This window comes from Anarrhichthys ocellatus, unplaced genomic scaffold (assembly GCF_004355925.1).
Source record: "Anarrhichthys ocellatus isolate YVR2014 unplaced genomic scaffold, GSC_Weel_1.0 scaffold7, whole genome shotgun sequence".
Lineage (NCBI taxonomy): Eukaryota > Metazoa > Chordata > Actinopteri > Perciformes > Anarhichadidae > Anarrhichthys > Anarrhichthys ocellatus.
The window spans coordinates 1,646,787-1,755,009 of NW_022280037.1; the positions used below are offsets into that span (position 1 = coordinate 1,646,787).

At 42.9% G+C, this 108,223-nt stretch overlaps 12 protein-coding genes across 16 annotated transcripts in view; 7 read left to right on the top strand and 5 right to left on the bottom strand.

Moving 5' to 3' along the window:
• Positions 1–2,852: 2,852 nt before the first annotated feature.
• LOC116383261 (cytosolic 5'-nucleotidase 1A) lies at positions 2,853–7,817 on the bottom strand. Its single transcript, XM_031846957.1, has 6 exons — positions 7,264–7,817; positions 6,059–6,226; positions 5,715–5,844; positions 4,273–4,395; positions 3,977–4,161; positions 2,853–3,316 (listed from the first exon to the last, which is right to left on the bottom strand). The coding sequence occupies exons 1-6, from the start codon at positions 7,384–7,386 to the stop codon at positions 2,900–2,902; spliced, it is 1,146 nt and encodes a 381-aa protein (XP_031702817.1). The 5' UTR covers positions 7,387–7,817; the 3' UTR covers positions 2,853–2,899.
• Positions 7,818–17,791: 9,974 nt separating this feature from the next.
• On the bottom strand, positions 17,792–21,811 carry mycla (MYCL proto-oncogene, bHLH transcription factor a). Its single transcript, XM_031847654.1, has 3 exons — positions 21,521–21,811; positions 20,368–21,000; positions 17,792–19,670 (listed from the first exon to the last, which is right to left on the bottom strand). The coding sequence occupies exons 2-3, from the start codon at positions 20,912–20,914 to the stop codon at positions 19,033–19,035; spliced, it is 1,185 nt and encodes a 394-aa protein (XP_031703514.1). The 5' UTR covers positions 20,915–21,000; positions 21,521–21,811; the 3' UTR covers positions 17,792–19,032.
• Positions 21,812–29,363: 7,552 nt separating this feature from the next.
• On the top strand, positions 29,364–41,069 carry LOC116383555 (sodium-dependent lysophosphatidylcholine symporter 1-B-like). Its single transcript, XM_031847491.1, has 14 exons — positions 29,364–29,598; positions 31,140–31,268; positions 31,941–32,065; positions 34,456–34,579; positions 34,673–34,751; positions 34,839–34,984; positions 35,091–35,181; positions 35,939–36,054; positions 36,455–36,538; positions 38,095–38,178; positions 38,279–38,391; positions 38,484–38,627; positions 38,876–39,052; positions 39,358–41,069. The coding sequence occupies exons 1-14, from the start codon at positions 29,515–29,517 to the stop codon at positions 39,398–39,400; spliced, it is 1,539 nt and encodes a 512-aa protein (XP_031703351.1). The 5' UTR covers positions 29,364–29,514; the 3' UTR covers positions 39,401–41,069.
• Positions 41,070–41,236: 167 nt separating this feature from the next.
• Positions 41,237–44,651, top strand: LOC116383554 (zona pellucida sperm-binding protein 3). Its single transcript, XM_031847490.1, has 8 exons — positions 41,237–42,170; positions 42,252–42,364; positions 42,448–42,554; positions 42,699–42,870; positions 42,965–43,079; positions 43,148–43,227; positions 43,330–43,418; positions 43,944–44,651. The coding sequence occupies exons 1-8, from the start codon at positions 41,688–41,690 to the stop codon at positions 44,573–44,575; spliced, it is 1,791 nt and encodes a 596-aa protein (XP_031703350.1). The 5' UTR covers positions 41,237–41,687; the 3' UTR covers positions 44,576–44,651.
• Positions 44,652–44,848: 197 nt separating this feature from the next.
• Positions 44,849–69,485, bottom strand: LOC116383553 (uncharacterized protein KIAA1522 homolog). Of its 3 annotated transcripts, none has more exons than XM_031847489.1 (8): positions 69,209–69,485; positions 61,031–61,325; positions 51,399–51,542; positions 51,178–51,221; positions 50,947–51,073; positions 50,662–50,772; positions 46,619–50,473; positions 44,849–45,785 (listed from the first exon to the last, which is right to left on the bottom strand). In XM_031847489.1, exons 2-8 carry the CDS (start codon positions 61,299–61,301, stop codon positions 45,721–45,723), a joined length of 4,617 nt encoding a protein of 1,538 aa, XP_031703349.1. In that variant the 5' UTR covers positions 61,302–61,325; positions 69,209–69,485; the 3' UTR covers positions 44,849–45,720. The 3 variants fall into 3 exon arrangements, with proteins under 3 accessions (XP_031703349.1, XP_031703347.1, XP_031703348.1); XM_031847487.1 differs by having other exon boundaries at positions 61,019–61,325; XM_031847488.1 differs by lacking the exon at positions 69,209–69,485 and adding an exon at positions 68,146–68,449 and having other exon boundaries at positions 61,019–61,325.
• A 1,295-nt stretch (positions 69,486–70,780) lies between these two features.
• Positions 70,781–73,804, top strand: LOC116383334 (syncoilin). The gene is made up of 5 exons (XM_031847080.1): positions 70,781–70,809; positions 71,066–71,562; positions 72,221–72,628; positions 72,713–72,837; positions 72,928–73,804. The coding sequence occupies exons 2-5, from the start codon at positions 71,083–71,085 to the stop codon at positions 72,971–72,973; spliced, it is 1,059 nt and encodes a 352-aa protein (XP_031702940.1). The 5' UTR covers positions 70,781–70,809; positions 71,066–71,082; the 3' UTR covers positions 72,974–73,804.
• LOC116383331 (histone-binding protein RBBP4) lies at positions 73,165–77,452 on the bottom strand. Its single transcript, XM_031847077.1, has 11 exons — positions 77,206–77,452; positions 76,627–76,774; positions 76,381–76,526; positions 75,706–75,879; positions 75,508–75,623; positions 75,090–75,250; positions 74,843–74,969; positions 74,649–74,726; positions 74,011–74,145; positions 73,812–73,922; positions 73,165–73,650 (listed from the first exon to the last, which is right to left on the bottom strand). The coding sequence occupies exons 1-11, from the start codon at positions 77,219–77,221 to the stop codon at positions 73,588–73,590; spliced, it is 1,275 nt and encodes a 424-aa protein (XP_031702937.1). The 5' UTR covers positions 77,222–77,452; the 3' UTR covers positions 73,165–73,587.
• Positions 77,385–80,185, top strand: zbtb8os (zinc finger and BTB domain containing 8 opposite strand). The gene is made up of 7 exons (XM_031847082.1): positions 77,385–77,584; positions 77,817–77,841; positions 77,926–78,047; positions 78,172–78,254; positions 78,544–78,596; positions 79,509–79,545; positions 79,668–80,185. Exons 1-7 carry the CDS (start codon positions 77,503–77,505, stop codon positions 79,752–79,754), a joined length of 489 nt encoding a protein of 162 aa, XP_031702942.1. The 5' UTR covers positions 77,385–77,502; the 3' UTR covers positions 79,755–80,185.
• Positions 80,186–80,910: 725 nt separating this feature from the next.
• Positions 80,911–86,201, top strand: khdrbs1a (KH domain containing, RNA binding, signal transduction associated 1a). Of its 2 annotated transcripts, XM_031847079.1 has the most exons (11): positions 80,911–81,276; positions 81,730–81,857; positions 82,234–82,350; positions 82,459–82,605; positions 83,130–83,251; positions 83,372–83,633; positions 83,761–83,837; positions 83,918–83,979; positions 84,089–84,263; positions 86,029–86,090; positions 86,171–86,201. In XM_031847079.1, the coding sequence occupies exons 1-9, from the start codon at positions 81,186–81,188 to the stop codon at positions 84,196–84,198; spliced, it is 1,116 nt and encodes a 371-aa protein (XP_031702939.1). In that variant the 5' UTR covers positions 80,911–81,185; the 3' UTR covers positions 84,199–84,263; positions 86,029–86,090; positions 86,171–86,201. The 2 variants fall into 2 exon arrangements, with proteins under 2 accessions (XP_031702939.1, XP_031702938.1); XM_031847078.1 differs by having other exon boundaries at positions 84,089–86,090.
• A 1,952-nt stretch (positions 86,202–88,153) lies between these two features.
• tmem39b (transmembrane protein 39B) lies at positions 88,154–92,105 on the top strand. The gene is made up of 7 exons (XM_031847179.1): positions 88,154–88,284; positions 89,419–89,638; positions 90,120–90,274; positions 90,915–91,248; positions 91,331–91,518; positions 91,616–91,736; positions 91,872–92,105. The coding sequence occupies exons 1-7, from the start codon at positions 88,154–88,156 to the stop codon at positions 92,103–92,105; spliced, it is 1,383 nt and encodes a 460-aa protein (XP_031703039.1).
• Positions 92,106–92,117: 12 nt separating this feature from the next.
• ccdc28b (coiled-coil domain containing 28B) lies at positions 92,118–99,038 on the top strand. The gene is made up of 6 exons (XM_031847081.1): positions 92,118–93,576; positions 94,674–95,083; positions 95,670–95,839; positions 96,034–96,188; positions 97,463–97,485; positions 97,620–99,038. The coding sequence occupies exons 2-6, from the start codon at positions 94,845–94,847 to the stop codon at positions 97,672–97,674; spliced, it is 642 nt and encodes a 213-aa protein (XP_031702941.1). The 5' UTR covers positions 92,118–93,576; positions 94,674–94,844; the 3' UTR covers positions 97,675–99,038.
• A 366-nt stretch (positions 99,039–99,404) lies between these two features.
• togaram1 (TOG array regulator of axonemal microtubules 1) overlaps positions 99,405–108,223 on the bottom strand; it is a 27,857-nt gene continuing 19,038 nt past the window's right edge. Inside the window, exons 4-23 of one of the 2 annotated variants that reach the window (XM_031847076.1) lie at positions 106,670–106,798; positions 106,192–106,455; positions 105,780–106,063; positions 105,444–105,667; positions 105,249–105,343; positions 105,000–105,164; positions 104,840–104,905; positions 104,428–104,597; positions 104,157–104,325; positions 103,650–103,886; positions 103,159–103,282; positions 102,920–103,025; positions 102,495–102,730; positions 102,232–102,390; positions 101,643–101,769; positions 101,431–101,546; positions 101,067–101,250; positions 100,723–100,942; positions 100,526–100,612; positions 99,405–100,432 (exon numbers count right to left, since the gene is read on the bottom strand). In XM_031847076.1, the coding sequence (XP_031702936.1) occupies positions 100,179–100,432; positions 100,526–100,612; positions 100,723–100,942; positions 101,067–101,250; positions 101,431–101,546; positions 101,643–101,769; positions 102,232–102,390; positions 102,495–102,730; positions 102,920–103,025; positions 103,159–103,282; positions 103,650–103,886; positions 104,157–104,325; positions 104,428–104,597; positions 104,840–104,905; positions 105,000–105,164; positions 105,249–105,343; positions 105,444–105,667; positions 105,780–106,063; positions 106,192–106,455; positions 106,670–106,798 (3,416 nt within the window). In that variant the 3' untranslated portion in view covers positions 99,405–100,178. Of the gene's footprint in view, positions 100,433–100,525; positions 100,613–100,722; positions 100,943–101,066; positions 101,251–101,430; positions 101,547–101,642; positions 101,770–102,231; positions 102,391–102,494; positions 102,731–102,919; positions 103,026–103,158; positions 103,283–103,649; positions 103,887–104,156; positions 104,329–104,427; positions 104,598–104,839; positions 104,906–104,999; positions 105,165–105,248; positions 105,344–105,443; positions 105,668–105,779; positions 106,064–106,191; positions 106,456–106,669; positions 106,799–108,223 lie in introns of both variants that reach the window. The other variant, XM_031847075.1, reaches the window with a different exon arrangement.

Sequence of the window (108,223 nt, forward strand, 5' to 3'; positions counted from 1 at the left end):
ATCACATGGGTGTGGCATGGGACTAACAGTGGTGTCATAGAAGCATTTATAATATGTCATATGTCATAAAAAGTCAGTATTTGTTAGAAAAATTCACCCGAGACCGATGTAAAAATCATCAAACGGGACATTTATTCTTGCAAGGAGACAGGGTTGAACACATACAGAATATGAGTCAAAGGTTTGTCTCTGAGTCTCTGACATTTATACAGGAGAAACAGGCCAGTGCGCTGGCAGAGTAATTTGCATACACTATGGAAAACACACAAATTCCTTGGCACAGAGTAATTTGCATACACTATGGAAAACACACAAATTCCTTGGCACAGAGTAATTTGCATAAAGTCTGGAACATCTTTTGGAGACGTTTCTTTGACAATTCGTTGGGTTAAAGGTCATCTTATCCTAATCAGGAAACGTCATGGTTGCAAATGAGCTCTGAGTAAACACTGACATGGTCAACAGGTTTATTATCTTATATTTAGGACAAACAGATGAAATGCTCACCAAGTAGTCATCTGTGACACCTAATCACAAAACCAGTTGAGACACTTGGTGTCGGAGGAAGTTCACACAAAGTTTCACATGAGGACACAGGCCTTTGGAGCAAAACATTCCTTAGTGTTTTGTATTGTATGTCATTGAAAATGTAATGGTGTAGTATTTCTTTAAAGAAGTGTCATAATCTCATACTATTGTATGCAATACAAATGTGTAAATTATGTAAAAAAAAAGTCACTATACTACTTCATAAAAAAGTCATGGTATCGTATGTCATAAAAATGTCATAATATGCCATAAAAATCACAATATAGAAAGCTATAAAATGTTATAGCTATAAAACACCCTTGAGCCGAACCGGCAGCTGAGACGCTGAGAGGAGTGTGGCGTGGATCACTCCGGGCACAGCCGTGTGGGCTGTTGTCACCATTATTTTGTGTCGCCCTCTGATTAGCAGAGGGTAGCTTTCTTTTGCCAGTTAGTTACCTAATGAACATTCCTTTGGTTAAACCTCCGCAGTACTCTCTCTCTCTCTCTCTCTGGGAAAATAACACCGTTACTCCCCGCATCCCTTAGATGCCAAAACGGGGAACGTAACAGCATGCCATAAAACGTGATGAAAAAAGTCATAATATAGCATGTGGTAAAAATAGAAAAATGTCAAAGTAAAGTATGTCATAAAACAATCCTATTAGGGTACCACAACCTCCCAGCACAAACACAACTTAACATCAGTGTCAGTATCAACATGCAGAGAACAAAATGAAGGGAAACTGAACTACTTCTTCTTCTTCTGTGGTGTTTAACGGCAGCTTGCATCCTTTTTGTTGCATTACTGCCATCTTCCGGTTTCAGTCAGTTCCTATGTTCCCAACTACTAAACTTTCCCCATCAGACCCGTTGCTCGCAAAACGTTTGTAAAGCACCTTCTTCCCAGATTACTAGATCCCCACCCTGTTATATTATTCAGCTCTCATCCCTAATCTTTGCATTTCTCCCAGCATGCCCCTCCTTTCTGAGCTGTGTCTAATACAGGAGGTGATAACATGTTGTACAGTTTCTGGTGCCTGGCAGTGCTCACAGAGACCGGTTGGATGCTTCCCTATCATGTGTCGATTGCTGTGCCCTATTCTTAATCTTGATATTGTAACGTCTTCTCCCTTGTATTTTACACTGGGGACACTGAACTCCTGAGGCTTCCTTCTTTTATATTGGGCCCCACTCTGATTGGCTATAGCTCGAAATCTGTGGAACCCATGGAGCAGCATGACTGGCCTGCACAGGTTGAAATCAATCACCTGATTGGCACCTGAAGAGGAAACAAGGGAGGGAGGGAAAAAGAAAGGCAGGAGGAGCGAAAGCGCTTGACACATAACAGCATATAAAAAAAAAAGTCAGAAAAAAGTCATAGTATAGTAAGTCGAAAAAAAAAGTCATAGTATAGAACAGGAGTCACTAATAGGCTAATGGTCTTCATTAGACGTTGAACAGGTTGCAATTAGCTGTTTGGTGTCTGTCTTCCCCTGCTGTCAGGAATCATTATTTTAGCCACCGTCAACTCTTATCTTCACTCTTGATTTTTCTTCTAATTCTTGACTGTGTGAGTAAGACATTGAAACTTATTTCACCTCTGCAACAAAATGAATAATAAACACTTTTTAGTGTTGAAAATGACAGGAAAGAGAACCTTTTGAATGTAGTCACCTTTACTTCACATCTTGAAACAGAAAAACTTGATTGCATAACAGTCCACAACTCTCATTTAGCCCAGACTTTCAGATTCCACATCTGTGCATGTGAGGTCTGACAGGACCAATAACAACACACCTGAATGACAACATAAGACACACAGGCAGGCAACAACCAGCTAGACACTGAACCTTCGGCACTTTAGGGACAAGTAGCAGAAATGCAAATTGCACATGATGCATGTTAATAAATGATATATATATATATATATATTATATTTATATATATGTATAAATATATATGTTCAAACATTAGTGTCTTCAAGAAGAAATATTAAATAAATAGGAAGTAAATATTCAAATACCAAGTTGTAATGTTCAAACAACCACATGTACAACATATACCAACAACATGCAGGATTGATGGAAAACATCCAGCAATAGTGAGGAAGAAGGCACTGGTTTTACAAACTCTTAAACACACAGGCAAGCAGTAAAGTGATACAATTATAAATCCAAATCGAGTTTCTGCACAAAATGATTGAGCATCTTCTAACTGGCACATTAAGGATGCAATTCCTCTACAGTAAAAATAGCCTTAAGTCACTTGATGTTTCTTCAGTAACCTGGCATCTAAAGAAATGGTGTTTACAATTTGTAGACCATTTCCAGGACCGTTTCTCATGGTTTTAAACACAGTTATAACATTCTTAGTTGCTAAGGGGCTCCTCTGCCTTTGAACATTGATGTCCAGGGTACTTGGGTGCTGAAGAAGTCTCTTTGTCATTAATTTCTCTCTTGGTAACTCTCTGAGCTATCCCATAGGGCACGTGGCACGCTACTGTCCCCATTTCTGCTGCCCCCTCAACGTGAAACATCTGGTCGTCAAAGAAGATGTGCGGCCTGATCTTCTCAAGCATGGGGCCCTTTGGTGCCCCTGCCAGAAAGAGAGCCTCGTCGATCTCCAGACCCCATGAGCGCAGAGTTTTTAGGGCTCTGGTACCAGAGCTGGCTGCGCTGCGAGCTGTCACCAAGTAGGTCCGGATTGGGCAGTCCATGCGCTGGCCTTTGCCATAAAATTTCTTCTGTAGCTTTCCTAAAGACTCCAGGAAACCTTTCAACGGCCCCTGCAGAAAGAAGAAGGTATAGAGTAAGCACACAGCCTCCATTTGGTAGTTTCTACATTTATATGTGGCTCATTACGCAGTCAAATCTACACAATTGTTAGATTCTGGGCCAAAAGGCAAAGTTCATAACACACTGTGCTCTGTATGCAGAGTTTGCCAGCTGCTTTATAGTAACTTGGGACTTACTTTCATTGTATTGGCTGTCATTCATATTGGTATAATAACATTGTTATTACCAAGTTGGTTCCTGAGATCTGGAAATGTGGTGAGATCATTAACAGAAGTGAGACGGGGCAAGAAATAAGCTGTCGGGCCTGTTTAAAACAAAATATGTTTGAATAAGAGAACGCAAATGATAAAATTAAGAACCAAGTTTAAAGACCAAATGCCTTGTTCATCTTTGACCTCATGTACTTACTCATGCACAATGTTTTCCTGATGAATTAGGGATTGTTGCCGACTTTTCAGGTGCGCTCACTTTGAGTTTTACTTCTAGTTGAGGTTCTTTTGATAATCATCTGACTGCTTGTTTCTTGCTCTGTTGGATTTCTGTCCTGTTTGTCGTTCCCTGTCTATTCAAGGGTGAATGTATTACATGCACGACATGTTCAATAGAAGTGTGACATGGATAATTCATTTGTCACTATGTGTATACTGTACATGGTCCAGAAGCTTGTTCTCGTGTGCCTTCTCGTGCTCAAAGAACTTGTCCAGTCCATGGGCCTTGTAAATGCGCTCAGACTCATCAGAAAAGAGGACGGCATCGCCATCAAAGGCGACACGCAGCTGAGTTTCCGACACTTCCGCCATCTTCTCTGGGGTGAACATAGTGGCTGCTGCTATTCCTAAATGTTTGGTGGAGAAAAACGTGTGTATAAATTAATCTTACATAGCATGTAGCAGAGACACTAACTTCTGCCTCTTTAGTGTAATGTCACAGCTTCTAAGTAATATACCTTCTTCCAGAGCTTGCCGAACCTTGACTGGATCAGCTGACAGGTAAAGGTTAGTGTGGTAGGCCTTCAAGTAGCCTATGGGACTGTTCCCCCCTGTCATACAGAAGCGCTCAATGAACAACTCTGCAGAGAGGAAGAATTAAGAGATCAGTGGACAGCTGATGGGCATAAAATTAAAGATAGGCAAGAGTCGACTGATCACAATGGTGTGAAAGAATCGGGGACATGACGACCTATTTTTACATAACTGATTATTGTCAACGTCAAATACTGATTGCTGGTGGTGTGTGGCTTTAGAAGGAGGCAGAGCAGAGGAAATGAAGAGCGCCAGGCGACCCCTTAAACTGAGAGGGAGTATGTCCACACTCAGGGATTCACAAAAGGACAATGATGCCCACCCACTCAATTCTAATTTTGTGAATTTGTTGAATTCCTTTTGTTGATGTATTATTTGTGGACATTCCTTGGAACTCAGTTAATTGTAAGTAACAGTCTTTTCAAACCCTCTGTCTTGCGGTGAGCTGTGCGATAAAGAAACCCGTCGTGAGGCTCTGTCCGTCATCAAAACACAGGTTCCTCTAACATGCAGCTGCGAGTCCTGAGCTCCTCTACTGCAGCAGAATGTGTGGCAGCAAACCTACACATTCACCAGACATTAACTTTCCTTTTAACTATAAATGTCCATGTCATACATTCCTCAATGTTCATACTCACTCAGAAACTCTTTAGCAAAAGTGTTTCCCAAACGCACTCACTCAGCACCACGGACAGCAGCCTGAGCCGCAAATGTATCAACGCTAATTTAACAGCTTGTCCTGGACTAAGCGACACAATGTTATCACAGACACAGATTACAGTAGGTGCGCATTTACCAACATACGAATGGTAACAATTACATTGCTATAGCTTTAAATCCATGATCCCACTGCAGAAACAAAGAGAAATCTGTACCACCCATTAGAAGTTTATGGGTGTTTCTTCTTCCGACTAGAAAGTCCAAAGAATGCTCCTAAAATCCTAAAAAACATTATCAGAGGTAAAGATTATAAAACCTAATTCAGAATATCTTTGGACAGAGCCAAGCTAGTTTTTCTCTCTGTGCTTAGATAACCGTATGCTGGCTCCAGGTTCATATTTAATGTACAGACATGAGTGGTATCAATTTTCTCATCTTACTCATGGAAAGAAAAGCAAATAAGCATTTCAAAATGTTGAACTACAGCCTTAAATCTGTCATTTCATGGATGTCCTGTGAAAACCACAGATATGTCAGCCCTGTATTCAGTTTCATGACAAGGCATTTTTCAGATAATCTTTAGCTTGAAAAGTACAAAAAAAACATATAAGACCTCTTGATCCTTTAGTTTATTTGAGTAATTAAAAATACCCAAATATTGATGACACGAGTGCGTTTTTATTATTCATGTGCATGAGTAACTCACGGTGATGATTGATGGTATTGATGAGTCTTAGGCCGACGTATGCGTGGTTGTTGGTCATGAGCACAACATCAAAGAGCTCCTCGCTCTCGGGGTAAAGCTCCCTCAGTCGCGTGTTCACAGCCTCCAGAGCCTGGCAACACAACAAAACACAAAAACCAGCTGTAAAAGAAAAAAGATCATGCTATATCACAGCAGCGGGGATGGATTTGAATGTGAGTGGGTTGGTGTTTTATGCTTATTACTCATTCACCGCCTCCAGAGACACGACCTAACACATAACACTGACACCAAGTAATCCCTCTGCATTGGGTTCGATATAGAGTGTATGTGTTTGTTTCTCTGACCTTCACGAAAGAGAAGGCGGGTCCGGGGCTGAAGGGCAGCATTTCATGCTCCACCTGATACTTGATGTACTCCTCCATGCCTTGCTGCTCGTAGATGTGCTGCTCCTTCTCCATGTTGAAGAGGACTCGTGCAGACACGCCGATGGTGATGGCATTCTCCGGCTTGGGCTGGAGGATAAGAGTGAAAGAACATTTCACTTATACCCAGATTTGACTTATTCTTCACAAACACAGTTGCTTTATTTGAATAACAGTGTTTGTTATCCAGTCAGGTTCAGAGTTGTAACTTGTCTGCCTGTTACTCCTCTGCCTGTTCATAGTCTGAGCAGTAACATAAGAATATTGGAAACAGTTCTTGGCATTAAGGGATTATTTAATAAAGTCCTTATTGCCAACAGTGGGTAAACTGAGTGAGCTGATGTGACAGAATAGAGGTGACAGTGTGATATGACATACTTTCCACTGGACGACTCTGATAGTGGAGGCCCACATAGTACCAGGCTGGCTGACACATGTTAACTCTTTGGAGGCTGGGACGACAACACAAAATGTAGCACACTGTGTACATATGCTTGAACTGTTTGGTCATATTTTGACGTATGGGATGAAAACTTACTACAGCTTGATGAGTATTAAACCAAAAGTTAATGTCACATCCTGCAAGTTCCTGGAAGCTATAGTAGTTGTGTCTGTTTCTGTATTTTGGTGTATTTTCTCTGGGGAAGAAATCCAAATGAGTCGATAGCCTTCACGGAGAACCGTGCACCTGATCTGAAACAAGAGCCCTGTGTGCTTTGCTCAGTTTCCAGCCGACACAATGAAGCTGATCCACTGTATCCTGTTTCACCCAACTACATTTACACCTAACTTTCTTTCACTGAGGCTTCAAATGCAACACTTGCTAGTAAACCTGGTATTAACCCTCCTGCTGTTACCAAGGCTAGACTTTGCTAAAGTTGAGAGGCCAGATCAGTCATGGCCAGTGTGAAATAGGCAGCCTCGAAGTAGTGAAGTGTGGCAGTAAGAGCAACACAATTCTGCTCCACAAGCCATAACAACAAGCTGAATTTGACTTCACAGTTCACATCTGATATGTGCAACGAGCGTCCTCTTTGCTGTCACCAACTCTGACACGTCACATAGGAATGGAAACTCATAGGAACTGCTCCTGTAAGTGGATGCTGCATTCGGAAGGCTGTACTCACTGGTTTAGGTTTTCTGGTGGGAGTGGAGGGCTTCAACACCGTCCTTGCGTCTTCCCATTGGGCTCGGTTGCCGCTGCTGGTCAAGTCCTGTCCACTGCCGGTCAGAGACTTGTTTAGACTCATCTTACCGCTTGGGCTCACCACTCTCCTGTCTCCCTCAGATCCACACTGAGTTACAGCTCTGATAGCTCTCTTATCTCGTCTCTCTCTCTCTCTCTTTGGCCGGAGTTCCCATCAAAGTCCTTACTCACTCTTGCATATTCACAATTTGAATTCCGTCCTGGTGCACTCAAGAGATGAGATCACTCCGACTGCAGCCGCAGAGGCTTGGCCAAATGCTCTTAAAGAAGGGACGAAGAGAAAGAGTGAGATGTCGCAGAATAAAAGAGAGGTGGGCAGAGATTAATGTTCCCTAGCGTCATGCTAGATATTCCTTGTTCAGCCCTTCTGTGCTTGGCTTTTTCTGCCTTCTCCCGGTACTCACACACACTGATGACTTCAAGCCACAATGCATCCTCCCCCTTTTTAATGCTTTCAGGGTCTAACCTCCTGGAGCAGCAGCAGAGCATGTGATGTATGTGACAACATGGTTGATGCACCCTATTGGACAAATCAGGCCAGCATGTCAGAACACTGCTGCGTCATGATGCTTGTATCCTAAGAGAGAGTTGGAGTTGGGTGTCCTAGAACATAGAAGCAAAGCTATTTTCTCATACAATGCATCAATAGATCATTTAAAGTGAAGGTGTTTTTTTATTATTTTATAATGTTGCATTGTGTCCCATGTGCTCTGAGCTTCCAATAGCACACTGCTGTTTCATATTCCTGCTCAGCAGTGTGGGAAATGGTGTTCGTCCTGGGTCATTTGCTTCCCCCTGTGCATCAAATGATTTATTTATTTATTCTCTTCCCTTCCCATGTAAAACACTGCAGGATCTTTCCATCGATCGAATGACGGAGCAGCAGTCCCAGTTGCCAGGCAACGGCCAGGGAGTCAGACTGGCTGGGACGTCCACATCTTGGATCTGATTGGCTGCGGGGACACCAGACTGTATATATAGCCCTCCAGATATGGCAGTAATCAGAAACAGACCGGTGACGCAGGGAACAAAGATGAAAGGTTTGTCTTTGAAGAGCATAGGCGTAGAATAAATGATGTTAGATTGTACGAGAACAAAAAGGTAATTTACCGACTATGACGATACTGAACAGACATTCATGCAGGGACTCAAGGAACAAACGATCAATTAACACCTGATGGACACATACAGCCATTCTCTCGATGTACCTGTCAGCATTACAGAGGTAGTAAATGCTGACTGTTGACATCAAGGCTATGCTTTGCTGACACTATTAGTGACCAAAAGTCATTTTCAAAAAGGTGTTTCATTTTTTTCACTATTTTCAGTGTAGATATAGGGTTGCTTCCACTTTACTTTCCAGGTATTCATCAAGAATGAATCAAATTAAAAACCAGCAGGGGTCCATCACACCTATCTGTCCAATACTTCTAGAGGCAGCGCGCATGAAACTGACTGCAGTTGCAATTGTGCCCATGTTACCATCGGGATAATGTGTTTGGGACCACACACTCTCCTCCGGGCTCTCCAGAGACCAGACTCAAAGAGCTTTTATCGATTGACAGAGGACAGCTGAGGGATTGTGTGTCTTTTATTGTGTGGAACCTGAGGATCTACAATCTGTTTGCTCTATTAATTATTTGCATTAAAATCATACATGTTTGACATAATTAGGAATTAACAATGCACACTGTCTCAACACTTATTTGTGTAACAAAGAGCACAGAACAACCCTGTGATCTATAGATGGAACACTATATCCCAGTTGAGTCTCTCAGCAGTGTGACGGTACTGAAAGCTAAAGCAGTCATTCCTTGCATTACATGATCACAGCCACTAGAGCGCAGTAGAGGATAAACCTCTCAGCCCTGCAGCGTGGTCCTGAATACTTCACCGCTTCATTCATTGCACTGGGCGTTGCATACAAAGAGGACGTGAAAGAGATACTCTGCGAGTACGAGAGAGGAAGTTGATCTGAAAACAGGAGTTTTTGTGTCTTGAAACGCTTTCAATTTGGGTTTGTAGCTGCGTAGTGACTATACTCCTCTCTAGAGTGTGTATGTGGTAGTTAATATCCATTATTATGGGCTAAAACATATTGTTTTACTTGAATAAACCTTGTATTTTCAAAGAAAGACTAACATTCCGTTTTATTAAGGGAAGTTTGGTAAAGTTTGACAAAATAAAGCTTCAATAGTCTATACATTTGTCTATAAAGAGCCTCTGAAACAGCAAATAAAAACTGCACGAATAAAAACATCACATTCTGCTGCATATGTGGTACATCAATTATATATTTACTCTTGCTGTGGCAAAACTGTGAGCCCTAGTTGCTCTCTGCTTTTGTGTCTCTGCTTTCTAGTCTGGGGCTCTGAGGGGGTTAACAGGACATGGAGACAGTTGGGCCGCACCCACTGAGCTAATTTAAATAAAGCCGGCATTTGGCGCGAGGCTCAGTGGAGCCAGCCTTTCTTCATACCGGCTGTAACACCACCCCCATGCACCCTGGAGTGGCGGGAAATGCTGGAGAGAAAGAGGCACAGAGGTAGCAGTGAGAGAGAGAGAGAGAGAGAGAGAGAGAGGGGGGGGCGGGGGGGGGGGTACTGCACTGGCCGGTTTTGCACACCTTCTCTGGTCTGCAGTCGTTGGGTTACCCTGGATGCATGTCAGACACAAACAAAATGTACCTTGGGGGGGAAAAAAAGACAGTGAGAAATAAAAGAGGAAGGAAAAAGCAACACGCCTCCTTCTCTGTTTTGGCGCGAGACAGATACTGCTCTCTCTCTCTCAGTGGTAGGCTGTGGGTGGAGACAAAAGCAGGCATGATTGGAGTGGGCCAGAACAAAGAGGACAACAGCCCCCCCCCACACACACACACACACACCACTTGTTATCAGCCCCCACCCTTAACACACAGCCCGAGGGCTTGAGGCAAGGCAGATGACTATTATAACCTTAATCAGTCCTTCAAAGCAACCACTCAGGCATGTTTGCCACCACCAGATTCTTTGTTCTAACTGGGGTTCTACTTAGTTTTGGCTTGAACCCTTTTCATGTATAAAACTCACAGCCACACACGGATGATTTTACCAGACACAAGTAGAGGCCCCTTTCTTGCCGAGTTAAGAGCTGGCGATCATCCACCACCAGAGGACCCATATGAAGGTCATTTGTTGAAGCCGCATCCCAGGGCCTTTAACAGCAGCCACACCGCACTTTAAGTGACATCATTGGATTTGTTCTTATTGGCTTTCAGTGAGGCAACCGTCTAGATTCACCCCAACCCCCCTAGATCTGTAGTGTAAGTAAGTAAGTGGCTGGCAGCTGACTAAGCACCAGCATCTTTTTGTCTGGCAAAATCCACCCATCAGAGAGCAAAAAGAGCAGAGCAGCGGTTCTTCTCACTTCCTGCCTCCAATGGGCACAACACAAAAACAGGAAGTCTGTGCTGCCTGTGTGTTTCCTAGGCATTATAACAGAGCCTCTCTCTCTTTCTCACACACACACACAGGCCTATAGTTGGGAAGAGGAAAGCAGGGCACTGATTATTACATAAGCTCCACAGTGGCGGTCACTCAGGCCCTGACTACAACAGCAGTCACATTCAGACGCAGGCTGAAAAGAAGGAATTGTAACCATGCAAGACGGACAGAGGCGTCTATGCACTATACATTCACCATCAGATAAGAGACAATGTGATAACACACTGCATGTGTATGTGTGCGTGCGGGGGGAATCTGCATTTTAGCATTCAAATGTATATTCATTTAAATACACTATCGTCTCACACTGCAGCAATTGGTCAATAAATTGGCTTCTGATGGGGGTGGGAGGAGAGGGGGAGACAAAGAGCACTAGCACTAAAGTGAAGATCTAGAGGGGGGTTGCAGTCACAGTGGGGCCACTATGAGGTCTGCAGGGGGTTAAAGGGGACTTGGGGGAGGGGTTAAGCGTCTCTCTGAGTAGCTTGGGGGGGGGGGGGGTAGAAGGAGGCGATGGTGATGGCACTCAATGGAGCTAAATTCAAAAGATGCAGTAAGTGTCTCAACTTCAACTGAAGCAACCTTATACCACAGAGCTAAACAATGGAACATCTGCTGGCTGACAACGCTGTGAGAGCAGCAGTGGCTCTGATTTAAACTACCCCCCCAACAGTCGCAACAGGTTTCAACATATTTCTGAGATCATAGATACTTGGTATCAGCTCAATGACTTTGGCAGTCTGACTAGATTGCTCCACTTTATTTTGAAAGCATCAAATAGTTTTTAAATGTGGGAAGGTGACTGTATTCAAAAGCAGTTTGGGGAACATGTCAGATTCTACATCAAATAGTGCATCTACTTGTATCCCAGTTTTACAGGTTATGTGTTGGCACATTTACACATCGTATCTTGGTTTCAGAGACCCGGATCGGCCCTTCTCACACCTTTGAGAAACTTACAAGCTGGGGTACCAAGATGCAGTGGCACATAAACATCTTATCCATGTAATCGCTGTCTGCCATGCGTGCTGGGGCATTTATAACCTGAGTTGCAGAGAAAAAACAAAACAATTTGACCATGAACAATGCAATGAGGATCTACATGCTGAAACAAATGTGCCACCGTAAACAGAACATTGACATAGTATCATTATCGTTATAAGGTTAATGAAGCCTGATTAATGTTAACTCATTGAGGTATAAATAGTGCTAATATACTCATTCAAACACTACAACAGTCAAACATACACCCAAAGGACCATAATGGAAATAAGCTCCTGGACTTCATTGTGTTTTATCCTTCAGAAAAAAATCTATTCAATATGGCCAATGTGTAAGCTAACCCTTTTTTAATTTACACAACAAACAGACATGGAGAAACATAATTCATTTGGGGTTGTGTTTGTCTCCACCTGAACAATGTAAGTCAAATGTTTATTCTCATTTTAGCTCTTTTTTGGTATTCGCCAGCTCCTGAGTGAAATACCTGGCTATTTAGCTGTGTAATGCTCCACTGTGTTCACCAGCTAGTTAATACCTTTGTCTGTCTGCAGTGTGGTGCTGGGAACGGGAAAAGTAGTGGGAAACTGGTGCTTGGGGCGACCGTGGCTCACTGGGTTAAGAGGGTTGTGCTGGGACGTGTCACGTGTCGAAGTGTACCTGAGCAATACACTGAGCCCCAGGCTCCCCCCGGGCGCCTGTTCTTGGCAGCCCACTGCTCCCTATATACAGGGATGGGTCAAATGCAGAGACAAATTTCCCCCTTAAAGGGATCAATATAGTATAATAAAAATTTTTAAAAAGTAGGTTTTAGAGATTTTTTAGCTCAAAACAGCCGCCTTCTATGCCTGGAAATGATGCTGATGAAAGCTGATAAGATAGATGATAGCTTCAAGGCTCTCTTCCTGCTGACATCTGTCCTAACTTCAACTCCAGCCATGTTCCGACTGTTACATTCACTCATGCAGCTGCAACTTTTATGTTTCAGTATTATTAGCTCAAAGATGCTAACATACTCTGCAGAGCGGAGGAGAAGTGCAGAGTTGGTTGCTAGTTGATTATTCTCTGGAGGGTTTGTCACTGAAAACGACCCTTTTCACATAACACACAGTCATCTGATCGATTATTTAGCTCAAAATATGGTTTAGAGCAGCTTTGAGAATACTTTTTTTCTTGTTTTCATTGCTGGTGACATAATGAAGAAGCCAAACTCAACGGAGAGCTGGAGCAAGTCCAGGAAACCTAAAACCCAAGGGGCTTTATCCTCACCTGCCAAGGCTACTCAGACAGTATAGAAATGACAAACAATGGCACAATAACATGTCAGTACAGAGTCAGGTGATCAGATCAGAAATATGGACAATTAATCATGCATTTAGGCTTGTAAATGGTTTCACATCATATCCCCAATATGAAAAATAATAATGATAATATTGATCAGAGCCAACACCAAGATACTCATTGGGAACATAATGCCAGCTTTAGTGACTCACTCACTAGCCATGTCACCCTCACCCATTCAGTGTTTGTGTATGTGTTGGAAGGGGGGGTGATGAGTGAGGTTGCCTGGGTGAGGGCAGCACAGCTGTCACTGTTGAGCCCCCCCCTCCCCCCCCTCTCTCCTTGTGCTTATCCATTAACAAGCGCCATGGTTACATCGTCACAGCTAATGCTCCCTCTTATGTCTCCAGTGGCCAAAGACCCTATAGAAACAGATTACTCGTGTTTGTGCCTCTTACACATAACTTGTGAGGCTTTTTTCTCTAGTCTCCCATCCTAATTGCCTACTTTAGTAACATTGACCCATTTGCAGTGTTGGCCCTGCGTTTGTTTGTTTACCCATCGACTGTTGGACTGACCATCCTCAGCGTGACTGTGTCATAAATCCAGCCACTGACAGCTCACACAGTGTGATGGGTTGAAGACTTTTTGATGGGTTCATTATAATCAGAGCTGTGGTGTGTCTGGGTCCAGATGGCAGCAGTGTTTACACTAACGGGATTAGGATTAGCTCCAGATTAGACAGGCTGGTTGAAAGGCCTGCTCCGCTGACACGATATGGCCGCCTAGCCCCACGCTAACTCTGCTGAATTTGTCTCAGATGCTACTAACCCACAACAGACAAGATAGCTGTCTGCTGAGGGGGGTAAGGAAGGTAGGAACTACTAGGAAAAATACCAAAACATGTGGCCACACAACAGGTGCTGCACAGGAGCTCCCAACACTTTGCGTGATTATTTGGCTTTAAGGGGGTTTAATTGTTGTCCTGGCTGAGGTTTAAAGCAAAACTCTGGTTTGACACCAGTCACCTGTTGTCAGATGTATCCACAGAGAGAGGAACATATACAGCATGTTCCAACTGAATCATCACTGTTATGTAACATAGGCCTTAGGATAGGGAGGGTGAGCAACAGAGAGAGAGAGAGACAGAGAGAGAGAGAGAGAGAGAGGAACTGAGCACAGACGACTGACCTAGATCAGTAAATGGTGGAGATAGGTACCTGTGTTGGGGGGGCAAGAACCAGCAGACTGGGTCTGAGGGGGATTGTCAGGGAACAAGGGGTGTAGCGAGAAAGATAGGGACGCAAGAAGACAGCAGGAAAGGGAGATAAACAGGAAAGCAGGGAGTCAAAGAATGTGATTTCTTGCAGCATAGTCATTCTTGCGGTGGTCGGCTCATAGCCTCATTGGGATCAGACGGACAGAAGCCGCCACAGCCTCGGCTGAGTCCCAGTGACACAACCAGGCTGGAATGTGGGTCAGTAGGCTGGAGGACTAAGACCAGGGAAAGTTTCCTGCAATCAGTTGTGTGGGTGTGTGTGTGTGTGTGTGTGTGTGTGTGTGTGTGTGTGTGTGTGTGTGTGCCCTCACAAGCATGGTGCATCTGTTTGTGCCTCTTCCTGCTTGTGTTTCCCGCATCTTCCTTGACCGTCAGCCACTTGAAAAATAGAATAAGGGGAAGGATATGTGTTGAGCGTTGAGTAAGAAAAAGGGATAACAGTGAGTCCGGTTCCCCTCTCTCCAGCCGACTACGATTCCCACGGAGCATTCAACCGTCCCAAATCTCTGAACCAAGCCTCCTATTGGAAGACGATTCAATTCAACTGCAGATCATTCTCACACAGAAGACCATAAGGTTATCCTAACATAAACCTATATCTCCTCCTCTCTATTGTACGTCCTATATTCAGCCACATATAGGTCAGAGATAAGCAGCCAGTTCAACCATGCTGTTAGAATCACAAACCAGTGCAGCTTGCTCATGGTCCGTTTCCTCCTCTGCCCCACTGTGTAAACACGCAGTGTCTACATGCTATACAAACCAGGCCAGTCAGAACACAACCAGTTTACATGGTGGAAATGTTGCTCAATGTGCGTCTGTGTGTTTTTGCAGAGGTAAGAGATTCATCAGAGTGACAGCGATGGGGTTTTAAAAGTTGCGAAAGTTTATCCTCCCAATTTCCACGAACACAGATGCACTTTATATGTTGCTCAATTAGAAGCGTTTATGGTTATATGTAGTTATCGCACTCCTTTTTCAGATTCACACTCGTTTGACCTAGATAGTGGTTGAGGAGCAAGACATGCTGGTGCGAAGAGTATAACCGGTTGTGTTTCTTGTCAGGGAGACCTGCTAAAGATAAGACATGCTCTTGTGCTTTTGTGTTTTTGTGCCAATGTTTACAAGGTTGAGTCATTGTTCTGAGGGGATGCAGTTATATGCCAAAGGTTACACATGCAAAGAACATACTAAATACACTCACTCTTTAGGTGAAATGTGTCGGTAACCACACACATGCTCAAAAATAAAATGAAAGATTAATGAAATTGCTTTTTACATAAGACAAATATGTGTGTGTGTGTGTGTGTGTGTGTGTGTGTGTGTGTGTGTGTGTGTGAGGAGGATGTATAAATCGGAGAGAGGCTGCTCTCCATCCAGCCAAATCATCAATTCTCCACAGTCCCACCCTGATTGCACACATCACACACACTTCTGTCTGACCACCAGTAAAGGCTGTCACGTTCTGTCTTGTACCCTGGGAATATGTAGACCTCTATGACGCAGCCATGAACGGATCTCCTCTTACATCCGCCTGATATTGAATAAAGGGGACGGCAACAGGCTGCAGCTGTTTGGGACTAAAAGGCTTATTTTACTGCGGAAAACAAATGTAGCCGGCAGATGTGAGAGAATAAAACACATGTGGTCAAAGAGGACACAGTCACAGTTTGAGCATGTGTGTGAAAGTGATCACATCTGCACTTCAGAAGTCACGGCTCAGTGTGGGCGTCGCATGGATTTGAGAGCAGAAAGTCTAGTCTGGCAAGTTAACCGTCAAAGCAGAGTAGAACAGAGATGAGCATCCCACTGGAAGAAGAAATCCTCTTACCTCATTATTTCCTTCAGGGAAAACCCACTTTTTTAAAACATATCAGCATCATAATCACTGAGTGTTTATGCTGTTAATTTAGCACACATGCAGCTGCTGTTTCGGAGCTCCTATCAATGTGGGGGTTTTCCTCTTTAAACTGGATAAACTGTTGAATGTTGGGTTTTTTGAAGATATATACTTTGCATGTTGGTGTTGGATAGCTGCATTGCCCAGAAATGAACCATTAACTGCGCTAGCAGCACATCTCTTGGAGAAATGCTTTGAACCTTGACGGTTATTAAATTAATAATTGATTTTCTACTCTTGTGTTGCATCACTTCAGATGCATTTCATGCTCAGAAGGTAACAGGAAACAAATCAAACGGGCTGCTCCTATCTGGTCCAAGACCTGATATCTGATTTCTGCTTTCACTTCCTGATATACCGTTTGCTGTGACTAGACCTCATCACCCTTTCACTTAGTTTGCATTCCTGTATATATGTTGGCTGAGTGAGTTTATCGAGGAAATAGGAGTACTTCAAGGCACTAAGTTTTGCACAAGTATTAGTTATTTCTTAATTAAATGTCAAAGCAAAGTCAAGCAAAAAGCTTCAATTATCTATTCGATGGGGTCATTTATCTCTACTGAGCCTCCTGAGACTTAACACTGATTTTGTAAAGGAAATATTGAACTGTGCCAGAAAATAGTGCCCTCAGGGCCGAAAATGGGACCCAGAGAGTGAACCCAGGGAGGTGGAACACCACGCTATTCCTGCCGTAACAAAGGCCAGTGAGGTGTTGAGACGGTTGGAGTTCAGGGTGTGCCTGGCTCATCTGTCAGGCTGTACTTGAATGAAATGGTTGCTTTGAACCTAATACACAGATGACTGGCAGTCAAACCTGAGTCACCCAGTCTTGCAGAGACTCGTCTGAGAGGTCATCGACGGGGCAGCAGCATCTCACAGGAACATTGGTCATTGCATCAAACTTTGCCTTTTTTTAGTCCAATAAAGTTTTGTTAAACTTGTGGGTGTGCTCTCCATTTTGAACTCCATTGATTACCCGCACCCAAACTACCTGTCTGCAAATCATATACGCCAGTGTCGGGATCTTAGCCACCGCAGGGTTACGAATCCTACAGGGACTATGAACTGAAAATCTGTCGTCAGATTAGAGTCTCAGGTTACTGAACTAAGCATCTGCTGCTAAACACAACTGTTAATCTATCAGAAATCAAGAAAAAAAAAAAACTCTTTACTACAACCCTCAGCTCTACTCTACTTACACAAGTAGGTCTCCGGGAGAACAACAGATGCAGGAATCCAACTGGCCCACAACACACCCCCCCCCCCTAATTATATGGACCACAATGCAATAGAGTAATGCCAAAGTGTAGTAAAAGGCTTGTCACATAACAGATGCAAGACATATGACAGTGGACAAGAGGTGAATGTCATCCAACAATGAAGAACGTAGAAAGAGTTTCACTTTTTCCCATTTTACAGCCACTTACGATGAAGCAGCGCTGCATACCTGTGTGAATAACTGCACCAGATCCAGGTAGCAGGCAACTCAAACCCCCGTCTCCATCCAAACCACCGGGGACCGTTCTAAAGATACCCGACTGTATCTGTGTGTGTGTTAACCTAGTTCAGTGCAGCAGCCACTGCAGAGGGGAGGATCCACAACAGTATCACACACACACACACAGTCTCCAAGGGCAAGTCTCAAGGACAGCCCAGGTTTCACCTCCTGTGGACCAGCAGCTGGTGCACAAGATGCGTTTACACAACAGATACGGCAAAGTGACACAGCGGGGGAGGAAATCCTGCAGGTTACTTCTTGTATGTTGTGCCCTCATTTACAGCTGATCTGTAGATAGTTTCTCTGGAGAGGCACTACCACAGCAGCATGTGGTGGATCTTACCTACGATCAGTGTGAGGCCTGATAAATCTACAGCTTGTTACTTCCGCCTCAAACAGAAACTAACAAATTTTGATGGCACGGTCAAGATGTTATTAATATTACAGAGGAATACGGCAACTTGTGTCTTCGTGCATGTCATTGCATAATATTTTAATAAAAACAAGATTACAGGTTTGTATGCAAATATGGTATAAAAATTTAATGGCGCTGTCAATGTTAGCATGCGTTCAAAAAACAAACAAAAAAAAAAAAGAAACAAATTCAGGAGGAGCATTGAAATCACAAAGTGACATGTGAATATAAAGTACAGCAGTGCTACTTATTTTTCACCCAGTTTTCCTACTTTCTTAACAAAATAGAGGTTCCTCGATGCCTGGCGGCACGTCATAAAGAGGAGGAAAGCTCGTTGACAACTCTTAGTCTCGTCTCCTTCTCCAGGAGTGACAAGCTATTATTTACAGAACAATTTGTACATCAAACCACACGGACTCATTCACTCATATGTACACAGTAAGGCATTCGCACTTCACTCCATCACAACCTGAAGGCTACATAGTCACACTTACAAACTATGAACAGCGTTCTTATTTCCCCATCACAGCATACCAAGATATATCTTAGTCATCACTAGAAAATCAATTCCATTACCCCTGTTCAAAACTAAAATACTGTCCAAAGAAAAACAAAAACACAGCACACTAGCTGCTCCTCCGTCCCATATCAGGCTCATTGGCCAGCACAGTCAATTTAGAGGAAGCCCACAGCAATATGAATGTATTCCAATGAAGTCCCGGCTATTTACACGAGGCTGTTATATAAAAACTGTAGTTTTCCAAAAAGTGACAGATAAACTTGAGAGTAAAGTTCCTGAATGTGAATAACAAGGATAGTTTATTTCAAAAGCGTCTCAAGAGCGCTTCAGCTCAGCTAATCTGCGGAGGAGCTGCTGCTGTCGGGTTTTGAGGCATTTCTTCTTTTGGAGCTGCCGTTTCTCTCTGGTGTGAAGTTTCGACAGGTACTTTGTCGCGTGGGTCAGGATGGCCACCTTCGGAGTCTTGGCCGACTCCAGGCCGGGGATCTCATCACGTAGGGCAAGGAAACGGGACCGGAGATCGTTCCTCCTCTTCCGTTCAAGCAAGTTGTGGTTGCGTCTGCGGTGAGTGTCCTCTGCGTCTGAGTTTAGGGGACTCTCAGTGGGGGAGCCGGGCTGGGAGACACTAGCCGAAAAGTCCAGCCGCTGACTGGACGATGTGCAGGTACGCTTGCTTGGAGGCTCTTCTGCATACTCCTCTTCCTCGTCGTCATCGTCGTCCTCCTCGTCATCGTCTTCGTCATCATCATCATCATCATCATCATCATCGTCGTCGTCGTCACTGTCTGGGGACCGTGCGGCGTAGTTGTGCTGCTGCCGATGGACAGACATGTGGAAGCGTTGGGGGCAGGGGTCAGCCCGGACCGTGATGGTCACCGGTTTTCTGGCGTTCACCAGCCGCACCCGGTTCTGCTTGCTCTCCACGGTGACAACATCGATTTCCTCTTCATCATCTGTGATCACATATGAACAACCCATCAGCACACATAAAAAAACGGTTTTAACAGCATAATGTTTCTATGCCACCCTTCACTAAATACGTCAAGAGAAGAACTATAAGGAACAGCAAAGCGTGCAAATCCCTACTCCATCTGAGGAGGGCAGAGTAGGAGCTGCTGTGTTAACAGCAGTGGTCATCCATGCCAAAGCTCGCAGGGAATTCAGGCTTTTGTCTTTGAACACTGAGCATTCATCAACAATTTAAATGAGGAGATCTGCTGGCGGGGGGCACTCCCTAATTTGGTTAGTGTGAATGAGTTACTCTCAAGGTCTGTAGCTGAGGTCTGAGTGTAGTAGCAATAAATCATCAGGTCTAGGTCACCTCGCCCCTCTACCGCACTCTGGTTGTAATGCAGAGCCAGAGGAAGATATTGAGAGGGGGCAAATTCAAGGCAAAGTGACGGGGGCGCGGTTTTTTAAATATTGCTTGGGTAACCTGCGCAAAACATGTGGCACATTATCAAAGTGAGAGTAAAAAAAAAAAAAATGCAGCTTTAAAGTGACCGACTGTTGTACTTGATAACCTCTCTGAACCACAGACCACAGTTAGTCAACAGCAGCCCAGCATTCCAAATTACGCATTGTTAGAGGGCAATATAATCCTGAGGCAGGAGCAGGGTGGGGCAATTTAGAGCAAGACTGCTTCCTTACCAGAGGAATCAGAGCGGGACTCGGAGCCAGACGACGCCGGCTTCCTGCAGCCGCTTGTCGGGAAGGTGAAAACAGCCGCGGGGTCGACGCAGTCTGTCGCCGGGGTGGCGAGCGGGCCGCCGGGAGAGACGCACTGCGCTTTGCTGCTCGGCCTCACGGAGATCTGGGCCACCGGGGGGGGGACGGCCTGTGCCGCAGCAGTCACTCTCGCATTGACCTTCTCCAGCTGCTTACTGGCAGAGAAACTACTCCACATGCAGTCCTGGATGATGATGGAGCTGAGGTTGCCGAACAGCTTCCCTGTACCGGGGATGAACTGGCCCTCGCACTCCTCGTCCTGCCCCAGGACTTTGGACAGCCAGTTGAGCTGGTCTCCCGGCGAGAAGAGGAGCGAACCGGCGCTCAGAGTCCGAGTGGGAGACATGGGAGGGGTGGGCAGCAACTCGAACTTTTTCCATATGTCCTCGCTCGGTGCGGTCGACTTGTAAAAATCCTCCTCTCCTTCGAAGTCGTTGAAAAAATAGTGCTGGTAGCAGTCGAACTCCATGTTCACAGTTAATCAAATCCTCTAGAGTTTATTCCCAGAAATGATCAAATGACACCAGCTGCCTCTGAGAAACGTCCTGCACAACCCTGAGGGGGGAACAGCACAGTGATTAGCAATGATCTTTTTAAAGTAGTTGCCAGTATGATCACATTTCAAGTATCCATCTAATGGGCCATTAGGATATCACATCCCTTTAAAAGCATGCCTTCTACAAACGGGACCACGTAAATAATTGATTGCATCTTGCGGATGCTCTCTTTAAAAAGGGGTGTACTCAAACTGCCCAGGACCACAAGGTTATTATATAATCTATATAATAATATAAGCGTCAACTATGATTCAGTGCAAGCATTTTTTGTTTGTTTTAAGTAGGCTACACGATAGATTTTAAGTCTACAGGCTTACAGGACTATCCTGCGTAAAAGTAACGCGCGTGGCTGCATTTCCTGAAATGCAGGCAGCGCTTTGTTCCACAGAACATGTGAACCAGCGAAGAGGAAAAGTAGACCGCTTCACAGTCACAGCGTGGGTTTGCTCTCACAGGCGGCCATTCTCTTTCCTCACTGGAAACTTTCAAAAGACAGACACTAGAATAAAACGACTCACCGGCTCTCTGCAAAAAAAAAAAAATAATCCCACGGCTAAAAATTCAGGGCATTGGAAATCCCTCGGCAGCCAAAGAGCAACGAGCTCACGTGGATCAGAGGGATAAAAGCTGACCCGGGTTGTCGTTGGACACAGCGGCGCGCTGTTTGGACGCAGTCTTTTACTTTTATAGCAGTTTAAAGGGGGGAAACCGGGGGCTCAAACAACAGGCTCAGGGTCCGCCCCACAGTGTGTTACAGAAAGCCACACAGTGCGTTTTTCGCGCCAGTGAGATATCCTGTTATAAGGAGCTAAAAGAGTGCAGGGAGGAGCCTCGGAAATATCTGCAGCGGTAGATCCGGGTAAGCCCCACCATATGCATGAGAGGGGGGGGTGGCGCTCAGCCCCGCCCGTCTACAACACCAATTATGGTCACAATAACTGACATATTTCACCATCGATATTTGTTGCTCCTTGTAGCAGTAGATGGAAAAAATATGGTTAATTTGCCAGTCATTTCCTTTCATCTGATACATTTATATTCCCTTGTAGCCTCCTTTACGTGACCGTTTACACTCCTACTCAACTACATTTAAAAGCACAATATTACTTTTCACTCTACTATATTTACTTTGACAGCTTTAATTGCGAATCACTTTGTATATTCTACATACAATACATACAAAGTTTGTACTCAAGGATCAATTTCATATCAAAAATAAAATGTAAAGCTATGTCATAGATTCAATTACTTATCTGTATATAAAGTATAGCATTCAATTCCACGTTCAGCTGCTACAGAAGTATGATATATAAAGCTGAAGCATAGTAGTTGATTAATTGTCTTATGTAACAGTGAGCTGAATATTTTTGATTACACAAGACAAGACATGTCATTGATCAAACAAGTAATTGATTGAGAACTATTAATCACCAGGTTAGGCAAATAAAACGTCCCAATATAATAATTAACAAATCCCAGGGGACTATTTTCTGCATAATGAGTACCTTTACTTAAATGCTGACTTTATTTGGAGTAGTTTTACATCGATGTAGTTCTGCTTTTACTCATGTAAAGGATCCATCTTCCACCACTCCATCCCCGAGCATAATAAACACTAAATCAATGTTTCACCATAACCACAAAATGCATTTGAGGTCCACAAAGTAGTGACGTTCAGCTTTTGACACGGCGGTCGTGTCAAGTTTAGCGTCTTCATTGCGGTCTTTGCATTGCAAGATGAGCTGTGGCCCTCATCCCTCAGGTAAAGCTGACATGGCTTAACCTCGAGGCCAAACATTGGCTTAAAGATGATCCTCTTCTGTTCAAATCAGCAGATCTCCAAAGTCTGAAAAAATTCCCAATCCTTTTTCCAACAGCACTTTTTTAATACGTCAATTATAACTGATAAACCATCTGCAGGCACATCAGATGGAAAGGGAAACAAAGCAGCTGTGTAGCAGTTTCATTGTATTTATGTGAAAAGTTGTTGACTCACAGTATCTAGTCTTTTAATTTGTATCGCAAAAAATAGGAATTCAATATCCTAGTCCAGCATAACACAGGTGTGTTCTATTCCAAGCAAATAAACAGTTCCACAGTGAAGGGTGGAGTGCATCTTTGAATGACCTGCATTCAACACAAAAGAGCACACCAAGTACACAAACAGCCGAGATCCTGTCTGCAGGTGGCGGTGAAGTGAGTAATCTTCTTTACAGTGAGAGACAGCCTCTTCAGCAGCAAACAAGTTAATGTCTTAAACAAGCACTGTTATATTGGGTCTTAAATCCCCTGTTTACAGGACACAATGGCAGCTCTGCCAGATAAAGAGAAGACCTCCCTCGTAAAACCCACGTGCAGCACCTATCGACCTGAAACATTTTATTATTTTAACCATGATATGACCATATTGAACAAGGCAATGATTAAGTGGACACATGATTTGTCTCTACATTGTCTGGCGTGAACAAATGCAGCCTCACTTTAGAGCAAAAGGTCATAGTTCACCAACGTCTCATGACCAGACACCACCAGGTCAAAATCATTCACCAATTGAGGCCTCGACATCACCCGTACTAACATATTGATTCGTTTGGTCCACACCATGCACGTCTCCTCCTTGATGAAGCATCTCGACTGACGAGATAAACCCCCCCCCAATATCTCTGGTCACACGGCCAAGTTGATGACTGATTAGTGATGGGCATCTGTTGTCAGCAACAGGCCTGAGGTCATTCCCCTGATTGAGTGGCGTCTGTGAGTGTTGCCAGTGGTTAAAGTCAACTAAAGGCAGTGAAACAATCAATACATACAGTAGCTGTTTGGGAGCTTTTGATTGTATCGCAGGATCTCTCTTTTAGCAGATGGAATCTGCCCAGCTGCCATGAAATGACAAAAAAATGACATCTTTTTCTTTCAATACTAATCTTTAGATTTGAAATTAAAAACACAAAGTTGAGAGATGGACTTGATTTTGACTTACCAGTCTTGACTGAAGACTTGATGTCATAGCAAAGACTTTAGACTTATTTGTGACCTGCAAGTGATTTTGCCCTACCAATTGCTTATTATTATTATATATTATATAGAATTAGAAATTACATTTTTAGTTGCAGGAATACAAATTTTTCACATAAGTTCTGTGGAAGATATTTTATATACGATAACTATGCAAGTATGGACTTACATTAGACCAGCATTTTGTAAACCTTGTGAATCTCAACTGGAAATAGTTTACACTTTTATAAAAGCCTGTGACATGTCTAAGCCTGTTTTTGTTTATTGTTGTAATATTAGTTTAACGTTGCCTTCTTGCCCTCATTAAAAAAAAAGAGATTTAAATTTCCGTAAGACTTTTACCAAGTTAAATAAAGGAAACATGAAGAATGATAATGTATGCACATCAGTGGATTTTAATTCAATTGCATTCTGAATTCAAAATAAGTTCAAAAAGAGACGTATTCTTGCCAACTTTAAGAGTTATTTCACCCACAGAGCAATGATCACAGCCTGTAGATCCTGAAACTTCACATCCCATAATTACACAGTGGACCAACCCTCACTCTGCTATGTTGGGAGAATTTCATCCTTGCCAAAGAGAAGAAAGAAACATCTTTGGTCCCATAAAAGTTAGATGAGGCCCTCTTCCTCCTCCTCCTACTCCCCCTCCCCCTCTCTTGTATTCCTTCATCAAAACCTGGGGATCCTTTCCTCAGCAAGGACATTGTTGGTTTGTTAACAATGCTTAACACCAACAATAGCCTGCTCCCCAAGGCATCTCCCAGCTTAACTTCAAGTACCTGCAATTGTCCTTCATTGCTATAGTTGCTATATGTGTGAGGATCGTAAAAAGAGGGTGCGGGGGTCGGGATCCACCTCGGCAGAGTCCTCATGTCTGCAACATCCACTCACCCGCCTGAAGAATATTGGTCACAATGCAGTGCAGGAATTTGAATGGCTTTTTTTTTATTTCAGGGACTGTGTGGAATTGTCTCCATGTGGGGGCGTCCTCCTCTTCCCCACGACCTCGGTGACACGGGAACCCCCAACCCTGACCTCTCACCTCCTCCAACCATCTAAAAAGATACAATCTATAGCGAAAGTGGGACCAGTCACCCAGTAGCTCAGAGAAAAGCCATGCAGATGAGAAAGACAACGTAAACAATTCACACAAGTGTTATTGCTCCCCAGGGATGTAACACACCGTATTCTGACACCCTCCTTCCTAAAGTACCACAAGAGTGTGATCAGAAGGGTGCCAGCTTTACCCGATAACAGCTTTCACACACCAAAGATGAATATCTAGCAATGCATGCCTTACATCAAGCCTTTACTGTTGATGTTATCACTTGTCTTTTCATTTCCTCCTCAGCTGAGTTACAGAACATATCATTAGATATGATTACAGTCTAGGATCCTGGCCTTTCTTCAGCATTAAATGATAAACTCTGAGTTAACGATTACCACAGGAAGTGCTCATGTCATAAATACACTAGTTTCTTACACTTGTGCAATGTTTACTGATGAAAGCGTAATGTTTACGCCACACGGCTGTACAAACTGAGATCAACTCGTTAGGGACATTCTTTATACATGTTAAAAAGGAGTGAGTAGATTATGTGAAATTCTGACATGAGGGTAGCAGTTGGAGAGCCACATCCCTGAACGCAACCAGGGCCTCACTGCAGCACATGTGGGCTAAGTTAGGCTGCCACCTGGTGCATGCTATGTGTAATTAACTGATCTCTGTACTCACGTGTTACTGTGGAATGGATGAGTGGTGGTATTCATAAGCTTTATTTAAGACAAAGTACGCCATGACATGTAAAAGTCTTACATTCAAAACAGGGAACAGCACAGAAGTATAATATAGGTGTTATTTTATTATCACAGGTCTGCAGTATTTTTGTGTAAATAGCATTTTCATGTTGTAGCTGTTCAGGGAGGGGCAAATGTTTCCATACTTATACTGTTGAGTGGTAATCTATAGCAATGCATCATATTTTATACAATGATCTTGAGTTTCTTTATCTGAAATCTTAGTCAGCAAGGTTACAATCTATGCTGTCAAACACTTGGAGTGGAGCAAAAAGTACAGACATGAGGGGAAACAGAAGTAGAAACTAGAATATAATGGGAATACTCAAAGTAAATATTCTAAGTGCAGGTATCCTAGATGTATCTTAAAGTGCAGTATTTGAGTAAATGTACATTCAGCCACTGGAATGGCCTGACTCCCAACACCAGTATACCAAAACAAGGAAGGATAAGTTTGAACGCGTGATCATTGCAGACTCTAAAAGATCTCACAAATATTGACAGACTTCTGCAGCTGGCCAGTATAATCAGACTAATCAAACAATGCAGTGGACAGAATTACAGATCATTGTATCCCTCACACCTGATGGGACTGATTTGATCGCTGTATCTAAAATCGCTGTAACTAAAAACACTGCGATCAAGATCAGCGTTCTGTATTGTTCCTACGGTTTGATATAATGTTTGCTGTTAATACATGTGACTGTCACACAGAGGAATATACGATGTGCATCTTATCAGGCGTTGCAGCACAAATTTGCTCCGGAACAGTACTTTTTAATGTTGCCTTGATGTCCAGTAGATGGCGACATGGTGGCATGCTGAACTTAAGTTACATTTTGTGGTACTTGACTTGAGTATTTCCATTTTATAATACATTAGAACTCTTCATTACTTTTCATATGTTTGATTGTAATCTGTCGGCTAAAGCGACTACTTACTTTGCGGATTAAGAGATAAATCATATGATGATATTATCAAACATCACCTCAGCCATCAACATCTGCATAAACTCAGGATCCTGTGGCCACATCATGCCTCTGACTCTCAGAAAGAAGAGACTCGTCCTTCCTGTTTGGAAAGCAGGCTTTGGACTCCTGTTCAGAGATGCATAGTTTTCACTGGACATGAAGGAATGAACAATTTATATCATTTAATATTTAAAGCTGTCAGACAAATAGAGTTTTAAAAAAAAGTACAATATTTGTCTGTGAAATGTAGTGGAGAATTATAAAGTTGGATAAAAGTAAAGTACAGTTACATACAGTATATATGACCCTAAAGTTTGCTAACATTAGCCATCATAAGCTAGTCATATCATAGCAACAAAACCTCTGAGTGTGCTGAGTTGAGCAACGGTGTGTGTTGTATTGATTGTGAACTCCTGTGTTGATCAAAATTGTATTTTCTTTATCACATTATCACTATGTGGGTGTTTTTGTGTGTGATGTGATTCAACTGTAACAAGGCTTCAAACTAGATTTCAACTGGAAAATAAATGAAGTACAGTCAGATGGTTGTGAATCTGTGCAGTCATTTTACAAGATAGGCGATTGCACTTTGATCAAAATTAAAGATTTGGTTATAGGATAAGTAAAAGTATTGAACCTAAGTACTCATAGTTACTCATTTACATAAAGTGTAAAGGTCGGCTATACTTCCACTTTTACTGGAAATAAATCTGCAGGATTAAGATGTTTTCAGTTGTTGTATGTCATAAAACATACAACAACTGAAAACGTAAAGTAATTTCCCCTCACCTCCGTTAAGCCAACCATGTAGGCTTCGTTTCACTGGAGCTGGGTCAATAAACGACAAGGGGAAACCCAGAGTGTTCAAGGAAACTTCCAAAACAGCCACACACTGACATAGAAAGAGACATATTCTCTTTATAGAATGATGTCTGTCTGGCATCGCTCATGTCTCACAGTGACTGAGATGGTCAACAGAGGACAAAGTTTTTATACCTGTTTCTATATACAGTAAATACTTCACCCTTCTTCTGGATTCCCCCCTAACTTTGCTTTGAACAGAGGATTTGGATTAGTCTTCTTGACACACTATAACACACAGGTCTTTAAAGCTCTCCACAGTCAACTTTAACTAGGTTGAATGGAAACAGTATGTGGCGGCATGCGTCGGGTTTGTGTGTTTATGTGTCTTGTTTGAAGAAGAAGCAGCGACGTGGCTCAGCCAAGAGGTGGCATCGTATTTTAGCTTTTGATTTGTGGTGCTGTTGAAGGATGGAGGTCAATAAGAGACAGCTGATTCAATATTATAGGGAAGGAGAGAGAGCACATTTTATTTCAATTGCTTTTACTTCTCTGTTCTATTTGATGAGTGTGTGCAAATAGACAGAAGGGCGTGTGTATATTTACATTGGAGAAGCTAGAATCCTATTTAGAAAGGAGGCAATAGGAAATAAAATGCTGCACTAAAAAGCCAGAGGATACAGGATCACATTTTGCTGACGAGGAAAATAAAGGTGCTTAGAGGTATTAAAAACATTATATATATAAGATACTGTAATGGAACTTGCAAGCTTTTTTACCATCACATAAGTAAAAGTGAAAGCAATCTGGTGACCTTTGTTTTCAGGGACGTTTTACACACACTAACTGCCAAGATTCATGATATCTCTCTCCACTTAATTAGTCCGTCCAGTATATCCAACTGTACTTTTACTGACGACTTCCATCCTTTCCAGTATCTCCAGCCCGTTTAACAATTGTTATTCCCTTGGGTTATGCATAATAAGAGATGATTCAACCAAAAGCAGCTTAACACCGCTCATAATGTTTTTTAAAAAGCATTGAGGTTAAAGTACACATCATTTTGTTTAGTGGTGGCCATTATCTTAAATGGTGTGCATATCACATACTGATGCCAAAAGTGGATGGAGACCTTTCCGCCTGTCTATCTCTTTTGACATGATCTGTCCATTCATATCTTTGTGAGGACCAATTTGGGTTTTAGATCTCAGGTTTGGTTTGAGGTTGGGGCTAGCGTTGGGTAAGGCATTTATGGTTAAGGTTATGGCATGGGTCTAAGAAATGCATTATGTCAATGAGTGTCCTCACATAGCATTACAAGGGGTGGGTCATGATGTCATCACTGGCAGTTTGGCCATTTTTTCATATTTGTGCAGTCACAAGTTAAACTTACAATTGGCCCCTTGGTGTTTACCTGAGGGAAGGTGGGTGCTATGCTTCTACAATGGCTCTGTTGGTTAGGAATGTTATCAGCTGTAACTGCCATGTGAGCACCTTATTGCACCTGTAAAAACAAAACACAATTCAAATGTGTTGAATCAGCCCAGTTAAAGATGGAGCACAGATAAAACAAATTGCCCTTGAGAATTATTTGATAAAATATGTGGCAAGAGTTTCATATGACAAATTGAACATTTTGGGATTTTTAATGTCGGTTTATACTGCATTTTCTTCTCACCAACATGTATTTCCTTTAGCATCATTCGACACAGAACACGCAATGACACGTCATTGCATTAAATGACGTGGGCGTACTAGAATGAATGAGCCGAAGGACACAGAGCGCGAGCACCTTCACGCAGAGACTGTCAGAGCAATGGGCGCCACCCTATAAAGCTATGAAGCGTTTATTTTTTCTTCCGACATTGATGAATATTACGACATCCGAAAGGACATGTTGATAGATTTATCGTCTTAATAACACTATGGCACGAGGAGAGGGCGCCGAGCAGTACGCGGCGGGTTTACTGCCAATCAAACCTATAAATACCGAGATCAAGACAGCAAAGGTAAGAGCAAGCAGAGGATTCTATATTTGATTTCTGGGGTTATTAAAATGTCTTTCACCCGTTCATTCAGGGGCGTAAAAAGGCGCCTAAATGACGTCTGAAGAATTGTGGTCGTTACTTCCTTTTGGTTTCGCACCGTCAGTGACTCGTCCTTGGTATTTGAATTCCACCCGGTTTGTCCATCAGCCGGTATAACGTTACCGGCTTTAAAGGGACCACATCTTAAATAAACTTGCCATTTTGAACGTTTGATTTAAACCGTACAGTCTTGTTAAAAAATAGCCTCAAGATCTCAAGTCTCAAGATCATTCCCAAGTGTTAGTATTTCATATAAAAAGGTGTGACAGCATAGCATTCAATCTATCGACAGCCCTACAAAGTCCACATCTTGTCTGTGCTGTGATCTGTGATCTCTTTTTAACAGCAAAATCAAATAGCAGGGCATTTCACATCTACAAGAGCATGAAGTCTACAATCTAAGCTCTGCAAAAGTAGTCCAATTGAATTAAAATATACCTTTTAATACTTCTCTAGGGCTGACAGAAAATGAGTTGGCATTCTCACTGCGTTAAGACATCTTGTAGACAATTTGATTGATTTAATTGAAATAAAGGTATAATAGAAATACTTGTCATTGGCTTCACTTATTCAAATAGAAGTGATTTCATCTATCATCTTGAAGTTCTCTCCAGTTATTTCCTTGAATTCAGAATCTCTTTGTTGGGGAGGGATTTTCCTCACCGGTCATCAAAGGACACATGACTGTACTCCTTCATGTATCTTTAGTTCTATTTTCACCGGATAATTGTGGCAGCGGGGCCTCGTTACGCTGAAGGGTTTGGGGGAAGAGAACATTGCTCATTCATGATTTGTGAGAAGGCAGCAATTTGCTCCCAACATGAGGTGGTGCCGCTTTTGTGTCTGTTGCAGATGTGTGAATGATGGTGTAGAGAGACCCCCTTGCTGACATCATCCCACCCTTACAGCTGATTGGCTGTGGCTGTGGACGTGATAAGACTCTAAACTGTCTGCTGACTGTTGGCTACTCAGCATGAAATGTCACACCTTCCAACATCCTATTGATAGAGCCAATGGCAGCGCTTGATTCTCTCTTTGAGGGTGTGAACTACAGTAACCTCATAGTTTCACACCACTGTCTGACTGCAGCGCGTACGCCCCGGACTGCATCAGGGATTTGTATTTAATCTGGCATTCTGAGCGGTGGGGCGAGGGAAGTTGGCCGATCTCATTCCCTCGTGGCAACAAGTTGTTTACCACAGCATCAATTATGCCAAAAGTTTCTGATGGGGATGGATGATGATGATGATGGTTGTTGAAGCAGGAAAGAGGGATTAAACAAACTCTAGAGGAAATCTGAAGATAATGACCACATAGCGCACCACTGCCCACATCACTTTCCCTGCATTTATAGCTCTTCTAGGAATATGAGCATGTCAATGTTGACAGATGCACAAACTGTTATGAAGCCAAACTAACTGCCTTACATATCTCCTCTGTCCTCCCCTCTCTTTGTCTTCCAGCCAAAGGACCAGAGAAACCGTCTGACTGTGTGGAATAAACTGTGCTATGCCGTCGGTGGGGCTCCCTACCAGATCACAGGCAGCGCTTTGGGCTTCTTCCTCCAGATCTACCTGCTGGATGTGGCTCAGGTGATTTGACATGAGACACACAAAGAGGGAAATCACACTTGTCAGAGCTAGAAAACACAATCTTCCTTGCATATATATCTTTGATTTATTTAGAAAAGGAATGTTTTGTGCAACTGGAAAATTGTAGGAATACTGAAAGAGGTAAATTAAATGTCCTCTGTCTTCCAGATTCTTCTAAACAAAGTTCATCCACTTATTAATTCTGCGTCACCAAAGTTGGAGACTCATTTCCTTATCTTTGCATTTTTCCCATTGTTTCCCGCACAGATTAACTTCGAGGCCGACGCTTGTGTTTGCTCTTCTCAGCCTCGTATCACTTTAACTTCCCGCAGTAGCCGGTCAAGCGCATTAACGTGGACTCCTACTGCCTTGCTTTGTTGCTCAATTAGCAAATTAGACTCTTCCACTGTACACAGTGGGATCTTAAATACAGGCCTTTCAGCTCAAGAGATGAAACCATTAAAGTGGCTTTGAATGCTACTTTACTTTTAAGCATATAACACAGTTGTGTATTTCACTGCAGCAGTTACAAAGTCTCGAAATGTCTCCATAACCTCATTGGTGTCGTGGTTCTTCTGAACCGCTCACTAGCCGTGCCATATGAGGTAGTGTTTAGCATCCTCTTTGCTTTGGTTTTCGTGTCTCACTCTTTTTTCCCCTCTCTCCCTTTAGCTGGATCCCTTCCATGCCTCTATCATCCTCTTTGTGGGCCGGGCCTGGGACGCTGTCACAGACCCCACAGTGGGTTTCCTGGTGAGCCGGAGTAGATGGACCGGCATCGGCCGCATGATGCCCTGGTAGGTGTTTGATAGATAAGAGTTCGGTACAAAATGTGAGGCAAATGTACTGACAATGAGCTGTATCCGTGGCTACCGAGGAGGAATAAGTGGAGAGACTTTGAGAATAAAGCAGTGAGGACTTGAGTCGCATGATTTGGACTGGAGTCCGACTGAGACAAATCAGAAAGACTTTCAACTTGACTTGGACTTTAACACCAGTGACTCATGACTTGAGCCTTTTTGACTTCACACCTTGCCAGAGAAAGAGAAGATTTAAACGTAATATTTAAAAAGTGTGCCACAAATCAATACATTTCCTTTCATTACATCCATGTTTACTTGCGAGAAGTGTTCTTCTTCACTGCCTTTGTGGGCACATTGCTTGTGTTTCTTGATGCGTTACCTCCACCAGTAGATAGGTGGAATAGTAAAATACTATTAGCACAGCAAAATCTCGTCTCACAGTCTACAGCATGTTGTCAATCCCATGCATGTATGAATGTGTTTGATTACTGTTCGTGTTACACTGGTGACCGGCTGGCGTCCTGTCAAGGGTATCCCTGCCTCTTTCCAAAAGCATGCTGGGACTTCAGCTCCTTAAAACCCTGAACAGCCTCGATATATACTTTCATTTACTTTTACCTTAAAGCTCTGAAAGGCTCAACAAGAAGCAAGGAAGTGCAGGTTATACATTTGTAGGATTGAAATGCTCTGCTTGAGGGAGGGGGTTTGTAAAGGAACATGACCTTGATATTCTGCTGATAGAGTGAAATGGGGTGCAGCTTCTTTTACGTGTGTGTGTGTGTGTGTGTGTGTGTGTGTGTGTGTGTGTGTGTGAGAGAAGTGTCTGCTTCTGAAACCAACACTTCAGGCCATGATATGATTCATACAGGAGCCAATCTAAATATTTTACGAGCATTTCTCTCGCATGATGTCACGTTGGTATCTCGAGCATCATGGGTCTTTGAGTCAGAGATGCCGGCTGTGCGCGAGTTGCACGCTGTGGTTTGAAGGGGGAAGGGGCTTCCGCTGCGATTGGTCCAACCCACAACACACCATCAGCTTCAAACCAATAGGGGTGTGTCCATCTTTGTGTGCGTGTTGGATTTCACTGTTTGGGAGGGTTCTTTTGGAAGCGGAGAGAGTTTACTTTAGGTCAAGGAAGAGGCATGCTTGGTTGAAATAATGCAGGTCATTGTTTAAAAAGGCATCGTGTACATGATCCTCAGTGGCCTGTGCAGCTTTTCAAATTGAAGTGAAACAACCAGCCATTAGATAAGAACACACGCATGACTTTTATGTCTTGTATTCAGATATTGTGACATTGCACTAGAATGGGACATTTAGTTTTGTGAGCATATTAAACACATACATTTTGTGCACTATGTAAGTTGATTCTGTCTATGTACCTCAAGGCCATTTCCTGTGCTCTACTGACCTCCAAATGTGACACACAAAAAATCTGTGGTGTGTGTGTGTTCAATCAGTGTGCGAAACAGTAGCAACCCGGCCTCCATTTCCAGATAAATTAGCTCTCATTAGCCCAATTCACTCAGACATTAGAGGGAATCAGGAGGCGCTGTCTTTATTTCCCATGTGTGTCAGGAAAGAAGGAAGGGTGGGTGGTTCATATGACCACGTGCGAGTGCAGAGGTGTCCCGTTCAATAAAGAAACAACTCTGTGTTCAGTGATATGGCCCTCAGAGAAAGTCAGCACAATGCTTCTTGCATGACAGCTCATGAGAAGAATGAGGGGCAAAAATATTGATTTAGATATTAGTTAGATTTGCTGTCATTTTACAGCACGGCAGGAGGAAGAAGAAGAATAAACCGTATGATATCCTCATGTTCATGGGGAGTATTAGCTGGACTGTGGACAAATGTCTGAAGTGGCACCGGCTTCGGTGACTGAGGTTAGCTGGAGGACACACAAAGCTGAGGAGAAGACTGTTGACACTGGGCGGGGGTGAGAGCGAGGTGGACCAGAGCGGCCTCACCGTTCGTCCGGCCCACCCTCGTCCCCTTCTGCAGCCCAGACTGAGTCCTTTTCTCCACACAAGAGTTCTAACAAGGCAGGATTAGGGGGATTATTCTCAAAGCGACCACGAGATAGTACAAAAGAAGTGAGTGACTGCAAGCGAGGAAAAATGAAAGAGGGGGGGGGGGGGGGAAAGCTACAGTAACAGTTGGCAGAATTCATTAAACACTCTTTAGCAGCGGGAAACAGCAGGCTGGGCACTCTCTTTTTTTTTTATTTTTTTTTTTATTTTTTTTTTTTATTTCGAGCCAAACAACCATGCATAGTGAACCCCACCCTAGTGGCTCAAATTAGAAAAATATTCCTGCTTTTTGAAAACACTGCAGATTGTTGTCTCCTAACAAAGATCCTCCACTGCTTTTCTTCCCAGGATCCTTTGCTCTACTCCGTTTGCGATGCTGACTTACTTCCTGATCTGGTACGTGCCTCCTTTTGAGCAAGGGAAGGTGCTCTGGTACCTGGTCTTTTACTGCCTCTTCCAGTCAATGCAGACGGTTAGTATGTCACGTTGACACGCCCCACCACTTTGTTCCCCTTTGGTCCCAGTGTGTGTGCACCAACCTAACTGTGTTTGTGTACGTTTGCAGTGCTTTCACGTGCCATATTCAGCCCTCACCATGTTCATCACTAACGACCAGAAAGAGAGGGACTCTGCCACCGCTTATCGTACGTTAGCTCGCCTGCGTGATCAAAATGCTTTTACACGCGTGTCTTCTTTCAGGTGCTGACGCTCCATGTCTGTGTTGCTCGCAGGTATGATGGTGGAGGTGCTGGGCACAGTTCTGGGCACAGCAATCCAGGGACAGATAGTAGGTGGAGCCACAAATTGTCCCACTGAGCCCGACGACCTGAACGGCAGAAACTCAACCAACACGTCCAGAGTTTCACTGGATGAGACGGTGAGTCTCTTAAATCTTTTGCATTGTGTCCGATTAAATTATGATCTTTACATACAGCGTTTACATGAGTGCTAGTCGAAGCTAATTCAGTTTTTTCTGTCCTCAGAAACAAGCGTATTTGATTGCTTCAGGGGTCATCTGCATCATCTATTTCTTCTGTGCAGCAGTCTTGTTTTTGGGCGTGAAGGAGCAAAAAGGTATGAATCCATGAACTACAAGTGAGAAGTTATCACTTGTCCAATGCCAAGGTGGAATATTTCAAATTAAAAGCAGCGCTTTAGACGCATAACTTGGACTGGAGTCAGACCTGAGGCCTTGAACACCAATGAGTCGTGACTTCACTTGGATTTAACTCTTACTTTTCCTGACCACGGATATAGTCTGAATCAATCTGACAGCAGCCGATCACGTTGCGTGAACAGTGCACACAAGCAGACTGACAACCGCTACCTCATCATCACGCTGAGACTTTTGGCGAAACAATGCAAATAATTGTGAATGTGTCGCATTTCATTTGGCGACGGCTGCATATTGACTTGTAGCGACCGTTTAGTTGGTCGACAAAGATTTCTTTAGTCGAATAATTGTGTTTTACTTTCTTTTTTTTCTGTCACCTATGAGCACATCTCTGGTAAACACAAGATTAAAAGTAGGGTTTTGTGGGATTCCTTGTGGAGAAACTCAGTTCTACAGATCTGTCAAATAAATAAACTTATTGATTATTTGACAAAATCGTATGAGTGTAATTAGACGTCTTTGTTCGAGGATGGCCCTAATGACTTGTTTAGGAGTCGAAACGCAAAGTTTAGGACTTGATTGAGGACTTCATAGCCAAGATTTGAGACTTACTAGTGTCTTGCAAACCATGACTTTGTCCCTCTGCATCAGTTGTCCTCGGGAAACATTTATCAGCTGTCTTATCTTTGTTCTCTTCTCCTCCTTGTTGGGTTATAGAGAACGGGCGGAAGAAAACCCTGCTTACCTTCCGTCAGGGCCTGTGGCTGGTGATGAGCTACGGACCGTACATAAAACTAGTCATCGGCTTCCTCTTCACCTCTCTGGCCTTCATGGTAATACTGTGTTTCATTATCTCACTATCTCTCATGCTGGATACAGAAGTTATTGATGTAGCCATAGTTAAAGGAATAATTCAACATTTTGGGAAATAACTTTTTTTTTGTCGAGCGTTAGAGGAGAAGATAGATGCCGCTCTCATATGTGTCTGTTAAATGAAGCTATAGGAAGTATTTATCTTAGCTTAGCTTAAAGACTGGAAACGAGGGGAAGCTGCTAACTGTCCAAAGGTAAAAACCACAACTTGTGGTTATTAAACTTCTGATTTTGTGTGTATTAAACAAACTAAATATAAAGTGGAATTCCCAAGATGTCGAACTATTTTTTTTAAAAATTGAATCTGTATCTGTAGTTTGCATAAAGATGAATCTTATTCATTTGTTTTTATTTTTACAGTTGCTGGAGGGAAACTTTGCCCTTTTTATCACCTATTCTCTCGGCCATAGAAAAGACTTCCAGAATATTCTCCTGGTCATCATGGTGAGTTCTTCTATTTTCCACTGAAGGGCTGTTGACCTCCATGTAAAAGCTCTAATCAGTATGAGATTTGGAGGACATCTGCAGCTTGTTTGGCTATCCTCGTGGCACAGAGTTAGCGCTCAGTGATAGTGGGGTTTCCAGCCCGTACTCTGAGGCCTTTCCTCACGCGAGGAGGCGCATGGTACCGGGGCTGAAAGGGCAGATTTTCAGGATGAGAAGAGGTGTTGTTTGGGCTCCTGGGAACCTGTCTCCCAGTCAGACACTCGCTTGGCCTTAGCAGGGGATCAGGGGAGAGACGGTCACACGGTAGTGCTTTTGTTGCCTTGGCGATCCCTCACTGCCACCATTAGTTGCGCCCTCCTTTCCATCCTCTTCTCGCTGCTTTCTGCTCTGGTGCCTTTCTCTCTGATTAGAAGTAAAACATTCTTGGGCACCATGTATCATATTTGGAAGGATGGGATTTAAGGGGGGGAAAAGGAAACATTTTCCATTGTATCGGCCCGCAGTTGATGTAGTCGTGTTACTTTCCAAGTTGTCAGTAGGAAGTTGTTGTGTGGTCATTTAACACTGGTTGACCAAGTTTGAACTGGAGGTCAGAGGTTGTTTGCCCCCTGCAGGGTTAAGTCAAGACTACACAAAGCATATTGTGCCCTTGTCCCTTGACCTCCTGCAGTGGTCCCTTTGTTCTTTCCAATTCCTTTGTTCATTATAACAAAGTTATCATTTAGGTAACTTCCATTGTGCCCGATCTGCAGCCCTGTTTATAGATATGCTGAGATCGTATAGTGATGCAAGTCCATCATGCAGCTTTGTTTTTTGGATGAGAATGGGGTTTTTTTGTCCAAAGAAGTCAATAAAGGTCTTATATTTGCATGTAAATGTTTCAAGGGAAAATGCATGCATGGAAACAAAGAAATCCTCCTAAAACAAAGTTGTTGAAATACATCATCTATTTTACAAGACCATATACAACACAACATATTGCATACTTCAGCCAAGACCTAAAATTTCAAACTAAAAGTTTATTTTAGTCCCAGATCATTACCTCGGCAGACTTTTTTCCAAAAGGTTTATCAGAATTAAAAGTTACATTTATAGTAACATAATAAAACCTCACCACCACCCAAAATACAGAGGACATCACCTCAGTGTCCTCAAGGTTAACTGAGGTTCTGATCAAACCTCACTGATAACAATGCAAGTGTTGTAAGTGATACAAGTGTCAATCCTTCACTTGTTTTCCTCCAGCATATAAAACGTTATATTATCTGCAACAATGTGAGCGTGTAGATACATATTTTTCTCTGTTAAATTTAGAAAAATTAAAGATTAAAAAAATCCATATTGCTTTAATAAGAATTGAATGCCTCGATTTTAAAATAATATATGAACAAAGCTAATCTGGCTACATTTCATCTGATGTTTTTATTATTAATTTGGTTCACGTGAATGATGAATACTCAATCCTAAATGAACTGTGTACATCCCTTGTCCTTTTGCGAGCATGCGTAATGAGATTTAATGAAACAACAATACTGATAATTCATTTTTTCCAGCTTTCCGGGACACTAACAATCCCGTGGTGGCAGTGGTTTCTGACCCGGTTTGGGAAGAAGAAAGCGGTTTACTTTGGCATCACGGTGAGCGGAAATATGCTTGTTTTATGGCGCAACAAAGTCAATAGATCAAACAGGATGTGTTGTTACGTAATTGCTCACACCCTTCTCTCTCTTCCCGCAGTGGGCAGTACCTTTCATGATCCTAATCGTCTGCATCAAGAGCAACCTGATCATTTCATACTTGGTCTCAGTGGCGGCAGGTGTGAGCGTGGCGGCAGCTTTCCTCCTGCCTTGGTGAGCCCGAGTTCATGCACAGAACCCATGAATCAACATATCTGTTGATTGTGCCTCGAGTTTCCTTCTAAATGTTGTGTTTGTGCTTGCAGGTCAATGCTTCCCGACGTAGTGGATGACTTCAAGGTTAAAAACCCAGACATCCATGGTTACGAAGCCCTCTTCTACTCTTTCTACGTCTTCTTCATCAAGTTTGCCTCTGGAGTTTCTCTGGGTATCTCTACACTCAGTTTAAAGTGAGTTGGCTGATATACATCTGTAGCCATGTTGTCATAAATTATTCCCATGTACATTTCTATCCTCTCTGTCATCCTTAATAACATGTAAGTTTATACCTCTAACGCTCACAGAGATTAGCTCAATGTTACAGCTCATTAGACCAGTGATCATGTGCTCAACAATCGCATAATCCTTCAACAGTCTTGCCAAACTGTACTCCCATCAGCTCAACGTTTCTCCCTCTATCTGCATTTTTTTTTCGCAGATTTGCCGGCTATGTGACTGGGAGCTGCTCACAACCAGAGGCGGTCAGTTTAACCCTGAAGGTGCTGGTCTCTCCCGTGCCTGTCGTTCTTATAGCTGTGGGGCTGTTGATATTGAGGACATACCCTATTGATGAAGAAAGGAGGCAGGGCAACCAAAAACTACTGCAGGAAATGCGGTAAGTGAAATGGAAATGCGCATACAAGCATTTAACAAACAACTACACAGATGTTTATGCTTAATTCGGTATAACCACACCAGGCTAGACACCTGTTGTTGTGCAGCAGGCCGTGTGCCGTACCACAGTAAACAAACCAGAGAGAGGCTAAATTCAATTCCGCTCTCTATACCTGAGCTAAATCCTAATGAAACCTTTTTAAAAAGCTGTTTTGCTCCGGTGTTGGCATGCATTTTTTTTCACCCTGTTTGGACAAGCCAAGTCCTTTGTGTGTGACTCCTGGCTGTTCTCCCGTCCTTTAACAGGGACTCCGAGTCTGAAACTTCAGCACTTGGGAGCAGCGCGTAGCCGCAGAGGACGAGCCAACCACCACAGCCGCTTTAACAGGTTTGCACAGGCTGTCAAGGGACACGACCGCCAACCATCTGGACTAACGGGGACCACAGACCACTGCTGCCCAAACATAGTCAGCATTAAGCAGCTCCCCACCAGTGGATCACACAGGTCTACGTCGCCCTCTAGTGGCCGGTCAGTGGCATCTTATGTGTGGGACAAAGTATCTTCTGTGGCCTTTATCTCCAGCTGTGTCCCAATTAAAGTCACCTGCTAAAACTGAAAAACATATACAATTTACAAATCATTATAGTGTATTATTTTGTCAGGTAGTGTAGAACCAAAGTCTGGGGTTAGTGACTTTTCTTGTTGCTTTCACTTCCAAATATACTTTTTCCTTTTCGAGGTTTTCCTTAACAGTTTAGGTGAAACACAGCACTTATCATTTAAAAGGAAGATCAAAGATGTTTTGTTAACACTCAACATATACAGCTCCTATAAGCTCATGGGAGCTGTAGTTTTACTCAACAAAGAGAACTCTAAACTGTTTTTCCAAAGAGTTGTGACTTTATTGTTTACTGAGATGTTCCTGTAGCTGCTATGTTAATTACCTCGACTAGTTGTGAGCAGCGGCACCATTTCTTTTGTGCATTGCATTGTGGTCATTTTTACACTCCAGTGTGAGTGCACTTCCTAGTGAAATACTAGGTTGTATTTGGGACACAGCTTGTGATTTGTGGTGTTCTTTATTAAATATTTATTTGTTGGTTTACAAGATCAGACCAGCACTCGACTGCAGTGTGATACTGTGGTGTTTACTATGTCTTAAGTCACTTGTGTTCAGGCAGTGCTCTGAAGGAAATATACAGCATCAGCCCTTATTTATAAAGGACATACCAGCACTATTCCCCTAATTGGAGTTGTATGGAGCTGTCCTACCTTTCATTGATTGTTGCTGTTTCTTGTAGATTATTTCAGAAAGGCAAAAACAATAAGTGTACTTAAATCTTCTGAAGGGGAAAAGGCACCTTGTGGTATAATGTACTGTATGAATCACTGCCTTACGCACATCTTGAATACTTTCTGTTGAAATTGTGACTCAGATTATTTTCCTTGTAGCTACTGAGAAGGGTTTTGCCATCTCACCTTTTTTTGTGCTTTAGCATTTCAGCCAATCTGTCATGTTTACATGACATTTCTGAATGTGCGTTCAGTGCAAAGTCAACTCCAGTATGAAGTCATTTCATCAAGAATCTTTTCACTTCCCAAAGGGAAGGAATTGCTTTATTTAACTATTTATTTACATCAAATATCTTAAGGGATTATAATTTTGCTTGTAAAAGCACACGTGTAATGTATTAACAGTGAATGGATATGTGAGTGATTTTCAAGTCTTGTGGAAAACATTGAGACCATCAAAACATTTTCATTTTTTTCTAAGACAAGAAAATAGCACAAATTGCTGTAATGTGATAAACAACCTGTCGGCGTTGTGACTCTTAAAATCAGCTGCCCAAACCCAGTTTCTAATATAAGGTTAATGGGCGACATCTGTCACATTAAATGGCGTCATAGAAAAGCACATTACATTTCCCCTGGGTGTTTATATGTATAATATGTAAATAGTTTTTTCCAACTTTGATCAGAAAAGAGATACATTAATGCACTGTAAATTTGTAATTTTAAGTCTGTGAATAAAGTTTGCCAAAACAAAAAAAACCTGTTAATGTCTTTGCAATATCCAAGACTAGAATAGTATACTTGTTTAGGCTTACACCTTGATGCTGTGTTGTTGTTTTTTGTCAGATGAAGTAGAATTAAATTCATGTAAGTTGGTATAAAGCAACTCCATGGAAGGCACAGCAGCTGGTGGGCCTAATATTTGGCCCCTTTGATCAAGCTGATGATTTCTGTTTATTAGTATCTAAACCTTTCTAAACCCATCATTTTCACTAATTAAACCATTAAAACCATACATACAGCAGTGTTCTCACTGCACATAAACGTTAGGTCTGAATCATTTCACTTCTCTTTAAGTCAGATTCCAAAAACCTCACTCGTTGGTGCTTATATCCAAATATTGTGACTTGAATCAAGAAAATGACTAAAAGAATTGTGCAGCCAAAGAAACCCGTCCTTGGTTCCTATTTAAAGACTGAAATCAACCAAAGGAAGCTAAACTTCACCTGTTTGGCAACAGGCTGCCAATTTATCCTCTCCTCTAATTACCTCCAGCCGTGGCTGAGCGGTGGTTTTACACGCAGATTGAAGGAGAGAGGTAGAAGGACAGCAGTCTGTTGCGATGAAAGCAAAGTGTCCTATCTATATTTTGTGGAGTGTTTTATCACTTTGCCTCCCAAGCTGTGCACCGGACACTGATGAATCTCCATTTACCGGAAGGAAAAGGGTTTTCGAACTCGGTACGCCAAAATCCAAACAATCAGGAACAGACGACAGAAGATCCTCTCGGAGGTCACTACCTGCAGGCACTTCTCCATTGTCTCATCTCAGTCCCCGAAGGCCTTACCCTCCTCCGACACCTCGACCCATGCGTCCAGGAGAGCCCGAGGCAAAGATCCAGTCGGACTTTGCTTACCTCCCAGACGTTTCTGTAACCTGTTCCTCGTCTGACTTTGTCGTGCGGGTCAAACCATCTTTCTACAGTCTGGGTGCCGAAGCAGAGGAGCTACAATTAGGCCGCAACTGTAAAAGCAACGGGGTTCTCTGGCCATACGGTGACCTGCTCTTCACGTATCCTCTGACATCGTGCGATGCAGTGCGCGAGGTAAGATTTGACTTGAGTCATTTGTTTTCCGACTCTCTCTGCATAACCATGAAATCACGGTGTCTGACCCCTCTTTGACAGTCGCCCTGCGGTTACCTGATCTACAAATTCGTGCTCCATTATGACCCTTCGCCAAAACGTTTACGAAGCACAGCGCACCGGATCAATGTCGACATTGAATGCCGTTATCAAAGGTTGGACTTGTCTGTCATCCGTTTGCAACATCATATGTGTGTGAGTGTAAGCTCGCTATTTACAATCTCCAAAACCTGTCCAGGAACCATCATGTGTACCAACTGGCTGTGCAGCCCACATGGGAAACTACTGTTGTGCGTAAAAAGCTGAAAGGAAATCCAGATGACTTCCAGATGACGTTAATGGATGGTATGTTTAAAGAAATGTGGTTTTGCAGTGATACAGAGCAGCTTGTCTTTTCAGCGCAAATGTGTTTTTGTGTGGTAAAGTGTTGATAAATGGCTATTAGGTGGCTTCATTTGATTAAAAAAATATATTTTAATAAACCCTCAGATTTATGGAGCAGACCAGTCAAGTCCCAGGTGTACCAGATTGGAAAGACTATTAATTTACAGGTCTCTGCTCATCTGTCAACTGGTGGGAAACTCTACATCAACACCTGCTATGCTACACCATCCCGTGGCTCTGCATCATCCCTCAAATACGCCATCATTGACAATTTTGGGTGCGTATTATGGAGAGTAATGCATTCAAAATCTTTTAGTTTTTTCCCTTGGTGTCCTGATTTGCATTTAGTGTTGTGTTGTTGTCATCCACAGCTGTATGTTGGACAGTAAGAGCGACCCAGGGGGCTCTCAGTTTATCTCTCGGACCGACAAAACCCTGAGATTCTCCCTCAAGGCTTTCCAGTTTACGTTTGACCCTGAAACTGAGGTGAGAATGACTTATAATTCTCCACATTCAAAGTTTTAGTTGCTGCTTAACCCTGTTTCCATTTTTAGGTCAATATTCACTGCAAATTGTTTGTCATAGCTGAGGATCCGGGTCCTACACACAAATCATGCACCTACAGAGAAAACGGGTGAGTGTTGACGCTATATCAATTCAATTTCTATTCCTGGACTACAGGGGACTTTTTTTGTTTCCAATTGGCTTGAGCATACTTGTGCATTTGCCATGATAGATGGAAGGCCCTCACTGGTGACGACTCCGTTTGTGAATGCTGTGATAAACAATGTGTGACTTCTAAAGCCCGGCGGGCCTTGATGGAAGGTATGTGGCAGTTTTTTTTTAGATTAGATTTCAAGGAAATATTCATGCACCATTCCTACTCAGATATATTGGATTGTTGTTTTGGCTCACCACCCCAAAATCAAAAATACATATTTTTCCTCTTACCCGTAGTGCTATTTAACAATCTAGATTGTTTTGGAGATATTGAATGTAGAGATGGCTGCCTTCTGTCTAATATAATGGGACTAAATGACACTTGTGGTGCTCTAAGCAATCAAACAATTTAACATTTGAAAAACTCCACAGCAATGCTTCTTTCGGGAAATCATGACCTGGTTTCTCAAGATAATCCAGACATTGTTGTGAGCCGTTTCACATACAAACGTAAAAATACTTCCCCTCTCCATGTCTCCAAAACTAGACAACTCTCACCAAAACAATCTAGATTGATAAATGGCTCTACAGGCAAGAAGAAAAATTGTGTATTTTTGATTTTGGGGATGAACTGTTCCTTTTATTAATAGAGATGATTAAAAATGGTTACATCTCTTAACTTTGTTCAAGGCTCTGCCAGCAGTGGGTCATTGTTGGTCTCTGATCAGCCATACACAGCAGAAGATGGCGTTCCACCAGTCAGCAGAGAAGGCGAGGCCACAATAAATCATTACGATGAGCTGAAAAGTCATGAGAACCTTTTGTACACTGCGGATTTAGAAGAGTACGAAGATGACGAAGAGCAAGACTACGCAGATGAAGAAGAAGAAGAAGAAGAAGAGGATGATAAGTTTGAAGAGGATAGTGGGTTTGGAGTGATGACAGAACCTGATTTAGACGAGTTGGGTTTTAGGGGAAGGGTCTTTGTGGAGGAGAAGAAAGAGTCTGAAGTGAAGGATTCAAATCAGTTCGAGGTGGATGGGTCAAAGTATGTAGTACAAGAGGAGAGTGAAGAAGATGAGATCAATTTGAACCAGAAGGAAGCTAAAGTGTTGCGACATTGGGTGTCGGTGGAGCAAATGTTGCCATCAGAAGATGGCCTACAGAGAGAGTTAGTATCTGAAGGTGAAGAAGACAACAGGAAGCATGCAGGTAGAGAAGAGGACGACCGGTTGATAACCTCTGAGGTGGAGTGGAAGAATGACGACGGTCTGGCAGACTTAGTAGATAGTGAGGTGACCTGGTATTTCACATGGAGGTAGCATTAGTTGAATGAATCGATCAGTACTCTACGTGACAGGATATTCTGACTTATTTCAATAAAAACATGAAAATGCAGTTGGACTCTTGTCATAACTTAAAACCAGACCATCACAATTTATGTTCTAAAGGTTTAATTATATCTGTATTTGAATAGATCAGTCAGAACATGTTAATATAAGATTGCTGACAATTGGAAATGACATAATGCAGTGCATATCAGACCAACAGGAAAATTAGAAGAAAAAGGAGGCTTCTCAGTCAGTAACAATTTGATCGGTCCATAAATCTTTATTCTTTCCATTATAAATGATTTATTACATTACAGTGTCTGAAACCAGTTTGAACTATATATTATAGTTGTACACAAATATCCCACTGTTTTAGCAATAACTGAGGAAAGGCAGTGGCTTAACTAAAAGCAGCAAAAAAAATAACGACTCTAGTATTGCTTTACATGTCTGCTCATTGTTTGTGTGACATTAATGGTCATGCACAAAGAGAGCTCTGAATCACAAAATGACGTGGGATTCTTGATAACATAAATTTGGAAACGATTAAGAGCCATACAACTTGATTTAAATGATATTTGGGCACAACACTGCAAAGCAGACATTCTGTCTATAGAGACCCTCCTCTGAACAGGAAAACAGGAAAAATAACTTAGATAATATTTTTTTAACAAATAATTGGTGTGGAAACTCTTTTGAAGAAAATACAGAACTCTGTCGCACAGATCCATCATTCCTGGATATGTTAAATGTACAAAATCGTGCTCTATTTACAGACGAGCGCCCAAAAGTCCCATTGTTACAAGTACTGACTAAAGCTCTGATTCAGCAGGACACAAGTGATACAATCAATATCTGACACTAGAGGGTGATGTATTCCCATCTCTTGCAGCTCAGAGGACCCTCTGGCAAAAGAAAATGTGCTGTAATCACTCTTAGTAAAATGCTAAATGAGTACTTGAGAAAATTAAGACCCACACCATTAATGTAAAGTCAAAGGATTTTCCAAATGCAAGCTTTGAAATAAGCATCTCGTCTATCCTAATCCAGATTCTTGTCTCTCTCACAATGGCCAACTTGCAGCAAATTCAGTGTTGTTAGTAAGTCCTTCCCCAGGTCTCCTTCAGTCTTTACAATCATGTCGATGGCGTCCCTCCTAATTCAACAGTACCTGCTGTCCCGTTTGTTTTCTCTGCAGCATCTGATGTTGGAAGATTAAGGCAGAGTTAGTTTAATCGAGTCCAGAAGAGTTGCTCTCAATTTAAAAACTCATTTAGATTTTTAGCCACGCTAGCGCTCTGGGGATGGCAGTGTGTATGTTGGTTGGTTCACACTGAAATATCTCAAGAGCTATTGGATGGTTTGCCATGAAATTTTGCATTCATGTCCCCTTTAGAATTAATTGCAATCACTTTAATCTCTTTTCAATTCCTCCAATACTTTGGTTTATGACATACTTCATGCTGGTTAGCAAATGTGAGCATGCTAACGAGCTAAACTAACGAGGTGAACACTGAACCTGTTAAAGCTGCATTCATGCAATGTCGGGGAAAATGGTAAAAACAGGAAAATCTACATTATTCCACGTCTGTTAACACCACTGCTAACCCTGTAGTTACTTCATTGAAATAGCCTAAAGAAGCTACTTCTACGGTGTTACGTTTTTGTTGATCAGTGAAACCAGGTACAAACAAACTATATTTCTAAATTACCTGAATTTGTTCTATTTGTATTAATATTGTAATTTATTTAGATACTGATCTGTCTTGGAATTATAACTTGGGTGCTGACGTTAACCATTTTTCTGACTTTGCTGCTCACAATTATGGTCAAAATAATATGACAGCCGAAATTCCAGCATGCTGCACTGTCATTTTAAAGCATTTTAGCATGCTGACGTTAGTATGTAGCTCAAAGGACTGCTGTGCCAAACTACAGCCTCACAGAGCCGCTAGCGTGGCTGTATAGACCTTATTAGTCTTGTTCATCATTTCCAGTCCAACATTGTTTTATTTATAGTGAATAATCTCTTACCCATGATACTCTCTTGCAGTGCTTCCTGTCCTGCAGTTTGCTCTGTCCCTTCAGTCTCAATCGCTTTACCCTTCGTTGTGGGTTTCTTTGCAACAGGTGGTGGCACCTTGACTCCCTTTGTTACAGAGGAAACCTCCAGCTTCTTCTCTGTTTGCGCCATGGTTTCCAGTGCTGGCTTGGTCTCGATCACCACCACCTTGTTGCTCTTGGAGAAGATAAAGCTTGCCGTGCAGGAGGGGGACTTACGGAGGTCTACTGGTGATGTTGAAGCGTTCAAGCTGAGGCGAGCTGGAGGGCCGGCTTTTGATCTGGCTGCAGTCCTCAGGCGGATGGCTTCCTGTAGGTTCATGGAAGGGGAGGTGGTCATGGCAGGAGGAGACTTTTTCGTAGGGGAGATGACTGTAGTTGATGAAGATGCAGGTAGAACCAAAACAGACTGGGACTTTGGCTGAGCTGGTTGTGCAGTAACAATGGCAGGTGGTGAGGTGGGTGGTGGAGAGGTGAGTGGTGGAGAGGTGGTTGGTGGAGAGGTGGGTGGTGGAGAGATGATGATCAGAGACCTCCTGATGGGCTTCTGAGGAGCCTCACCACTGGCAGATGAGGTTGGGAGCAGATTGCTGAGCTGCTGCTTCCTCATTGTGACCTCTGCCTCTGGTTGCTTCTGAGCTTCAGGAGTCTCAGGGCTGCTATTGGGTGAAGGGGTGAAAATGTGAGCGGGTTCCTCCTGTACAACAGGGTCAGACATCAGTTCTGGGGCTTGTTTTTCTGTGCTTGAAGGACTAGACGGGTCCTTAATGTTGGCAAGATCCTGCACAGGTAAATAATTGTTTTCAGGTGCAGAAGGAGCAGGTTCTTGAGCCTTTTCTGGGCAAGGAGAGTTTTCGAGGGCTTGTGGGATAGAGACTTCAGATGGTGGCGAAGGGGGGGGCTCTTGGGTTGCTGGACTATCAGTGTTCTGGGGCTGCACCTGAGGTTGGAGGAGAAGCTGTAGCTGTACTGAAGGCGGAGGGGGGTTACTCTGAGGGGGAGTGAGAATACTGCAAGATGAAACTGGGCTGGGTTCAGATTTGAATGGGATGCTGTCTTGTGGAAGATCAATCTCCTGTTCTGACTTGGGTTGTGACGGCAAGGGTGGTGGAGGTGGCACACTTTGTGGTGGAGTGAGCTTGCTAACTTCTTCAGAGGATTGACAAGCATTCTCTTGAGTAGATGGAAAAGAAGCCTCTTCAGTGGAGACAGCTGTAGGAGGCTGAGGGGAGACCTTGATAACCAGTGGAGGGAAGATCTCTTTAACTGGTGAAGGTGATACCACCGCAACCAGTGTTACGGACACGTCTTTAACAAGGGGAGGGGGCGCCTCTTGAACCAGGGGAGGAGAGGACTCTTTGGGCCTCACAGGAGATGCGTCTTTAGGTGGTGGAGGAGGAGGAGTCACCTCTTTAGGTGGTGGAGGAGGAGGAGGAGTCACCTCTTTAGGTGGTGGAGGAGGAGAGAACTTTTTAGTAGTAGGAGGGGAGACTGCTTTAACTGGTGGAGGGGGAGCTGTATATGGTGGGGGAGGTGGGATACTCAGGGGTGGAGGTGCGGTCCCCTGGGATGGACTGGGTTCAATCTCTGTGTTCATCCCAACACGTTCTGTTTTCACAACTGATATAACAGACGTAGTAGTGCAAGAGGAGTCACTACCAGGAATGGACCTCTCTGGTGGCACCTGAACAGGTACAACTAACGCCACCTCACTAAACATTGGGGGAGGTGGAAGAGGGAAATCAATCACATCAGGCCCATTGAGGCCTGCCTGTGCCAGTGGTGGAGGTGGTGGGGGCCAGGACGACTCGGGGGACACAACAACTGATGTGACTGAAGCAACCGTGGTCTGTTGGGGAGGATGGTGCACCAGATGAGGAGAGGGAGATGGAAAAATGCGTGCTAATGAAATGGCAGGTAATGTATCCGTGTATGTCTTTACCTCTGAAGTTTGTGTGGATGTCTTCTTGGCTTCTTCTTCTTCTGTCACTGCTTCCAGCCTTCCTTCACGTTTCTGTACGGCCCTCACTAACATCACATTTATTATGTCACTTACTCTGCCTTTCTCATCGTTTTCTGTCACTTTACTGTTTCCTTTCAAATCAACATTCTGCTCAGCCAATCTGCTGTTCTCTTTGTGAATCTCTGCACTCACAATCCCACTTTCCTGAACTTCCTTTGTCTCCAGCACATTTAGGGATCTATTAACGGACTCTACTGTCACAGCTGGATTCTTGTGTTTTCTCTCTATCACTAAGCTCTTCACAGAGCTCTCTGTAGATGCAGAAGGAGACTGCCTCTGTTGTCTCCTGTCCTTTGGATTCTTCTTTATGATAGCGTAAAGGTTATCAGGTGCCGGAGGTCCCAGCAGCAGCTCAAAGGAACGCTTGCTGTGGGCCCATACCTCTGGAGGAGGGGCTGGAGGTGCATGGACTTTAGGTGGCGGAGGGATGTTGAAGAGTTCTCTCAAGGCCCTTACAGAAGGGCTGACGTTGACCGTATCGACCGTGTCAGGTTTGAGATCCTGCGGGAGTGGGGATGCGGTTGAAGCAGCAGAAGTGGAGCCTGGAAAAAACCTTTGAAGTGTTGCTAAGATGCCTCTCTTGTGGGGCTGTTTAGAAACCTGTGACGATGCGCCATCTTGGCTGGAGTAGCCACTGGATGGGGATATTATTTTGCTGAGCTTCTCTTGTGAAGCATCTTTGGAATCCTTTTCCTCACCCTTTGCAGTTTCCTCTGCTTTAAGTTTCTGGAGCTGGGATCTGATGGGACTGAATGATGCAGAACCTGTAGAGTCGTCCAGAGAACTGGTGTCAGCAGTGTATCCAGGGCTGGTTGTGGAGGGCACAGGAGAATATCCCGATCTGTTTTTTTCATTTTCCTCACCAGAGGCTGAGAGGTTATGGAGAGAGGATTCTCCTGCGTTGACCCTTATCTCTGCCAGATCACGTGACCGTCGCTTCATCTTATTGTGAAGGGAATAGGAGCGGCTTGGAGGAGGAGGAGCTCTCTTGGGTTTCATGACAGAGAGGCTACGCGCAAACGGCTCGTCGTTTTTAATCCCCTCCCCTTTAATAATGAGCTTGCCATTGGACGTGCATTTTGAAACCTTGCTGATGGAGGAGTGAACACTGATTTTGTCCTCTTTAGCAGAGGCATCTCCGCCCTGTGACCTCCTCTGTCTTGGGGTGCTGCTCCTGGATATAGTAGAGGAGTCAGATACCAAGGTCTCTGAGGACTCAGAGTTGCTCCAACAAGAGCTGTCGGACATATTCATAGGGTTGTAGCGGGAGGCGGAGGTGATGTTGGAGGATCTCGAGGAAGTGGTTCTGGAGGAAGAGGCTCTTGAGGAAGCACGGGAGGGGGGCGGGCTGGACAGCAGCAGACTGCTCTTGCTGACGGTGCGGATGCTGTTGTGACTCCGTCCACGGCTTATTTCCAGCACCTCGATGGAGGGTGGCAGCACAGCGTTGGGAATGATTTTGGACATATAGGCGGCCTGGGGTGACATGGTAATGACAGGGCTCGGCGGCTCCTGCTGGAGGCTGTTGGCAGTGGTCATCCAGGGAACGGCCAGGGACTGATTCCTCTGCCCACCTGAGAAGTCCGGACCAAGGCGGTGCAGCAGGCCAAGGTCATCCCTATGACCAGCATGGTCACCAAACTGCTTGAGTTGGTCTTTGTTGAGGGGAAGGTTGGTGTTCATGTTCTGAAGGCTGGCACTGGCTCCCTTTTGTGGCCCATCAGTGGTTGAGTTGTCAGTTTCACCATTATAGAGCTGTTCCTCATCTAACCTCTGAGTCAGTGCCCAACCCACTCTGTCCAGGCCTGAGAGAAGGCAGGAGAAGTTTATATTAACAATTGAGGAAATGGAAATGCAAAGACATCATCTATATAGGAGACAGTAACATAACCTTATTAAATACTATGATATTTCTGAATGGAGCTCATACAATTTAAATAGTAGTTCATAGACAGAAGTCTTTTGTAAGTAATATTTGAAATGAGCAGCTTACCCAGTTCTCTCTGAACATGCTGTGGGATTCCCGCAACAGTCTTCCTGTGTCTTCTCCTTGTCTTGGTCTTTTCTGACTTTTTGCCAGAGTTCAAGGGCCTGAATGTTGATTCTAGACACATGAGAGAAAACCACGATCCACTGATCTTTAAAACATTAAATTTAAAAGTGAATACAATCTGTGCATCTCACCCATTACATGTTTTATCTGTCATATTATGTGCATCACCATATGTTGCATAATGACCCAGATGTAAATAGTATTTTGCCCTTGTGGTGAAGTTACCTTGTCTGGTGAGTCCAGATCGGGAAGATCTTGTGGACACAGATGATTGTACAGAGACGACAGAAGATATGGTACTGTCGGTCATAAACCCTCCACCTTCGCCGTCTGTGTGGACTGTCATTGACGACTGGCAAAAGAAGAGAAATATCTTTGTTAACAAAACAAAAACATGTACAACAACTGTGCATTTGCTGTAAGTGCTAGGAAAAATGCTGCAATTGTGTCACTTACAATCACGCTTTCATTGTCCTGGAACTCTATTCCATTGTTTGATTCTGCAAGGAGAGTAATATTCAAAACATTTAAAATGGTGATTAAAATTCTTAGCAGTGTTTATATCCTCTGGCGCACACCCTCTTGAGCAACATGCAGACAGTTTGCCAACATGTTGGCATGGCACACCTCTAATTTAGTGCACAGGTGTGTGACTGTATCACTAGAGTCCTTTGTACCTTCCTGCTGCATCATTTTTAATCCCTCCAGGGCCTCGGAGTGAAGGTTCTCCAGATATTTGGGCCTGCTGGCCTCAATGAACACGTTCTCCTGGAGCAACGGGGGTGCCGGGGTCTTGTCATCGTCATCTCGCTTTGGGACAGCTTGAAGTAGAAAGAGGGGAGAGGGGATAAGTCTGGATCAACTCAAAGCTCTGTTTCTGTAACAGTAGATGAGGGGCCATATGGACAGGATGAGAGCATTCAGGTGTCTGCCCGGGACATTTAAGCACAAGTAGAGTAAATATGTTTGAGGGTTAATTACGAGAGTGTGCGAATTAAAAACGGCTGAAGCAGTTCCTTCCACTCATGCGGGATTAAACTCCAGTGACTGACTGTGACTTTTAAGAAGGGATTATCACATCAAAAAACTACCGTCAAATATATATGCTCGGTATTACTCATTTTCTTCTTCTAGTATCTAAAGTAATTTCCAGTGAGGACACTCGTTGAATTGCTGTCACATCTTGTTGCATCCAAATTACATCAGTTCAAACCAATTATGAAACACCTGAAATACCACATGTCATGAACCATGGGTGCCATCTAAACTATCAAGAAACCTGGATAACCTCTTCTAATGACTTGTTGACATACATTTTCAAGTCTAGTCACAGGTTTTACTTAGAAAGTGCAATATAAAAAAGACTAATGTTGCACTAGGTTTACATTTGCTGACCAACTGGCCTGTGATTGAACTTTGTGATCCAAGTAGTGGCCCCACGCTTCCAGGACAGAGTCTGGCATAACTGGGCTAACAACCTGCTAAGATACTTTTATGTAATAGTGACAGCTGCTCCACATTTAGCCACCGACTGTCTGCACTGTCGCTGTAAGACCATGCTGGAATTAGCCATGTGCTCACCAATTGCAATTAATTTTTAGCACTGCCTCTTTTGTAACAGCATTAGTGGTGCTCCAAATAACAAATGATCTATAAAGTATGCAAAATTCCAATACCTTATTCTATTTTCCTGCAAATTGGAGCAAGTATTAGTTGCTAAAGTAAGACTAAATCACAGCATGTTATATATCAGGTGAGTAAACATAAACTGACAGTTTGTTATGGTCCACAGTGATAGTGATGTCCACACTTGGATTACTTTATTGCCTTCCTAGGCGAGCCAGTTGATCCAGCCTGTCCTGGTCATACTTGAACAGCAGTTTAAACAATCAGGGTTTGAGTCATAAAGCAATCAGGTCTGTTGTCTTGTAATGTCAATCAATTGTGCCGCTTTCACTCACCTTTCCTATTGAAGAGAGTTGGAAAGCAGTAGAAGTTAGTACTGGAGTTCTTAGTCAGAAGCACGACCATGCTATCTCGTAAAGTAATCCAAAAGTACACCAAAACTATGCCCAAGTCGGGTTAAAGAAAGAGGAGCACGTATTAGATCCGAATGTGCAGTCCGTCAGTTCAAACAAACATCCTGAAAAGATCACGGCAGGATGACAGTCTTGCTTGTTTTTGATGAAGAAGTTGTTGTTGCCAGTTCAGATCCAAGCGGAGTGTTGAAGGTCTCTACAGCCAATGGACAATCAGAGCTCAAACACTAATCCTCAGCAGCCTAATTCCTGCCATCCCTCTCTACTGTATCTCCCCCACTCGCTGCTCAACAAGATACCCAGCATCCCCACTGTTGCTCCCCATCTGCAGGCACACTCGCCCCGGATTGGTCAGTCAGGGCGCAGATCAAATTGAGATCATACATGTAAACATTGAAAGGAAGAGAAAGCTGTTGTCAGGGATTTGAGGTACGAGGGCGTCACGGGTGGCTCCCCCTCACTTGAGCCACAGCTTATAGCACTGTTAATAAATAACACTACACTGCTTTGTCTGGCTGTACACCATGTTCACTGTAAAACTCGAGAAACACAGCAAATGTATTTACTTCCTTCGAATTCATTATGAGAATATAACTTTATTGTTTTGCCACAAGGGGGAGTAAGTGAATTAAAAGAATAGATTTCTTAGACCAGATTAAAAACATGTTTAAAAAGAGGCCTGCAGCTCCACAGCACATGGCCACACATGTGAATAATGTTCCCTATTGTTCCCAGCAGCATTACATTAGATTTGTTACTGTGCAAGGAGAATACAGAGGATGACAGACAATCTTAAATTACTCAGTTAATCAAGAGCTGCTATCTAGAGATGAATTTGATGATCTTGAGTTGCATTAAACACCTTTGTTTAACTTGTTTGAGTCAAATTTCTTCGATTTCCTCACTTTTGTTTCTTTTTGTTTCGTATTTAGGACACCTCAAACTCATCTTCTGCTAAGGGGTTGTTCACTTCCTGGTGCGCTGAGCAGAAATGACACGGAATGTATGCCATCTGAACAAATGGAAAACATTCTCATGGTTGTGATCCCACAAGTGACTCAAGACGAAAGCAGTTTACAAAAAAAAGAAGAAAAGAAATGAATCGCATGTGTTGCTAGTACATAGCAACAAGTAGAAAAAGATCACCATTTGAACAGAATCCGCTGCTTAAGTGGAGGCTTTGCTCACACATGTCAACAGAAAGTGAACCGGCATGTGGAGGGTAAAGAAAGTCTCGGACAAAACCTATCTGTTGTAATGATACAGCACACACTTGACTGGAGAGGCTTGTAGTGACGGGTGGGGCATGGCTGCATGTTAATGAGGGGCTCGTATTATCACTTGGTTCTATGATCACATTGTAATTGTGTCCAAATTAATCACTGACATATTAAAGGCACCATCTGCCACTGAAGCTGGCAGTATTAACGGGCTGCTAGTGATTATGTATGAACATTAAACTGATGTTTACATCTCGGATTTGGATAAACAGACTAAATCTAATGGATGTGATACCGTTTATTCAAGTTCCAGACTTCTCCAGTGAAGACAAAAATCAGCTTCGGGGGGGGATTTATAATGATATTTTATGACGTGAATAATAAGGATTTAAAGTAGATCATTATAAATGAGTAAACATCTGTTGGCAAGTTTGATTCTCTGGCAGAAAACAGAGACAGAAGGGTTCGGGAGGTATGTTGCGTCATCAACTACTGTAAACAAATTACAACCAGTGACACAGATGGCGGTCGAGAGTGTTTATGATATCAAACCATGGTATTACTTTGTACGTTTTAGCTGTGACTACTCATTTAAGATTAGGCGTACTTTTGTTTTGCCTATTGTCATTTCATTTTCTAGCAAGGCTTCAAAATCAGAGTATAAAAAATTCACATTTAACATGTAAACTGTGACTAACTGCAACATAAACAGTTTAACTCTGACCAACCAGCAGTTTGATTTACCAAGACCAAGTCTCTAAAGGCTTGAATGTATTTCATTTTGTCAGTAAACTGTTCACTTAGATGTTCTAGGGCTGCCCCCTCTAAGTCAACCATTCTGTCATTTTGGTTTTAGTCGACTAAGATTTCTTTAGTCAATCAGTCAATCTTTCATGTTGAATGACTTAATTCCAAGAAACTTATGAACACATCGCTGGTAAACACACAATTTAAAGTGGTGACTTTTTTTTTTTTTATCTGTCAATTAAATCAATAAATCAATTAGTGGACTAAAAGAGTGTTAGTCAACCATAACATTCTTTGTTGGAGGACAGTCCTATCATTTTCTGTAAAATTGTATTTCCATAAGCCTTCTCCCCACCGCCAGGAAATACTGAATCCTTAAAAATAAAGAAATAAAAGAGGAGAAAATAAATATCTGACCTTATTATGTGTAAATATACTGTTGTCAACTTGTAAAATACTCACATATTTTATTTCTAAAGTAGAATGTAAAACTCCTTCCAGGTTGCTAAAATGTGACCTCAGTGTCTTCAGTGGCTTCGGTTCCACCGGACAGATACGACAGCGCAGATATTATAGTTTCAAAGGAAATGGACAACTAACTGCTCAAAAGATGGGTTACTTCAGAGTGTTAATAGTTAAATCTACTGTAAAAAGCAACAGTTTGAGACCCCTGCTTTAGATAGAGCACCACACACACACACATTAACACAGACAAAATACCACTGGCGTTATGTGACTCTAGAACCGCTTCATGGGAATCAAACAGATGCATATACCCCACACACACCTAACTTCCCTGCCCTAACTTGCCCCTCTTGTCTCTCTTGTTTCGCACCGCCAGGCAGACAGCCACGCAGAGACATTATTCTCTTTCGCTCTGAGGGTGAAGTCTGCCAGGTGCTTAAGCCTCTCTAATCAGCACAAACCCAACTGAAGGCATGGCGATGACAGTGGGGAAGGGCTGCAGGCTCACTGTTCCTCTAAAAGCAAGTATCTACAGTCTGGATACACTGACTGGACACATCCTGGTCAGAGCTCGCATGCTCCATTGACTTGGTTTTCAATGAATTAAATATAAACATCTAAGCTGAAAGAAAGGAAGGACGAAGCGTGGTGTGACAAGGACGGCAATCCAGGTAACAGATACACCTGCATGATCTGGCACGCATGGGTTGCACTCAGACAACACAATCTGTATGCCAGCAAACCAGCACGTATCAGAAACCGCCAGACATATACTCAAGGTGCACCCATATGGACACTAAACATTTTGCAGGTGGCCAGTTTTGCATCACAATCAATGTCGTGACATCAGTTTACATCCTGAACCTCCCAACGGCCTTCATCCGTCACTTCACAGTTTAAAAAAGGTCAAGAGTGAGCGAACTCCTGTTCTCAAAGTCAATGTCATTCATAGTGATGAGTTCTCTCTCGATACGCAACTAATCAAATCCCATTAAAGAAACTGCAGGAGAATGTAAAACATCCAGGCCTGCTAGTGCCTGTTTAATGTATCCAAGGCATTGCCACCGGCTCCTACTATTAATAAAACAGCTCCACAGTCGTATTAGCAGAACAAGAGTGAGTAGAGACACAAATAATGGACCGGGTGTATTTAAGGTACAATTCTTAGTAGGTTGGTGAGTGTTCGTTAAATCACAACTAAAGAAAAAGAATCATTGTTCCATTTGTTACTAGATACTTAAGAGTAGAAATTCAAAAAAACAAACTGCTACAACATTGTAGTCATGCTAGCTGTGCGGTGGTGTCAGTCAGTCGTTGGTCCAGACTATCAGAATAGCTCAACAACAATTGGAAGAATAGCCACTAACTTTAAATTACTCCTAATGACTTTAGTCATCCCCTGACTTTTACTCTGGCGCCACCATCTTCAGAATAAATTAAATGGTGGATCTCCTCCCTAACACCTCTCGGTAGGCCTGTTAAAACACCAGGTTGTGCTGCTGTGAACTGGGCAAGCCCCTGTATTACATACAAGCAGGCTTATCACAGCTCCAGTCCTTGAATGCTTCACGAAAGAACAGCGTGTTCTCGGAGAGGAAAACATGAATAACCCAACACTGTGTGCACCTTTACTAAAGTCTAGTGAGGTAAAACCAATGAAGTTATCTTCTACCCTTTACAGTAAGCCCCATTGATTAAAAACAGTTATTTCACTACAAAAGTTATGACTGGTGACTCCAAAAAAATGTTCCAAGCCACAGTGTGTTGGCAAACATTTTCCTTCCGGGACAATAGCTTGTGCAGTTTGTGCAAAGCAAAAGTAACGTACGTATCTGCACATCTTGGCAATGAAACAATGTATGATTTCAGAAATAATAACTGTTGCTGTTTGGCTTAGTTTGAGTTTGGTAACACTGACACCAAACATTAGAGGAGTGCGAAGAATAAAACGAACTTGATGAAATTAAACCGGAGCGCATTATTCAGTTGGGACCAGCGGGCAAACTGGCACCTAGTAAACCTCTCTTACCATTTGCGTGACCTAAATATGATCTCCTCTGCCCTTCAGGTGTGGTGACTCTTCACCTATTGAAATGAAATCTAGTAAATACCCATGAAACCCTGTGATTATCAACAAGCATGTGTGCAGCTGTTTACTATACAGGTAGTCAAGTCCTCGTCTACAGAAACGTCAGCATTGGCTTAATTCTCACATAACACCCGAGCAGAGTGGGTGCTTGTGTTGTGTGTGTGCTTAACTGTCAGATATTTTATATACAAAGTGAGCAAAAGTGCCCCTAAAGGACAACACATGAGAGAATAAACAAGCGCTTTTCCCATGAAGGCTGAATAATGTTTGTCAGAGGTAAACACCTCTATGACGGGCTGGTTTCCGCCATGAGAGGCAGAAAGTGAAACGCCACAATGTGTCAGTTTTCTCAAACCTGTTCTCCTGCCCTTGTAATTGTGTCATAATCACAACACAACTACAATAACTACCAACACTACAGTACTGTAAACAATATTAAAGTTAGGCCTACCATTCTAACAGCAATATCATTTTCCATGAATTAAACGAAGGTTGATGTTGGCTTTGGCCAATGTCTCAGTGTTGTTGTTAGCCTGTGTGTGTGTGTTTCACTGCACACTGTGGTGTGTATAATTCAGTATATTCCAAATGGATCTAAATAAGGATGCTGTAACTTGTGCCTATATTGCCTCCTTGCTTTCTTTCACTTCCCTAAATGTGTTGCAAGTTTTCCATCAGTCTTTTACTTCTTCTATTATCTAACATCCCAAAGCTCAACACTTGAGCTCTACCTTCCATAAAAACACAACTTAAATTTTTCTTAAATTAAGGAGCGTCTACAACAAAATCTTCAACAAAAGCTAAACTAAATGGCTCATATGATCTGTCACCTGGCATGTATGCTAAACGCACACAAAGGGCTCTCTATTTCTAGCCTCCTCAGAGAAATATCTTTATAAAGCTGAGGAATGTGAGGAATCTCTGAGGGAGTGTTTCGGGTGAACAAGTGACCTTCTGAGTGTACCTTGGTAGGACTGTATAACCTAATCAGTCATTCCTTCACCTTATTTCCATTTACCAAAACCAAGGCCATTCCTCTTCAAAGCCATTAAGAGATCAAGATGGGATCAGAGCAACAAGAGTTGCATAAGAGAGGGATAGAGTAAACTGACAGCGCGGCAGGGACATGAATCGCTGTCTGACAGGTACGCAATGACGGGTATTAATAGTGTAAGGAATTAGAGAAATGGAAGAAAACTAACACGTGACAACAGATAATCTCTGTCTTTTGGCTCAGGATGAAACATTGTTCAGGTAATCAGAGAAGACAATGGGTTTACCACACTGAAAGGTCCATGAGGCCAGAGTTTATCGCTCCAAAACTTGCTACTGTGCGGTTCCCTATCTGGTCAAACTCCATAGGCCTTGTTTACAAAGAAACATTCCCACAAAGAGAACTCTTCCCCTAAAACATATTCTCCAAAACATTTTCAGAGAGTGATCCATTACAATTTACTTTAAAAAAAACACACACACAATTTAAAAACAAAACAAAACAAACTTCAGGTAAAGGAGGAAAGTGTTGAGGCCAACTGTAGATTAACTTCAACATTAGTTTGGGTTATCCTTAAGTATTGAGATATAAAAACATTTGAGTACACCGTGTTTGAAAGACTACAGAATCTGCTGCTTTGTATTGATGGGTCAAATAAAACATTTTGAAAAGTTGGTTGAAAGGTTGTTATATTGTCTAGCGCTGCAACGAACAATTAGTCATTATTGTTTTCAACACTTTGTCTATGGTGATCTATAAGTCACAAATGAAGGACTGAGGTTTGACACCAAGGCGATCATACTAGTCTCCTACACACACGTGATCCTCTATGGTACCAGTGTCTCGATGCGAGGAGGACCAGTGGGAGTGGAGGGGGTCAGGAAAACAGAACCCCTTGTTTCTCCCTCACTGTAACAGTCCTGGCATGGCTTTTAATTAACTGGCACCGTGCCTGCCATACCAGGCAGTTAGTGGGCAGGAGGCCCCTCTGGCATCAATACCGATCATCATCACAGGCTCAGCTGGAGGTATTCAAATTTCTGGGCAAGTGTGTTACACTGCACCGTGTCCTGCTCCTGCAATAAACCTCCTCTGGATGCATTTTGGGAATTGCTGAGAGCTCATTGTCCAATCAGAGGAAGCGTCTGGCGAAGGAGTGTGCTGTGGTTGTTGCCAGTACCAACAATATGCACGCCACACACAACACGTCGATTGCTAAGGCGTTCAATGGCAGCATATGTTAATAACTGGCAATAATAACACAATATATAAAGAATATTCATTGTGTCTGCCATCACAATGTTGGTTACAACTTTTTTTTGTAAATCCAGAAATCTACTCTTTTAGTAAGGAAAAGAAGGATTCACTGATGTGGGAAGTAGCCTCAAAATCACCTTGGCCAGAGGAGACATATCTTATCTCTCTTCACAGTTTACTTTTTCTGACAAACACTGCTGTTGTTTCTAACCAATAGTAGCACAATATACCCGTCTAGCTGAACTACAAGATCGGAGATTCTACATGGAGAAGACGCAGCAAAAGAAACAGGCCTCCGTCTGAAAAGCAATTAGCAAAGACTGAACCAAACACGGTGAGCGCTTTTCAGTTTTTGCATGAGCCGACTTAGTAGAAGGAAGGTTTTGCTGGTTGCTGTTTTTGTGTTTCAGGTATTACAACATGAAGGTGTGATTAATGAGTGTACAAAACTAAAGTTAGCACTTGCAGTTCACACAGGAGAAAACAGGACTGGTACAGTTTTGCATGCTGACATACGAGTGCACATATGCAAGCTTCAACAAGCTCTTGGAAAAGTGTGTTGCTGCAATTTCCTTGGGAGCGTGTGAACAATAACTTCTTTTTAGTTCACTGTGTGTGTGTGTGAGTTGAGTTTTACTTCAGTTGTTGACTGTGTGAGTGTTTGTGTACGTATGTGTGTGTGTGTGTGGCTGCACAAAAGGTCTTCCACCTCCAAGCATGGCCACATTGTAGCACCTTCACCCTCCACGTAACCTGAAGACCAGGTAAGTTAAGTGATGGTATCACAAAACACGACAGACAGAGATTTCTTTTCACGGCGAGCAAAGGGAGCCGAAGGTCAGAAGGCGGGTAGGAAGTCAGTTAGTTCAAACATCCTCGCCTGTGAACAAACACACATGCCTGGGAGCCAAGGAGCAGCATGTCGAACTGGTTCCCAGGACCTTATTCTTACTCGTCTTAGAAAAACACTGCTCTCTATAGAAATGTATTTAAATGTCTTTTAAAAGAGCTCTTTGTTAGGGTCAATACATTACCTGGCCACATTGGTGGGTTTTAGCCCATTCACTAAAAATTACTTCACTAAAAGTAGCGCTGTAATCTCATGTTGAAATGACACCACCGGCCCTCTGGAAGCTCGGAAATACATTTCCCCCGGAAAATGTTTTCGCCAAGGTGGTAAGACGGTCGACTACTCATCTTGTGATGAATGAAATTAGTAGAGGACAGCCTAATCAATAACTACATTCATTATAGTTTGCTTTTTTATGGTATTTGCTGTGTCAAGTAGTTCCTCTGCTCTTTTAGCCAACAGGTTGATGCTTTATTTCATAAAAAAAACTATTATAATGTTATTGTGGGTTGTCTTTGTTTCTGGTGAAGTGCCCCACCCAAGGAAATGTTTTCTTAATTGTAAAAAATACATAAAACATACTTTTAAAATATTCAAGGGGATAAAATAGTCAATGATCATCCTGTAGACTCTTACCATTAATGTTACCTTGTGAATGAGTCTGTCTTCCTGACTTCAGTCCTCCCTTGTGTCCACCCTGATGCCCATCCAAAGCTAAGTCAAGTGCAGGACCTAGACCCAGGCGTTTTCCCTTAGCATCAAGATCCTTCCTCTTCTTACCCTTCAGCCAGGTCAGAGCTTGGTTCAGGGAGCGACTGCGCTTCTTCCGGCCCCTCTTGCTGTGCTTCTCCTGGGCAAAAATATCAACCACGTCCTGGGGAAGCAGTTCCCCGAACCCCAGCGAGTCACGGTTTGACATAGCAACTCACAGTGGAGCTACGCCCTGAAAGAAGAGAAGGGGAGATTATAGTCATCATCATCATCATCATCATCATCATCATCATCATCATCAAAACATTACATGCGCTGGCACTCAGGTTGAGATATTAATCAAACGACCACATCGATTTCTAACGTTCCTGGCGTCTACTGGTTTCAATGCATTGAAGTGAATTTTGACATTTTGTGCAGTTGAAGCAGGGGGCTGTTATGAAAATAAACCTTGCTGTTGTGTTCAAGAAAATCACAATATGAGAGTTGAGAGTTGGCTGCAACAGGTTTTTTCGGATTACTGTCCAGGTTTGATTTCCCATCAACATAGCTCATTATTCACATGCTCGTCCGTAGTAAATGTAGTGGATGTAAATGTAAATGTTGGTGCTGCGTTGAATAAACCACAGAAGCACCAAGGTTAACAATGATGGATGACACCTAGCCAAACAGGTTTCAAGTCTTGGTAAGATGAGTTGTATCTTGAAGATAGGCTTTTCTTACGTTTTTTAATCAATCTGAAACATAAAGTATGCTTTGGAAAATGTAAAGTCAGTAAAGTAAATAAATCCAGTTGTACTGCACATAAACACAGCATCAATTAAGTTTCCATAGTTGCAAAGTTGTGTTCTTAGACAACCCCAGTTGGTATGTGTGTGTGTGTGTGTGTGTGTGTGTGTGTGTGTGTGTGTGTGTGTGTGTGTGTGTGTGCCTGCGTCTCTCGTTCGACCCACACGCTCAAACTTCACAGTTCTGCAAAGAAAGCACTGGCACCGCTCCCTTCATTCCATAACATGGAGTCATAATTCACAAAGCCGCACCCGTAAGACTCCTGCACTTTTGCACAACAGCACACTAGGAAGAGCTAGACAATGGAAAAGTAAACAGTCTGTCTGTGTTTACTATCTTATACATCAAGTTATTATAGTTGTTTGATGGAAAGAGACTGTAAGCAATCATGGTGGAAAACATAAAATTAAATAAAGAGAATTTAACACAAAAGTGTGCATTGAGGCACTTCTAATGAACGGTGTCCATTCATATATCAGTGTAGTTTCTGTTTCGCGTTGCTTGTGATGTTTCATTGGCATCCACACCCCGTCACCTTGCTGAACTCCTCTCGTCTGAGGCAGGTTTCCCAGCCTTGCTCCTGGGGATCTGTAGCTTACACTGGGCTCCTTCCAGCTGCGCACTTTATTAGATACTTATCTCCAAATAACAGGCTAAAAAAGTAGGCGCAAGCTCTTAAGATGACAGTTGCAGCAGCTCGCCTATAAGCACACAAAGACTGGAGGAAGGCGGGAGTGGAGTCAGTCTAAAATAGTTTCAACCAGAACTGAACCTTCATGTCAGTAGGATTTATTGCAGGACTCCTGTATTGGACTGCACTGTTTTAGCTGGGTGTACCTAATAAACTGGTAACTGTGTGACGTCTTCAAGGCAGGCGTTGGTCTTCGGCTATTAAAAGTAGAAAAAAAGTCTACAGCCGCACAAGTGCTAACATGCTAACACCGTCTTACTTTAGCATGCTAACATTTGCTAACTAGCGATACACATAAAGCTGACGAGAACATCTTTAGTTTGTATTTGCTCATCAAACCAAAGTATTGGACAAACTCAAATTCTGACCGGATGATGGCGCTAGAGGAAGAGATCAGGATTCATCCTCTGGGGACCACGCATGTTGGTACAAAATGTCACGGTAATCCATCAAATAGTTACTCCAGACTCAAAATGCTGTTAAATCTGGTGTCTGTCCTGTCCAGAAAGAGACGTATGCTGCCCCATATGAGAGACTTAAGATGAGTACTTGAAGTACTTGAACGCTTCTCTAAACTTTATACATATGTGGGCGGTTTTAATGTAGCCCAGCAGAACTTGTTATACACTGCCTCACATCTGTAGTGGCCCAGTGTGCATGGAAGAGATGCGAGGGGTGAGTTTTAGTAAAAGGCCAACAACAAGACAGGGCATCTGTCTTCTCCAGAGAAAAGTACCAGGCCTCTCCCTGCACTAAGCCCCGTGTTTCTCCTGCTCCAAATTACAGTCATTTGGGCATGACTAAGATTTGTGCATCTGTATTGGCTACAGTTGCCAATAATTCTCTCTCTCTCTCTCTCTCTCTCTCTCTCTCTCTCTCTCTCTCTCTCATTTATAGCCCGCGGGCCGCTCTCAGTGCAGCAACTCCGCGTGTTGTTTCCACCACAGAGGGACGAGAGTAATGGTAAGAGCTGCGGGACACGGCGGAGGACCACCCAGCAGACCGCTGTCTGTGCAGTCCGGTCACAAGGAGTTGACTCATGCCACCATTGCTGTGGTTACGCATAACAACCTACAATTTTCAGTTTTCCAAACAAATGTAATGAGGTGACGCACACGGTGGAGTGTCCTTTAAAATTCTCACTGTTTGTTTGATGACGTCTGTTTATCTTTTTGTTACAATTCCAGAAAATGTCGCGTCTCTTGGGTTTATAGGTAAAAGGTGACACAACCCTCTCTCTATAAGCTCACAGTCTCTCCTCAAAGTTAAAGCACCATGGCCAACATCTTAATTATAGTGTTGCTTCATAGTGCCAGCAGTGACTTAAACCTTAACCACACCTCTTAATTCGTAAAAGCTGATGCACAAACTACAGGCACGCTTTAAAATCAAATTTGTTTTTGGGGTTCCGAAACCTCCACCAGCATTGCCTACACTACACACATCAGGGTGTCTCAAGTTATCAGAAAGATCATGATCAACTCATAATGCCTAAGCTGATTTACAAACAAAGTTGAATGTTCCCTCTCTCTCACACACTCTAAACCCGCTGTGGTTTCCCAGCCCAGCCCCAGTACTGCCGGAGCAGGCATGTGTTCCAACACGCTGTTTACTTATCCTTTACAAAAGACGCCAGGCTTTCACATTGAACAGGAGATACCGCTCACACACAGCAAACCTCAACGCAGTGTGTCAATAGCTGCAGCACTGACTGATTATCTGACATTGACAGCAGTGTGTGCATACACATCAGGATGAAGTAAACCTGATAATAGTTTACACACGGTCAGGAAACGGACTGCGAGACTCTGTGAGCATATCTGGAAATGACACTTTTCCACTGTGTATTTTTGACAGCTATATGTCCTGGAAAGGAGCTTGAGGAGATAAATTCCAGAGCAAAAGGGGCTCTCTTCTCCAGTTTTACCGTCAATAGACTTCCAGCGAAGCACTTACACCTGCCGTGCCTAAAGCAAAACTGAGTAGCATAGCTTACTGTGCAAATCCAAACCGAAACCCATGAATATACCAAAGATGTCAATCTCACAATGGGCTCTACTGTAACTCCATTTGACAAACTGGTGCGTAAACAGAATGAGGAAAATGGTAAAAGGACTTGGACTTGTATAGCGCTTTTCTAGTCTTCCGACCACTCAAAAGCGCTTTATCACTACATGTCATTATTCACCCATTCACACACTGATGGCAGGGTCTACACCGTGCAAGGTGCCACCTGCCCATCAGGACAAAATAGCTTTCATACCCATTCACACACCGCAGGCACAGCCTACGGGAGCAATTTGTCTTGCCCGAGGACACATCGACATGGACTACCAGTCATTGTCTTTGATTATCAAGATATCGCGATACACAATTACGTTGTCTGAATTGATAAAAAGCACATACTGACTAACTAACATTTTGCACTAAAGTTCCTAAATAAATGAGAAAATATTCAGTACTTTTCATTTGCCGGGTACTTAGTTCACACAGGAGTATATAAAACCATGTGTTTATTTCATAAAGACTATTTATGTTATTACCAGCAAACATGCTGCATCAGTTTCAGTAAGTGCCAAGACTCTCTTCTCTCCATATTACACACACACGTACGTACGTATATATATATATATATATATATAGAGTGGGAAATATGAACAATGTGAATTTCACAGGCAGTGGTGGGGACGAGGGAGGGTGGGGGTCTCCAGGAAATGTAACTTTGAATGCGGTGAGTCACACAGGGAAGCTGACGGAGCGCACTCCAATGCCTCACAGGGGATAAGGCAAAGCCGAGAGGGAGCGGCCTGCGATACAGGCAGCCACCTTTGTTTGAATTAGGACTGGCTCAGTTTGACCAGGAGGCCGTTCACATCTACGCAAGAGCTGCCGGGATTCACATGGCAGGATTTAGCCGCCAACAAGCGAAGGCTAAGTTCAGACTGAATGTGGTTAGACGGAAATACCAGATTAACAAGGTTAATGTTCTCCTGTTTGTGGGGGGAAAAAAAAACGAGGTTTTTGTTCTGTTGTAGTCTCCCTGCTGAGATATTCGGAATATCCTTTCCAGTAACCAGTAGCCAGTTTGGGCAACAACCGCTTTTTTTTTTTTTCAAACCACACTTAAGAGTGACTCTCTTAACTAACTGGCGAGTCTTCAGCACTGTAAAAACTAGTGTTACCGTTCGGCACCTGCAGGCATCAATCAGGGCGTTGGCTGTCATCTCAAGGCATTATCAAACAAAGAGGAGCATGTCTGCTACTAAAGAGCGAACTCAAGCAACCCTGTCTGGGCTCCAGCTCTCCACACTCACTGTAGAAGAAATGCACTGAGATAGAGGATGAGGCCACAAACTGGAAACGCTCAACCCCACGGCTTCAGGGGAGAGCTTTGTGGGAGTCAATGAAAGATTTCCCATCTTAAGAAAAGTAGTTTTGTATTGACAGAGAGGATTACAAGAAACATAACTAATGAGACCAAGTAGCTCATGAAAACTTTGTTTCAAGAGTTGGGTTTCGGGGGGTGGCCACAAGTTTCCTGGTTCCACACCAACGTATCAGCGTAGACACAGTGGCGAAGGTCTCGGGACAGAAACACAAGGCCTTACTGACATTATGTGGTCCCTTTGTTTTGCTGCAGAAAGGATAGTTTCTGAAAACGACCATGTAGGTAATGCCAGTGTTAGAAATAAACACAACGACGCCATAAGACAATAATGACACAAATAAACCAGAATGCTATGTAACTGAACTCACTGAGCTTATAGACACTGTGCGTGCGTGTGCGTGTCTCAGAGATCTGTGGACGGGGTAATTCAAGTTGGCGCAATGCAAGGCCGCTGTAGCCATGCAGCAGCTTGTCTGGTAAGAGCAGCGGCTGCATTCCTGAGAGATTGATAATTACCGACTGAGAAACTCTTCACTCCAATTCTGCTTTACCCCCCCTCTCTTGTTCTCCCTCCCTGCCACACATCCCTCATACAGTACAGTGGCCTCGGAGACCGAGCCATGAAAGAAAAAGGATAATGGCTGGCGCATGGGAGTCATTTTGAGATAAGATTATAACAGGGGGTTGTGTGCACTGCCCAAGGTAATTGTTGACTGTGTATGCTTTTTAGAGGGGAGTCGCAAATAATCTAACTCAATTGAAACAGGACGGATTTTCCTTTTACAGACCAAGTGGAAAGATATGCATCACAGTATGAAAAATAAATGAATGCATATACGGTATAATATATATAAACATATATTTACACACAAAGACTGTATTTTAACGATACTTTGTGAGAATTGCAATTTCCTGTTAAGTGTTTTTTGTTATTTTCTATCTGTCTTGATATCTGACAATATATTCTCAAGACCTTTGCATTAAATGTGTTCAGTGTATTGCAAGCCTTATTACCTAAAATGTTTCTATTTAGGGCTGCAACTAATGAGCATTTTCATTAACAAACAATCTGCTAATATTTTTCTTGATTAATCAGTTTGTCAATGTCAAAAAATGTGAAAAAGGCCCATTATAATCCCCCATAGTCCACGGGGGCTGTCAGTTGGGATTTTTTGGCATTTTTGCTTGAAAATGACTTAATTGATTATGAAAACAATTGCTGCTTAATTATCTGTGAACTAATCAATTCATTGACTGATTGCTTCAGCGCTAATGAGCTGCTGATATACTTTGTCAACAATGCATAAGAAGTGCACCTCCCTGGTACGTGACTGTTTGAGTCCCTCGAATCCCATTTTCCACTGTTTCCTTCTTCGTTTATTTCCAAAAACAGGACAGAACAATAATGCACATTTTACTTTTCTGTCGCGGTTGAAGAGGCGACAGCCAGCAGAGAGACAGAGGCGGAGCTCTGTTGAGTGTGTTGTTTGCTTTGCATACAGGGGTTGCCAGGGGTCCAAGTCTGGACTGCAGCCTTCTGTGGAGCTTAAGACCCCTGAACTGACAGGTCAGTGAGGGGTGAAAAAGAAAATATTGTGCAGCAGTGGTGACCAGCTCTCAGCGAAGGCAAACACAGCCGGACACTAGGGGTTTGAAAATACATCCTGGCATCTCAGTGTGTCTGCTCTACACCGGGTTAAAACTAAAACTCTGTAGCTGCTTTAAAATCCTTTCAATCTGTCTTTCACTCAGTCCGACAGTCGCCTGACTGTGTGGGAATACATTTTTTTTTTTAAAGTCCTCCGTTTAGACCAGAACTTATGTGAACTCTCAGAGAATCAGAAAATAAAGAGTCTAGGATGTAAGAGCAGAAGACAAACAGGGCCCTCTTGACCGCAACAGCTATTGATTCAATCAATCAGAAGTATTGATGAGGACTCACAGATGAGTTACTCATCAGTGAGTCCTTGTGTTTACCGGCACTCTGTGTCCCACTCATCAGGAGAGTTTCCTCTCACTGCAGGCCTGCATGACACACACATAATCATGAGTCTTTGTTCGTTACGACACAAATTGTTCGTCCCGCCGCCCTCTCTTGACCAACGGCTTTCCTCTTTCCTCCACTGAACGGCCACTTCACCACTGATGGATGAACACGGTAAACGACAGAGAAGTGGAACCTACCTGGCTGCACCATCTCCCGACTACAGAATGCGCGCTCATTCTGTCTTTCCAGTGACTTCCCTATGTCCATCCCTCATCTCTCACTGCCTCTTGTGTTATCACTCCGTCTCTCCCTTGATCTTCCTCTGAATCTCAGGTATCTACCGGTCTCTGCTGTACCTCTAATGCTTTCATAACACACCTGTAATCTCCATGGGTACAAGCCCTGGCTTGGCAGGCTGGCGAAGAAGGAGCACCGGTACGCGACACGCCCTTACTAAACAAATGTCTCAGCCTCGCCTACCAGAGGGTACAAGAGGTGAACTTGAAGCCATGGAGCCTGGGGGGGGGGGGTCCATCAACCCTTGATCGCTGGAAGTGCTGCAGAGTTTTCAGAAAAGTTTGCATTTGGAGCTTCCAGTCCAAAGTGCAGGAGAGGCAGCAGACAAACAGAGAGGTGGAGACCCCCGAAGAGAGGTGGTCCTGTTATCTCTGCTCGGGTCTATGTGAGAGCAGAGACTCATTGATTTGGCATAAGTTAAACCAAGTGTCAGAGCACCATGCTGCAGTCATTTGCTGCTGGTGTCAGTGACAGGGAAAAAACACACAATAGTCTTCATTGTCATAAGCTAAGAGACGCACTTACTGGTCTTAAATTACCTTTTGCTTAGGATCCCTCAAGGCCAAGCAAAGCAAATCTCCCACACCTAGTTTTTCATGCATGCCTCTTACTCAGCCTGGATCTGTTGCCATCCATTTGCATCTCACTTTATCTTATCAAATTCTGTGGGGCTTTTTTACATATTGGGACTATTTTCTTTATTTTAAAGACTGATCTCATATTTTCTTCATATTGCAGCAAATTAGTCAGACAACAGGCAACAGCTTCACTTAAATGTACTTAGGCACCCTTAAAAGTCGACTGAGTTGATCTTGGTACCACTTTAGTACTGTCATTTGAACTTTATGAAAGACACAGCCTACGAGGCTTTATGTGGAGGGATTAAAATACATAAAAGGGCACAAAAGAGTGCACTTTTCTGTTGTTCACAACGACAAAACATAAACGAACTGTTCCGCTCACCTTAACGAACTTTTATGAGCCAGAAGGATTGAGTCAGCCTCTCTCCATTTGAAGCGTCTCCCTGCTGCGTCTTTCCTCTCCAACGCAAGACTTTCACCGTCCGAAGGAAAACTTCAGGTGAACATTTCCGCAAAAAAAAAAAAAAAAAAAGCACTTCAGGAAGCGACTGGAGTTGTGGATTTGTTTGTACCCACGGGTACAGGTCCGTTTTATTTTGGATGTCGGCGAGACTAACTTCTCCCACTACTGTCAGTGCCTGTTTGTCTGCGCGGACGCTCCAGCGGACCGCAGAGGGGGAAGTGGGGAAAACTTGCCGTCGACGTGCAGCTCCCACCTGGAGGAGGCTGAGCGCGCGCAGGTGAGAGCGCGAGGCTGCGGTCGGTGATGTGAGGACATCTAGCGGCGAGACACGGGAACAACAAGTAACACGGAGCAAGAGAAGGAGATAGTGGGTTCTCTTTTCCCCGCACACGTTTCATCAGCAGCTTTTTTTATGCAAAGAACATTTCTCCCGAAGGAATGTTTAGAATGGGTATGCACATCTGGATGTTAACTGTTTTACATGCACACCATATGTGATAGTGAATGGCAATACCTGACAGTTAATAGAAAGGATACAAATCACAATGAATTTAAATACCATTTTTATTCACGTAAAAAAATAATCATATTGTTTGACAATGATCTAAATTAGGCCTAGAGTTCAAATGTAACCATTTTCCTTTGTTTGTTTTTATTCATGCAGAACAACACATCAATGCAAAACCATACAAGAAACATAGAACACCTTACTGACTTATGAAAACCATGCATTTCCAAATCATAATGAATAAAAACTGGCCTGTTTTCAGCTTTGTGACAATGATCTTTATCCCAAATCAAAATACGTGTTTATTTGACAGAGAGTAGAGAATACACTATGAAATTTAGTTAAATGGTCAACAATAACTCGATGTTGCCATGGACACAGATGATGCAGACTGCATCATGTAGTCATGCTATCATAAAGACACTCTGGATAAACATGCAGTGCATATACTTCTAACGTGTGTGGATACTCTTTAAGTATTTTAGTGTGTTTTAGTGTGTGGGATATGAGATATTATATTAAACAAAATATAAACTTATACAGTGAAGATAATCTCTCAAAGTTGCTTTATAAAATCCCTGCTTAGGTATCCTTGTGTGTGGTGGTTTGTTTGTTTATATTTGTGTGTGAGGAGCTATTAAAAGAATAGGCCTGCTAATGTTTCCTCCTCTGCCTGTGCAGTATAGTCTGAGGCCAAAAGGTAGAGAAAAAGTTTGGAAACACTTTCAAGTCATGACATCACCACCTTTCTGAGATGCACATTAAAAACAGCTGTATAAATATAGCTCTCTCTGGCACTCAGGCTGGTCCAGACATGTGTTAGATGATGCATCCAGAGCATGTAGGCCGGTCTGCACTGACACAGTTTGTGATCTCCTGTGGGGGTATGAGAGAGTCTTAGATAGAGTTTCACCCCTGTGCCTCCAGTGATATTAATAAACAGAAAGTATGCCTCTGTTTTGCTGGAGAAAAACACACTGCAGAGCTGTCTGGACTGTCCTCTGCAAACAAAGTAAGTAGAGCCACAAGTTAATAAGAATTGTTACTGATCTGTTTAAGATTTTGACAATGAAAGTTTTTAAGGTTCCCTTGTGTGGCATCTTTGCCTAATGAGAAATGTCATCATGATTCAATTTACATTACATTTCTTTGTTATGCAAAACAGCCTAAAAAGAATGAGCAGATTAGAGTTGTTGTTGGTTTTTAACCCAATCATCAGTTATTGCTGTGGGTCATTTGATTAATAGCTGTTCTTTACTCTCTTCCAGCTTGTCTCTTGAAGGCCATGGACAATCAAACATTAACAGACATTGGGAAAAACATGACATCTACTGAGTCGCACAGGGAACTTGTTGAGGATTTCACAGGCAGCCGCCATACTGACTCTGAAACAGGGACGATCACTCCCCTGGATGAGTGTACACCACATCCCGTACCGCAAAGGGACCAGGTGGTCATGGACCACTTGGGGCAGCTTTTCAACCACTGCATCCAGCAAGTGTCCCATCTGGAGACGCGGAGGAACGAGCTGATACAGGAGCTCCTCTCTCTGCAGGAACCCATTCTGCGAGTCGTGGGGCACCTGAGGGGGAAGCTGGTGGAGACTCAGAGGCTGCTCACGCTGGCTCAACTGGATTATGTCGCCGTTTATGAGGACGTGAAGGAGGTGAAGAGGAAACTGTTTGCTACAGCGAGAGACTGCATCCAGAGCCAGGTGACGCTGGCTGAACAAGAGTATGAGGTGGCTCAGTCTGCTGTTACACAGGTAGGAACCTGGATGGATGATACCTGGAGGATTGACTTACTGTGGCAGGTTATGACAGATGATGGTTAGCTCTGCAGTTTAAGATGTCTCTATCATATCATCTACTGCGTGTATATCATTTTATCTATATTTGTCAGACAAATGGTTTTGCAGGAAATACAAAAAAAAATAATTGCATGAAACCGTCAATGTGTGCAACAAACGGCAGTGAGCAATGTAAGGGGTCAATGCTGAATGTAAGGAAGCAGGAAACATTACATACTGTGTAGAAGTATGGGGAAAAATGTGTATATATACTGTATATATACATATATAGAACAATACAATATAATTAATATAGTTTGCAAACTTATACATTAAAAAACTGCTGTAAATACCAATGAGAGAAAGTCAGCATGATTTTAAGAAACAAAGGAATTATGTTACAAAAAGTCATTAAAGGAGAAACTGAAAAGATAAAGCACACTTAAGTTGAACATCTAAAATATTTTTTAAATAGCATACATATTAAAATGTATGAAGAGAATGACATGTTGGTTCATGTTTGTAAGATATTAGTTCAAATAGGTTGTATGTTGTTCATAACAACTGTAGCTTTGCTCAATTATACCAGTTGCCTATGTCTTTTCTTTCAAATCAATTTCACATCCATCCATAGGAGGAGCTCAAGGCCCACATCCAAAGTCTGACCCAGGAGTTGTCCCAGCTCCAGGAGGCCCAGCAGAACCAGCTAAACACCCTGAGGGACCAGGCCTCCAAGCCCCGCAGGCCCAGGGCCACGAGTGACGTCAGCCAGTGCCGGCAGGCTTCTGCCAGACTGCAGCGGCGGCTCAGCGGCAGCATGAAGGCCCTGGAGTGCTGGTACGAGCCTCGGCTCATGGCCCTGCTAAAGAGAAGGGAGGTCGGGGAGGAGTCCTTGAGGAAAAGCAGGGAGCAGGCCATGGACCTGAGGGCCAGCCTGGGGCCCCTCAGAGAGGCCATGCAGAGACTGGAGTTGCAGAGAGCCTGTCTGGAGCATTGGGTCACTCTGATGGAGGAGAGGGAGCAGAGCATCACACAACACAAGGTGACTGAAGTCAGGGTAGAACATGAAATATATAAAGGATGTTTGGTAAAACTAGACCAACTGAGATGTTTCTCTACTTTGCAGGAGACTGTGGAGAAACTAAAAGAGATTCTGAGAGAACTAGAAGTGGAGTTTGAGGTTCAAAGAAAATCTAAGAAAAATTTGGAGGATCGTAATGACAGCATATTGAAAGAGCTGACATTTCTGATGTACGTTTAATCTGAACCTTCTATGGTTGGATTTACTTTGAATTGTGAGCAGCAGGATAAAAACAGACTAACATGTGGCTTGTTTTATAGAGGCAGTGATGAACCCCGTGAAACCACTGAAGAGGAGGATCCTTAATATTCTGTTTGCAGTGGATACTTATGCTGATCTACATTATACCATGGCATAGAACTTACATTTCATAAAGAAATTATACAAATAATTGTAAAATTCTGCATAAATTAAACTTTTCGCTACTACAGAATTTACTCTTGAACTACCTAAAACTTAACATCTGGCATGCTGCGCCAAGAAGCAAAGCAAACCAATTTACTGTAAACATTTTATTATGAATTTACTTAACTACACAAGAGACAGATGCAGCACAGAAAAACAAAACCAGCACATATAAAAGTGACACACAGAATCTGGAAAAGTCATAATATGAATATCAAGCAAATACAAGAACAGTATGTACAACTTTAATACAAATGGATCTTTGTAGAAATTTAACTAACTAAACAGGATGAAAAAAAATAAAGCCATCAAAAAGCAAACCTGAATGTGGAACACATCTGTAAAGAGTTGAGTACTGGGGAAAAAAAATATCTAAAAATCTGGTCAATAGAGACTTACTTTAAATACATCACAACAAGATGACAACGCAGCATTTTATTCTTTAAATGTTCTTCAAAAAAAAAAATAATCAGTTTTCAACAAGCAGGTCAAATGAAGAGATGTGGAGACTGAACTCATGCCTGGACCTCTGCATCTGCAGCACCTTCTGGGTCCTCGTCGTTGTAGATGTTTTCAGCCTGGAGAAGAAACAATTCAGAAGTTGATTCACTGTAACTGCTATTCAATGTTAATAAACGCACTTTGAAATTCTACCTCATGCATGTGTCTGATATTCATTGTTCCACATCATTTCACGAACCTCTGAAGTTCCCAATATGGGGACAAACAAAGCTCTTACCATTTGCCAGACTTCCATGATGTTGTCCTCTGATACAGAGCAGATGACCCAAGGCTCGTTGGGGTTCCAAGAGAAGTCGGAGATCTTCGCTGTGTGTCCGCCATGGATGAACTAGAGAGGAGCAGAGCAGGAGGGATCACCACCGCACCTTAAACTGGATTAATACATACACGCAGCAGCTGTTTTTGTCACAACTGACCAGCAGCTCAGGAGGGCCGTCCTCAGCATCCTCAGGCGACTGTTCCTCTCCGATCTTACTGAGGTCCCAGACATTGAGCCTCCTGTCGGTGCCGCTGGAGGCCAGGATGGTTTCGTTATGAGGAGACCACTGAACCTGTTGAGTAGAGATGGGCCAGATGTTACATTTCTGTGACAAAGAGCTCCATAAAAACAACACTATCAATAGAAAGCCACAATCAACAAGACCAAAACTATTCCTCTGTAACGCAGAGGTGGCATGTGTGCTTAAAAAGGCAAATATGCCACGTCGCACAAAATGATGACCTCTAAAATAATGATGACCTCGTAAGCCTGATTTGAAGACTAGAGTCTTGTGTTTCTACCATTAGCCATAAGATAAAAGCTTCATTGTCCGTTCACACAAAAATGTGTCTTGCATCACATGCACCAAACAATCAACAGAATACCATAAAAACATCTGCCAGGTCACCTCTGAGTGGCCATCAGAAGACATAACATAGCAACGTCTGAGAGAAACACACCCATTACCAGTTTTTAGTTGTAGCTCTGTTTGCCAACATCTAAAGCCCGACATAACCCCAGATCTGCAACGAACTCCTTCAGATGAATTGACCTGACCAGAGGGCCACTTCTTACCTGGAAGATCTCGTCCTTGTGAGACTCAAAGGAGTGCAGCTTCAGTTTCAAATTCCTAAGGTCCCAAAGAGCCACAGTCTAAAAAAGAAAAAGTAGCTCCAGCTTCAACCGATTCAACACATAACAAATGAGAACTGACTTCACTGGACAGCAGCACGCTATGTAACAGCGAAACAGAGAAAGAGTGGACCCACCTTATCTGCAGAGCCAGAGGCCAGGATGAACTCACTGTAGGGGTTGAAGGACAGGCAGTTGACTTCAGCAGTGTGGGCGTCCACTGCATGGCTGGGCTTGGAGGTGTTGTTGGACCGCGTGTCCCAGCTGTGCCAAAGCAGACAAAAGCACCACTGTTCAAAAGAAGATGGAAACTGAACAACGACTTTTGTGTCCCATGAGTCGTCACGGTTAGTTAATTTTGTTATCAACTAAAGAGCTGCTCACATCATGAGTCTCATGTCATCCGCCACAGACCCAAAGAGCGACTCGTGGAGCAGGTGCCAGGAAACATCCTCCACCACAGCTGTGTGGCCTGTGAAGATGGTCTTTGCATCTACTATCTTTCCCTCCTTGGGCACTGTGCTGATGTCCCACAGGCAGATTGTCTGTAAAACAGCAGAGATGGTTCAGAAAATGTTTTAACAACAATTTACAAAAAAAAAAAATCAAAACAAAGTCAGGAAATGCTTTGCAACAATGGCAAAAGACTAGTTATATAAAACAGTAACAAACAGGTTCATTTGTAATAACTCTAAACTATTTAAACATCCAAAAAAATTAACATGAGCCACCGGAAAACACAAGATTCTAGTGAAAACGGGAAGAAAGACAACACTAGACTTAACACTTCCAGGTTGCTTACGTGGTCATCAGAAGCACTGAGGAGGCAGCCGCTGAGGTTCGGGTTCCAGGAGAGGCCATAGCCCTCCTTCTGGTGGCCCCGCAACCGCAGGTCTGGGGTGCATTCTCCAGAAGGGTCTTCAATATAAATAAAATGATGTTTTAATGTGCAGAAAAATGTGCAGAAAAGAACACATGGGGTTTTTGGCTGTAATCCTACCGGGCTTGGAGGGGTGCTTTGTGTAATCAAATACCAGCACGTCACTGGTGGGAGTCTTGGTGGCAATGATGCAAGGATTCTGAGGCATGTAGCGGGCTCTGTTCACTTCCCCCTCATGGTTGATCTTGATCTCAATCTCTATCTTTCCACTGACGGATCCAAAGCCCCCAAACTCTGAAATAAACAACGGTTACATTGGATGTTTGATGCAAATGAGCAGGCGTCGAATAAAATTCTGTTCTACCGAGCACGTTAAAAAAAAAAAGAAAAAAAAAAGAGGTAAATTCTATGCAATTCTGGTTTATTGCATTTTATTAACTAAAATGTAATCTAAAACAACAATACGTACCTATATTTTCTGAAGTATTAAAGATTTCCGCGAGATTTAAATGCATTCATTCATCAAGAAGAACTGTGAGCCACAATATCCAAATACGAGAACTTGTTTAAGACAATTTGATGACAATAATGTTAATATTGAAATATCTAACCCAATGTGAATAATTTGTTTAATCTACGTGGCTTGGCAGTGGACATGATTTTACATGTCATTAGCTTTTGAAAACAAAGTTCACCCATCAAGCCATTTTGTCCAATAAGCAGCTAGACACAACACATTTAAGGATCTAGTTTTTTTAACACAACACAACCTCCCATGCACACATTATCCCTCACCTCCTTTCTCGCTGTCATAGTGTGACGCATCAAACTGGGCATCATCATTGGGGAGCTGAACGCTAGCAATTACAAGGTGATTCTGCTCATCAGAAGTGTGTGTTCCCAAAACCAGCCTGTGTACACTGTAGTCCTTCCCCTCTGGTCTGTGAAGAGGGAGGGAGTAAAAAAAATTAGTCATATGTTCATTCATATGAAAAAAAAAAACCGACATGATCCCTCTTATGTCAGCAGATCCCCTCTCACCTAGTGACATCTGGCAGCCACTGGGCAGTGAGGCTGGGCCACTCCAGCGCGTGAGTCATGACCAGGTCATAGAGGAAAGGAGTGTTCTTCTTCCAGATCTTGTACTCCTCATTGATCACCCTTTCCTCCACAGCATCGTCAAATGCAGCTGCAAAAGGAACATTTACCAATAACATAAAGTTAGGTCATGCCGCATCTAACTTGCCTGGGCTGAATATTGGAGAGACATAAAAGTTATACCGTACTCATAAAAGTCTTTCCCTTGTTAAATGAGGTTTATTTGACTGATTATATAATGTCATTCTTCTATAGTTGGCTATACGAGTACGAAATCATTATCAGCCCTAAGCCACACGTTCCTCCATGTGTTAAGCTACACTCGTACATTAAAACCTCTGCTTAGCCAGCCTGCTAGCTGCTGACGTTAGCTACCAGCTAGCTGGCTGGTCTATAACAATGAAAGGTGATGCTGGCTGGCGCGCCAACACCGGTCCATCCTGACTGGTAGCCGGTGTCATTCTGGACAACACACACGTACACGTTTAATCAGCTAATTCAGTAAAAAGTGAACACCCTTACCGTCTTTATCAGCCATTGTGTCGTGGTTGAACCACTAGCACTGACGAAGAGTAGAGAAATATGTTGGGAGAGAGCACTCTGTAGAGAGAACGAAGGCTTGCAATGGCGCCAACTCGATGGAACGGGATCGACCAATCAGCGTTCAGCAAACACCGACAGGAAGTCGTCACAGCAAACACACGTCTTCCATCCGGAACATCCCTCCTCCGACGCATGTAGCCTCACGGTTGTGACACACCGACATGGTGACATTTGTTTTGGTCGTCCTTTAAAGCGTTGAGTGAACGTACAGTCAGAATGGGCGACCGTGAGCTGGACCTTACAGAGGCACAGAAAGTGACTAAGTCAAAATACCCGAAAATCAACAAGAAATATGAATGTAAGTCTGATGTTATGATTAAAAAGATGTAGCTAGCTTAGCTCGTTTAACATTACTGTACTAGTGAACACTGTTAAAACTTTGTTTCAGTCTCCATCGTCAGCTAGCTGTAGCTAACGTTATGTTCATGCCTAATTAAACTAAACTGTATTGTCATATGTGCCCAGCTGTTATAAGCACTTCTAACAGCACGCCCTGCCTCATTATGTCACCTTGTGTTTTACTATTGCAGACCTGGATCATACAGCGGACGTGCAGTGAGTGTGTTTTGACATCTTGGTGAAATCTCATGTTTCTCTGTTGTTTCGGTCGCTGTTATATTTGCTGATCTCTCTTCAAAGAATTCACTCTTGGGGAAACACTCTGGAGGAAGCCTTCGAGCAGTGTGCCATGGGCATGTTTGGCTACATGACGGACACAGAGACAGTGGAACCGATTGATACTGTTGACGTGGAATCAGAGGGTGGGAGCACTTTGTCGCCGTCCGTTCAACGCAAGCCTCGATCAACCTCTTCTATACCTCGATCAGTCATGCTGCTTCCAGATCACCAGAACTAAACCTGCATATCCTGTTCCCTTTTCACAAGGTGACGACATGGAGTCTCTTCTTTTCCACTTCCTAGATGACTGGTTGTACAAGTTTAGTGCCGAACTCTTCTTCGTTCCCAGGGTGAGTATGTTGGATCAGTTATATGGTGCTGGACATGTTTTGTATGTAGTTTATTAAAACATCTAGGGGAGGTATGGAGACATTGCAGCAGGAACTACCATAGTTCAACCTGTGCCCTGGTCTGTTCTATCAGGAAGTGACCCACATGTGCCACAGTATGCACACTGCTGTGCATAATTTACATATAATGTATTTTGATTCTTGTTTGATGGACAGACTATGTTAATATCTTGTTTATTATTTTACTGTTATTCTCCTGACACAATAATTTGTTGAATCTATCCACTAGGAGATCAAAGTTTTGCACATAGACAGAATGCACTTCAAGATCCGCTCCATTGGGTAAGTTTCCATTGTTGTCTTTACTTAATAACTCATTCCCTGCAACTCCACCCAGATAACTTTTGATCAAAACAAACTTATATTTGTTAGAAGCTCACCTCTATCATGTATTTCGGGGAGGAAATCTCACGGGCAGACCAAAAGAAAAGCACAGGTGGAGGATTATGTTTCCACATTGACCACAGATGGTGCAGTGATGAGACCGCTATAGCTAAGAAGTGCTCCTCTGACCTGAAAGTCTTGCTAAACCATTCTACTCCCCTCGTAAACTTACTGCTATAATACTGGTTGGAGTGTATATCCCTCCCCTAGAATATATCCAAGCTCCTCATAACAGCTGTTAGCAGACCAGTATTTAAGCGTATAAGGCATCTACTTGCACGCAACTGGGGAACTCCGATCACTCCCACATTACCTCACACTGGCAAAAGCTCTAAAATATGGTCCCCTGTAGCCAAAATAGACCCTGAGACATCTTCATGGAAGATTACCTGGATGACTACACTGATACAATGACCTTATTTATCAGCTTCTGTGAAGACATCTACCAGGATAATCTGCTCCTTGAGCGATGATAAATCCAGGTTCTCCTTTGAGCTCAGGAAGCTTCGACACAACAACAACAAGGCCTACAGGAGGGGTGACCTGGTGGTTTACAAAGGGGCAAAGCAAGCACATAAGTGCAGTAAAGTCACACAAATAACAGTGTAAGGACAAACTGGTATTTTTCTGCTGTTGAATGTCGGTTTGGAAGGAACCTCAGACATGAACAGATGTTGAACCTCTGAGTACTGCAGCTGACCTCTCTCTCCTAAACACACTCTTCTTCATCGATCTAGTCTTACTTTTCTATTTCATTTATCTCTTTTATGCTGCTCTCTCACATGGTCATCTTTGTTTTATTTATTAAAGTTGGGGTGAGGAATTCTCTCTGGCAAAGCATCCACAGGTAAGTCAGTGAAGCTTGCTTGAAGATGTTACTGTAGAATATACACTTATAGGAGAATTGTGTACAATACATAACACAAGATAAATGCTGTGTTTGTGTTATGTCCTCTCTTGTAAATCCAGGGAACTGAGGTGAAAGCCATCACATACTCCGCAATGCAGATCCACGATAAGGAAAAATCGGAGATATTTGCCATCATTGATATCTGACGATACCTCCAGAGGCAGACCGCACTCCTGGTTCAATGAAACTGGAATATCTACTCGGCCAATTTAAGTGGCCTTTTATCTAAGGCAATGATTCTTGACTTGTAAAATGTTTTTCTATTTGTACGGTGAACCGTTTACGAACAGCAGCATTTGCCAACATTTCTGTTAGCTGATAGATTACAGATTAGTGATATGACACTTATATCTTATAAATTGTATCATTTCAGAAATCACAAAACCATGGAAATATTATGAGTCTTTACTTAAAGTCACTATTGAAAAGAAAAACTAATTGAGAACAATGCAATGTTTTAACACATTTTGTTAACCCAGTTTTACTTGAAATGCTTTTGCAAATTCTTATTTATCACAAATTTGACATGAATTGTGTCGATGCCTTAATCATTGTAAATAAATCAACAGATTTTTTATTTTTCTGCTGTGGGATTGATTAAATGGAAAGTGGTACTTTCCACACACTTTAAACACTTTATAGATGGAAGATTACTTTTTTATTTATTAGTATTGACATAATAATCCCAGGCAGTTTCTGAAAGCTGTTCTGGATAAATAGAGTAAAAGGAAGTGTAAACTGCAGTATTTATGATATTTGTGATTTATGTGGCTAAAAGAAAGCTACACACTGTGTTTTCCAGTTCAACTAGTCTCTATTGTCATGGACCAAATATGTACAATGCATTGCACAAGTGGAATCAGGTGTAAACGGGCTGAAACCAGCTGGGATTCTATTATAGCATTACTTACAGTTGTAAGAACATTAGAAGCTGTCGCAGTAGTATTTTAATTGCAGTAATTAATCCTTGCCAAATTCCATGTGGATTGACCAATGGTGGAATATGCAAAATAATAATAATAAATAGGGTACTACAAATAAGTTTAAACTGAAATACACATTTCTGAGACAAATATGCAATATAGGACACAGTAACATCAATGAACTTTGATAAAAAAAACAGCATCGATGGAAGATTTACCTTCTATGTTTAATAAGAACCATGATCAGCGAGAGGACGTTGGATCTATATTCTATAACAATAGGTTTCAATCACCATTCAACCGGTTCAATGAGACCACGCCCCCTGCTGCCTTTCCCTCCCGATTACCGTGGTGCGCTCTGGCGGTGACGTCATCACCTCCTCTCGCGCATCTTCCTCCTCCCACTGCACTGAAATGCAGCTGCGCCATTGCTCCTTTGTCCATTGAAGAGAGCCGCGCGACGTGCAAAGGAAAGATACCGTGGTCGTTCTGCAACTCGACCACATATTGTGCAACGTGTTTCTACCGGGTCTCCGGTGTCGAACGAACGTAGCAGGGCATCGCTCTTTAATCTGGCCGGAGTAGTGTGTTGCTACGAGCCAAGCGTTCAATTTTGGGTCCGCCGTGCAGTCAAGCCCACAAAGGAAAATCAAAATGGAAGACTCTAAATACCTTCCGGAGCTCCAGGCCGAAAAAGACAGCTTGGACCAGTCGTTCACGCACGCAATGAAGCTTATTTCTGCAGGTAAATGTGACCGCCACCGTGTAGAGGCGAATACAGACTAACGGCAGTATGGCGCGAGGCCTAGCGTCTTTTTTTCTTAAACGAGCGGCCGGTGCAGGCCTGAACAATGGCGTTATGAACACGTGGTTGTTAGTGATGTGGGTCAAACTGTCTCAGTTGAAAATGTACCGTGTTTTTCTTATTTTAACGGAAATAATCCTTCTTCAAAAAGACTAACGTTTATAAATGTTTTTTTTTTTTTGTGAATGAAATAATCTGTGTTGATCGTTCATACCATCGACTCATTTTTGCACGGCGCCTAATATATTACGGCTCATGCAATAGACAAAAGCACTTTAATTGGCACTAAATATCATTGCTATGCATCATGTTTTTGGCATTTATCGCGAGTTGGTCATTGAACCTGTGAATTCCACATGCTTAAAAACGTTGTTTTCCCCTTCTCGCGTGCAGAGATTGAGAGGATTGGGAAAGGTGAGACCAAGAAAGAGCCAGAGAAGGAAACATACCTGGACCTGTTCGCCACCAAGAATCTCAAACTGAAAGAGCGGGTACTCATTCCTACCAAGCAGTATCCCAGGGTAAGCGTTTAATTTATGCGTTCTCATTTAATGCTCCATCCACTGCTGTGGATGCTGTGTTTAGTGAACTGGCCCATTGGAGGTTAGATTAAAAAATGTTTTAATCCTGCATCTGATTAAAGGCACCCTCTCTTCTTCCAACTGGGATGTCCCAGTATTAATCAAGTCATGAGCTCTGTGTACTAATCTTTGTTTTTCTGCATGATCAATTTTGCAGTATTCTAATAATGCAGATTTAGAGTAAGGACTGAGTTGACCGTGACCTGATTTTATTTAAGAATGGGCTGTACTACCTGCTGTGTATATAATCTGTCTCTTTGTTGCTGGTAACATAATATAATGCAAGGCTGCAATTACATTGGAACATTCCCTACAGGTGAACTTTGTTGGTAAGCTTCTGGGACCACAGGGCAGCACAATCAAGAGACTCCAGGAAGAGACTGGTGCAAAGATTTCAGTTCTGGGGAAAGGTTCCATGAGAGACAAGAATAAGGTATTTGTAGAAACGTTTTCCTAGCTGCACTATTCAAAGGATAACTGGTATTATTGTTTTGTACATTAACCATAATTTACATTTTTTTTTTTTTTGTTTTGTTTTCAGGAGGAAGAGTTGAGGAAGGGCGGTGAGGCCAAATACGCTCACCTGTCCATGGAGCTGCATGTGTTCATTGAGGTGATGGCACCCATACCAGAAGCCTACATGCGCATGGCTCATGCTATGGAGGAGGTCAAGAAGTTCCTTATCCCGGTATGTGCCCTGGGGAATGTTTTACAGAAACGTTTTTGTGCTTAACATTGGCATTCCAGTTCATCTTGACAGATCTTCTTTGAATTAATGTCTTTGTTTTTTTTAAAGGTATGCATTACCCCAAAAATCATTATCATTAAATATGGAAAAATAACCCCGCATTATTCAATATGCATCAACATTTATTGTCATTAGTTATTCTGTGTGCGCTGTGCTTTCCCAGTCACTGAAACGCAGCGACTCATTTGTTTATGACTACATATGCGCACGGTTGCATTTACAAACTATCTCTGTCATTTAATTGATATTATTTTGAATCTGTTTTCGGTTCAAAAACTGAAAACCATTGAAGTCCTCTTTTGGTCCCCTATATCGCATTAGACAATAATACCGTAGTAAAGTACGATATAAGTAAATGATGACCGCAGGTTTGAGGAAGGTAGAACTGCTTGTGTTGTCACTGTCGCCCCCCGGCTGTCCTGTGAAAATGACAAGCAAACTGACTGTTTTGGTCGTGTCTGTAGGAGCCCGGAGAGCACGAGTACATGGATCCTAACTTCCTGAATGGATCCCAGGATTGTCCCAGGGGGCGAGGTGGTCACCTCGGCAGGGGCAGGGGTGGACCACCTGGTGCTGGAGGACCACGGTAGGAGCCTGATTTCATGACTATAACAATAATTATTATTTTTAACCAGTGAAATTACTGCTAGTTTTAAGGATACATTTTCTGTTAATCACATTTTACAACCTGGTTAACTGTCCACAGGGGGCGAGGGATGCCACGCGGGGCTCCCCGAGGAGCAATGCGGGGTGGTGGCCCCCGGGGGGGAGGATTAGGGCGTGGCAACGGTCATAGGGGTGCACCATCAGGTAGGGGTGGACCGCCGTCTGCTCCTAATAGAGGAGGCTCGGCTCCCCGCTCTAGACCACCTGCAGCAGGGGCTCCAAGGATGCTCCCCTCTGCAGCCATGTCCCACCAGGGTCCTCCCTCAGCATCACAGTCCAAATCTGATGGCTACGAGGACTATGTAAGTGGCTTACGTCCTGGTTTCTTCTTTTCACACGACTTGTCTCTTGCGAGACCGTGGTGATCTGTCCTTTGGTTGCAATAGTTGTGACACGCTTGACATTGTCTAAATAAATTTGTCATTTTAGCCTTCCTATGAAGAGCAGTATGCAGAGCCTGCCTATGAGGGATATGACAATTATTACAACCAGCAACCTGCACCTGCGTAAGTCAAAATGACCTGCCTGCTGAATCTTACTGTAAATTGGAAGAGTACTATACTTACACTTTTTTTACTGCCCACAGGGATACTGAATATTATGACTATGGACACGGAGAGGCCCAGGAAACCCCATATGAGCCCTATGGTAAGATAATAATTTGTAGCACACACACACAGGACACTTGTGGAGCACTAATTGGACCTCCTGTCTAACTAATGACTTGTTCCTGTGTTTCTCCTTTCTGTCTCTGTAGCTCAAGATGAGTGGGACAACTCATGGTCCAGCTCCGGGGCTGGAGGCAAGACCGCCGCTCCCAGGCAGTCGAAGGGAACGTATAGAGAGCATCCCTACGGAAGATACTGAACGGCTACTGGTAGAGAGTTGCTATGGCAACTGTCTCCGATTGTAACTCACTGAACTTTTCAAAAGTAATTTCCCTCTCGTTTGTTCCCCTTTTTTTATGGTTTATTTTATTTTTTTTAAACTCGGTAGACGTTTTGTTGGATGTATCATAGAGTGCCAGAGGAGAAACATGAAGACGGGTTTTTTCGTTGTTTACCTGTTTCCATTTAATGTTTGTTTCAGTTGCGTAGTTGACAGGTCCTAGTGACATAACCCTAACAAAGAAACAAGAGTAACATTTTAATGATTTATCGTTTAAGTTAATTGCATCTGAACAAAGTGTGACTGTGGCGATAAATTCTTCTCACGTAGACTGCATTCTAAAAGTCCTTCATGACTGGACAAAAATGATTCACAATGCCTCAATGTAACTTAACTATAACGGAGTTAGTCACAAACTCAATACAGCCCTGAGCCGTTTGCAAAAAGTCTTCTCTTATATTTGTTCATACAATACAAATCTAGTCTGTGTGAAGTGATAGGGTATCCTAAAATACTATTGAAATCCATTTGGCCAAGAAAAATGCTTCTATTTTTGCCCCACTTTACAATTGATTTATTGTGATCTGTCCGGACTATTACTTGCGAAATCAACGCTGATCGACTTATTCTTGTAAAGCTTGAAGGATTAACAATCCTTACTGTGTGAGAGGAAGGCAGCAGCCAACTCAATATTTTGTACATAACCTTAGGACAACTGTGTATGCTTTAAGCCGTACCGTCTCCAAAATGCATAATGCCTGTGTACCTTTGGCTAAATAGGATACTAAATATATCCCCAAATGTTTTTCTGCAGTGCGTGTTTCAATAAAGTTTCTAGTTTCTTTTTAATCAAACTAAACATGGTATTTTGCCTTTGTTGTACCAAAGGAATGCCTTCCGTTTGTGAAAGTGGTCGTCAGTGGTTTCTCAACAACGCTGAATAAGCTGTATGTATACACGTTAGCCTGACAAAAAAAACAAAAGCAGTGTTATGACTTTGAGTTTATCCTCTTCGTCTGTTTTCAAAACTTATCTAAATGACACTTGTAATGTCGCCTTCGAAAAAAATAATAAATAAAGCTCATCATTCCTTGAGGTAATGTGCTGCCAAATACATGTTTGAATTGAGAATGATGTAGTGCTTGAACGTGGATTGTCATTAACCTTCCGTTAGTGTTATTCAAGCTCTCAAGAGAGCAATGTATCTTCAGCCACTTGAAGTAACTGAATTTCAACAGTATTTCAAATCAAGCTTGCAGGGATCTTACTTGACTTTGATGCAAAGTCATGCTGGCTGGTTTTTATAAAAGAAAAAAATCGCAGAGGAGAGGATTCTAAAAGCCTAAAGATCGCCACAAGAAGGTAAAACTAACCCCAACACTCATTTGTTAGAGTTTTTGTTTTGTTTTGTTTTCTGTGCAAAACATCAAGTAATGAAAGTCATCCAAAACATATCCAAAACATTGAAGTACAAAATTATGCTATCTGTAGTTATTTCCGAGCAAAATAAGCCGTACAAAACAATCAGAAATGGTTGTGATGCAACTCTTGCTCAAATAAAACCAATAATGGTCCATTCATTTCACTCAATACTTACCAATTTCCATCTTGATAATTTCTGTAGAATGTAGATTAATGAAAATTAGTAGTTGCACTCAAAGCGTTAAAACTTCCCATTGGTGGACAAAACCTTTCAGCTTGAGTTGCATGATACTTTTTTAGTATAAAGTTAGTTTTGCATGTGTGTGTTATTTACTGTGCATGAAGTCCCTGGTGTGTCCGAGATCTCATTTCTGTTTCTCTTCTTAGGTTGTCAGAAAACTGTGTAGGTGCAGTTGACACATTGAACTCCAGTTTACCGGGCTTTTATGGTCAGTTGAAAAGAGATTGCATGCAAGTGTTGGCCTTTGAATTCTGCTGCTGAGGTTAAAATCTTCTCTGTCTTTAACAGGTCCGTTGAAAGTCCCTGGAAAGAGCAGAGGCCTTGCTGTGTCTCTGAGGCTGGCTGCTTCTTTGTCAATACTAACCCCTCAAGGGATTTGTAGTTTTTTATACTTTTCGTGAGGAAGTGATCGTTGATCATGTGGAATGTTTTTATTGAATGTGTCCAGATTTACATTATTTTTACACCAGACATTTGAACTGCCTTTTTATGAAAAAAATAAAGGTTTTTTTTTTTTTATTATTGTAAATTGTGTTTCCTGTTTAATTGTTTTAATAAGAAAAGGATGGCTTAAAATACATTGACATGTCTTGTATCATATTATATATGCATGATGCATATTTACTGTTTGGTTTGGACTTAACTCACTTTTCACATGCAACAAGTGAGATTTACCAAAGACAACCTACTGTAGATCTTTCCTAGCTATGCCATTTGAAGACCCAGGCTGACCAGCGGCTTACAGTCCATGGAAAGTCTTTAACAGATTAACTGCAATAAAGTGAGGTGTTTGGTACGACGGACAATGCTGTATTTTACACTACATGCTGTACATCAGGAAATAACTTTAACACAGGGTCTTGGTAACCGGTTCCCATACCTGAGCTTGTGGTGGGTCTAGTGCTGGAGTGGGAGAAGCCTGTAGCCTTTGTTGGTGAACTTTTTAACACCAGTAATGGTTAAATGTGGCCCAAAACAATTCTGCAAATATTCAAATCCACATGCCTTTTTGTTTGTCATAGCTTATGTTGGCCAATTATAAGCAAAAGTCAGTCAATAATACAAATTCACAAAAAATACTTTTTTTTTCTCTACAATCGTGTAAACAAGTTGCATCAAACCAACTTGCTGCTACATCACAAGCGGACTAGTATAGACACAGTATATATCCAATTCAAAGAGGATCGATAGCGATAACATAGTTGCAACAGCCCCAATACGTAAAAACGTACTGTTATGATCCTAAAGTTGTATATACATGTAAGTATATTACCTATCATCAAAATACATTGCTCTACCTCTCTGACTGCCTGATTATCGGTGTACTGTCCCTTTAAATGACTCTCCATAGGTCGCTAACATTTCCGCGCCCCCATCTATCAGTGGCTAGTTTCACATCAACAATGATTGTCTTCGCTGATTTCAATGGAAAACACGCCAGTATTTCAATTCATATTTTGAAAATTTACTGCGTTTAACTTGTTTATGCCACAGAGCAGCTTCTAGCGCAGATAACGGAGCCTGCCACTGGTAAGCTTACCTTCACTTGTCTCGCCTGTTCAGTAGGTTGTTTAGGAGCTAGCTAGCTGCTCAGAGACTCTGCTAGCCTAGGCCTCAATCTTTGTATTTAATCAAGCATGGTCTTGGCGGACAGATCGGAGTCCGTCGCTCTTTGAACGGGTCCACGTTGGTTTCGCCCTCTGCCTCATGTGTCGAACCGAACCGAGAGAGCACATTAAGTTGCTTCTTAGCTAGCTTGTAATGTCAGCTTCCGCAATAAAACAACTTGCAGCATATACAAAGATGCTATGCAGCTATCTCAAACTTGTTCAACGCCAGCTAATCATGTGTGTTTGCGAGGGAGATTATTCTTGCAGATCTATAGGACTGTGCACGTGCTTTGATTTTTACCGTAAAGCCTTAAACTTGCAGATATGTGATTTATGAAATGGTTGTTATGACTCTGTGCACCACTCCTTATTGTCAGCCCTGTGACTAATCCAATCACTGAGCAACTTATTATTATTATTATTAACTTCATTACTAGCTGATGCTCTGCCGGTGAATTCTACCCTATGTGATACATATCACAGGCTCATTTAAATCATTTTACACCCATTAGTCAATACATATGACTACATATTTTTGACATTCTAGATCGGCCTTCTCAGTCACAGTGATCCGCTTCCTTGTAAACAGATTAAAACACAAGGAGACGAATCATAAAACCGGTCGCACAGCTGGGAGAAGTGAGCCGTGGGTGTGTCTGCGATGGCTGGTGGAAGGAGAGGGGCGAACCGTACCACGTACTGCAGACCTCCACTAAGCAATGAACCAGGCTCGGTCAGCAACGGCAACCACTCAACCAGCTCCCCGGTCACAGGGGTGCGATCCCGGACAAGGTGAGCTCTGATACACCGCTGCTTCAACACACACTGAGAGATGAACATTGGAGTCTTGACAGACTTCCCCTCATCTGGGCTGCAGGAATGAACTATGGGTACATCCCAAGTCTCTTAATTGCATCCCTGTTTCCCTCACTTGCGTCTTAGTTCCTCCCAAGTGACGTCTGTTTCTGATGAAGGCGGGTCTGATCACAGCTGGATCAGCTGTCAGTCTGCTTTAACAGCTGGAGAGTAGTTTGTGTCTGTACACATGATCACTGTACTTAATAATAGCAACTAATAATACTAATAAAGACACAGTAATCATCACTGTAGATGTTTTCTCTCTGTTACCTGTTTAACAAACTGTTCTGTTTATAAGCACAGGATCGATTTCTACCGGCAGAATGCATTTGTCTTATTCATGAATTATTTGCGTCTGTACATTTTTTAAAATTCTGATTGTGACGTCATTGTTAAATAACCCAGAATATGATTATGGGTTCTCTTGAATACTGGAATTCATTTATTAGGCTCCATGTTTGAAATTATAAAACTCATCAAACCCTCGTTTCGTCTCTCCAGCTCTCTCTGACTTTAATTGTATCCATAATAAAAGTTATTGAGGGAAATATCTAATCATGAAAAGACAAATCTTTCTAATAAATGAAGAAAGTTGTTTGTGGTCCTTTTGTTGTTCAGTCTACAATAAACACATTTAAACTAGATGAATCAGAAAACTAATCAAATATAAAACTAGAGTTTAGTCTCTGATCTGTCTTCACTCTGGTATGAAACTCCAGTGATATTTAGAAAAATCAGATCAGTCCAATCAGCTGCAGCGTCCAATCACATAACTGGTGAACAATGAGGGGGCGTGTCAGCCGTTAAAACAACTTCCTGGAAGGCTGTTCACCTGTGTCCTCGCTCATGGCTCCTCAGAGATCCCTCCTCGCTCCTCAGAGCAGAAATAAGAGCTTTGGGACGGCCATCAATATGGCGGAGCAGAACAACTTCTGGTTCAAGCGAGGAAATGACAAATAAGAGACTTGGGATGTACCCCTATGACACGGATGTGTCCTACTCCAGTTGTCCCATATTGCCACAGAGTGATACACGCGTCATAATAAAACGGCTGTGTTTGGTCTGCAGGAATGGCTCGGGGACATGCATGTCCAACCCCCCGCTGGCTGCGCAGACGGTCGTTCCTCTGAAGCACTGTAAGATCCCGGAGTTGTCCATGGATCGTAACGTGCTATTCGAGCTCCATCTTTTCTTCTGCCACCTCATTGCCCTCTTTGTCCATTACGTCAACATCTACAAGACTGTGTGGTGGTACCCTCCATCACACCCTCCCTCACACACATCACTGGTGAGCACTCAGTGGTCAGCTGTTGACTCATGATCATGTTTATTTTCGTAGATTACTGTATCTCTATTTTGAAATTTGCATATCTTGCTGGTAGCCTGAACTGGTATTTTTAGGCTGTGCTTATTATTGTTGACAAAATAATGTAAGTGGGAGGAATAATCCTGAATCCATCTTATTATTCACAGAACTTTCACCTTATTGATTATAACATGCTGGTGTTCACAGTCATCATACTGGCAAGGAGGTTAATTGCAGCAATTGTTAAAGAGGTAAGAATTGACTTTTTGGCTTCTACCTTTTTCAGAATTTAGCCCTCGTCCCTCACACGTGTTGCTACACATTCAAATATGAAGTCATATCACTCTGTATTTGATGCAAATGAGTCCTGCACTGTGCTTTTTTCTCTTTGATTATGTTCCGTGTTGAATATTAATCTAATGGCAAAGTTGTATTAATGCGACTGTTCTGTGTCCCCCCCCAGGCGTCACAGAGCGGGAAACTATCCTTCCCTCATTCGATCTTTCTGGTGACGGCTCGGTTCGCTGTGCTCACGCTGACGGGCTGGAGCCTGTGCCGCTCCCTTATTTACCTCTTCAGGACGTACTCTGTCCTCAGCTTGCTCTTCCTCTGCTACCCGTGAGTCAAGGAGAACAAAGAGGGTCGTACTCGTTTGACAGAAAATATTTTTGGTGGTTCCATGTTTTCCACACGCATTTAAAGAAAAGTTTCAATGCACTTGCATGTATTTCATAGTTTGTGTTCACCATCTTCAGTTGTTTTGGTTCCTGCTGATGTGTTTGCGCTCATATTTTTCCCATCTTTCGTGAGCTAGATTGGATACAGCCGGATATCAAATGTGTTTGAAACAGTTTTTGCTGAAACAAGCTGTATATATATGGTTGGCAAAAAAAAAAAATTGGGCTAAAAAAAGTAGTCTGAACTGAGGATTGAATGATTGTTGGTGCTTGTTGTCTCTTAAGCACTCTCGTGAAGAGCTTCAATTGAAACATTGCATTGTAACATCCGGTTTATTGAATATTAATAATATGATGTTTGGATGCTGTTGTCCATGGTGTCTCTGCAGCATGAGTGTGCTTAGCATTTCAAGTTTCATGATGTGGTATTATGTAGATTTTAACTGAAGCCACGAAGATATTTGCCGCCATATTTGTTTTTTTAACATCAGTGCAGACTGTCGTGTCACAAACTCAACCAACCTTGTGTGGACGCAAGGCGTCAGGTATTGATAAAAGTAAGCTGTTGTTTTTCTTCACAGATTCGGGATGTATATTCCATTCTTCCGGCTGAGCTGTGACTTCCGGCGAGCAGGTTTGCTCTCCCCCGTTGCCAGCATCGGCTCCAAGGAGGTGGGCAGCGTGGGCCGGGGCAGGGACTACTTTACTGTGCTCAAGGAGACGTGGAAGCAGCACACCAGCCAGCTGTACGGCGTCCAGGCCATGCCGACTCACGCCTGCTGCCTCTCCCCGGATCTCATCCGCAAGGAGGTGGAGTACCTGAAGATGGACTTCAACTGGAGGATGAAGGAGGTGCTGGTCAGCTCGATGCTCAGTGCTTACTATGTGGCCTTCGTTCCTGTCTGGTTTGTCAAGGTAAGAAACTGTCTTAATTGTAACTTCTTTAATATCACTTGTCTTTTATTTATTTTGTCCTCGCCTGTATATTTTCTCTCAGAGTACACAGTACGTGGACAAGCGCTGGTCTTGTGAGCTGTTCATCCTGGTGTCAGTCAGTACGTCGGTCATCCTCATGAGGCACCTGTTGCCACCGCGATACTGCGACCTGCTTCACAAGGCTGCAGCTCACCTGGGCTGCTGGCAGAAAGTAGACCCCTCGCTCTGCTCCAATGTTCTTCAGCACATGTATGTACCACTCACGGTGTATCACTGGACTCTAGGTCCATTTAGGGACTAATTTGATTCAAGTCCTAATCCAAATCTGCTGTCTCTCTTTGCCCAGATGGACAGAAGAGTACATGTGGCCCCAGGGAGTCCTGGTGAAACACAATAAAAACGTCTACAAGGCCATGGGTCACTATAATGTTGCAGTTCCGTCAGACGTATCCCATTATCGCTTCTATGTGAGTATTCCCAAATGAACACTAGAGATTTCCTGTACTGCCTGTTTTGTAAAAAAAAAAAAAAAAAAAAAAAAAGGCAGCAACTTGCACATACTTTATCTGATGACTGCATCCTGTCACTTTCCCTCCCCTCAGTTCTTCTTTAACAAGCCTTTACGAATATTGAACATACTCATCATCCTGGAAGGTGCCATGATATTCTACCAGCTCTACTCGTTGATATGTTCAGAAAAGTGGCATCAGACGATATCACTGGCTCTGATTCTCTTCAGCAACTACTACGCCTTCTTCAAGCTGCTCAGAGACAGAATCGTCCTAGGAAAGGCATACTCGTACTCAAACAGCTCATCAGACCAGAAAGTCAGTTAGATTTGACTTGTTATTGTTCGCATTCACCTTGGAACAACAAAAACATGCCTAAGAGCTCTGTATTTTTTCTACAAACTGCATTTTGTGTCACGTTTTTGTTCTGATCCGCCATAATTAAAAGACATATTTTTGTATTACTTTAAAGGTTTGCTTTAGTTTTCATTCTGACCACATGAAACCTCTGTGCCTGAAAAGATTAAACCCAAAATTTGAACTATTTCTCAGCCAATAGGTGGAAATTTCAATTGACAGGTTGCACTTATTGACTCTTCATTGCTGAGAATGTAGTCATTTTTTTATGTTTTAATTATAATTGCTGAATAACAACATGGTATGTTTTTTTCTTTTTCAGCTTTTGAGTATTTATGGAAGCAAAGATTTTTAACGGAATCCAACAGTCATATTTCTGGAATGCTAAACTTGATGCTATAAATTCAATGGTATTGAAAATGCAACCCAGAGTACTCGGTTGTGATTAAGTGAAACGATTATGAAATTCAAATGATCACAGACTTTTTCCGCATCCGTAGGGTTACACTTTTCATAAAGTGACAGATCCCTCATCTGTTGCACTTCTTCAAGTTTCTTTCCTTTTTTTTCCCCATTAAAGTTTTTCTTATCATATCCGAGCTGAGAGTGTGGGGATGGAGGGTGTTGTATGTACAGATTACAACGGCCTTTTTAGCTCCACCTTTACTAGCTGCATCATCAGTGATGCTTACACATTAATGTGTCACTAATCATAATCCAGTGATATGATATATATGAAATAGGCCATTCTGCATACAGAGCACTTTTACTTTTGGTAATTTAAGTATATTTTGAGTATATTTTTACACTGTGGTATTGCTGCTTTTACTTAAGTAAAATATAAGAGTAAGCTACTTTTTCCACCATTAGCTGACAGAAGTGTATGCATATAAGAATAAAACACTAATGGAGGTAGAGGAGTATATCGTGTTTCAAGGTGTCACTGAGAGAGAGAGGATCGTAGAGGAAGATGGGGAACAATGGCGCCGCCATGTGGCCTGAGTGCATATCTTCAGTTGCCGAGTAACTACAATGGCAAACCCACCAGGAGGCTATGACAGAAAAAAGATATTTGCATCATCAGCTGATTCATTCAGTACCATGGCAGGATGTTGGTCGCACCTGTATGACACGAAGAGTAAACAGTGATACTAACTGTCACACACACACACACACACACACAGAGGAGAGGACTGTCCCTTTAAGACGGATACAACACAACAGTTGCGCACGAGACGAGCGCATCGATGTCGCGCTTTACATTGGACCAGTGATTATAATATATATGTACACCTGTGCTACAGCGGGCAGAATTCAGCAGCTAAACTGTGGTTTATAAAGATTAGTTCACGTGAGGTCTACTGAGACGTTTTTTAAATGGCGGGAGGAGAAATTTGACGCTTCGCTCAGCCGGTTTGCTTTCTGATGCGTAATTGATTCGGTAAGTCGTGTTTGTGTCACTCGTAGATGATAAATATCTGTTTACACGTCTTCTCTCGCTGAATTCAACAATATAGTGTAGCAACCCGCGGTCTACATGTTGTTGTGAAAGCAGTTTTTCTACAGGGTTAATACAATCCAAGTAAATAAGAATGTCGATAAGCGTGTAAAGTTGCCATTGTGTTTTACTGTAGTGGCCATCTTTGGATTCTAACGTTACTCTGAACGGAGGCAGATAACTGCTATTATAACAGTTATTTCATCACATTGTAATAGCATGAAGCGATATTTAGGCCCAGTGCCGACACCACAGTGACATTAATGCACTCACTGTGGCTGTTGATAACAATAAACAACCACTCTACTGCAGTAGGTACTGATATCAATGAGCCAAATATACAATACTACACATATAAGTGAACCTCAGACGAGAGACTATTGTAATCCAACAGTCTTGCAATACAACCTTTTAATTTATAGTAAAATATATACATTTATTGCAGGGCTATTGCATTTAGTTGGGCCACTTCAGCTTGTAAAATGTGTTTGTTTTTGTTCTGGTCACAAACTGGGTGTAGCTAGATGAGGGTATGACCTTTAAACTCCACTATCCTAGTGGGAGATCTCAATAATAATGCAGTATATTGATTTTCTCCTTCAGCCATTAGTCTGAAAGCTGTATGCTCCTTTAAGGATTCATGTTACCTATCTGTGCATTTATCTGAAGTGAAGATAAAAACAAAGCCTCTGCAGTGTAGCTCGTTTGGTTTTTGTAGCATATAATCGGTTTGTTTGTCTGGAATAATAATTGGAAATAGGTGTCCTTCAGTTCACACATCTTCTCTGAGCTATTTCCACTTCGAGGCTGCTCTAAAAATATCTTTCTAGGCCACTGTTTCACACTCTTTTAAAAAAAAAAAAAAAAGTCAGAAAATTGCTTCCATTTGAAAATGTCCTCTAAATGCAATCACATAATCTTCCTCACTGTAGCAGCCCGCTAACACTGATGATTTAGATTAGTCTGTGACATGTGTATTGTTGTGATGACCTAGGGATGCTGGTAAACTAAATGCTTTTTTTTTTTTTTTTTTTTTTCAGAGTGGAGAATCCTCAGCTGCAGCACCGATTTTGGCTCAGTCTCCACGGAGCCCTTTTCTCAGGGAGGGGGAAGACTGCAGGTTTTCAACGTCCTACCTTTTGGTTTGCTTCAGGACGTCCTGTACGCCAGCCAGGCAGTTCTCCCCCCAGAGTGCTTCACTTCAAAGATAAATGATAATGGAAGACAAACGCAAGAAGCGGAGCCCAAAGGTGACCCTCCCCCAGCCCCCTCCTCCCCCCGTCAACCCCCGCAAAGTCTCCGTCCTGCCTGCCAGCAAAAGTGCCACCTTCTCTCTCGGCCTGCCGCAGCCCCCCTCCCCCAAGAACAGAGGCAAGTTTAAGCGGTCCATAGGAGCTGCAGGACAGCCCAAAGAGGTGTTCACCGTCGTAGCGCCACCGAAGACCACCAGGTTTGTGTCGTAGAGAGCCAATAGTAGTTATGAACAGCTGCTGCACATGTTCTTTGCCTTTTAATGTCCCATCATCTCATCCATAAACAGATAACTGACTGAAGTAGTTAATGCTACATCTGAGTGTAGTAGAAAGTGTGCGTTATCTTTAAAGTGCCTTGGAAATAGATACACTACACTCGCTTTGCATTGACGTTTAAAAATACAGGGGAACGTCCACTTTAGTAATATTTAATATCACGTCGGAAAGAATTTGTTTTGAAAGCGTGACTATATCTTTTGCTGAACAACTGGCATTTATTGGATAATAGCGATTGCAAAACAAATGTTTAGCATTTAGCTAAGATGCTAAATACTAAACAAACTGAATCAAATTGAAATCAAATAGCTGTGGTGCATTGAGCTGTAACGTTAAGCCCATTGCAACAGAGTCAGAACAGCAACAGACTGACTCGGTAATGTCTGTTACACAGTGATATTGTGAAAGCACTGTTTGCATGCGACGAGTCGATTGAAGGCAGGATAGTGATTTACAAGAACAGATTAGGTATGCGCGTGATGTTTCTGTTTGTTTGTTTGTCTTCAGGCCCCACAAGGAGAAGCCCCGGGCCCCCCAGCCTGCAGGGCCCAGTAGAGTAGTGCAGTCTTCCCCCCTGCAGCACTCGTTCCTCACAGACGTCTCAGACGTGAGAGAGATGGAGGGAGGCCTCCTCAACCTCCTCAACGACTTCCACTCGGGCAAACTGCAGGCTTTCGGTAAGACGACCTCGATTAGAGAGGCCACCGAGGGAATATTCTGTTACGGCCGGAAAATAAAGCCAGTTGAAAAAGTGAACTGAAATCAGATAGTTGTGGGGCTATTTTTACACTTCTGTTGCCATGGAAATACTCAAGACTTTGCTGTAATCCTTCTGCAAAAAAGAAAAGTTACACGGTTACTGGTTTTCTAGGAAAGGTGTGCTCCTTTGAGCAGCTGGAGCATGTGCGTGAGATGCAGGAGAAGCTGGCACGACTGCACTTCAGCCTGGACAGCCACGTGGAGGAGCTCTCAGAGGACCAGAGGAAGTGTGCCTCCGACCACAACCTGGAGCACCTGCTCTGTAACGTAAGCGCAGACCACAGCAGCAAAGGTCATGCTCATCTGTGTTTGCATTTTTAATACTCTGCACATTTATTTTAAATTGCACATTTTTGCATGCCAAAACGACCCCCTAAATTACAATACATCGCGTGTTACATTATCCTCTGCCGTGGTGGTCGCGTCACTGAAACAGCATCACGTGACACTAAAACTCTACTCTGACAGTCTGCTCTGGTTTAGTTGGTTTCACAAACTGGAGGCTGTGGAGTAAAATATTTAAACAAACAAATGATTTCACTATTTCAGAGACATTTTAAGTTAAAGAAATAATCAAACCCTCCATTAGGTTAATTCTCAGTTTTTGACTTCTATCCATCAGTAAATCTCTTATTTTAAAACCTTATGTCCAATGCACCAATGCACTTTGATTTATTTGAATAAGTGTGTTTCAGACATAGAACATCTGGGCATGTCCCAGCTTGTTCCACACATTTAGTTTTTATTCTCAACTCTGGCCAAAACACTTTATTTTCCCTTCAAAAACAATAATATAATAAAAACCTGGAGAAAATGACATGATTATGTCATGGGAGCACTTCAGTTATTAACTGTCATTGTCATCAGGGGAATAGTGAAAATATGCTTTCTTTTCTTTTGTTCTTTTAAGAGGCATTTATCACATCTGTGCCGTGTTAACGAGTCACGGTCATGACACACAGCAAGAACCAAACCTATCTTGTCTTCCTTTCACTCTTCACAGCTGTGAGCCATTAAAGCACATCTGCCCGTCTGACGTGAGTCGGAATGCTCTGCTGAGTGTCTTCTATGTGTTAAATGTGGATTACTATCCAGCACAAACAGCTGAGTGTCGTCCAAGAATGCCTTGAAAGCGTTTCTATTGTTAGGGTGTTGTGTGGCGCTGGTTGCCCCCGCCTGAGGCCGGTATGTTCGCTGAGGGGAAGTTGCAGTGCGATGTGTGAGGGAAGTGAGAACAAGCCTTCAGCTCGCTGCAGACACTGCTGCCAGGAATACTTGCTGGCTGCGGCGGCGGAGGAGAACTGTGCCTCGGAGCAGACGGGCTGTGAAGTGACTTTTGTAAACCACACGGTCTGACTCAAATATTGACGTCACACACACACACACACACACACACACACACACACACACACACACACACAGGCTGTTATGTAATATGATCAGTTGGTGATTAGTCCCCTGTACTACCACACCGTGTTCTAATCTTGTCTGTTTCTATTTCCATTACACCTCTCACACTTTTCTCCCATTTGTTCCTGCAGCTGGAGGAGCTCAGCACCTCGATGTATCCTTTTCCTCCATTCAATCACTGTTTTTGCTGTTTTTATGGGAATCACCCAGCACTCCAGGCGCAGACACTGGTTTTAAATAATTATTTTTACTTCAGTGTTTGTCTGTGTGAATCCTTAATGTGTTCAGACAAAAGCTCCACTTGGCTGAGAACCAGGACCTGCCCAAGACGTCTGGTCCCTGACGAAGTGAGGTGCGGAGGACGGCGACCGCACACTCATCTTCTCCCAACATCTAACCAGTCCAGGTTGCCATGGCATTGATCCAGCTGCCTTAGTAACAGAAGGGAAAGATCCACAAGAGGAGGAGGAGCTCTTTGTTCCATTTGGTCGGTGAAGCGGAGGAAACAATATAGAGACTTGAAGCAGCAGAGCATTAAATGAACACTCAACCAAAACCGTAAGCCCCTTAGTTAAAGCACAAGAAGCGATCGGAGGGTTTACTGAACACTTGTTAGATGGAATACGTTGTGTCCAGGTTTTTAGCATGTTCTTGGCACAAACTAACTTGGCTCCAGTTACTCGTTACATCATTTCGGAAAAAAATAAATGAAACCAAGTGTAAGCTTTAGTTCGCTGCGTCCCAAAAGCAAATGTCATGAAGTTGATTTCACAGTATGCCTTTGTCTGTTGCATCGTTTCAGAAGGTTTGCCTCTCTGTTAAGAAATGTTAGCACTCGTCGACAACACCACTGTAGTTAGCTCGTAACTTTAAAAGGGAGTTTGAACTTTTGCTAATATTCTGAAAGCACTACCTTGTTTTTATAGCTTTGCTTTTAAAGTTTCATACTGGAAAAAATAAATACTGGCTTTGATACATTTTAAAGGGTCTATGTGAACGGATACAAAAATGTATGTTTGATGAACTTGCATGTGAAATGATTTATGTTTTGCCAGTGTGAAATCCAGCTACTGTATTTGACACTGATGGGTCAGAATAACTTGGAGGATTTTGTGAGTACTTTATCAGGGTTACCCTCTAAAATGACCTACTGTAACATGTATGGCACCGTGTTGTTGGATAGCACATTCAAAGAGTTAATGCGGCTGGAAGAAGTCTCTGTACAGTACAATTTCAAAATGGCAGCTACTTTTATAACCAAATGATTTGCGTTGTATTAATTCCAGACTTAGTAGCAGTGTACTATGGCCATGATATTTAATTCCTGACAAGTTTAATAAGGTTATGAGTGATCAGAAAAATCACAGCATGTCAAGTGATTGGTGCATTTGGTTCCATAATACATTTATATACTGGTTACTCCATCAAACATCTTTTACAGCCTGCAATGTTCTGTACACATTAAAAGGGCTAATTCATATCTCTCTCTCTCTCTCTCTCTCTCTCATTATGTATTGACTGTCAAAACAATGGAAAACCTGTGAAGAATCTTGTGTGTTCAGTAATAAAAGTAAATTAGGAAACTTAAAGGCACAGAATGTGTGTTTCTTGAGTAAAATTCAATTACCCCTTTAAAAAGATTAGACCTTAACAGATGAGACACCGGGAAGTTGGTTTTACATAAATAAAACACTTTATTTATATATATATATATATATATATATATATCTATCTGTCTCTTGCTCACAAACAAGTTCAATATAATTTAACAATGAGTTAAAAGGCTACTTGAAGTCTGGCACTATACTGAGACATAATCACATCTGGGCCTTCACTGTTTCTCAGGCAACAGCTGGAGTAAAACTGAACTCCTTTTCCTTTCACGCTGGATCCAGGAGAACTGGTTCTGACCCAACCTTGATCCAGGCATCAGTGCGTGTGCGCGCACACACATATATACACACATATATATATATATACACATATATATACATGCATACATATATACACATACACACACACACACACGTGTATATATTATATATATATACACACACATACACACATACATATGTTTATGTGTGTGTATGTATATGTGTGTGTGTGTATGTATGTATGTATATATACTTAACAAAAATATAAACAATTTCGAGCCTGCCAGTAAATTTTGGTCATGCAAAAAAAAGACAGAAGGTACCAACTCAGCACATCATGAACAAGACTTTGAAAGCATTACACATTAGATAAATTATAAACTGTACCATTATACAGCATACGATTACAGAGTAAGCTAATACTGTGCAAATACACATTTGAGCTGTACAAAAGTATTTTGTACTATTTGTTTTGTTAATCTCAATTCACAAAAAAAACTACATAAGACATTTTGAAAATATCACATCACATTTGATGAAACAGCAAAAATATACACCCATCGGGTCCCTGTCTTCCTCGTCTTTTGTGCATTTCAATCTTACATTCCGCAATAGTGTCTGATTTGTCTACAGTACATGTTAAGATTATGAAAAAAAAAAAAAAAAAAGCAATGACAATCATAGGATGGTAAAATGTAAAACTCATGAAATCTATCATGATAATGAGCTACCTTTTTCAAAGTGCAAAGAGAGCAGGTTGAATATGTGTTACAACTGTCCATGCTTCTGTACCAGAGGAAATCTCACTGATATAAGATTAAGAGCTCCTATTTCTTTGAAGGACTTTCTCTTTATTGATACAAAAGTGCAGGCACTATATAAGAAATGTAGAACATCTCTGTCTTCAAGTAAGGTTAGTGTTAAGAAGTTATTCTCTTCCAACATCAGGGTGTGTTTGGATTCTGTTTTACCTTTAGGATAAGGTCCTCAGGACCTCATTTAAACCTTTATGGACATTGGCAGGCTGGGACGCAGCACACTCGGTCAGACTGGGCCCCATCTGGGTGTAAAGGGCTTGGCACAGGCTGGCGGTAGCACCCCTCACGCTGCCGCCCCGGCCATGAACGGTGCCACTGTGGCTGGAGGTGCCCAGGAGGAGCCACAGCAAGGGAAGCACTTTCTGCTCCACCATCTGGGGCTTGCGAGGGTAGAGCTCCATCACAAGATCTGGGAACAGAAAGCGAGAAGAAAGAGGTGGTCAGACACAAAGAGCCAAGGCTGAAACTACTGCAGTATTCAGAATTATTAAAACATACATACCGGCAACCTTTCCGATAAGATCCACCTTTGCTTTGCCGTTTAGGAACTGAGCCTTGGTGCAGAAAGGCTGAAGAAGAAGTATGTTATCTGTCACGGAAACAAAGACAATCACAAAGTCATATAAAGACAGTTCTCCGATTAGACTAAGCCTCGCAATTCACTTCTACCAGAGATATTTGAAGGCTCAAAACGAGTACCAAGATTTGAAATAAGTGCGTCAATAACTCCAATAGCAGCAGAGTAGATGGCGTTGTTCTTGGAGTTGAGGTGATTGTCCATGATTGCTGGGACCAGGATGTTGACCACTTGGGACAGGTTGTCCTTTAACAAGTGGATGATTTTCTGTAGAGACTGGAGGGCGTACAGGTTGACCTTGCTGTTGGACTCCTGCAGCCGGGCCTTGAACGCATCGAACAGCTGAAAGAAGGCAAACCGGAGGGAAAAGAAAAAAAAGGTGAAAGAGAGACATTGTGGCGATAACTGAGAACCACGACAATGAAATATTGATAGGCTTTAAAAAGAAACAAATGCTAGTACCAACCGGGAATATACTATTGATGACCATGTTGGGGTTGTGCTGGCAGTCGGCCACAAGCTGGTCGATTCCCTTGATCCTCTCTCTGAAGTCCTTTGAACCCAGCAGACCTGAGATCTGCTTGATGTATTCGTTCTTGTCTGCAATACTCTGTGTCTGAGCTTTGCAGCTGTAATGGCTATTAGACTCCCTGTAGAATGTAGATGATGCAAAGTACATCGAACGGTTTACTTTTACAAACCTGTGAGTAGGTATGAATAACTTGGTACTTTCTATATGCGTCATACACTTTGTGTTTAGCGACAGCTTTGCTTAAAAGGCTGAAGTTAGTGTTGTACAGTGTACAGTGCTGCTTCATGTTTACACCCACCGGCTGGTCTGGTTGAGGGGCTCTCTGGTGAGAGAGGAGGCCCTGACTGTACCGCTGCCTGGGAGGGAGCGTCTACCCCTGGCCGACTGGGTTTCCTGGGGCATCTCACCAAGACCCTAAAAAAAAAACAATCTCCAGTTAAGATGACGGTGTGACCATTTAGCTAAAGCACCATAAATGTTATAAAAGACATACAGAAAAAAAAGTTGCACCTTTGTCTTGAGAGTGAAGACGGTGTCTCTGACAGTTGGCAGGTCTTTGTTGGGGATGTATTTCTCCAGGATCTTGTCAAAGTCAGGGTGGGAAGACAGGGACAGCAGCATTCGACGCCCAAAGTACCTGTGGGTGGAACCAGTTTGATAGTGTGAACCCAGACACTTAAGTTTAGTTATTAACAGTCTCTCTCTTGCGTAAATTCCAGCTTCCAAGCTGCGATGTCATTGTTGGCCTTGCAGATGTCAGGTCCATAAATCAGCTGTTTTGTTTTTAGATATCCATTTCAGTAATAGTCCTATTTACATACATGGGACAACACAATATTACAAATCTCACCAACAAACCATGGCATCAAAAACAAGTAAAATCATCTCCGATAGAGTCGACAAAAACATTATGAGTTTGGATTGCATTACATTACATTCTAATTTTCTGGTCACTCGGTGGATTTTATGGCACGTGCCAACCATGTAAAATCAGGAAATATTCATGAATCTCATCAAATTTGTGCTGACCTAAAAAGTTAAAATCAAATCCTTGTGTACGAACCTAACTGGTGCATGCGGCAACAAAACCAAAGTGTACCTGGCTTCCTGTGAGGAGTCTTGCGCCAGCTTGGTGACGGCAGGGAGGATTCTGTCGGTGAGATCTTTACCTCCAGACAGAAGGCGGGCAGCACCAACCTTCTCCACCAGATTAGCCAGGTGCTGGGCGGCGCATCTTCTCACCACTGCATTGAGGTGACTATCAGGAGAGGGGAAACCAGTTCAGAAATCAAAAGATGAACAAGTGCAGTGAAACAGCACTTCACCGTGTGTGTGTGTGTGTGCAGAGAGATACACACTGACCTGAGTCCCCCAGAGAGTAAAGCGTTGATGCCACGAGTCGGTGTGCAGTGCTGGACCATGCAGCCCAGTGCTGCCTCTACATCCTGCCTAATGAAGGCGTTACTCTCCCCGGCCTTCAGCAGTAACGATTTCACCGTCCCCTCCAGCTCCTGGTCCATTGCCTTCTCAAGGCGGGTGTACAGGTCGCCCAGCGTGCATACTGCGACCCTCGAGACACTTGACCGCAGGTTCTTCACCTGAATGACACGGACATTATTAATACCTAACGGGGAAACGGGGGCATTCCAGCATTCCGTTACTAAGACACTGAGAAATGAGCTGTAAAATAAAGATATCAAAACATAAATCAGGAGCAAAGCGGTTCAAGTTGAGATAGAGTAAAAAGTAAAAATGATGTAGGAGTGTTATATAACAAGTTATATTACCTCTTGAATGAGAAACAGGCAGACATCATGAAGCCTGCCCTGGAGTGTGTCTGAGTGGTAGTGAGCCAGACTGCGCAGGAACGTCAGACCCTCGATCTTCTTCTCCCTGAAGATGTATAAAAAAATTAAAAAAACGACAACCTCGATAGAACCCCTGGATTTGAGTTATTAGTATGATGGATCTAAGCTATTGTCCTCGGAAGCAGTGCATCTGAGATACTGTAACAAGTGTTTCTCACCAGTCCTCGGAGCTCAGCAGGTTAAAGCTCTGCGTCAGTGCCAGGTCAGGCTTGGAAAACGAACACAGCTCCGGAGGCTCAGAGAGATTTTTCTTGTGACCCACAGCACCAGGGGAAAGCTCATCTAAATGGCCCGTCAGACACCAAACAACACACAGATTCGGTCTCATGTTACATCTCTATCAGTCTGAAAACGAGCGGTGCGTGTGGGCGGCGGTGCATTAACAGCAGGTTGTCAAAACAAAGCATTTTGCCACATTACCCAAAAGCAAGCATCTTATTCACCCATGGCTCCGATGGCTCCGACAGCCTAATTAATGTTTCAACATTTTCTATTAACAAAGACCTGTTGAAGCTCTGGTTCATCCATTTATAATGCGGTGGAATATTGCTAAGCTGCAAGCCAGTGTCGGACCCACTGAGAGAGGACACATAGCAACATTATAAAGCTACACAGTGACACATGATTGAGTCTTTTTAGATCGACTAACCTGAGCTGTGGGACAGCGATGGTCGGGTTCTGTTGAGGCTAGGGGCCCTCCTAAGACGGGACAGGTTTTTGGGGTTCGGGGGCACTGTGGGGGGGCTCGGCTGGTGGGGTGGGGTGAAGCACTTGATGGGGCTTTGGGGTTCCGGTTGGCCGACAGGACTGGTGGGGCTGATGGGAGGCTCATCGGAGAGAAGGTCTGCTTTGGTGGACGCCAGTGTGCTGCCGTTGCGATGCAGATCTACATCAGAAATAAATCATTTCAAGTGTCCGGGTGCAAACGGTATAAACTACATATATGGATGATTTCATTGCTTTAAATAGGATACAATAAAATACATGACAGCAAAATCCAATGTAAAAGTTTAATATGGCAACAAAAGTGATAAAAAATTATTACCAAAGTAGAAAGAATCAGAAAAATCTAAACTAGCTAGAATTCAAAAATGATGAAATATACATTTCAGCAAAAATAAAAACATTATTTTGAGATTTCCAAATCTTCTCTTGCCTTTGATGATTAATGCTCCATTCTCCTCTGTGGGTGAGTCAGACAGCATCTGTCTAACGCGTTGGCGGATCTGGTCTCGTGTATGGTCCACTTGACTGCACTGCCCCTCTTGCTGATCCAGACACTGCAGCCCCGTCTTGTCCCGGCTAAACCTCGCGTTCTTCACCCTCTGCTGTGCATGCAGCGGTAGAAAACACACCAGGTGGGATTTTAGTAACTGGAAACTGTATGCTGTGCTATGATTTAGCTACTCGGAAAAAGTGTGACTAACCTTAACCTCCTCTGGACGTGGGCTGTCATCACTGTCTAGGTGACAGCTGGACACGGCGTGGCTGTAGATGCCTGCTGAGGGATCAGCGGGGGGTCTGGTCACAAAATCACCCTGCTCAAGTGACGAGACAGCTCCCGGACGGCCGGAGAACACCGCGGTGCCGAACATGCCTAGGAAGCATGAGGAGGATGTTTGCAGAGAACTTAAATGGGTAATATGACTGGTGGACATCAAACCTTCTCAACTGCTGGAAGAATCAGTAATGAGATGTATTCAAACTCTTTTATAACGGTGAAAGTTTGTGATTATGGGAAAACAATGTCCACTGAAAACTGGCTATGCTTCAACGTAACATGACAATATGACAAACAGAATAACTTATGGGTACAAATCAAGATCTAGAGAAACTGACCTCGTCCAATGACTCCTTCAGCCATGTCGGTGGCAGGCGAGTTCCTGCTGCTGTAGCTCTGAGAGCCTAAGAATCAAAGTAGAGGAATACTGATTAATTATCTCAGCAAACAAATAGTATTACCAGGTAAATACAGGTGAAAAATCTCAGTTTGACTGACCTTTGACAGGCTTCAGAGCTCTGACGGATTCACGGAAGGCTGGTTTGACCAGCGGACCGGACGGTCCTGTGTTCTCCTCCTCGGTTTTGATTGTACCGTTGGAGTAAGTGACTCTCTGCCCAACAACACCCACGTCAGACGATAGTTCGCTTCTCTGTGACAATCCTTGGGGGGGGGGGGGGAAAGTGTAAATAAGATAAAGTAAATGATAAAATAGTTTGGGCAAAACCGTACTATCCCCTTTGATACCTTGAAGGCTGCTGAAGTCCACAGAAGACCTCAGTTTTGCAGAAGGCACTCTCGCAATGCAAGGTTTCATTCCTGGAGCAGCAGAGTTTCCGGGACTGTTGACGGACGTGACGAGTGAGAAATAATGCTGGAACCAACTGTTAGATCACAAGCATAACAACATCTGCTACATGCAGCAGAATGCAGAGCCCTTACCTGGTTTTGATGCCGTTGAAGCTAGAGTAGGCGACTGAGCTCAGACTGGACAGACCGCTCTCACTGGCTGAGCTGGTAAGCATTGGAGAGCTGTGTGACGGCGAGTCCGGACCCAGGTCCAGCCTCACAGCTGAGTCGGGGCTGTCTGGATCTGAACTGCTAAGGCTCACCTTGGCCCTCTTCTTGGCAGCACTGTTGCGCAATGAGCGCAGGGAGTTCAGCATCTGTGAGCACCACACAAATGAGCATGAGCATGGAGAAGCAAATAATTAAAAAGGAGCCAAACTTCAAACCCCTGGACCTGCAGAGTGTGTTTCTTTAAGTGCGTTTGCTGACCTCCTGCATGTCCAGAGGATCATCCTCTTGAGTTTCTTGCGCCACACTGATTCCATCAGGGTCCAGATGAAGGTCCCCCTCTAGCTGTTGATTCGGAGGGCTGCCTGGAGCATTGCACCTCTGGCCATTATGGGACTGGACCTGCTCTGCTGGTGGGACAACTGGCGAGATAGAGAGGGTTGCCCTGGTGCTGCTCAGAGCCCGGCGGAAAGACGAAGTGGAAGAAGAACTCACAAGGGAGGCCCGAAGAGGCCGGGGAGAGTATCTGCTGGAGAGATGGTCTCCTGAAGGCAGTAGAAGATGGAGGATAAAAGAACATGGAGGATAAAAGAGAAGATACAAAGAGGCCACAACGTTTTTACATTCATCCGAAAGCTCACATGTCAATTTAGGTCTTTTTTTATTAAATTACCCTTTGCTGTGCCTGTCGTGTCTCTCCATGGGCTGGTGTCTCGTTGGTGAGGGGTGTTCTCTCTCTTGTTGGGCCATGTGTTGGACATGGAGAGGGAGGAGTCTGCATGGCGGCGGGACAGTGTCGGAGTAAGCATGCCTCCTGGGAGGGAGGCCAGTGGGTAGGAGGGCAGCAGGAAGGATCCGGATGTGGAGGGGTTCGAGGGGAGGGAGAACGTGCGCTCAACACTGGGGTTCCTCGAGAGTATGCGTCCCTTAGGCGCCGCTGTGAGATGGAGCATTAACATGTCAGGAACCATGAAATACTGAGTCGATAAAAAAGGTAACACGGTGGAAATACGGTTCCCGACTGTCTTGATGTTGAAAACTTTCCATTTAAAAGGACCCAAGTGCTTTGTTATCCTGATTTTCTTCTTGCCATAAGTATGCAAAATAAAGTTTTTTTACAAGCAGATCTTTGTGAAGTAATGACTCCTTACCAACATCTGGGTCGGAGAAGTTAGTGGTTTTAAAGATGTCGGGGTCCAAGTTGAGGCTTCCACTTCTTCTGAGGCGTGCAGGGGTTTCCCTCCTTCTGGAGGATTGGGGCTTCTGAGGCGGTGCAGAACCTAGATGGAAAGTAGATTTATATATATACACATGTTTCACACTATGAACCTAACAGGGTTGCACAATACTCAAATAACCTACGTGACAGTAACAACCTCTCTGTAAATCAAAGTGTGTTGTAGAAAGGGGGCTATGACGGTTGTAATTCTAGTTACTAGACTTGGTTTACTTTAATTTCTCAGGGATACACTCATGTATGTTCTGTAATTCAGTTGTATGATATACTATGATTGGGGGATTACTTCCACTACATTATTTCAGACTGTTGCAGCTTCATTATTATTACTCCAATAGCTTCATTATCACTTACAGCGCGATGACTAATATTGCTGTTAATTTATTACATCACATATTTACCTCGGAGTCATTTTACTTCCTTCCTGTTGTTGCTTTATAAAAGGGACAGTTCTGAGTGTAACAGTAACGGTGTAAAGAGCAGAGAAGAGATGTGAACCCAGACACACTGAAGCTGGGGGTGTTACCGTCTTGCTGTGTTGGTGTTGACTCACAGTTCAGAGTCACTGAAGAACGCTGGCTATCAAGAATTCAGGGCTGCATTACAGATCCCATTTTTAACACACATAATGACAATCGAGAACAAAAGTGTCGACCATCTCAATGCTGAATGTAATTCACAGTATGAACTTGATCTGGTGGTGTCATGGAGGAGAATTTAGAGACTAGTTTGAAGATTAGATTGTTTGCCGAGACGAGACACATTCAACGAGAATGAGAACAGACTGTTCGGGAACACCTCGTCTCTAGGTGGAGGAGGTCACACACGGACATTTTACACAGTAATGTTACACAAGATCGAAACATTTAGCAAAGCACCGAATTAAAGCAGAGAAAAAGAGACTGCGTTCACATATTGTGAGAACACCGACTACACCTGAGATCTTCATTTAAGGATTCCACAAGCGTGTGTCCGGATTACATCAAATACAGAGGCAGCATTGGAACGAGTCTATTCCTGCGTTAGTAGTGCGACTCAAACAGCCAGTGGCTCAATGGTATGAAACCCAACGGAGAATTCACTCAGGTGGGAAACAAAAATCACATTTGGGCACGAATAATTCGGTAGGGTGCTCTGCTTTTCCTCTCATAAAGATCATATATGAGAGTTTGATGACAGTTTTCTGACAGGATTCATTGTGTCCATAACGTTCCAGCAGGCTACAGCTCAGAAGACCAAACAGTCGGTGCGTGTCATGGCCTCTACTGGTATGCTGTGAGACCGGTGTGACACTTATCTGCCTCGCAACTGTGCTCATTTCAGGGCTTTTGGTGACATGTGGCACGGTGACCCCTCTGACTCAGCATGCTAATCCAATTCTAAAGCAGCTCGAAATTGAGTTTGGCTGAACTGGACTATGACAACCTCGTATGGAATATACATACATATACATATATACATACATACA

Bases quoted from the DNA above. Each gene is read 5' to 3' on its own strand.
- LOC116383261 (XM_031846957.1), bottom strand. From the start codon at position 7,386: ATGAGTCTAAACAAGTCTCTGACCGGCAGTGGACAGGACTTGACCAGC. The intron at 4,396-5,714 runs GTGAGTTACTCA...TCCTCTCTGCAG, and splicing joins CAATACCATCAATCATCACC to AGTTGTTCATTGAGCGCTTC. The intron at 4,162-4,272 runs GTATATTACTTA...CCAAACATTTAG, and splicing joins TCGGCAAGCTCTGGAAGAAG to GAATAGCAGCAGCCACTATG.
- mycla (XM_031847654.1), bottom strand. From the start codon at position 20,914: ATGGAGTTCGACTGCTACCAGCACTATTTTTTCAACGACTTCGAAGGA. The intron at 19,671-20,367 runs GTAAGGAAGCAG...ATGTGATCACAG, and splicing joins GTCCCGCTCTGATTCCTCTG to ATGATGAAGAGGAAATCGAT.
- LOC116383555 (XM_031847491.1), top strand. From the start codon at position 29,515: ATGGCACGAGGAGAGGGCGCCGAGCAGTACGCGGCGGGTTTACTGCCA. The intron at 34,985-35,090 runs GTGAGTCTCTTA...TTCTGTCCTCAG, and splicing joins GAGTTTCACTGGATGAGACG to AAACAAGCGTATTTGATTGC. The intron at 39,053-39,357 runs GTAAGTGAAATG...GTCCTTTAACAG, and splicing joins AAACTACTGCAGGAAATGCG to GGACTCCGAGTCTGAAACTT.
- LOC116383554 (XM_031847490.1), top strand. From the start codon at position 41,688: ATGAAAGCAAAGTGTCCTATCTATATTTTGTGGAGTGTTTTATCACTT. The intron at 42,871-42,964 runs GTGCGTATTATG...TGTCATCCACAG, and splicing joins GCCATCATTGACAATTTTGG to CTGTATGTTGGACAGTAAGA. The intron at 43,419-43,943 runs GTATGTGGCAGT...ACTTTGTTCAAG, and splicing joins CCGGCGGGCCTTGATGGAAG to GCTCTGCCAGCAGTGGGTCA.
- LOC116383553 (XM_031847487.1), bottom strand. From the start codon at position 61,301: ATGTCAAACCGTGACTCGCTGGGGTTCGGGGAACTGCTTCCCCAGGAC. The intron at 51,543-61,018 runs GTAAGAGTCTAC...TTCTACTTCAAG, and splicing joins TTCACAAGGTAACATTAATG to CTGTCCCAAAGCGAGATGAC. The intron at 45,786-46,618 runs GTAAGAGATTAT...TTCCAACATCAG, and splicing joins ACTGCAAGAGAGTATCATGG to ATGCTGCAGAGAAAACAAAC.
- LOC116383334 (XM_031847080.1), top strand. From the start codon at position 71,083: ATGGACAATCAAACATTAACAGACATTGGGAAAAACATGACATCTACT. The intron at 71,563-72,220 runs GTAGGAACCTGG...ATCCATCCATAG, and splicing joins CTCAGTCTGCTGTTACACAG to GAGGAGCTCAAGGCCCACAT. The intron at 72,838-72,927 runs GTACGTTTAATC...CTTGTTTTATAG, and splicing joins AAAGAGCTGACATTTCTGAT to AGGCAGTGATGAACCCCGTG.
- LOC116383331 (XM_031847077.1), bottom strand. The intron at 75,624-75,705 runs GTAGGATTACAG...TTTATATTGAAG, and splicing joins AAAGCACCCCTCCAAGCCCG to ACCCTTCTGGAGAATGCACC. The intron at 74,727-74,842 runs GTGGGTCCACTC...TTTCTTTTTTAG, and splicing joins CCTCTGGCTCTGCAGATAAG to ACTGTGGCTCTTTGGGACCT.
- zbtb8os (XM_031847082.1), top strand. From the start codon at position 77,503: ATGGGCGACCGTGAGCTGGACCTTACAGAGGCACAGAAAGTGACTAAG. The intron at 77,585-77,816 runs GTAAGTCTGATG...TTACTATTGCAG, and splicing joins AATCAACAAGAAATATGAAT to ACCTGGATCATACAGCGGAC. The intron at 77,842-77,925 runs GTGAGTGTGTTT...CTCTCTTCAAAG, and splicing joins GATCATACAGCGGACGTGCA to AATTCACTCTTGGGGAAACA.
- khdrbs1a (XM_031847078.1), top strand. From the start codon at position 81,186: ATGGAAGACTCTAAATACCTTCCGGAGCTCCAGGCCGAAAAAGACAGC. The intron at 82,606-83,129 runs GTATGTGCCCTG...TCGTGTCTGTAG, and splicing joins TCAAGAAGTTCCTTATCCCG to GAGCCCGGAGAGCACGAGTA. The intron at 83,634-83,760 runs GTAAGTGGCTTA...TTGTCATTTTAG, and splicing joins CTGATGGCTACGAGGACTAT to CCTTCCTATGAAGAGCAGTA.
- tmem39b (XM_031847179.1), top strand. From the start codon at position 88,154: ATGGCTGGTGGAAGGAGAGGGGCGAACCGTACCACGTACTGCAGACCT. The intron at 88,285-89,418 runs GTGAGCTCTGAT...TTTGGTCTGCAG, and splicing joins GGGGTGCGATCCCGGACAAG to GAATGGCTCGGGGACATGCA. The intron at 89,639-90,119 runs GTGAGCACTCAG...GTCCCCCCCCAG, and splicing joins CTCCCTCACACACATCACTG to GCGTCACAGAGCGGGAAACT.
- ccdc28b (XM_031847081.1), top strand. From the start codon at position 94,845: ATGATAATGGAAGACAAACGCAAGAAGCGGAGCCCAAAGGTGACCCTC. The intron at 95,840-96,033 runs GTAAGACGACCT...CTGGTTTTCTAG, and splicing joins GGGCAAACTGCAGGCTTTCG to GAAAGGTGTGCTCCTTTGAG. The intron at 97,486-97,619 runs GTATCCTTTTCC...TAATGTGTTCAG, and splicing joins GAGGAGCTCAGCACCTCGAT to ACAAAAGCTCCACTTGGCTG.